The following is a 141,987-nucleotide window of genomic DNA, read 5'->3' on the forward strand; positions in this document are numbered from 1 at the left end:
AACTCTTGCAAGAAGAGTAAAAGCCCATAATAAAAAACAACAATCTAAACCATGACATTGTATGTGAGCAGGATGAAAATCCATCAGGCTATTACCAGCCTCCACATAATCCCCACACTATCACAATGTAGATGTGCTTTTAATTAAATTGAGATGGTCACATTTTGTAAGGCTGGAAATCCAGCTAATTAAGTGAATTGTTAGAAACTGTTTCAGAGCTCACTGGGAAAAAAAAATTTATAAACTACATTCACCTTCCATTTCTGGATTTCATCACTGTAACAGAGCACTGAAAAGCCCAAAATTGGGTTTTAAAACTGTACTGTTCAATTTTATCACACTCAAAATATGACCAGCTATGAGCAGCACAATTAGAGACACCCAGACAGCTCAGTACTCATCTCAGTAACTTGACACCTTCAGAGTGATCACACTTAAATGATGATTTCTGCCAGTTTCCCTTGAGGCTCTTCACTGCCCACTCCCAGCACAGGCCTGACACCAGTCACTCCCAGTTTTCACATTTGCAAAGAAAACAGAAATCGCAATGGGAAAACCCCTCTCCTGCCCTCCCCAGGCTGCTGTTCCTGTACCAGACACCTAAGCCACACTTGCCCACTCCTGAAATGCTGTGGTTTATACCCAATTTAGGAGAAGGAATTGCTGCCTGATGCTGTGCTACATCCCACCCAGCTGTCCCAAATGCACAGCTCCTGGCCGTGCCACAGCCTCCCCTAAATCCCCCAGGAGAGAGCCCTCCTGACTGTCCTGTGTACTCACACATGCCAGCAGAACAAAAGAAGCACCTAAATCCCTGCAAGATCAGGGCCTGCCATCACTCTGAATAATCCCTACTCAATTTCAAGTCAATTATTATTCCTACACCTGCATCACATGGTTTTAATTTTCTTTTTTTCCAAAAAAGTTCAGTTTTGACCAAAAAGCAACAGCTTTAGCTGGAAGCACTCACTGTAAAGGTAAATTTATCTGCTGTGACTCCAACAGGTCATCAGGTCTGGGCCACAGAGGTGGAATTTAATTTCTATTCTGGAGATCTCAAGCCTTTGGTATCAGATAGAGCTAAAGGGATCACAGGGAAGCTGGACAGAAAAGCAGCTTTCCGAGCAGCACAATAATAACCATGCTTTGAATTCCCATGAGAGTGCTGTTTCAAAGCAAGTTACAAGTTTTCTTCTTCTTTCTTGGTAGCATCCTAGCAGATGATGATTTTTTAAGAGTGGATGGTTATTTAGTAAAGCAAATGCAGAAATGACACAGAATCACCTTGTCTCCTGTAAAACACTCCCTGTGTGGTAGAACAGTGCCAGTTCAAATCCTTTTCTCCCATTCATCACTCACAGCACCTGCTTGTTATTTATGCTGTTCTACATTAATCTAGGGCAGGTTTTAAATTAATACTCTTCTTCATCAATACCTATGGAATGAAGATGTTTTCCTTTGCAAAGAAAAACCTTTGCAACACCAACACAACGCCCCTCTTCAGCACAGACCTGTTGTTCACCAGAAATGTAGCAGGATGGACAGCAAACAGAATATGAAGTGAGAGATGGGGAGAAAAAAGAAATGGAGAGTCAGACAGACCTCGGGCTCCAAGGGCTCTTCCAGCCTGAGGATCAGGTGTCCCATAGCTGGAGCAGCCTGCAAGGCTGGCTCAGCACGTTTTCCTCCTGCAGCCAGGGAAGGACATCGATTGAGCTCTGCGAGGCATCACAGGAACAGCATGTATCAGGCTGACAAACTTCTAAGGAAATGTGCAGCAAACACCCTGGTACCTGTCTGGATAAATCAAAGAGCACAGGAGCCATCCCAGCTGCTCTTGCCAGCACAGAGTAGGTTAATATGAAAGTATTTTGTCTGCAGCTACACAAGGGATGCATCTGCCTGCCTGGCGCAATGAGTGTCACACCAAGGGGAGCTTCGTGCTCTGGTCCCCAGTTTGCTTTCCCTGATGAAGGGCACTTCCCACAGGTGGCAACACCTGTGTCCCAAGGGTGGCTGGAGACTTGGAAATGTTTGCAAATCCTTGGGTCTGAGGAGACATCCTGTTCTCTGGTGCCCCAGGAGATCCAGCAATTCCCAGTGATGTCACAAACTCACCGTGCATCCCTCGGCAGGCTTCTATTTTAGCTCACACCTAAAATGAGCAAATGTTCTTCTCTTCACCCATGTATCCAATAGGTTTTAGATAGTAACAAGCCTCTCCCTAGTGAACCTACAGCTGCCCACATTGTGCCTAGACTCGGAAGGTATCTAAGGGTTTCTATCATACTGTTCGTAAGGCCTGGGGGACAGAAAGGGTTAACAACTAACTCAGATCCTCTAGGGAAAACAGAAGGCACCAGAAAAGCCAGTTCAGCTCATTTTACCCAAAGGGAAAAAAGAAGGTTTAGTAGGCCCTCTATAAAATGTCAGAGAGAAAAACTTTATTTTCCCACAGGGAAAACATACTCATTAACAAATTAGGTGAAAGCTGAGTGAGATGTAAAAGGTCTGAAACAGCTGCATTCCTCAACGCCTTTAAATGGCCTGTCTTCACACACTTCATTTATTTTGGACAGCAGCACTGCCCATGCCAATTTGGAAGCAGAGGGGACTCTGAAAATACTTGGGGATGAATGTATTTTTAATGTTAATAAGCAAATCTTAATTGATCTGAGCAACACTATTTGGGTTTTAGAGAACAACCAACTCGGGATCCTCCCAAACACATGCTCATCTGGGTTCCTCGTTTTCCTCAAAGCACTGTTGAGCAAACCTTCACAACTCTACCTGAGTGGAAACAGAGTTCAGGGGAGCTACTCTTGTATTTATGAGTTGGGTAAATGCTCACTGAAGGCAGGCCAAAGCAATCACAGCATTTAATTATTCCTGACACGTCACAGGGAAAAAAAAAAGAGAAAAAAAATAACACCTTTTTAATGAAGGGCACTATGACAAGTGAGTTTTCTCCACAGCCTGCAGATACCAAAAATATAAAAAAATATTCCCTATAGTATCTTGGATAGTATGGGGAAAATTAACTCATATTCCACTTCAGAGACTGACCATAAAAGCCAAATGCCATAACCTGTTCAAGGGAAACTGCAAAGACAGCAAGGAGGAGGGAGGAAGATCCAAATGGAGGGATGAAGCTGTAACAAAAGGGATCTCAGGCTGGGTTCCTGCTTGGCTGGGATGAGCATGGAAATGAGATGAAGTGCAGGAGCACAAGACAGCAGAGCTGGGCACAGACTCTTCCATCATAGCTAAACTAACAGTGTTCATCAGCAGACCACGGGTGAAGGGCTGGAGTGACAGAAACAGGACGGCGTTAACAGTTAATTATGTGTGGTAAAAGTACAGAACCATCAAGGCAAGGGGATTGGAGCTTCTGCTGACATCTGGCAGCGTTTTGGGGAAGTTTAGCTTCTCCTGAGGTCCTCGTTGATTCAGGAGCACTGATTTGCTGACGTAAATTGGAGGAACAGGTAATGAGAACTGACTAATCACCGAGCTGTATGCCCTGCAGTCTCATTCCAGTGTCAATCATTATATCCTGCTGATCACTCAGGCAAAACTCAGTTTTAGGGGGGATTCAGTGACTGGTCAGCACTCTTCCTTGACTCGTTGTATTTGCATTTAGTTGTACAATGAGCTGATAAAAACTGTGGTGGTGTCACAGCTCAGCTGACACAGCAGTGAAGGCATCGCAGTACATGCTCTAATTCCTGGAGAGCTTGCACTGAAGGTCTGGACGTGCTAATGTCACTGCTCGTGTCTTCAATGTGACTGTGACCCCTGCAAACTGAATTAACAGAGCTCTGCCAGCATCTGCTGCGTGCACACCTCTCCTTTTCCGTGCAAACACACAGGACTGCTATTACTATACTGTTTTTCCAGATAAGGCTTAAAGGATCAGTATTTAATTGCAGCAGTGAGTTCAAGGCATGAGACACGGTGTTTGCATTAGAGAGATTTGTCACAAAACTTGGAGGGAAACAGAAGCACTCAGATGATCCATCACACGCTCACCTCATTTAAATGCAATTCAATTTAGCCAGACCCTTTGGCACAAAAGTGGGAAAGATGACTTAACAAAAAGCACAGAAGAATACTTCTGACCCCAGGTGTCAGATGGATTTGTGTCTGACATTCACAGAGGAGCTGTCCAAGAAAGCCTGCAGCCATTCATTGCTAGGCTGCAATTAAGGTGGCAGCCAATGTTTAAAACCTTCCTCATCCCATTCCCCCCTTTTCCGGCCACATTTTAAATACAACACAGAATAAAAAGTAAAAATAGGCTGCTGTGCTCTGCCCCACGTGAGACTGGGCCAGGATGGCACAGATGGGAAAATTAAATTAACTGTACAGTTTTCAAGTCACCATTCAGCCTTTCAGTTGAGACAGATGACTTTTACTTACAGTGCTTCTTCCTCTGGCATTCAGTGGAGGATTTGGCAATCCTCTCTGGGTCTGGTTCTCAGCAATTCTCTGACATGGGGGCAGTTAGTGTCTCCATCGCACATAATAGAGCTGCAGAAGCCAGAAAAAAATAGTTCTCTTCTAACCAGTTTAGCCCCTTCCCATTTGACAGAAGTGATTTTCTTTCCTGATCCAAAAGCCAATGCACCCTGGTCTCTGCCAGCGAGCATGGCAGGCACACGTATTAGCACACAAATGCTCAGAGTCCACTAATGTTTGCAAAAAGTATCAAATTGCCCCATTACTGCCCTTTTCAGGGAATCAGAGTCCCAGTCTAACCAGGGCAAAGAGGCAGCCTTAGCACTGGCTGATTTGGGCTGCATCATCTGACATGGGGAGGGGCACACAGCACTTGGGGGTAAATGGGAAGTTACAGCCCTTCCCATCACCCAGTAAACCTGGAAATAAACTGGATTCTGGCTCAACTTCCAGTCATTGTAACCTCACTTCTGCCAGAGGGTTACTCCTGATTTACACAGGGCAAGTTAGACCCAGATATCAACTCTAATGAACCTGATTCTGTTCATGTTTATTTTACACCAGCACAACCTAATGATGATGCTAAATAATTCACAATTAAAAGTCAAATTACTCACTATTACTCGGTGAGTAGTCATAGCAACATCTTTCCTTCCCTGGCAATAAATCCAGTATCTGCTGACACTGCCAAGCATTGATCAGGTCTAGAATGGAGTATTATGGGACAGGTAAGTATGAGAGAGTGATGGTCACACTTGTCAGACCAAAGGCAGTCCAGCATCTCTCTCTCAGTTGCCTTTTGGGCTGCAGGCATTTCTCGAGAGCTTTTCCAGCTCCATGCAGACCCTTTGCTCCCACTGACCTCATGGCAGCTCACCTACTCCTCTCCCTGACCCCCCCGGGGTCCCCCTCAGCACCTCACTCTATTTACATCCCTGACATGATGGGAATCAAGGCACAGGACCAAAACAAGGCTAAACCACACAGAAGGAACAACCTCTGCAGCAAGACTTGGATTTTGCTGTTGTCAGAGGAGTGCTGGCTCCTGGAGTAATTAGAAAGTGCGGAATCTGGAGACATCTTGTGCATAATATATTGGGTTTTTTTCCTTGGAACACGGTCCAGCTCTCAGTTGCTCTTCTACGTGCTCCAAAGGCAGAGCTTTAACACTGCAGGCAGCGAGGGCATCGGGAGATGGAAGCTACACCTGAGGCAAGCTACACTCTTCTGAGACAATGACAGCTGTAAAGGTTTAGCATAAAGTTCAGGAGAGCAGAAAGGAGAACACTGTCAGTCACAAGCTTGTAATTCTGAAACTGGCTCCTAAAAAAGATAAGATAAAGCCAAACCAGATTAACCAACTTCAAAGCAAGCAGCAAGGCATTTAGGGCATGCTAGAATAGAAGGCAGCTGTGCAGAGCACTGATGAATTAAACAGGTAGAGGTTCCTTACTGACTTGCTCCTTGTCCCTTCCAGGTTTTTGGAGTCTCCTGTGATTAGTCCCATCCCCTAACTAGATTACAGCATCCAGGTAATGCAGCAGTGTCTGCTACAGAAATGTTTAAGAGGCTGATCCCGGCGTGCTAGCAGCAGCTCTGTGGAACAGTCTTCTCCAATTAGTTATCCAAGGAGAAGCGATATTGAATTACTCTTACAACGAATACACAAAGCACTTACTGTTGCGCTAATCATCAACTTTCTAAGTAAAATTAACCAATTTGCTAATTAAGACTCATGACAATTCATCATTACAGTAACTCTGCACTGCAGTGATTCATCACCCCGTCACCGGCTCCTCTCGGGGACGTGAGGAAGGGCTGCCTCCAGCGGCTCCTTCCCTGCTCCGAGCACTCCTGCCATGAGTCACTCGGGCCCGGACCTGGATGGCTGCTGCTTTCCAAAGGGAATTACAAAGGTGGGGGAAAAGAGAAGAGGAGGAAAAGAAGAGAGGGAGGAGGAAAAAGGGAGAAGAAAAAAAAAGGGGGGGTCCAGAAGAAAAGAGGGTGGCTGAAACCCCAGGCAGTTTGAGAGAGAAATAATATTTTTTAAAATTGGGATGGGAAAAATAGTTGCCTTTTCTAACATTATTTGACTTGGATGATCAGAAATTAAGCAGGTAGGTCTCATGAGTTCTAAGTGGTACATCTGTCCAACCCGTGACAGGGGTCAGGCTCCTGGTGAAGAAGGAAGGAGCAGAGGGGGAATGATGCCTCTGATGACTAAGAAGGAGAGACACAGGAGTTGGGAGACTGAAGGGAGAAGCCCAGGGATTCAGTGCCTCCTGCTCACTGGATCGCTGCTCTCTGGACCTCCCACCACCTGGGCCTTCACTCCCTGGGGCTCCCCATCACTGCACACCTCCCTCATGGAGCCTGCCCCACACTGGGCACCACAAGCAGATGCCCAGCTCAGAAGAAGAGGCTGTGAGCACAGAGCCCTCCCAAGGCACAGCCATACCTGCCCTCCCTTGGGCAGCAGCCAGAAGACCCTTCCCCTACAGCAAAGCAATCCTGAAAGCTTGAATTGCACACGCAGTGTGACTCTTGGATCCTCAGATGATCTCTCAGCTTTCTAAACATCTTCCCTTCTTCAGATGGATAAACAATCTTTCACCCATTTAGCCTGAGACACCAAACTCCACGACTGACCCAAAAAATCTCATCACTTCATGCTGCCCTTGCCATTTGTTCATATCTAAGGCAAGAAGCAATATTAAGAGATTTGTATTTTATGTTCATGTCTGATGTAGCCTCACTCACTTGAACACCGTAAGTTGACCTTCTCTATCTCAGGTTCACAAAATGCAGACAAACCAATTCCCAGGGGCTGCAGGATGAACATATCACCTTTCCAAGGGGTTCTGTAATGAAGGATTAATTAGCTGAGGAAACTCACAGCACTACAGCTGCAATGCTGCAGGCAGAGCTGCACCAGGGAAGCCCCAGGAGTACCACAGTATTCCAGCTTCCCACCTTGAACACAGCAAGAGTGTCACACACTGGGGGAGCACCAATGTCCTGACCCCCTGAAATGCCACTGCAAGGGCAAAACTCGGCACAACCCCTGTGCTCTGTTCAATGATTTCTGTGGACAGTGCAGACCCACACTGTCAGGAAGCAGCTGTGAGGGCTGGACCTGTCACTGCTGGTGGGAGCAGAGCCCCCCACCACAGACAGCCCTCAGTACCCCATCCTCTTGTGCCCACAAAAGTATCCTAGGTCACAGAGCGATCTGCAAGCACCCCAATCACCTGCCAGCCCTAAACGGGACATTTTAATTTAATCATCCCGAGCTGAGTCAAGCTAGCTGCACCAGCCTCCCTAATTCAAGGTACAACCTCTCTGGGTCCTTTCCTTGCTTTGCTGCCTGATTTGCCTCCTGGGTGCTCCAGGACAGGCCATGTGATGTAAATCAACCTGCTTGAGGCTGGATTTTTCTGGGGCTGGGAGGATTTGGCACCTATAAATTGTAAGGTGAGTCCCAGAAATACTACAAACCACCCCAGCAGGCTGGCTGAGGAGAGAAGGATGCTCATCAGCCATGTATGCTCTGTTCCCTGGATAAAGAGCACTAATCTAAGCCTTTGCACCTCTGAGGCAGTGAGAAGAGCCTGGCAGCAGCTCCCAAAGACCTGCTGCATGTCTGAGCTTTGACGTCTTCTCCCAAATGGTTTCTTCAGCTCAGCTTGCTGTTTGTAAGCAAATCTCTCAGCAAAGTCCTGTCTGGCAGAGCAACAAGTGCAGTGATCACGACAGTCAGCACTTCCACCAGCCCAGGCAGGGACAGGGATGTGTTCCCAGCTGTGTCTCCACAGAAATCCATCCATCCATCACCACACAGCAGCAGGACAGGAGAGAGGGAACAAGTCAGACAGCAACTGCTGGCGTAGACTCAAGCAGCGCCCAAGCCAAACTGCGTCGGCAGCGTGACACTCCCACAGCATCCATCAGCCAGGCACAACATGAACTCCTTCCTGGGAACGTGCTGCCTCACACCGGGACATGGGAAAAGAGAATGGCCCTAAATCATCACTTACAGAGAGCAGGAGTATGCTCCAGAGGGGGAGTCTGCACGGGGAGGACAGCGAATGTAAAGAGTAAAGGTTTTCCCCCTAAGAGTGTTTACCCAGATGAGAATAAACCATTTCATCACAATGCCTTCAGTTTGAAGTTTACACTTTTGGCTAGGGGAGGGCTCCTCTCGAAAACCCAGATGTGCCTCATTGCACTTGATGAAGCAGGTGGGAAAAATTAAGGGCACGTGACGCTTGTTAAAAAGCATAATCTGTGCAAGGTCTAAACTACAGATCCCACTCCCCATTTCTCTTCAGCCCTGCAGAGGAAAGCAGACTTATAGGACCTCGGGGACAGGTTGTGTTTCCAGGCTTCTGTAAAGCACACGAGAGCACCCCGATTTCTCTAGTCCTGCAGGACGGGGCAAACCCTCTCAGAGAGCCGTGCAGGCAGACGAGAGGCTCCAACGCTACTTGATGAGGTTAAAACTCCCAGCTGTGATGGGCTCTGCTCCCTGACAAGCCGCACGTGGCCCTGGTGCTGTGCCTGGGGATTTAAAGCGGGACCGGAGTAGGGTTGGAGGGTTTGGGTCAGTGGCTGTACTCATGGAGGGCGCATCGCCGCTGGAGCGGTACCTGGAGAGCTGCAGTGGGCAGGTAAGGAAGGAAAGAAAAAATAAAGTGAGAGAGGGAAAAAGAAAGTAAACTAGAGCAAAACGTAGCTGCGTTGGCCGGGAATCGAACCCGGGTCAACTGCTTGGAAGGCAGCTATGCTCACCACTATACCACCAACGCTGCGCTGAAAGCGCTTCCGCAGCTGCGCCTCAACTGCGTCATCACCGCATTCCTGCCGGGCTGAGCCCGAAATTCCACCGTCCCGAGGGATTCCTCCCCGCTTCAGGCAATTCCAGCGCTATCGGCAGCATAGAGGAGCTCTCCGGAGCGGGAGGTCGCTCTTACTTCCTGTGAGAGGGACGATGCGGCTGCGTTTAAACTTTTGCTGTGGGATGCTGCTTGCGAGGATCAGCCCGGGTGCTGGTGTGGGTGGGCATTGAGAGGGTAGGAGGCTCGCATCTTCTCGTTCTAGTTAGTAAATGTCTACAAAAATTCCTTATTTTGATATTTGGAATGGTTGTCTTGATCTCAGGTGGATATAGGAGCAACCGGGTGAGGGACTAGGAGAGGGCTGGAACTCCACAGCTGAGCATCATCCTTACTCAGGGGGGAAAAAAACTTCTTTACATCCTGTTGTAAACTACTTTTCGGCTCAGGAAACACCCTTAGCACAAACTGTTTAAATCTTGGGACCTTCCTGTGGCAGCGGGTAAAGCCCTCTGAATGTGCCCCCACAAAGTATATAATGTGCAAAGGTATAATAAAGCTTTTACAAACGCTAGTAAGCTTTATACACTTCAGACTTGCTAGGACACTTGATAATAACAGATGTGTGCTATCCCTGCAGGGAGGAAAACAAAAATCCAAGTCTGTTGCTCAAGGCAGCTGGGTTTGATTTGTACGTACCTGAGTTGCAGGGATTTCTGCAGTGGAAGTGAAAAAGGCTGTTTTCCCTCAAGCTGCCCCAAACTGAGGGATCTCAGATAGGATCTGTGTGTTAAATCTCCTCCCTGGAGCTCCTGGGAGATGTCCAAAGATATGCAGTTGGTGGGGCCTTTGGTGAAGTTAATTAACCCAGAGTCTATAGCAATAACCCTTGGCAGCCAGCCCAACGCAAACATGGTCTTGTGCCCCTTTCACAGCCTCTGAGCATCTGTCTGACAAGAAGGAAATATTCCCCAGCATTTAACCCTATCAGGGCTTTTCCTCAGACCTCTTAGGTGCAAACCTGATCAGGAAGGAAAATTTGCTCTCTGTTTCTACCTGCTCTATGCAATTTACTTTACTTTCTAAAAACTTGACAGCTGTGTAATACTTCCAGCCTCATGTACCACTCGTTTCTCTGTTAGCTTTTTTAAGATATGTCACAAACTGGCTTTGGCTGGTTGTTTGTGGGTTGTTTTTTTTTTTACTGTTATGTTCATTCTTTGATGCCTATTAGTATGATGTGAGTAGTCTCACAGGGGGTTTTTGTACCATTTTCTCTACATCATGGTTCATACAAAAGCTTCCTAATGAGCTCCTGTACAGCTAATCCTTAGTCCACTGGAATTCTTGCAAAGACTGTGCCTTCCTTCCCCTGCTGCTGGCTTGAAAAATACCTGTTTAAAATAGATGTATTTTTGTGATTCTGTAATATTTTATTTGTAACTGTTAATATATTTATATCTGACCTTAATTCTCAGAAAAGTGCTCTTGGATCCTAATTTCCAAAGGGTGAAGAAGTACCTAGACTTATTTAACAGCACTCTGCCCCACCTGATCTTGTATGGGGCTCTGCATTTAGAAGTCAGTTTTAGAAGCTGCTTTGAATGTGTTTGTAATGCTTTCAGAGCTAAACCTGATTGCATCTGTAGTCAGGCTAATGAGGGTTCTCTGGGAGGATTTGTCACTTTGTAGGAGTTTTCCAAGTGTCTGCAGGCAAATATACTGCAAAGCAGGAACAGAGATCTCTCCGTGTGCATGGCTGGGTTGCCAAGTGAGCTGACTAGAAGAGAGCAGTGCTAGTTCAGGACTGGGAAGCATTGATCTGGAAATCCTGCTCCTGCTGGAGGTCAGGCAGTTGCTGCCAATTTGAGGGCCACAGTCTTATGCACTGTTCCCTGCTCTGATCTGTGCTTGGACTTTTCAAGTTCTTCTGGCTCTTGAACCTAAAAATGCCTGATTAAACACAAAACCTCTTGTATGGATTCTTTAGTCCAAGCTGTCACCTGCTGTGGATGTTGGCAGAAACTACCTTCAGGAAGAGGCTTTCCACTGAGCAGATGCTTATGCACCAGTGGAGAGGGAATAAATCCTGTCCTGAAACTCTTGTCTCATCAATATATGATGGTGCTTTTTAAACAGCTTTTAATAATAAATAGTTGATAAAGAAGGACATTAGTATGAAAGCGCTTGCTTGCAGGTGTGTTGTGTGCTGGGTGCAGGGCAGGATGCTGGTACTGCTGACTCTGGTGAGGCTTTTTTTAGTGTCATTTTCTCATCTATAGCTTCAATCAGGCTGGTGGCCTCCAGGAGCTGAGGAATAAACTGCTGCTGGTTCTGTGAGCTGCTGCCCTCTGTTGCACAAAGCAATGCTGACACTGTCTCCTGCTAGCAGAGAGAGGAAATGGAATGGGAGGTAAAGGCAGTCAGAAAATGCTGTCTGTCTTCCTTGGAAAAACTCATGAGTGTGATAATGTGGTTGTGTGTGTAGCTGAGGTGTGAAAGTGGCTTTGAAGGGTGAAGTGCCAGTGTTGTTACCTGCAGCCAGGGCTGAAGGTGAATAGCATTTCTCAATTTGTGCTATCACAGGAGTTCTCCAGAGTGCCCATGGACTGTGGTGGGAAAATGCATTATACAAGCTATCTGAATTTTTATACACTCACAGAGAAGCAAAGGACACGTTTTCAATCTTAAAACTATTTTTTTGCTAAAATACATATTGGGGAAAAAATTACTGAAACATCCTCATTGAAGAGTAATCTTAATTTGCTCTCCCAGTGAAAGTAACTGTTATAATACAAGGCCCCTAATGGCACTTTTTCTTAATTCAAGGATGACTTCTCTGCTAGTCCTCATCTGTTCACTCCTATGAGCCCTTATGATGTAGAACTTCCAATTCAAACAGCTGAAGATGGGGTGTTTGGTTCCCAGTTAAGTCAGCCCAAAGAGCTTCATACAGACTTCTCCTCTGTGGATCTCAGCTTTCTTCCAGATGTTACCCAAGAAAACAAAGAACAAAATCTCTCTGAGAATGGCCATGAAACACAAAAAGAGCTTGATGGGTCACTATCAAGTAACAAGGACAGTGGTGTTTTCATGGATGAAAGCAGCTTGTCACATCCAGGTGCAGCTCAGCCATCTCCTGGAGCATCTGCCATGTGTCCTCCCCTGACTCCAATGACTCCTATGACCCCAGCTTCGGAAAGCCCTGGAATAGTTCCTCAGCTACAGTAAGTTTATGTATTATTTATGTAGTGTACACCATAGTTAAACTTTGGTTTAAACTGCAAGGTGTTGCTCTGACTTTTCACTTGTAGAATGTAGCAAGCATGGCTTGATCTTAAATAAGCCAGAACACTACAGGAGCAGTTGTTCCTCTTGAAGGGCAGAGATGGAGAAAATAAACTGACAATATTGGATAAAAATGTGGAGATGCTTGAAGAGGAGGATTTCTTCCAGGAAGGAGAATGTGAATGATAGCAGACTCCAGGGGTTTAAAGATAATCGCTCTGCTTTTTCAAAAGGAGAAACAGAACTGAGTGTGAGAAACTCTGGCCTCATTAAAAGATGCTGTTGTGTCTAGGATAGAGCAACTATGGAGTAGTTTATGCCTGTAGAAAATAACACAGCCTTACCTACCTTGGGTGCTGCAGTAACTCTAAACAGTCAGTAATGGTTCAATCGAAAGCTGAGGAAAGGCTTCAGTGATGCAGTTTTTGGAAGAAACACAAACTTATGATTCAGGGACTAATAATTTCAGAACTTGTTCTATCTCAAAGTGCAGTTTTGGGATTGAATTACTCAAGTTTTGCCAGAAGTAGCTTAATGCTAGAGTGGGAAAGAGACAGGCAGGAAATCAGTTGATGGCAATTCTTAATTAGAATGTGACTCCACATTAAGCCAGCACTGCTGGGGGGTGGCTCTGCAGTGGCTGGCTTTTGCAATGAGAAAATTCTTCTCATATTCCTCAGGAATATTGTGTCAACTGTAAACTTGGCTTGTAAACTGGATCTGAAGAACATAGCTCTGCATGCCAGAAATGCAGAGTATAACCCAAAGGTAAATCTTGGACTCAAAGCTTTACCCTAACTTCCGTTTCTCAGTGCTGATGGAGCCAAATGGTCCTGGGACTGTAGTCTTAACTCCTCTGCTCCTAGGTGGGTGGAAAATAACTTTAGGGTGGTAAAGAAACATTTAAAAAGCAAATATGTGTTGTGACAAGCTTTAAAAGTGTTAATGGTTGCAAGGCTGAACAGAAATACAGTACCAACTAAATTCCTGTCAGGGCCTCCTTTGAATTTGTAGAGGTTTGCTGCTGTGATCATGAGAATCAGGGAACCACGAACAACAGCCCTCATCTTCAGTTCAGGAAAAATGGTCTGCACAGGAGCAAAAAGGTATTTTTCTGGTTTTTCCCTTCCCTTTAAAGCTCTGGATCTTGCAGCTATGCATATATTCTGATGGAGAGTGTCTGAAAAGTCTTGTTTAAAACATGTAGCAAAGGACTAATTGCAAGAAAAAGTGAAGCACTGATATTGAAAGTCTTGCTTTCTTCATGATGGCACCTTAGCAATTTCTGAACTGTGTACTTCTGTCCCTGAATTTAGATTGAGCTGAGCAGACATCAGCAGAAAAGCTGCTAAAATTCCCAGGAATTGTTAAGGGATTATTTGCATTTCTCACTGACTTTTAAAGTGTTTAGGACATAACTTGTGTCTGTCAAGTTTCTCTTCAGTGTCTGTGTTCACCAGCCAACACATCTGCCTCTAGAGAAAATGGGAGTTGGGGAAAAGCAAAGTTTACTTCTGTACTCTGAAGCTTTCTTCCTGAAATCCAGCAGATTGCCTTGATTTTTATGTCCCAAAAGTGTCAATTAGAACTAGTAAACTCATGCTTAAGAGACCTCTTCTCCAGGCCTTACCACCACCCCAGGCAGGTGATTATACTCATGCCTGCAGTCTAACTCTTGGATCAGCACTGAGAACCTGTTTTGAGGAACTGAGAAACCTCTCAAAAGGGGAACCTCTGGGTGATGCAACATCTCCAGTGGGTTCAACCAGACCTCAGGAAGGTGAATGACCTAGTGCCTTACTCATTTTAGCTCCCTGCAGCAGTTCTGGGGATAGAGCCTTGCTATTCTGAGCAGCAGGCACTCTTTTTTTTGGAGTACAGGTTAGCACAGTGGTGGCTATAAACTGAATTCCACCTCAAGAGCAGAGCAAAGCACCAATCAAAGTTGATTTTTCCCCTCTGCTCTTCCTTCAGTGAAAAGCCCCATCCCTGGAAGTGTTGAAGGCCAGGTTGGACAGGGCTTGGAGCAACCTGAGATAGTGGAAGGTGTCCCTGCCCACGGCAGGAGGGTGGAATGAGATGATCTTTAAGGTCCCTTCCAACCCCAACCATCCTGTGACTCTGTGATTTGAGGGCTGTTTGGAGGTGACAACAAAGGTTTCTTCCTTCAGCGAAGAGCAGTCACGGCTGGCAGCCAGGAAATACGCGCGCGTGGTGCAGAAGCTCGGCTTCCCTGCCAAGTTCTTGGACTTCAAGATCCAGAATATGGTGGGGAGCTGTGATGTGAGGTTCCCCATCCGGCTGGAAGGCTTGGTTCTCACCCACCAGCAGTTCAGCAGGTATGAGGCAATCAGGTATAACCCTGTGCACCTTGGAGCAGGGTGTGCAGCTACTCGAGCCTGCTCCATGTCCTTGCTCCACTGTGGACTTTTAATACCAAGGTGGCCTCTTCACTGCCAGCAAAGCAGATGCCTGTCTGCAGGAATAAGGTTTCCAACCTTCAGGCATGAAGCCAAACTGCATTTGCATAATGCAGCTATATTGTGTTTTTCTGGGATGTTGTTTCAGTTCTGTTTGGATGTTCTTTAGCCAAGAATGGAAAGTAAAGCTGTAGCTGAGTGATGGGCATGCTCAGCCTGTGAGATCAGCTTGTTCAGAACTAGATATTGCCATCAGGAAAGGATGATTTCAGCACTGACAAAACCAAAATTCAGTTGTCTTTTATTAGTGCTGCATCTAATAACCTGCATTTCATTTAGGAACTGAATATGTAGTAAATATTTGTGCCTGGCTATTATCTTGTTTTAGTTGCACAAGATGTTTCCTGATAAGGAACTTTGCAGACTAGGAAGGATTTACTTTGAGGGTGGGAGGCCCTGGCACAGGGTGCCCAGAGAAGCTGTGGCTGCCCCTGGATCCCTGGAAGCATCCAAAGCCAGGTTGGATGGGACTTGGAGCAGCCTGGGATAGTGGAAGGTGTCCCTACCCATGGCAGGGGGTGGCACTGGATGGGCTTTAAGGTCCCTTCCAACCCAAGCCATTCCATGATTTGAGGACTGTTTGAAGATTACAATAAAGGTTCCAGTGCCACGGAAAATCAGAAGTGACTCACAAGTCTTTGAAAGTCAGCATGAAAATCTCCCATCAGCTCCAGATGGGTTTAACAGGTTTCCCTTCAAGATGTCTAAAACCTGACCTGCATTTCTCAGGGCAGCTAGCTAAAATCTGTGTGGTTAATTACCCTATTGTTAGTGTAATTAAAGAACATTTCATTCATACAACACTGAAACAGCATTTGCATTTTACTAATCTTACCTGCTTGCTTTGAACAGCTATGAACCTGAACTATTCCCTGGCCTGATTTATAGGATGGTCAAACCAAGGATAGTGCTGCTTATCTTTGTGTCTGGAAAAGTTGTACTGACTGGTAAGTGGTGCCTCTCTATATCTGTAGCCCAGTGCTACCTCACTTTCTGAGAGAGCATTTAAATTAAACATTAACTAAAAATTAGTATCTTGCCACAGTAAAGCCACTCAGGGATCTTTTTAATGGTTGCTGCAGCTTATCTGTGCTTTCTGCAGATAACATCAGTATTGTTGCACTAGAATCTTGTCTTGCTTCATATATAGAGTCTCAGATTTCCATGTTAAGTACTTTTTTTATTCAAAGCCTGATGCCACATGCCAATGTAGAGGAGGCTAACAGGATGCTGACATGCCAGTAACTACTCAGGCACTTAAATAGGAACCTCACAATAAGCAATTTAAAATTGCTTGGACAGGAAACAAACTTCTTAAAACACTTCACTGACAACATTTAGTAGGGATTATCAGAGGAAAGGGTGGAGATCTAAGAGCTTGTTCCAGGCTGATTGGCAAAACACTCATGAGGCAAAAGTCTTGCTGAGTCAGTGTGCTCAGCAGATACCTGTACCTCAGATCCCAGCTCAAAAAAGGTGAATTCCTGAGCTCCTGGCACATCCTTTTTGTAAAGCTCATGAACATGCTTCTACTCAGATGTACTGAAAGGTAAACGGTACTTGTTCCCAGAAGCTCTGAATGCTGTATTTATCTTCACAACACAGCTTTGAGACAGATGGAAAACAAGAGAAGTGCTGCCTTAGCCAGAGATTCTCACAATCATAAATCAGGAATGAGCTCAGCTAACTGAAGAATGGGGTACTTGGGACAAAGCTTAAATGCTTCCCCCTCCAATGTCCACCAGCTTCTTAGGTCCAGTAAAATCACACTGGTCAGTTCCATTCCACTGAAGCTTGCGTTTTTTGGGGTACACTAATTGTAACAGCCTTGCTTCTGGGCCTGCAGCACACTCCCTTAGTCATTTGCTGTGAATACTGGGCCCAGCTGTAATGACAAGACTGAATTTGCTGAGCTGTGAAGGTTTGAGGTTTTTTTTCCCCTATTCAAGACAGTAACTTTACTTTTGAAAATAAAAGTTGTGGTAAGGCAGATGAATTATTCATGTCCAAGTGAGGACATGAGAAAAGGTTTACACATTCAACCTGAGCAGGGCTTAATTCAACTTTTAGTTCATTTAAATGCAGTTTTCTTGTAGCTGATGTTTGTTGGACCAGCATGAGAAGTGTCGCTGGCAAGGAATGTTCCTGCCTGCTGCAATGCAGTTCATGTGCAAGACTTGCTATTAAAGATTTGATTGCAGTACCATGGAAAGGGATTTGAAATCAAAGGTGTCCTAACACACATCTTAAAATTAAAATTGCTTCTCAGGGCTGGAGAAGGAGAGTTCTCAAACTGTGGAACAACTTCCAGTACAAAATAAAGGCCTTTCAGTTCTTGTTTCTACCTTTCCACTCACCTTATCAACAAGCAGAGCTGTTATTCTTAAGCAGTTAACACCATAGTAGTGCTCAGTTGCTTTTTTCCTTCTTCAAAGCCAATATTTTGCACCTGTCAAGAGCAGAAAATTGCTGTTTTGGTTCCACAGATTAAACAAAACTAGTCTTAAAGCTAAGCAAGCTAGAAATTGTTCTTTAAGGCAGCAGATAGAAATTCTGCTCTTAATAGTAAGGTGCTTTCAATCTCCTGGGTTTCCTCATGGTTTGTAATCTTACAAGGTTTAAATTGCACTCAGTTAATCTCAGCACTCTGTTAATTCATGGGGTTTTTTTTCTTAAATGTCCATTTAGGAGCAAAAGACCGTTCTGAAATCTATGAGGCATTTGAGAACATCTACCCCATTTTAAGAGGTTTCAAGAAGCCATCGTGACATGGCTCACAAAGCAATCCAGAACAACACCTGGGTTGGTGTTGCTGTGTGTGGAACAGAAGCCAAGGGGATTGCTGGCCCCAGCTGTGGAGTTGTGGGTTATTAAGCAAATGATTCATTTCTGAATGCTATATATGCTGATGCCTTTCTGTAGTTTGTGAAATGTTCTTTTCTTTCAGATTATGTGTCTGTAATCTCCTGAGTTCTGACAACTTCTGTCAAGCTAAAACACTTGATAAATGAATGCACTTTTAATAGAATGTATATTAAGGTGGCACTAAAAATATTTTGTAATAGAAGCTATGTGTCTCTTCCCCTGTGGAACAGGAGAATCCACACACTGCACTTCAAACTGGCTTAATCAAAATCCTCAGCTCTAAGTGTCCTGAATTGCTCCTGCAATGTTGTATTTTCATGTTTAAGCTCAAAATAGATTATTGTCTATAATATGGCTTACAAAATCCAGCATGAGTTGATTTCAGTGTTTAGAAGACCTGTATTGAATCACACTGATCCCAATGGCTGGGTAAACTCTTGTGTGTGATGGTGCAGGATTTTCTTTTACAGAGAAGAAGTTCCAAGTCCTGACTGTTGGGATATACCTAGAAAATCTGTGGGTGGAGGGGTAACTAATTAAATTACCTAATTTCACATGGGGTAAGTTAGATTTTAACTAAATGGTACCCATTTGTATTACCGAAGTGCCCTCAGATAATGGGAGTTTGGTGCAGATGAAAACATGTCGGTTTGGAACTTCGTTAAAAATGGATTTGAGGAAAATACAAAAAGATGCTGATGACTTAATTATCTGTATTATTGAACCAGAGTTCAGCCAATGGCACTACATCTGGTAATTTTGGAGCAAAACCAATGGGGTTTCCTGTACGTGGTTTGAACTCAAGCCTTTCTTTTCAGAAGGTGTCCTGCTCAGAGTGGTCCTGTGAGCAGGAACAGTGCAAAGCCTATCCCATGGCTGCTCTGGAAACTCCCTGGAAGCAAGCCAGCACAGCTTGTGCTGTGTCCTCCCGTCCTGAAGGTGTGTCACCTGTCTGGAAACACCACTAGAGGTTGCTCTTAGATGACTTAAGTGTAACCCAGGCCAAAATCTTCCTCTGTCCTTGCTGGAAATACACGGGCTGGGCTATGGCTCAGCTCTGAACAGGGTCTTGCTGGGCTTAGCTTTGCTGCCACAAGTTTGTTTCTGATTTGGTGAGGGTGTGACTTCATCTTCTGTGTCTGTTATGTGTCTCTCACAAGTGGTTTTATATCTATCTCTCTGCTTCTCTGGAAAAGAGTTTGAAAAACTTTGTGTGCTTCCTCATGATAAACTGGTCTTAGCTGTTATCAGTTTCTCTGTCAAACTGGATTTCCACACTCAAATCTATTTTAAACACAGGCTTACTTTTCTGTTTGCTTTCTAACACTGGAGACTTTCCACAGCCATGGGCTGGACTTTTATTTGCACTGTAGCTGTAGTGGCAGCTGATGAGCTTCAGTTACAATAATATTTTCTAAGTGAAAACACCCTGCTTTTATTGAGGTTTTGGGGGGGGAAAAAAGAGTTTATCTAAGATGAGCCTTTTTCAAGAAATCACATTTTGCTTAAGAGCTTGCCCACATGATTTCAGTGGTAAAATTAGTGCTCTTTAGAAGTATGGATAAAGCCTTAGCGATAAGAATTGGGCTCTGTGCCTTTTCACTAAGCTCTACTGATTAACTTAATGTTTGCTATGGTAACTCTTGTCTTAAAAACAACAATCTTGGTTCTACCTCCGTGGTGCTGTTCCTGCTAGTGTTTGATAATGGTAGGAAGGGGGAATAATGTAGGCTGGGAATTGCTCTTAAAAAAAAAAAAAAAAAAGTACAGCAATGTTTTGTTGTTGTAGTTGTGTTTCTTTCTTTTGGGAAGGGGAATATTGCTTTAAGTTATTCTGGCTTCTGTGGACTCAATCTCCTCTAATTGCCTGGTATTTCCCCCTCCAGACAGAAAGAGGGAATGGCTTCAAATCGAGAGTAGGTTAATTAGGCAATATTAGTTATCAGGAAAAAATTCCTTACTCAGAAAAGGGGTGGGGAGCCCCTGGCACAGGGTGCCCAGAGAAGCTGTGGCTGCCCCTGGATTCCTGAAGTGTCCAAGGCCAGGCTGGACGGGGCTTGGAGCAACCTGGGATAGCGGGAGGTGTCCCTTTTCAGGCCAGGAGGTTGGAGCTGGATGATCTTTTAAGGTCCTTTCTCTTTAACTCTCCTTCATCCTATTATTTAACGCCTCACCGTGGCTCCACCACGGAGGCTGGGTTGACGGAACCTACCCCCACGTATAAGAAGGATGTGCATCGGTATTTGCTACTTGGGCAAAGCGATTTGGATGTTGTTGTAAATACAGGGCCGTGCTTTGACCGGTAGCCGTAGTCCCCACAGCAGTGTTACTGACGGATCGTCGCAGCATGGCAACCTCGGAAGGCCCAGGAGCCGGAATGCAAGACCCACGTTGCTCTGGGAGCAGGGCAGGAGTGTAATCCCCGTCCTTCTACAGAAGGAAAAGGACGCGGTTTATATTAAAATAAGGATTTTCGCGGCGGAGCGCGGCCCGTCCCGCACCCTCCCCCGCTCCCGCCCGCCGCCTCAGCGCCCCTTCCCACAATGCCCTGCCCGCCAACAGCGTTCCACGTGACCGCGGCGCCCAACATGGCGGCTCCCAGCGGCCGCCGGCCGCAGCCCGTGGGGCCGGGCGGGGGCAGTGGGGCCGCGGCCGGGCCCGGGGCTCTGCGGGGCGCCGAGGAGGACGCCGAGGGTCTCTACGTGGCGGTGGAGCGGTGTCCGCTCTGCAACACCACGCGCCGCCGCCTCACCTGCGCCAAGTGCGTCCAGAGCGGCGACTTCGTCTTCTTCGATGGGCGCGACTCCGAGAGGTACCGGCGGCGCTGAGGGGAACGGGACGGCCTCTCTCTGCTCTGCCGCGGGTCGCCTCGCCTCGGGGGCCTTAGGGTTGTGCCTCAGGGCAGGGGCACGGGGGTTGTGCCCCTTCCCCGCTGTCCCGGGGGTCGGGGGAGGTGAACGGGGCTCGGCGGGCTCAGGGTTTGGGCGGGGGAACGCTCCGGGGGCTGCCGGGCCCACCCTGGGGCTGGGGGCGGACACAGCAGGATGAGGTACGAGCCTTGAAATAGTAATAGTTTTAATAATAATTAAGAAATCACCCTGACTTTCACTCAGTCAGGTACAGCTCTCAGCAGATGTGTCCGTGTCGATGCGGCCACAGAAGCTCCAGACAGTTCAGGGCACAAAGAGAGACCCGTGCAGTGAGTTATTTCAAGTGGGTTACCTATTTTCGGCAACGCGCCTTGGAAGAGTAGTTTTCTAAATCCTTAAGCAAAATTAGGAGGCTGTGTAAGAAAGAAATGAAACATTTTGTTGTGTGTACACCTCTTCCTTTAGGATTATGAAAAATACTCCACTTGAGTTAATCGTGTGCTGTCCCCTGCTCCTGGCTCTCCATGAGGGAGGCTGCATGAGTGCTATGCCCATAAACAAATTTTCTCATGATATGACTCAGATGGCTCCTCCATCGCTGTCGTTCACAGCATGTCCATCCCAGATTCTTAAAAAGTCTTCCAGTGCCATGTCTGGAATAGCTCTGATTCTTGGCTGGCACCGTGTTCTTGGTCCCGTTAGCAGCTGTTGGGACTGATTCCTGGAGCTATTTTGGTAAGGTGGCAAGCAGCGTGCGGGGGGGTGGTGTCCTCACTCCAAAGACTCCTTTTGTCCCCAGGAACAAGGGGACAGTGGTGCCTTTCACCCATCAACATCCACGGGAGTGGGGAAAGGCTGTCAGCCAGTGTGAGTCAGCTTGCAGAACTGAGACCTTAGTCTGCCACTGGATGGGATTTCTCTTTTTTTTTTTTTTTAATACAAAACTGTGTTGTAGAACCACAAATTAAATGTAGTCTTTCTAAAATAGGTGGAAAACGTGTAGTTGTGTGAGACTGCTTGGGGTTTTCTGCAGATTCTGTGAAAAGATTGAATATGGAGCTCGGAACATAAACCAAGTTTGGTGTTTTTCTTGTCTTTTGTAGCCTAAGTTTTTGGCTAAATGTCAGGCTTAATTCTAGAAATTAAATTGTAGCCTTTGTTAGAGTTGTTCTGTATTAACCAACACTTAAGAAGTCTCTGCCCATCAGAAAAATGAAGTCATAAAGAAGCAGCTTTAGCCAAAGTACCAGAAGCACCAGTGTAAGAGAAAACCCTCTTTATCTTCTCACATGAGACAGGATCAGCTTTTCTGTCTGACAGTTATCACTGCATCCTCCTGAGATGCTTTCAGTGCCCCATTTGTCTGTGGCTGGAAAAGCTCCTGTATATTTACACTGTATTTTTTAACTGCAAGATTTAAATCTCTTTCTAATTTTTTTTTCTTTTTTCCCCCCTCTGCCTGGACATCACGGTTCCATCTGTGGGGATCACTGCTGTTTTATCAACCTGAAGCCTCCCTACACACACCATTTCCCCAGGCTTTGTTTCTCCTGCTGCGCAGAACTTTCCCATGAATGAATTGCAGTAGTGCAATTCATTAAAAGTGGCAAATTTGTTTTAGTGAATCAAAGGAACAGCTCACCTATATGAATAACACAATATGAACAACCTGAATATCCTTGATGGCAGCAGGAGCACTCTGTGTAGGGACAAAAAGCTTGGGTTTTGAGGTTAATGGGATTATTTTTAAGCTGTTCCTGAAACATTTTCTTTGTGTTTTCTAATTAATACTTGGAATGACTAAAGTAAGACTGGGGAAGAGGTCTGTTTTCTTTTTTGCTCTTTGTGGGTGTCTCTGAATTTCTTGTGATGTGATCCCTGGGAGAGGGGGAGATGTTTTAAATGGTGACCAGGCACCACTGAATCCAAAGCCATGCAGGGGCAGGTGCAGTTCACTGGCTGCATTTCAGCTGGTGTTTACAACCATCGTTATTTATCTGTTGATTTTATGCCTTCTAGTAGTACCTGGGTTAATTTTAGGTCAGCCAGTGCTGGAGGAGTGTCATGACAAGGGCTTTGCTGGGTGGCTTGGCATGAGAAATTCAGAATGTGGAAGTGTTTGGGGGCACTTGAGCCTCCCATTTGTCTTTTTGAAGTGTTACAGAGGGGGGGGAAAAGGATCATTATCTTCCTAGTTAAATGTAAAGAAACCAAGCATTACACCTTGTATCCAACAGTGGCTCATTTTTAGAATTTTCTTGTGAATTTTCCTTATATGAAGACAAACAATTTCACGTTCTAATTATTCCAGATTTCTTGGGACTATTTTGTGTGCTAAGTTTTGGAAGAGCTACAGTAAAATTGGAGGTTTTTCATCTGTCTGGCAAAAATCACCCCCCATATCTGTGAGGGGGAGAGACTGAGGAGCTGTTAAGATTAATTACTGAAGGAGAGCTACAATTAAGCATGAGTAGTCCAGAGGTCCTCCAGTAAAACAGTCACTGACATTCTTCTTTCCATGAGTAATGTGTTCTATATTCAAAAGCCAAGCTGGCATCTTGATGTTGGTCTCAGCTCAGAGGTTCTTCTTCCTCCTGGGAGTGTCCTTCAGCCTGTCATGTGCATAAATTCTCAGAGTGTGTTTCCCAGACTACTGAATTGCTTTGCTTTGTGTGTCTGCAGATGGCAAAAGCCAAAGACAATATAATTGTGATGTCTGAGCCTGTCTGATTTCTCCAGGCTGTGGGTTATGATTAGTAGCAGTGACTTTTTGCAGCAAGGGAGTTATAGTGAGTGTAGTGCCCTCAACTCCTTCAGTATTAATCAACTCCTGTAGATTAGGAAGCCCCTCTCTCTGGTTGCTTCTCTCTAATCATGAACATGTGGAAATCAGCCAGGTAAGCACAGAAAATCTCACCTTAATGTGATAAGACTTGAGGAGAGAGAAACATTTCATGGGTAATTCGAGATGTTCTCTCAGTTTACATTTTATGGGAGTTCCTATAATAATTCATCCCAAGTTTTGTTTCTTTGCCAAATTGAAAGGCTAAAGATATATAAGGAAAAATGAGTTGCAGGATGCAATGCAATTGAAATCAGAGCTATATAAAGAAATGGAAATGTTTGCTTAGGAGAAACCTGCTGGAGAAGTTGGTAGGAGCTGTTTGACATCGCTGCTGAAGCGCGTGGTGAGCTGTAATTTCTACAGGCTTTCACAAATATTTCTGTCTTCCCTCCACAGCCAGGACTTAATTTATTCCTATATTCTTTGACAAATCATTCAACTTTTTGCTGATGCGATGGATGGGAATTGAGTGATTCTGTGCAGTCAGAGCCTGTGCCCATTAATCCAGCTCTGAAACCAAGAATTGCCAAATTACCCCAGCGCTCTCACTGTGTGACTGCTGAGCTCTATGTTTCTGGGCCGAGGGATTTTTGGTGGCAGCCAAAGGTCGGGGTGCAGTAGGTGTGCACTGCTCTGTGGTAAACAGGAGGCTCATGCAGTGCCTTTGTCATTTCCATGATGACTCCTGGGGTGAGGACACACAGGAAGAGGGGACGACGCGCTGGGCTGAGCAGCTGGGCTCCAGTTGCACCACATTCCTCCAGTTCACGTGTGGCCTCTGGCTTTTATGCCAAGCAACTGCATTTGGTTTTGGTTTGCTTTGGAAGGAAAACAGATATTTCTGCTTGACTACAGAAGCAGCAGCCAGTGGTTTTGTTGTTCTAATGCTAATGTCATCAGGAAGGGTGGTTACACACTCTCTGAATCCAGAGGTAGTCACCAAGCTTTCAGATTTCAGCACTCAAAGGAAAAAAGTGAAGCATTTTGAAGTTTTACCTGAAATCAAATCTGCAGAGTAACAGAGGGAAGTGCAAGATGTCGTCCTGTCAAGGCTCAGTGTACTATTTTTTCTAAGTAAAGCTTAGATGTCCCTGAAATAAAGGTAAAATCATAAAATCACATGGTTTGGGTTGGAAGGGACCTTAAGGGCCATCTAGTTCCAACCACCTGCCATGGGCAGGGACACCTTCGTGCCCCATTCTGCCTGGCCTTGAACACTTCCAGGGATGGGGCATCTGCAAATACCACAGCTCTGTTAGGATGAAATTGTCAATTCTACATGTTGCAGAGGAAAAGAGAATAAATTGTGTAACAGTAAGGGGGGCAGAATGGGGCTTCTGCATACTCAAAGGGTGAAAACACAGGATGATGAATCCTAAAAAAATTCCTTTGTGGTCAGTTCTCTGCAGTTCCCATACCCCAGAATCCAGTGAAGCAGAGCTGAAGCAAGACTTTTGGGTCATGGACTATGTAAGATAGTACTATTAATTTCTCCAGTGACTGAAGGTTTTTAAAGTACTCTATGTTTTTTGTAAGACACAAAATACTGCTCTTGCTAAGCTATAAATCTAGAAGTAGCAATAATTTGCTTACAAGTTTGATAATTCAACACTCTGATGTTTCTCCAGCTTAGAGGTTCTGTTGCAATTCCAGTGAGACACATGCTCTAGAATTCTGCAAGAGTTTTACACATTTAGCTATTACTTCCCAAGATGAAGACAGATAGCTGAGGTTTGGAGAGTCCCCAAGCTTCAATTTTATTATCTTTTTCAGACAACTTACAGTGCTGTAATTGTGTAAAATATCAATAAAAGAATTTAATCTCTTTCAGGTTTTCAGACAAGAAAGAAAGGCTGATGCATCTTAAAACCAAACAGAGAGAATTCCAAAAACAGTAAGTTGTATTTATTAAATTGATATAAAAGCCAAGAGATCTCATAAAAGGAAACAGTCTCTTTAACACACTGTTGCTGGAGACAGAGTCCAGATAGTCATAAAACTTTCAATCATGTTTTTTCCTCTAGTGTTTTGAAGGCCATGGAAGGGAAAGAAATAACTGATCAGCTGGTGAGTTGCTCCAAGTGTCCCATGGTTTTTAAACTCTCTTAAATTCCTAGATCGCATAGTGTAAAGTTACAGTTTACCTTGAGGGCATTGTGTTGCTTTCCCAAAGAGCCTGTTGTAAGCAAAACTGAAATGGGCTCTGCAAGCAGAGTGTTCCAAGCTGGCTGAATTTTTCATTTCTCACTAGATATTTGTTCAATAACTTATTTTACCGATTGACTTTATACTAAGCACTCGTTTTGTTTGTGGCATTCTTCTGTGCACAAAACGCTGTATGAAATATTTAGTTGCTTGATCCATTTAAGAGCATCCTGCTACTTTTGCACTAAAGCTGCTGGCTTTGTTGTTAGTCATTAGTTCAGCGTGTTTGAAGTCATTTGTGCCCTAGAGTTGCTGAATGTTCTTTTTCAGAGGTGGAAAATAATGTCTTGCAAGATGAGGATTGAGCAGCTGAAACAGACCATTTGCAAAGAAAATGATGAAATGACAAGACGTGAGTAATGCCTCTGCTTTTGTGATGTGGAAAAACGCCCTGTGCCTTAGAGTGAAAAATCAATTGAGGTGAATTTGAGCATTAGTTTTTTAAAAAATGGTGAATTTCCAAACCGTCGCTTCCTAAATCAAGTTGAAGGCAAATCGGTGAGTGGATTTTGGCCTTTTTATGCTTGGGTTTTAATTAGCAAACAGCAGACATTACTCAGCTGGATGGAGATGGTTTTGCAACAGCTTTAAGAGCAAATGCTTAGCAGCCTGTGACTCTGGCTGTGTCCCTAGAGATTGCTTTATTCAGTGTAGTGTTTCTGATAACTTCCTCTTTATCAAGAGGAGCAAACAGCTCTGCAGCTGTCACAGATTTCATGAAACTGCTGAATTTTAACCCACACCTGTCTGAAAGCCCTAAAATCCTGCTTGAGCAAGAGTCACTGAAATATGGTGTAGGCTGGAGAGTTGCTCCATTCAGAAACCTCAGCTTTTGAAACTCATTAGATTGTTTTACACTAAATGTGCCAGGTCATTTTTCAGAAGAGAATGTGCAGCTGTGCTTACAACCTACATGCAAAGGAAGTAGAGGAAGCATATTCAGAAGCATATTGATTGAATCTGGGATATTTTTATGGCTTGAAATTCAAGAGGAGTCATACAGAGAGTAGAAGCAGAGGCATAATCTGAGAATAGTCATAAAGGATTAGCACGGGCTTGGGGTGAAAAATCAAAAAAAGGCTGAGATGCAAAATGATTTTCAATTAAGAAGGAGGATGGATAGTAACAATAGGAAATGTATGATAAAGAAAAGGTGAAGGAGTAGACAAGTGTGTTAGTTAACAGGAAAGAGAGCAAATAACAGTGCAGAGAAGTCTGAAGCATTCAGTGCTGCCTTTGCTTCATCTTCCTGCAAAGAAAATGTGATCAGCTGCTTAGCCTGGTTAAATTTTCCATCATGAGAGGACTGCAGGCTAAGGAAAGGAAACAAACAGCTGCATATTACTTTGCTTTGTGGAACCCAAGGAACAAGCTGAAGTAGTCTGTGGAGCACTCAGGAACACATGAGGGACTGAGGATGTCTGAGGAAGCTGAAAGCAATACCTGCTTTCAAAGGGTGCAGGAAGGAAGAACCTCACACTGATGACACAGGCATCCTGTTACAGACATGGGGCAACTTTGCTGGTAACTGGAAGATAAGGTGGTTAAATATAGGCATCACTTGGTTGTAATACTCATGTCAAATTCATGTTTTGTTATTTATGTCATGGTTATGATATTCATGTCAAATCAACCCCATGCCTGGGGAACAAGTGGTGCAGTGGAGGATGAAGCAGAAGCTGCGCATAAGTTGGATTTGGGCACTGCCTGAAACTGTCTTGTGAGCAAACCAAGACATTTGTTCTGGGTGTAACCCCTGCAAGGTCATCACAAAAGGTTAGGAAAGCTGCGTTCAAAGAGCAGTGACACTGGTCCAGCTGAGGAGGTGAGACAGGTGGAGCTCAGCAGGAGCCAGTTCCTGGCCCAGTTCTCTTCAGTATTTCCCATAATAGCTCAGTAGAATAGAGGGTGGAATGAAGAAAGCCAGGCTGGATGATGAAATGCCTTCTGTGGAGACCAGGACCAAATTCAAAATCATGCAGATAAATAGACAACATCATCTGAAAAGGACGAAGTCAAGGCACACGCTGTTGTAAAGAGAAACAAACCCAGAATGGGGGATGGTGGTGAGATTTGGCAGGAAAGGATCTGGGGAATTGCAAATTAAATAAAAGTTATCAATCTCGTGGTGCTCCAGAAAGGCTCAGGCCTCTTTCTGGGTTAACTAAAGTAAGTGCTGTATTTAAGATGGAAGCAGTTATCCTGCTGTGCCAGGTATTGCTATTGCTTCAGTGGAAGTCTGGTGTCCAATTTAAACAATTTAAGAAAGGTACAAATGACATGAAGAAAGTCTGAGTATTGGGAATGAAACAGAAAGAATGGCTAAGAAAATTCATGTTTGGTTTAGAGAAGAGGAAGTTGAAGAAAAACAAGCTTTTCAGTAGATAGAAGATTATTATTATGGAGAGTATGACTTTTTGTCTTTAGCCTGTGAAGAAAGGAGAAGAGGAAATCAGTGTGATTTTGAGGAATTAGTCACCTTTTCTCAAAGTGCTCTGAAGGTGGCAGAGTGTTAGGACCAACCAGGGAGTGAAGTTCTCCATTTCCCTATTCTTCTGTGGAATTTATTGTCTGCAACTTTTGCAACTTCTCTTGATTCACAGTGAATTTGGTTAGATGTGACTTAAAAACTGAGCTAACTATTGCCCAACTGACCTATTGTTAGCTCAGTTGCTTTTGGAGAGAGACCAGAAATGAATTTTAGCTGTGAGTAGCCAAATGGATCAGGAAACCAACTTGGTCACTCTTGGGCCACATAAAAAGTGTGAAAAAGTTGTTTATCTTCTCTTGGATGTGGCACAGTTTAATTTTCTGAAATAAGAACGATTTCTAGAACACTGGGTTCCTGCTTTTGGAGCTGACTCTCCTGGAGACCTCAATAATTGGTGCTTAAAATAATGTTTTAAAATCTGTGTGTTTGCCTTCTTTCTGTGCAGAACAGTTCAAGGAGACAGGCTTGCAAATATCTGGCAGAGCTCTCTGGGCAGAGATCAGTGTGCCTGGGCTTGCATTTGTCAGGCAGTGCAGGTGGGACACAGTGGTGTCCTGAAATACCCCTGGGAACAGATTTTTAATCACCTCATAAACTGGGTCATAAAGCAGAGGTGCTGTGCAGAGAGCAGGACAGCTGTTTGTGCACTGGGACTGCTGAAGAGGAAACGTGAGTTCAATGTCTCCCCTGCTCCCAAATAATTGCTGTTGGACCTGCAGGGAAGGGAGTTCACTCTGAAAAAGTAGCCTTTCAAGTCGAACATGAATGTGAAAATTGAACAGATGGACATTTTCCTCCTCCTTTGTCTCTTGTTCTTTATGCAAAGGGAGAGTTTGGGAATATGAATGCAAGTGTTAATTGATTTTGTGTTGATGTTACAGGACTGCTTAAAGGAAAAGGGATTTGCAGCTGACACATAGGGATTCTTGGTATTGCTCAGAGAGAAGTGGATTTTTCTACTGCTCCTCTACCAAGGGTTATTTATTTAAATTATAACAGGGGCCACTTATTTATATTACATAAACCTGAGGATTATTAGTTCTTACCTGCATGGAGGAGCTCTTCTCACCTCCTTTAATTTGGGACTTTGCATCTCCCACATACCAGATCTCCCTTCCTACCAGACACACCATGGATTGCAGCAGATCAGATGACTGGAATGGTTCCTGATGTTCAGAGAGAGCAGCGTCTGTGTCTGCAGGGGCAGGCACGCTTCAAATAGGGCACATGGAGAGTTTTAAACATGTATTTGGGAAGAGCACAAGAAATCTTTCCCTGAGCTTTTAAAAGAGTGGTGGCTGACTCTCTCTAGCACCATGTTTGTGGAGCATTACCACAGCCAGGTATTTTATAGCAGAATCAGCAGACCCATAGGATCATCGAGGTTGCAAAAGACCTTAAGATCATCAGGCCCAACCTTGGATGCTTCAAGATGCTCTTGCAGGGTGTTTTTCCAAGCCTCAGCGTGCCTGACACGTGGAGTGAATCCAGGCAGTTCAGCACTTCAGCAATGAGCACATTTCCCATTTTGTGAGTGGAAAGGGAGATAGCCAGTGTTCCCTGTGGAAACAAGGAGCCTGCACTGCTGGGATCCAAGTGCTGTAAGAGCACATCCATGAGTGAAGCCCAAATAACAGCACTAACAGCAGCAGAGGTGCCAGAAATGGTGACTGAAGATGCTATCTGCACTTGATTTTGGCTGCAAGCAGGGCAGGGCTTTTTTGGCCAGCACGATGCAAACATGTACAGTCAGGCTATTTCTGTCAGGATGATTACCTCAGGAGTTTAATTAAAGTGGGAAATCTTGGCTTTTGTGCTCCAAATCCAAAAATAGCCGAGTAAAAGATAGGGAAAGAATAATCCCAATTGCAGTCTCTTTGAAGATCTTCACAGGAGATTAAAAAGTTGTACCACTGAGCAGCTGGAAGATGTTAATAGTTTAGCAGGGTTTTCTGTTTTAAGCTGCCATAGATCTAGTTTTCTATAAATATTAATAAAGCTTTTCTCAAGCTTTTCTTTCAAGCACCTCCCAGCTCCTTTTGCAAGGGATAACATCTGCTGCCGTTCTCACAGACACGGAGGGGCTGCTGAGGATTAAAGAGGAGAACCAGAAGCATTATCGCAGGGCTCAGAGGCATCAGGAGAAGAAGGAGAAGATCCAGAGGCACAACAGGAAGCTGGGAGACCTGGTGGAGAAAAAAACCTACGACCTGAAATCCCAGTACGAGCACTTGGCAAACCTCCGTCGGTCGCACATCCTGGAGCTGACCTCGGTCATCTTCCCCATTGAAGAGGTGAAGACAAGCATGAGGTATGGCAGGCTTGTCCTTTTGGGATCATTTTGCTTGGGTTTAGACACGCAGAAGAGAGTTTTGTCAATCTAAGGTATGTGCTCTGGCTCCCTTAGGATCTGTGGGGAGGAGGAGGGGGAGCTGTGTTCTCACCCAAAGACAAAGGTCCAGGATAGAAGAATCTGAACCTGGAGGTGCTTGCATCTCCCCACTGAGACATCTGAGCTGTGTGTCCAGTGTTAAACTTCCTTAAAATATGGATGCCCCATCCCTGGAAGTGTTCAAGGCCAGGCTGGATGGGGCTTGGAGCAGCCTGGGATAGTGGAAGGTGTCCCTGCCCATGGCAGGAAAGTTGGAATGAGATGGTCTTTAGGGTCCCTTCCAAACCAAACCATTCGAGGATTTTACCATAATAGGTAATTAAAAATGCCAGAGAAAATGAAAGTAGTTTTGAGACTGAGGATTTTGCAGGAGCAATCCAACAACCATTTTGCCCTGAGTGAAATCTGGCTCAGTGCCTGCCAGGTGCGTCTTCGATTCTATTTTTAACCACTTCTTTTCAAACCCTTCTGGGGTCCTGCAGGGACCCTGCAGATGTGTCCTCAGAGAGTGACAATGCCATGACCTCCAGCACTGTGAGCAAGCTGGCAGAGGCACGGAGAACCACGTACCTGTCGGGGAGGTGGGTGTGTGACGACCACAACGGGGACACCAGCATCAGCATCACGGGGCCCTGGATCATCCTCCCCAACAACGGGGACTACTCAGCTTACTACAACTGGGTGGAGGAGAAGAAGACTACACAGGGACCTGGTAAGGGGCAAAGGCCTGATCTTAGGCAGCTGGGACACTCCAGAAGCTTTGGGTGCCACTGAGGAGCAGGAGACTGGTCCATTTGTTCTCACCCTGAGCCAGAAATAAATGCCAGTATAGGGATTATAGGAGAAGATTCCCTGCCCAGTTGGAACTAAGTGGTCTTTAGGGTCCCTTCCAACCCAAACCAGTCTGTGATTTTATGATGAGTCTGCTGAAATCTTATTTTGCATTAAATGCTCTCTGGGATGCACAGCACAATGAAATAGAGAAAGTTAATTATTCACAGTTTTGACACAGTTCACATGTCATCATCTTAACAGGAATTCCAAGAATTACTATTTTCTTCCAACTTCTGACAGATTTCACTGGAAATGATTGCTAGGCTGTGCTCCATAGTTAGAAATGACATATTCCAGAGCAGACTCCAGGAACATATTAACACACTCACCGAGGTTTCATTTAAAACAAGGATTTCATGTTGTTTTTATTTCTTTCAGATATGGAACATAATAACCCTGCTCACACCATCAGTGCTGCATTGTGCTATGCAACTCAGCTCGTTAACACTTTGTCTCTCATACTTGATGTAAATCTTCCCAAGAAGCTCTGCAACAGGCAAGTAAAAACACAGCAGGAGAATCAGTGACCTTAAATCAGCTTCGTTTGGGGAACAAAGTCATGAATTGCAACAGCTTTTTTGGTAACATGGGTGGCTCGTGGATTTTTGTGCTGTTTGAGGGGAGGGCTGGCAGGATTTTAGACCACAGTTAACAGTCCCTCCCTTCTTTTTTGCTTCCTGAGAGGAAGCCCAACCATCACAGTTGAAAACAACACTTTTCTAGTTGATATATTCAGCGTCCTCAAAAGAGAACTTAAATATGGCAGTGTATGAATGGCACTTTCGGTTTTATTCAACCCCAATTTTGTGCTTCACAAAATCCCAGCCCAATCCAGCAGCTCTAGAGCAGCTCTGCTGCCTCCTGTGCTGTAGGACAAGGTCCTATAATATGGCATGGCAGCAGTGTAATTCCCAATGGGATAAAACCCCCATGGGAACACACCTAGGAGTGCATTGCATGAACCCCCTTTTGGATGAAAGGTGCTGTTAGAATTTTGGTGTCTGTGTGGAGCAGCTGGGATCTGTACAGAAGGAGCTGCAGGCCTGGTCAGACTCCCAGGGGTCTCAAATGTGCTGCTGAGATTCTTTTAGGTGTTTTAAAATAGTGGCTGTCAAGGTGAGGGCACAAAACTTGGGTAGGCTTTCAGCTTTTTTCCCACTTCATGGCTGTGGGCTTGGAGCCAGAGGATCTTGAAGGTCCCTTCCAACCCAAACCATTCTGTGATTCTCTGATTTTATTTGGGTGTTCGGGGCTCAGAGAAGGAAAAGGTTGGGAACAGGAAATTATGCAGGATTTTAAAAGAGATCTGAAGCAGTTTGGCACTGGTGGATCTCTTGAGTTCCCTACAGTTCACACCACCTGTCCTGTGGAAACTGGGGAGGCCAGGGCAAGGAGAGCCCAAAAAAGGCTCACAGTCCTGCTAGGTGAAAAATTAGTCTCCTGAGCACTCTAAAACTGGCTGTGGACTTCAACCAAGTGCTCACTGCGAGGATTTTTATTCCAGGATGTTTTAGGAAGCCAGGGTACGGAATGCTGATGCCTCCAGTAAGTGGATTTTCACAGCATTTTGCTTCCTGTGTATTTGTGTGTGTGGTGTTTTAACAGTGAATTCTGTGGAGAGAATCTCAGCAGACACAGGTTCACACGGGCAGTGAAGAAGCTGAATGCTAATATCCTTCACCTCTGCTTCTCTCAGGTAGGGGGGTGCATATTTGATATCTTTAAATAGCTTTTAAAATATCAGCTGTGCCTGCTGGTTTCTTTCAGGACCTGATGATGGTTTTTTTTTTCCTTTCCACATGTCAGCATGTAAATTTAGATCTGTTGCACCCCCTGCATACCCTCAGGAACCTCATGTACCTGGTCAGCCCAGACACCGAGAACTTGGGCAGGTAAGAAAAGCAAAATATGAACTCTCCTGTGGCTGAATTCCTTTTGAATTTATGCCTTTGCCTGGTTACTTATGAGGGAAATTCTCTTCTGCTGTGCCTATAGATCAGTCCTCAGCACAGAAATCGGGGTAGTTCCAGGAGGAGGCAAAACAGGACAGAAGAAGGGGGCTTCTGAGTAGGAAATCAAATTTCACAGACGTGTGTTTGCTGTGCTTCTGCCTATGGCAGGCTCAGCTGGAGGCTTTGCAGCTGATGATGGACTTATTTCCCCTATACCCAGGAGCAGGAACTCCTTCCCTCCAAGGAACAGCAGCACAAATGCCAGGTAGCCTTGCCATGCTCCAAGTGTGACCCTGCCCACGCCTTGCCAGCATGCAGATACCCGAGAGCATCCAGTAATACAAACCCTGAGAAGAATCCCAGGCAAACCTTTCTCAAAATACTTCCAGTCACTGAACTGCCTAGACCAAAGTTGACCCTTCAAATAATTTTCATTTATATGTAAATTAAGATTAAAGACAACTCTTCTCTTAGCTTAGAACACGATGAAAAGAACGTCAGCTCTGGCCTGCACACACCAGGTTTAATAATTTGTTTCTTTTTTCACAAGTTAAATATAAGAAAGCAAACAATACTGATTTCCCCATTGGGATAATCCAGACACAAGTCACTTGTGCCCAAACTGTCTGCAAGCATTTGTTTGATGTGCCTGGTGCTTTATTCGCCCCTTAAGCACAGCAATGTTCCGAAATCTACTCTTCTGCTTTGTTCTCGTGTACGGATCTGGTTTCATTCAAAAACCTGCAGTGCCACTCAGAGGAACTGTCTGTTCCCACTCACCTTGTGTTCTCTGGATATATCCCTACTCTGATTCAGCCCAGAGACATGGGGAACCACATCTTTGGAAAGGATTTTGGACAAAAATCTGTGCTTGCTGCTGCTTGCTTAAAAACAAGGACAGTGCTGGAAATACCCAGAGGATGAAGAGCTGTGTCCTCAAAGGAAAGCAGCTGCTCTAAAAGGTCCAGGGGTCACAGTGGGCACCTGTGCAGGTGTCACAGAGCTCCAGATCCATCAGCTGGGTCCAGATGGTAAAAGAAAGGGTTACAGGAGAGTTGGATAAAATACCCACAGACTGCTGGAATGGCTTTACAGACACCACTGGGAGCAGAGTCTGAGCTGCTTGAAATGAGGCACATGCACTTTACAGAGACATTAATTACCCACAGGAATGAAGGTGGGGATTCTGTTTCCTTCTGTCATCCTCTCAGGGCTGGATGAGTTTCTGGAATGGATGCTGTCATCAGGCAGGAGTTGCTGGGCTCAGGACAGGGAGAATGGGTGGGACGCAGTGGCCTTTGTTAGAGAGGAGGTCACTTGGGATGATCTCATGGTCCCTTCTGGCCTCAGCCCTGATGACTCCCTTCTTGTGTTGCCTTGTTAAGCAAAAGGCTTTGCCAGGAGGCAGCGCTCCCATTCTTTTCCAGATTATGAAAGAGGAGTGTTTGCCTTTAATTTCTCAGCTGGCTGCAAAGTTTGCAGCAACCAGCTCTCTTTATTTTCCTTTAGATACCTAAGCTTGTAGTTGCCTGACAATCTCCTTTATATGCTGCTGTTTTCATATGCTTATAATTTTACCAAACTTTAATTATCTGCATTAATATTTTCCATTATAAATCACTGCTTTAGGCTCCTTCTCCCACTAAGGCTGGAGAAACTCTTGCTTGTGCTAAATGGTTACTGTGGTTAGTGGTTGGACACGGTGATCTTGGGTGTCTTTTCTAACCCAAATGATCCCATGATTCCATTAAATTCTTGCTCACGTTCACTGGGCAGTTCTGTGGCTTGGAGTGAACTCAGTCAGGGATGCTGCTTGCTGTGGGGAATCTGCCTTTTTCCATGGAATACAGGCCGCCCAGAGCAGTGGGATGGGCAGGATGCAATCGCTTCTCCCACCAGGCAGTGGCAGCAGGGAACTCGGAGTCACAGCCCAGGTGGGTTTGGGCAGATGCAGCCCACGGCCCTGCTCAGAGCAGAGCCAGTGCTCAGGACTGGAGCATCTCCCTGCCCAGGAAAGGCTGAGGGAGCAGGGGCTGTCCAGCTGAGAGGGGCCCTCAGCCCTGTCTTTCAGTGTCTGCAGGGAAGGCTCAGAGATGGACCAGGCTCTGCTCCGTGAGGCCCAGCAATGGCACCAGAGGAACGAGCAGGAACTGATGCCCACGAGTCCCACCTGAACGTGAGGAAGAACTTCCCTGTGCAGTGACTGAGCACTGGAACAGATTGAGCAGACAGGGATGTGGAGTCTCAACCACTGGGGATATTCCAGAGCTGACTGGACACAATCCTGTGCCATGTGCTCTGTGATGACCCTGCTGGAGCAGGGAAGTGGGACCAGATGAGCCACTGTGGTGACTTCCAACGTGACCCATTCTGTGATTCTGTGTGGTGGGGTTTGCATTGTCTCCAGGGGAGACCACACAGCCTCTCAGCCTGTTCCAGTGTCTGGCCAACCTCAGAGTGAGAAAGAGGTTGAGGTGTTGCTCAGGGCAGAGTGGGAAGTCTCCACTGGTGAGCTGTGCCAGACCTGTGAATCGTAGCTACACCCCAACAGAGCTGAGCCGTCTCAGCCTGGCCAGGGCTGGTGTTGGAAATTAAAGCTGTTCCACATCAAGCCGAGATTCCCACCACTGGAGCCCTGAGTTACCACCAGTAGCTCTCTCTGTTGTGTGTGTGTTTCCCTACCCCTGCCAGAGCAGAACTGCTCTCCCACCGTTCCTGCTCCGTGGGCTGGAACCCTGTCCCTCCCTTGGCCAAGTGTTTGTGTTATGACCGTGGTGACACAAAGTCCCCTCTGCAGTTTCTCTGCCCAGCTGATAGAGACAGGGGCATTTGATCTCTGCTGTGCCCATGGCAGATGCCCCACAGGGTGCTGTGGGGCACCCAGGGCTCACCCCAGCAGAGAGGACAGAGGGACTGATGGGTCAGCGTTGTGTCCTCACCCCCAGGTCCGGCCCCTTCGAAATCAGCGCTGACCTGGAAGACTCCATGGAATTTGTGGACCCCAGCGCGGCGGGCGAGACGGACGAGAGCGGCGACGAGCACGTGAGCGACGAGGAGACGGACCTGGGCACGGACTGGGAGAACCTGCCCAGCCCCAGGTTCTGTGACATCCCCTCGCAGCAGGTGGAGATGCTGCAGAGCCAGAGCACCCAGGTGTCCCAGCCCATCGCCAGCAGCAGCGCGGGCGGGATGATCTCGTCCGCCGCCGCCTCGGTCACCTCGTGGCTCAAGGCCTACACCGGGCACCGCTAGCGGGCACACAGGAGCTGTGCCAGGGACCTCTCCCCGACTGTGCTGTAGTCAACCTTTACCTATTCAGTTAAGTAGTGCCTGGAACAAAGGAAAGGTCAGACTTTCGTTTTGTAAACCGGAGAAAACCTTTTTATTTACCCAAGATGACTGTGACGGCCCCGTTTTGTAAATTAGCTCCGTGCTCCCGACGGATTCTGTGAGGGCACTTTGTGTCTTGGTTCTGTCTGCATCGAGAATTGTAAATGGACCCAGCAACCTCCAGCTCTACTTTCTGAAGAAGAAACAGATTTTGGAGTGTTTGGATCGGGATGTGAGCGCAGGGAAGGCTGCTCAGGGCGCGGTCTGGACAGTGGTGCAAATGCAGTTCCCAATTTCTTAACTCCTTACAGGGTTTTCCTTTGTGGTGTGTGTGTGCGTTTTAAATCTGTCTTGCATAATGCAAAAATGCGTATTTCTAAATTTTTTTCATTCAGGACATGAAAATTATGCATTTTTAACATGTTTTCTAATCTCTGTTGCCATATTTTTAATACAAACAATTAGCATGGACAGGGAATTCACAAAGCAAATTGCTGTTGTTTTAGATTTGGTTGTGGATCTTTACCCAGTTTTGCCATAGAAAACTGGCTTGTTTCATGCTGTGTCCACTGGTAGGTGTAGAAGTTTTGTGTTGTGCTGTCTGAGGCACACAGGCTCTGTACTCTTACTACCATACACCAAAGAAACACTGGACGTTCTCTTGCTAGACCCACATTCGATGCTGATACAGAATTGCACTGTTGCAATAATGCCCATCAGTTACCACACCACGTTGCCACTTTTTAGCATTAGAAACACCTCATTTCAAGCCAGTTTGGTGAAGTCACATGCTCTCCACACTACATGTGTTTTTAACCTTATTTTATTTTATGTTCATGGTGGGGTTTGTTGTTTACTCACTGCCAAGAAATTGGTTTGGTTCCCCTGGTGCAACTGGCTCAGGTTCCTCCTGGAACCCCAGGAGGGTGGGTGCTGACAGGTGACTTGGTGAGCAAGGGCTCCTCCTCTCCCTCTGCCTTGCAGGACAGGGCCCTCCCGGGTGGTTTGCTCAGCAGAGCTTCCAACGTTTACATTTAGAGCTGGGACAGTTCCCCCACAGGGTCAGCCCACGTCAGAGCCTCCTGCCCTCCTCCTCGAGGGAGAATTTTTGCCACTGCCCCGCAGCTTGTGGGGACACAGCAAGGCTGTGGGGAGTGACACAGAGGCCACATCCCTGCCTGATCCCAGCTCCAGGGCTGGCTTTCCCAGCCCCCTCACGGGGTGTTTTGTGGTTAGCTCTGTTCCTCTCCAGCCCAGCCAGTGCTGCCTCTGTCCCCACCCAGGAGGGATGGGAAGCCAGGTGTGGCAGTGCCACCCCTGTGCCCCATGCCAGGGGCTCTGCTGAGTGTTGTGTCACCCACCCCTCCATGGCAGCTGCTTCTCTTCAGCCCTGAGCTTGGGCATCTGTTGTCAGTAGTTTCTTTTAATTTTTCTTTTTATCTTTTTTTTTTTTAAACCAAAGACCCTTAACTCCGCGGAGTCAGACACCACCACCCTCACTGCTGCCGCTCCTCTGCTCTAAGAGTTGGGTTTGTTTTAGGAGAGCAGCCCAAGCCCCTGGACTGCTGCAGCCTGATGGGGGCCAGTGCCCCCAGCCCCGCTGCCAGGCCGAGCCCAAGGGTTTGGGCTCTGTTGGCTCACGGCACTTTATCACTCACAGCTCTGAGCAACCAGCACACGCCAGTATTGGAAACTGGGCTCACAGCCCAGCCCCTTCTGCTTCCCCATGTATTTTGCACTGGACCCCGCCATCTAAATACCTTTTTGTTGTTGTTTTTTAATAGGCATTTCAGTCCCTTTTTCATTGCTGCCTTTGTGCTTTGAGCCCCAGAAGGTCAGGCCATGACTCAGCTTCATGCACTGTCACTGAACTTAGGGAAAGAAAACCCAACACAATAACTTTTCTAGAAGCCATATACTTCCTATCCATGTTTTCCACAATAATTTATTTGCAACCCTGTCATACTCTGAGAGTGCACAAGGGCACCGTGAGGGTGTTCAGATGCATCAGGGTGGGGCTTTTCATGGAACGGTTTTTTTTTGTAACAGAACACAAGGTTGTGGTGGCTTTTTAAAAAGTGTTTTGCACATGTGTAGCTGAGGAAGAATTGTGTGTGTCCAAACCTTGAGTGCAATCACCAGGATTCGTTTTCCAGGTTGTTTGGGGGGGGGGGGGGGGCGGGAGGGCAGGAATATATGTAATTATAGATATTTGAAGGCAGCCAGCTGAGAGTTTACAAAACATTTTGCGTAGCATGAACACGGGAATTTCAGTTCAGGCCGGGACTTCTGGTCATGACCAGTGACCTGGGGTGGCCAATTTGGGCTGCCAAGGAAGAGCCTGATTTTGGGGGCCAGCCCTGTGCCGAAAATCAGGTGCCTGTGCAGGGTCTCGGGTGGGACACCCAGGGGTGGCTTTGTCACCTGCGGAAACTCGCGGTCCCTCTCTCGCAACTTCCGGACTTAAGATGTAACTAAACACGAATGGTTTGGTTTGGTTTTTTGGTTTTTTTTTTTTTTTTCTTCTAAATTTTATTGTATTATTGCAATAAACCTTTAACAGTAATTTTTTTAAAGTTGTATATTTATGACTGTTACTTCTGTGTGGTTTGTTTTTCACCGTGCTGGGCAAAATACACGAGAATTTCCAGCCTTCAAAGCATCACAGGGACCAGACCTGTTACAGTGCAATCAGTTGTACAGCGGTGGAATAAGCAATACCCATTCTAAAAAAATACTCTTACATAAAATAACTGCATCTCCATGGGAGCAGGGGGTGGAGTCCTGCACAACACACACACACACACACACCCCTCTATGTACATGTAAACGGATAAACCTCTCAGGTGAGCCTGGCTGCTCCTGTGCTGGGTGATGTTTCTGCAGGTGGTGGATTCCTTCTGCATGCAAAGGGCTCCTCGTTACAAGGTCATTTCAGGATGCAAGAAGGTATCTCTTGAAGTTTGGAGTTATTAAAGTGAAACAATGTCAGAGCAACGGGGATGGGAAAGGGCCCAGCAGGCTCTGCCCACGGGCCCTGGTGGCCTGGCAGCCCACGGTTCACAGGCTGCTGGATGATTGAGGAGAAACAACCCCCCCCCACTCCATTTTTGGTGGCATATCTGATGAGGAGGGCTGATGGCCCTGTGATTCCTGGCTGCTGGACACTCAGGAGTGGGAGCAGCAGCCACCTGGGGCTCCTGCACACAGAGCTGGGGCAGTTCGTGGCCTCAGTCACAGCACAGTCAGGTCATGGCCACGGGCAAAGCAAAGTCTGGGGCCGAGCTCAGCTCGTGCAGACAGAATGCTCACACCACTTCTGCTTAAGCAGGGCCAGCAGCAGGAGCTTTTGCCCTCTGCCCACTCTGGTTTGTGGCAGGAGAGCAGCCTGGTAATGCCCCGAGTCCTGTCCCTGCACCAGGACTGCCTGGACCAGCCAAAGGCAGGAGGGAAGGAGAAACAGCCCCGAGTGAGGCTTCAGCACCATTTCCACTGTGCAAGAAGTGGGAGTCGAGACACAGGTTGGATCTGTCAGTGCAGTTTTGTGCAGGTGTGAAATCCCAGAATGATTTGGGTTGGAAGGGACCCTAAAGATCACCTTGTTCCACCCCTGCCATGGGCAGGGACACCTTCCACTATCCCAGGCTGCTCCAAGCCCTGTCCAACCTGGCCTTGGACACTTCCAGAGATGAGGCAGCCACAGCTTCTCTGGGCAACCTGTGCCAGGGCCTCCCCACCCTCATTATGAAGAATTCCTTCCCAATACCCCATCTATCCCTGCCCTCTGGCAGTGGGAAGCCATTCCTCCTTGTCCTGTCCCTCCATGCCTTGTCCCCAGTCCCTCTCCAGCTCTCCTGGAGCCCCTTTAGGCCCTGCAAGGGGCTCTGAGCTCTCCCTGGAGCCTTCTCTTCTCCAGGTGAGCACCCCCAGCTCTCCCAGCCTGGCTCCAGAGCAGAGGGGCTCCAGCCCTTGGAGCAGCTCTGTGGCCTTAACCGAGAGTTCCAGGGGCTGGCAGGGGGCAGATGCTGCAGGAGGGGACTGGGTCCAACACAAGGAACTGAGCTCTGCTGCAGCATCCCAGGATTTTTCCACAGGGAACAGGGCTCAGCAAAGGGAAAAGCTGCTGCAGAAACAGCCAGGATGGAGCAAGAGCCCAACCGCAAGCCTCAGCCACAGGCAGCTTTCTCAGTGCTGTCCATGCCAGGAGAGCCCCAGAGCTTGATGAAAACTGGAAGCTTATGGACAATGGAAATGTTATTACAACTTCTTTGCAGGCCTATCTGGAAATTCAGTCCAGACACTCCAAATGCTCCCAGGCAGGGAAGCCAAGCACATGGTGCAGTCCTTCGTTCTCAGTTCTAAACACTGAACTTTGTAAATCCAACACTGGATTTTTTTTTTTTTAATTGCTTCTTAGGAAAAAAAAACCAACATTCATCAGACCTTGGCTTCTCCCTGAACCATCCCTTAAGGAAACAGAAATCTGCATTTTACAACATTACAGGAAAAAAAAAGCCTGCAGGCAGCTCAGCATAGCAACACTCGGAACCAACCCACTTCTGGACTCAAAAGCTTGCTCTGTGAAACAATTTTTAACAGCAGTGCTGTGCAGGAGGGACAGTTCCAGCAGACAACGTAATAAATGATGTATAAACCAGCCCACGCTCCCCAGCCAGCCTGGGGGGAGGGCATGGATGGGGTAGGGTAGATAGCAAGTTGTCCTCTGGATTTCCCTGCTCCAAGAACAAAATAGCCTCATGATATTATTTTATCCTCGTTTCCCCCCTTGTTCAACAAAGGTGACCAAAATCTCACACCCTGTTCCAAACAGAATGACCTCACTGGCCCCTTATCTAATTACAAAATATTTTCCTCTGCTGCTCCACTCCAGCCTCGCAGGGACTTTCCTTGCTGCTGTCAGCCTCAAGTTTTCCAGAGTCTTGGGTGGGGGGGGCAGGAAAGCAGCTTCTTTCCCCTTGCCCCTAACCAAAATGAAGCTGAAGGCCTTTGATGCCAAAGGCTTTGGCAAAACAACAGCCTGGAAGTTGTTTTGCTGCTGGTCCGGGTGCAGCCGAGGGAGCAGATGGAAGTTTGGGTGAAGCTTGTGCCCCGTGAGAGGATGAAGTCGGGGATTAAGGAGAGATCCTGATTTCCCTCTCCCTCTTCCCAGCCGATTACAAGGCGGCCACACCCTTCTTTTAGATTCCTAATTTCATTCCTCCTGGTTGTCATCATGTCTGCAGTGCAGGGAGGCTGAGCAGCTCCGGGAGGGGTTGCTGACACCCGGGGGGTGGCAGGAGCAGGTGAAGGCAAAAAGTAAAACCAGCACATCCTTTAAACCTCCCTGCAAAGCCTGAGCTCACCAAGCCCACATTTCAGGCTGCCAGGGCTCGATTTTCCGTCTCTCACTGTTAAAGGAAAGAACAAAAGCATCCGCCTTCAAACCCTCTTTTGTCCTCCTCAGGCTCCGACACCAGGCGAGCCACTCCCTGTGATCCCAGGGCAGGTGGAGGTGGGCGGCTCAGCCTGGCCCCCACAGCCAGCAGTTTTCCACACCTTTCTGCTCCAGCACCAAAGGATAGAGAACAGGATGAGCCAGGTGCAGGGCCACCCCATCCCTGCCCTTTCCAGCTGCTCCCTGGGGTTGGCAGGGAAGAGGAAGGCCCAAGGTGAGCCCTATGGGAAGGTGGCACCAGCTCTTCTTGCACCAGGTCAGAGATTTTGGCTGCTCCAGCCTGAATGGTGAGAGCCAGGAGTCCATCCGTGCCCTGAGAAGGGGCAGAGAAACAGCAACAGCACCAAGTGGGGGGAGAGAAGGGACACGGCCAGGGCAAAGGCACGGCTGCCACGCTCCCTTTGGCTCCCTGGAACACGGCTGCTGCTCCCCTGACTGAGCTGGACGTGGCTGCTGGACTGGCCAGGGTCCATTCCCAGACTTCCAAACCATCCAGCCTCAGAGGGGTGTAACGGGAGGCTGAGGTCTGGCTCACAGCACGGCAGGACAGGAATGGATCCAGGGAAATTCTCCACGCTCCGCTCCCATTCCGAGTGTGAGGAATCGCCGTTCATCCGACACAAACTCCGCAGTGCCCCTGGGAGGCAGCGACTCACAGCACTGGGACGAGAGGCCAGGGGCTGCAGCAGAGCAGGGCAAAGCACTGCAAGGATTCTTCTTGCAAGGGAAAAATTCCATACAGAGCAGATAGGAAAGCTTCCAGCACATCACAGAGCCAAGGCACCTCCACGCTCGTCCTGCTGGACCCACACTCCGTCCTCGAGCATCCAGGGAACAGGTCAGGTGCCCACACAAGAGCCAAGAAGCAGGATGACCAGAAAGTGCCTGTTTTTGCAAGCTTTACACACCTAGCACCAGAATTCCTGATGAAAGGAGCCTCTGCTGCATGCAGGGCTGGCAGGAAGGAAAGGAAAAGCTGGAATCTGTGACAGTTACAGCAGAGACTTCTCCAAGTACTAGAGATTTGGGGGTTTTTTGTTTCCTTGTTAGTAGGTAGTAGGAGGACAGGTTTGCTAGAGAAAGCACACTGCACGTCTGAACTACAGCACAGCACCAAGTTTCTGCATTTTTATTTTGGGGCAAAAGTCTTACAAGAGAAAGTCTGGTAAGGCAGATCTAGAATGCACATTTTATTTATGTAAAAAAAGAACCCCAACCAGACAACATGGGTAAGGTAGACAAGAACTTTTTTTTATATTCTGACTATACAATAATATTCCTCTCTTTTTTTTTTTTTTTTAATCCACTGCCACACTACTATAATGGATCTGCTCTATAGTCTAAGTTTCAGGTTGTCCAGTTAAGTTGTCTGCAGCTTCTTTAAACACGTTGACCTTTACCTATTTAGAGTTTCTTCTCAGAAACATTCATATATTATACAGGATATACAGATTTTGAAACAAGACACTTAAAAACACACACACCTATAGCCGCAACACTGGGATAGCTGCATTGTAGGGTTACCTTGTTCAGCCAGCTGTAGACTCTGTATGTACATAATTAGTTTTTATAGTGTTATTTACAGAGATGGACTAAAAGCTCTCTTTTAATCTAAAAGGTAAAGGCTCTTGTGTTTGAGTATGTGCAGTTTCATAGCCCTGTGAGAAAAAAAAAAATCATCACGACAACTATATACACTGTAAACAGCACAAGGCATGAGAATCTTCTCCTCCTCCTCCTCCTCCCCCAGACAATCTCACAGGAAAGTGTGCACTAATATTCCTCTTCCACCTCTGCTCCCGCTCCTCGGGTTTTCTTATGGATGGCGCGGTTAAAGCTGTGGCAGGCAGGGACCCAGTGATTGTCGTGGAGACCCAACTTGCAGCCCGGGATGCCCTTCTGGGAGCGGTGGCAGCACATCCAGTAGCCAGGCCCATAGGGCAGAGCCTGGCAGTAGGGCTTGGGATGCCACCGGCACAGGGACACGTCCCCCTTCACATATTTCTTCTTGCACTGCTTGCAAGGGTCTTCCCGATAGCGGGGGTCGCGGACCCAGCGCGAGTCCGCCGGCCTGATGTTGTAGTACTCGATGATGAATTTGAAGTAGTAGCAAGTGCATTTTAGGGCAACCAGGCTCCTGGTGGGAAGCAATCCAAAGATTTTCACGATGATGTGGTGAGGCAAGAAGGCCATGTACTGCTGAGGCTCCAAAAGCTGCTGGATTTTAAACCTGGTCTCCAGAAAGTCATGCGAAACCTGCCGCTTTAGGCAGGAAGCATCAAGTACTTGCAAAGCCCCTTCTGTGGGAGGGACAGAAGGGGCCAATGGCTCTGTAGGGACACTGCTTCTGACACATGATCTACCAGATGCCAGAGCATCCTCATCCTCATTTTGGGCTACTTTCCCTGGCTTCTCCTGGGTATTCTCCTGCTGTGGCTGTTGCTCGTGAGCAGCAGGCTGCTCACCCTGGAGGAAAAACAGCCTCCCTGGGAGTGAATCCTCACCAGAACTGGAGCTGGAGTGCTTCTCCTTCCTGCACCCTTTCTCTGTCTTGGTGACTGATATACTGATGCATAAGGGCTCCTTCCTAGCAGGATGCTTTGGGAAAATTACAGACTCTTTCGACGTACAATCAACAGTCGCGTTCTTGCTCTGCAAGGGATCCGGTGGCAGCCTGGCAGCAGCTGGACATGGGGACAGCAGAGCCCTGGGAGGCTCAATCTGTGCTTCAGTGTCATTCCTGCCAGCTGTCATTGCCAACACCGCCTGGGCAAGTCCCGAATTCACATTCCCCACCCGGGTATCCAGCCCCGAAGGAAACGGCTGCTGGGCAGAGGCAGCGCCATCCCACAGCTCGGTGTCACCCAGAGGGCCACAGCGGCCTCCATATCCAGCCTCTGCCACCCCTGCCTCCCCCAGCCCGTCCCCCTGAGCCGGGACCCCCTTCTCCACCTCTCCCTCGGGCTGGGTGCCACTGGCCAGGAGCACCCTGCCGACGTTCCTGCGGAAGCTGTTGTTCCGGGAGAGGCTCCCGGCCTCCCGCTCGCTCTGCCGCCTCAGGCACTCGGACTCCAGCTTGGCCACCATGTCCAGCACGCGCACGGGCTCGCCCTGGGGCTCGCCAGGGCCCCGCTCCGTGTGCGCCTCGCACGCTGCGGCCAAGGAGAAGGGGTCTGAGCCGGGCAGGGCGGCCTTGGGCTGGGCGCTGAGCCTGGTGGCAGAGGCGGCCGTGCAGGTCTTGGCACAGTCCACGAGCAGGGCGCTCGCCCGCTGCTCCAGGAACGCCACCATCTCGATGACCGACAGCGAGCGGCCCGGGAAGGCGCCCTCCGCGCTGTCACTGCCGAAGTGCACCGAGCAGTGCTCGATGCCGCAGGCGAAAGGCTCCGGCTGGGAGCACCTGGCGTTTGCCTCCCTCATTCTTTCCAGTTGAATTTTGGCTTTTTTAAGATCCACCGATTTTTTCCTGCGTTTGGCCGTTCTCCCGTCGATGTCCCACGTGCTCTTGATTTTCATGGAGCCCGTGCGGGCGTTGCTGCTGCACTGCTGGGCTGCGAAGAAGGCGATTTTCTCCTTGGTGTTGCCAGGTTTTACCACAGCCCAGACATCCAGCGGCCCTTCCCCTTCTTCTCCCTGGTGGATTGTCGCAGACAGGGCGTTCTTCTTCTCCCTGGCACTTGGACCATCCGCTGGGCCTTTCCCGTTCATATTGCACATAGTATTTGGATAAATAATCCCCAGAAGCTTTTGAGATGGAGTCACGAGGGAGGGTTTTGGGAAAACGCTCAGTTTGGTGCAGTTGGTGTATTTTTCTCCTTGTGCTGGTCCCTGGTGGCCTCGCAGGGAATCCTGGCTTATTTCTGGGGATCGCTCTTTCTTCTGTAACTTGAGATATGGCTTTAAGTGCATACCAGAAACCCTGGAAAAACAGAGAGGGAAGAAGTTATAGTTGCAAAATATGCCTGTGTGGAATCAGAGAAGGTGGCCCAGAGCAGGCACCAGCCCACACCTCGAGAGGAACCACATGAGAAAGGAAAAGAGCCACCAAGGTTGCAAAATCCACCCTTGGAGAACTTCCTGCAGTAGGAGAGAACTTCCCATTAGAGAAATCTGTTTCCAGGCAGTTGCAAGGAGAAATTCTAAAGTTTAAGTTGTATCAGTTGTGAAAACATAGCTAGTGGTTCATTCTTGAGCTAGAGCCATCCTTCTGCCTGCTCCTCCCTCAATCCAGTTGCAAGGCACACATAGGTCACAGGGTTTATCTGGACATCAGCTACCACATACACTCCTTTCAGCAGATAAAGCAAGGTTAAAGCTCAAAAGGGAAATAAGCAAGAGTAATTCTAATAATCAGAGATCCCAGGGGATATCTAATCTCCTAGCATCACCCGAAATCACAGAGTGGTTTGGGCTGGAAGGGACCTTAAAGCTCATTTTGTTCCACTTCCTTCCACAGGCAGGGACACCTTCCACTACCCCAGGTTGCTCCAAGTCCCATCCTTGGACACTTCCAGAGATGGAGCAGCCACAGCTTCTCTGGGCAATGAAACCTTTCCTTTAGTATATTGATAATGGCAAGTTTGGTGACTTTCCCATAAGGATCCTTATGTTATACATCAGATATGCCCCCAAAAGTGACAGCAGCATAGCATGCAGCTGAGGACACCCACTCTCAAGGATGGGATTTTACAGTCAAGAATTCCAGAGCTGAGAAGGACCCCTTGGATGCTGCTGACACTGCAGCAGCAGCCCTCCTGCAGCAGCCCCAGACTCCTCTGTCCTGTCACACCTCCACAGCCATCTCCTATTCAAAGCTCGGGAACGCTGGAGCCCAGGGCACTGCCACACAGGATGCAACCACCAGGAGACTCCAGGCTCTTCTCCCAAGAGTATCGCATAAGCACATTACAGAACTAACTATAGATTACGTTTCCATGGTAATCTTTGAGTTGTTGCACTCAAAGGCCTCCTCTTTGGGGATGATCTGTGCTTGAGAGTGAAGAGCAGCAGGTTCAATGCCACGTTCATTATGAGCTGACACAGGCACACTCAGGCACTGAACACGCTTCCCTTGAGAGCCAACACCAAGAGAGTTGCTTAAGTATGGCAACTTTGTACATTTCTAGCCTAAAACCAGCTTTTAACTAAAAACCTCAATTTGTTGGTCTATAAAGTCCAACAAATTTATCAGTGATGCTGCCCAAGCAGAGGAAGCCTCCAGGACTCGGAGCAGCCATGCTGCTTAACCACTGCTTTCCCTGGAGATTTGGTCCCTCCTTCTGGCCCTAATGTCAAGAAGGGAGGGCAAGCACAGAGATTTTGGGGAGGTGCAGCCAGAGGAAGGGCTTAGTTCACCTTTCTACACTCCTCTGGTCCAAGCAGTGCTTTGAAGACCAGGAAGCAGCCGCTGGAAAGGCAGATGTTACATTCCTTCCCTCTGGATTTTTAAGGGAGACCATCACCTGGCTCTTGCAACCAGACAGTGCCAAAACCACCTGCATCTCACCTAGAGACTGTGAGGGTAAGAGATGCCAGTGTTGCAGACACACCTACCCAGTCCCTGGGTTAATTCTCTCCCCCTGCCAATTCCAGCTCGTTGGAATTGGGTCACCTCCCAATTTAGTCTCCTCTGCAAAACGCAACTGAGCTACTTGTTTGCCTCCTCAGTTGGATGCTAAAAACTAAAATAATCTCATAAAAATAGAACTTTGGGGCGGTGAAATGGATGCATGAAGAGAAAAATGGGAAATCAGGACTGCTGGAGTTTGCTTTGGCCTCATTTTTCACAGGATCTGCCGCATTGTGGTTGTACTTCACAGCAAAGCAGGGTCAGGCCACTGATGTGCCCTGGCCAAAGCCCAGCCCAGAAGAGCAGCAGGTGAAGCACTGCAGCAAACTGCTGCAGAGAACAGTGCCTGCAGCCTTCCCTTCCAGAAGGACATTTCCCAGACTAGAGAGAAAAGCTCCAGTGGCTGCTCGCCACCGTACCCTGGGGAGAAGAGGTGAATGCAATTAAAAACACGACTTTGCATGCTGAAATCTCCTGAGCCAGGAGCAGAAGATCAAATTTCATTCATGAGTTCTCATGCCAAGGTGTTTGAAAGATGAGCTGAGCTTGTTTTTAGAAGGCTTTCGTCAAGCAGTTTTCAGGAATCCAGCAGGACAATCAGCTCGACACCCTTCATTAAGAGAAGCTGCAAATGAAGGTGAGACCAGGTATTGTATGAATAAAAACAGAACCAAACTGGTTACCCCAACAGGCTCAGGGGACATGTTCAGCCAGCAGAGTTGGTTCAGCTGCCCCCAGCTATTTCTGCTCTATGGAGAAAGACAAAGGGTAAAGTTCTGCCTTACCTATTACAGATTTCTTGTTTAAGGTTATATTTCCTCCTGTGTTTCAGTTAGTACCTGGCTCAGCCAACAATACCATTTCAGGTTGAAAAGTTATAATTTACATAACAAAATTATGCCTTAGTCAGAAGTTTTACTGCCAGAATAATTGCCTCATTTGAATTCAGCATTCAGTTCATTGCACATGTTTTAATGGATCCGGATTTAAAGAAAACCTTCATCTAATAACTTCAGACAGCTGTAAAGAGCACTGCAAACTCCACGAGACCAGCTGCCACCTGCCTCAGAGTTTTCCAGCAGCAGGGAAGAGAACTTTCATTTTAAAAGTCATCTTAGCAGTGGGCCTTACCTGAAAGTGTCACTTGAAAAAAACGAGCCCCCACCTCACACACCCTTTGCTGTGGACATTGAGAATGAACTTTTAGGCAATCACAGCTTCTTCCCTGCACGTCAGCAGCACATTTCATCTCTAGCTCCTAGAATTAGAACAAGGCTTCCCAGCAGAAATTGCTTTGAAGATGAACCAGAGCCCAGTCCCCACCCACAGACTCCCCTGTTTCTCAGTGCTGGCAAGCAGAGAGCTGTGGCAGCTGCAGGTAAGCTTTTAAATATTTAAAGCCACCAAAAATAGTTGTTAAAAGGTGAAGTCACATATTCCCTATGAAACTTCATTCCAGAATAATTCTGTTTGCTTTCCTCCACCCTTTAAGTTATCAAGCTCTCTAATTTTATCTTTAGAGACAACGACTCTTCAGAAGTCCACGGGAGCAAACATAAAAGGTTTTCAATCCCAAATGTGCGGTTTTAAATTGCTGATAGGAGAAAATTCTGCCAGGAATGATCAGCACTGAAACAACGAGCAGTGCTGCCTTTATACTGTTATTCCATCCTTAAGCTGATGAAATAAAGGGGCCAGTTTTTCTATTTCTAATCAGCCGTGTCTGAAAAACAGGATACTTGCACTGCTGGAATGACACTGCTGTTTTCACAAGTCGTAACTACAGCTTGTTTCCACTGTAGTTTTATCAAGTTGGTTACTACACATTGTTGATACAGAAATATATTCCTTTATATGAGCTCAGACACTCACACCCCCCTCCTCTCCCCACCCAAGGGAAGACCCATAACCCACTGGTGGACTCCCCATCCCTGAAAGTGTCCAAAACCAGGCTGGATGGGGCTTGGAAGAACCTGGTCTAGTGGGAGGTGTCCCTGCCCATGGCAATGGGTTGGAATGAGATGGGGTCTGAAGTCTTTTCCAACCCAAATCATTCCATGTTTTGGAATGGTGCTGGAAGATTCTGGCCAGCTTGGCCTTTTGTATCTTCCAGCATCCTTTTGTATCTATGCATGTTCTAAATCACAGCAGCCTTAAACAAGAATATATTTGCTTTAGTGGAAACTCCAAAGTTGGAGGAAAAACTGTTAGAAAAGACTCAATTTTCACAATTCCTTTGTAAGGTCCACAGAGAGCCTTAATTCCCCTTGCAGCTCCCAGGTCAGGGACTCTGCTGATGCCCTGTGCAGCCAAAAGACTTCATCTGGCCAGCAAGAACAACAACAACAAAAAAGCATAATCTTCACAAGCAGCATATTCACACTGCAAGTTTTCTGGGCAAAGCACCGGAAGGTTTTATTAGGGTGAAAATTTCCATCAAAACCCCCAAGTTTCCTATGGATTTCTCCTTGTAAACACCAACTCCAGTTGACAAAAGCTCTTCGCGTTGCTGACTGCACACCCAGTGCCAACTACAGCTCTGAAAAACCCCTCAGGACATTCTAACACAAGGCAGGGGCCAAAAAAAAAAAAAAAGGGAAAAAAGAAAATAACAACAATAAAACCCCCACACCTCTGGCAAAGCATTTCTCCTCCCTGGCATCCCAGTTCTCCGTCCACAGAGCTTTCCTCCACCATAAAAGCCACTCACAATTAGCAAGGACTGAGCACTGAGTGGGAGTGAACCACGGTCAACCACTTGTTATTTCTGGAAGGGCTTGGTGGGTCCTCTGGGCTCGATCTCCAGTACCATTTCCATCCCCTTTGCACTGCCAGGGCAAGGCAAAGCAGACAGAGAGCTGCTTCAAAGGCATTCCACGGATTCTGCCGGGGCGGGAAAGTCCCGGGATGGAAGGCGCTCTGCTACTCATGGAGTTTGTTCTGGAGCATGGCAAGGATCCAAGCTCGGAGAAAGGAGGGCTGGGAAGCACCATGCTCCAGAGCAGGGGTGGGTTTGACTCTGGCAGCCGTGGAAGCATCTGATTTCCTGAAAACCCACTCCCCTTGGAGCGGCAATTACTCCTGACCCACCTCCCAACATCTCCAAAATGCCTCTTGCAGAAAAGGGAGAGCCAGCAAGGATTAGAGTGGGATTTGAAGGCAAACAGAAGGCATGTGGCTGCTGAAGGAGAGCTCTCTGCTCCAGTGGCCAGCCTGGGGGAAGTGGAAGAATGCCAAAAACGTGGGGCAGAGCTGGCCCAGAAGAGCAGAGGAGCTAAATGCAACATAAGAACCAAACTCCCAACTCTGGATCCCTCCCCAGCTTGTTTGCCTGTGTCAGGTGCTCAGATAACCTGACTCTGGGGGAGACAACACCCAAATACAGCTGCACACAGCACAGCCAGGAAAGCCACCCCACAAAGGCCATCACCTCCAGCACACAGAGGTTTCGGGTGACAGAATGCACCCCCAAGCCCAACACAGACCACTCCACTTTGAGGCTCCCACCCATTAATGTTTTGAACACATTTTACACTAAACACACACACCCCCTTCAGTAAAGCACAGTTGCCTTGGCTACTTTCTAAATTTTGTACAGGAAGAAGTGCCACTGCTTTGCAGGCTTTTGTACAGAAGCACTTACCATGAAGGGAGTGATGCAGCAGTAATTCTTCACTGAGCCTCAGGAAGCTCAAAGCCCTGCTTCCCAGCCATGCCAGACATGACAGAGAGATGACAAAGAAGAAGGGAACAAAATAAACTGAAAGATTTGGAATTCAAGGTTATCAGCTGCTCCAGAAACGTGTACCTCAGACATGACGGGATGGCACACGTGGCTGTCATGGGACAGGATGAGAGGAAATCACAGCAGAACAGCAAGATGAAAACTGGTGGTTTTACAGGGCTTCTGCTGAAAGCTGCCCAGAGCAGCCCAGGTAACTGACACATGTCCTTCTGGAAATGTTTTACCTTTATTAATTTGTTTTCTGATTTATGAAGTGCAAGAGGAGCGAGACCTCTCGCCATATCACAGCACAACAAATTTCTTCTGTTAATGAACCAACAGAGAGTGATGCTATTTATAGCCTTCATTTTTGTGCATATGTAATGAGAACACATGAAAGGTTGCAGAAATTAACCTTGGACCACACGATCAGTAACAGACTCAGCATTCAAAAGAAAAAATAAGCAAAAGTAGAGCTGAAGGCAAGTTATCAGGCTGCTCTTTTGAAACTCAAGACTGAAAGAAACTGGTTCATGAAGTCAGCTGGCGTGTGGAGGACTTCACTGCACACAGCATTCTCCAGGAGTCAAAAGGTGTTTTCATTATTAAGAACACATCCCAAACAAGATCCAAAGAAACTCCAACTGGATGTGATCCTTCTTCGTGAAGGATACCAGAAGCAGACACAAGTTTTGGGTCACATCACTTGGAAACTTCTTTCTTAGAGATCAAAAAGTCTAGGAATAAACATGAGAACTGGTGCAGCATTAAGTCACTGCAGAGATATTTAACAACAAAGGAAAAGTGAAAGGTTTTTTTTAGTTTGTGAGAAAAAAGAGAAACAGGGCTGCAAGCAAGGGCAGGGCAGAGATCAAGAGTACAACACAAAATACCAAATTTGACTTTGCACCATTTTTAAAGAGGGGAGGTAAGGGTGATGATGAGGGCAAAAGCCCAGGCGTTAATCTGAACAAGAGCATTGGCAGGGGGAGGATTAGAGAGCTTCATAAAAACTGTGAGGATTGGCTCATCCCAGTTTTAGAATCCAAACCAGATAGGCTCATGCACTGCAGGCCAAGAAACAGGATTTATAAACCTCTTGAAAGGCAACAATAGGAGGTAATAAACATGTGGCACATTGGAGGGGGCACTGCAGGGGAGAAAGAGAAGGAGAATGATTGCAGCCTCTCCAGTGCTCGTATTCTGACTCCAGTATAAAGGTGCTTTGCAAGCAAAGAGGATTAATGTGACACAGAGAAAAAGGGGGAAGAGGGAATAGTTCAATATGCCAGACTAACCTCAAGGTTCTCAAAACAACCCATCTTTTTAAACCAATCTACTATATCTTACTCACATGGACTTCAGAGAGCACAAAGAGATTTACTGGTTAAGACAGATTGGCACAGAAATGGGAAAACAGACAAAGGAGCTGTCTTAGCAGCAGACAGCCCCAGGTGATGCTGAATAAGAAAATACCAGCCTGGAAACCAAAGACATGCCTCAAGAATCAGCCCTGGGAACATCTGATTTTGTTAGGAATGACCTCAGCACTAATTCTGCACCCACAGAAATAGAGGCAGTTCCAAAACAGCAGAGGGACAAAGCTCCAAGTAAAAGAAACCGAGGAGGGTTTTGAAATGCAGTGATGCACCAGCAAAAGGAACATCTATAAATTTTGGAAGTAACTGAGGTGAACTGGCCACCATAGAGACATCCATGAAACAGGAACGTGGAGGTGATGCTGTGACAGCAGCGACAAGCCCTCCAGCCAGACCAGCTCCAGAGCACAGCACACACTTTTAGCCAGGACTGAGAATATTCTGTGAGGGGCATCACCCTGAGAACAACAGCAATTGCTTCTCAAGAAGCTACTGGAGAACACTTGGGTCACTTAGCACACCAAAACCACCAGTGAGGGTTACAACCCCATTTTACAGAATGCAGAAGAAGAGGTAAACCACTGAAAATAAGCAGCTGTCCTTAGGCAAAAGGAAAATAAAAGGAACAGAAACTTAAATGAGTCTATAAACTGTCATGAATGTTCAGCCTGGGAATTAAAAGAAGGTTCCTAACTGCACAGCAAGATCTGTCATCTTCAGTAATGGCTTAATCTACAGGAGGAGAGAAGAAAAGATGCAAGAAAAGATGTAAATGTTTTTAGGCTGGACCAAGTTCACAAAAGGGATTATGAGATCCTGCTTGAGAAAGCAAGGAGCTGGGTGACCCAGGAAGTCTTTTCCAGCACTAAATTACCATGAGACTAACATAGCAAGTATATGCTGTCTACTCAACCACAAAGAACAAAGGTTAAAAGTTTGCTTTAAACCCACACAGCCTTTGGAAACCAAAAAGCTGGCGCTCTTCCTCCAGACTGAGGAAGTTTAAGAGCCTTGGTTTCAGAAAAAGAATTAAAAAAAAAAAAAAATGCACATATATTTTGAAGTAGCTTGAACTCAAACAAACTGGCATGTCCTTGCATTTGCATGAGGACAAGTTGTTCTGCACGGTGTTCCTATAAGGAGACACAGTGAGAGGCGTTCACTTAATTGTCACATAAGCACAAGTGTTTGAAATCAGTCGTGCATTTCTCCTTAATAAGAGACACAGGAGAGTGAGCAATGCAAAATCTGAGCTTAAACTAATCTAATTACTTAGTCCACAGTAAGACAAACCGCAACAATGACTGCCAGCATTTCCACTTGCTTTAAGCTGCCTGCATGTTTTAATGCCTACTCTGACGAGCCTTTCGCCAATTAAGTTTTACTTCAAAGTCATGTTTCCCAAACTAATTTACAGCTGTTGCTAGAAAACCCAAGGATTTCTCCAAGCACACTACCAGCTGTAGTGAATCTGCAGTTGTCATTATCAAATAAAAACGTCAGAGAACATTTCTGCCCTTAAGCCATTACAACGCTTCCCTTGAACACTACCCAAAAGTCAGAATTTAGAGCAAACATTTGAGCGACAGCACAAGACAATAGGAGAGGACAAGGAGAAGGCTAAAAGCGGTGCTGGACACCCAGCTGCAGGCAGAGCAGCCAGTCTGTTCATACCGTTTGACTTGATGGAAGGTGGAGGATGTGGAGTTCAGCGGTTCCCTGTGGAGGCCAGCTCTGCAGGAACTCTTCATGGTAACGACCTCTCCAGCTAAGGCACCTCGTCACAGCCAGTCCATCCTGGGCTACACCCCAGGCTCCCCCATCAGCTCTGCCTGCCCCACACGCAGCTTCACCGTGTCTCTGCCACCTAAAAACTGAACAACAGAGAGCTACGTGAGAAGACCACAGGCACAGATGATCAGGACACGGACTTTCCCATGAGAGAGAATAGATATATATAAAAATACAAATATATACAAACACAAACATGCTACGCATGCATAGATACAAAAGATATGTATTCAGATATAAAAGAACATCATCATGCCAGTATTGCAGCTGGAGTTCCTGAACACCACTAAACACAAATTAACACGCCCCACCACAGCCGGTCTGCACACACAGAGTTTTTTCACCTTATATCCGACTGCAGCACTACCTTGGCACCTCCCACGGAACACGCTGTCTTCCCAGCTCCATGTAAACAGGACGCACAAGATCTCTCTGCTTGTTAGCACCACATCAGGCTTTGGAGGGAAGTAGCTGCTAGCAGTGAGATTTGAGGCTGCCAGGAGTTACGTTAGCGCTCTAATCAAAATAACGTGGTGGATTTCATAAAAGGACAGAAAACATGTCACCACGCAGCCTCCAAGTCTTGTGAAAACTGCCCTGTCTTTGCATCACATGCAGATAAGACAGATTACACCAAAACAAAGCTGTTCTGCAGGATCTCTTTTTCTCCCTGGGTTGCTGACTTCTACACCTTGTCCTTGGAGCAGACACTCTTACCGGCACTCTAACACACTTTGATGGAGAAAGAACAACAACCTTCGAGCTGGAACATTAAAGGGAAGAGTGACACAGCAAAAGAGCCCTGGAAAACCTCAAATACTCCAGCCTGAGCTGCCAGCAGATTGTTTTAGAGACTGTTTGCTTCCTCTCTAGAGGACCATGCACAATGATGCCGTAATAAAGGAATGCCATTTGAGGATGCTAACTATGGAGCTGTGTCGCCAGGGGAGCTGTGATTTAGTGCAGCAGGTTGTTCTCTCCTTTTCAGCAGCTTTGCCCGGTGTTCCTACTGCTGCCTACCCCTGCTTTTGCAGAGATGGAGCCTCTCACATCACCCCCTTCCTAACACCTCCCACACAGAAGAGCCCCCACTATACCCAGCTCAGCACAGCACTGCTTGACCGGTGTGGATCACAATCAATGCTCCCAACTAAACACTCCTGGCCTGGAAAACCTGCTCTTGGTAGCCACACTTGCCAGGAAAATGATGAAGGATGAACCTTCCAGGCAGGAAAAACAGAAGCTGGTTTAGATGCACCTGACTTGATGTCTGCTACAGCAATTTCATGGTTCGTCTAATGGTGGTGAATAAGAGGTTAAGCGTTTGCCTACACTTGAGTAGCAGGAGCCTAAAATAATATATAAAGTATTATATAAACACATTCCAGTCTTCATGAAGAAATCTCTGCTGAGCTCTACACAAGGCTAAGAAACGTGTGGGGTGGAGGAGACACAGGCATGGCAGAGGCAGAGCAGGAGGAGGAGAGCACATCCCCTGCTCCAGGGATCCAGGAAGACCAGGAGTTAGGCTGCTGTGATCAGCAACAGCAGAAATCGAAGCTTTGTAGTTAAACACCATTTTCATCAGACTACCCAGAGTCTGTAACAAGGACCTACCTCTACAAGTGAAACCTAGGCACAAAAACCAGCTGTTTCTGATGTCCTGATGCTGTAAAGATATATATATTCACAAACAGTAATTCACAGAGAAGAAAAAACATATGCCCAGTGCTTTAGGAAAATCAAAGTCAAACACAAAACCGTTACTTTCCCATGAACCATCAGTAAGAGGCACTGAAATTCTGACTTTTCTCCAAGCTTTTGTCTGGCTCTCCTTCTGGCTTTACTGACACTAGCATTTCAAACTCAGCAGGAACTGTATCACAGAACCATGATTATATCCACACCCAAATAAACGCAACCACACCATTTCAAGAATGCCACTCACTTTTCCAATAGCTTAAACCCTCTCCATGGATCCCTGGTTAGGAATACCACGTTTTGTCCTAGTCCCACTCCTCTGGAGATCAATTGAGAAGTAAAAGATAAAAAGCCAGACAAAGAATTGAAACCCAAAGATATCTTGTTTGCAGTAAAGAGCTCGAGAAGCAAAACCATCAAGAGAAGTGGTTCAGGGCAGGAGCAGCCACAACCCTGATCCAAGCATAGGCATTGTATGGTGGGATTTCGTGAGTTTAGGAAGGGACCAGCAACTACTAGAGGGAAGCAAAAGCTGACAAAATAAACACAGCCAAGTTCAGATGGGCACTGCAGCACAGACCCAACCACAGCTCCATACAAAGCATGCTTTTTCCCCCCCTCTGTAGCTGCTGGGCTATAGAAAAGAGCTGAAATAGACTATTAATGCCAGCAAGCTCCTGACAAATTCCTACTGTGTGAGGAGTAAAAAGCTGTGCTTGTGAATTAAAAAAAAAAAAAGGAAAAGAGAAAAAAAAAACCCCAGCATTTAAGCTAGCAGATATACTTACTGCCTTTTAACTACCACTGTTTCTGTACCAAGGCTGATCCTTAGCAGAAGGAGCTGCAGCCGATTTGTTAAGTTTTGCACAGAGTCGGGTACAGCCCGAAAAACTGAAATACAGATGCACAGAGAAACAAAACAGAAGAGGAAGTTAAAACCCTAATCGTGTTCTTCTCCCTCTCTGAAACCACCCCCAAACATATGCCCTTCTGCAGAAGATGTGGGAAGGACTTGGGTTTTGGCAGCAGAAAGCATCACATCCTCTCAGCCGCGGACGGCAGCTCAGGGAACGGTCCCACAAAATTCCCCGTCTTATCACCAGGTTTGAACACTGCTGCAGCTTAGGAAAACAAATGTATCAACTCAACCAGACCGCAGTCAAGGTCTCCTCATCCGTGTAGCAATTCACTACAGCTTTTGATATTTTGATAAGTGCAAGGGCAAGTGTGTTTTAGCTGTAGCAACAGTAACTGATCAACAAACCCGTTCAAAGGGTGGGCACATCCTCTCAGAAAATTTACTTTCTTGAAAGGAGGCCACGGCCTCGGGTCTGGATCTCAGCAACAATCACCCTGTTGGTAAAAACATGTGTCAAAACACATTTGACCACCCCACCTCCATGCAGGGCAAGCTTTGGGATGCTCCACAGGGGTGTCACACTGGATTAGCTGGGCAAAGAGCATCAGCACACTCAGGATGCAGAAGGAAGCAGCAGCAAGTGTTTCAGGGCAGAGCTCAGAGGAGCTAATACCAAAAACAGTCATTAGTGGAAAAAGTCAGTGCTGAGGCTTTATAATAAGATAAGGGTATTTGTTTTCTTGCAAGAACCAGGTTCCATGTCCATTCCCCCACCAGTGAGCTCAAGCTTAGGTTGTTCCATGATCCTTGTCTCCAAAAGAATAATGCACCCGATATGAAATTCTGCCATTCCCCAGCCTAGTCATCCCGCCCTCCCTCCCCATAACCCCCCCAGGACACCTATAACAGCACCAGATTCTCCTAAGCAAGAGGCTTTGGCAAAGTTTCCCTCATCTCAACATTCCCACTGGGAACAATCCACAGCAGCTCCCAGCCCATGTCTGACGGTGAGATGACACACCAGGTCCTCAGCCTCTTAGACACCTATAGGAACACAACCATTTCTTTTTAACCATTCTTCAGGTAATCTCTACATATTTAAAACACCTTAAAGAACTACTTTTTAACCCTGGAGGAGCCACCACAGGCACCGTTTGCCTTGTGAAACCTTGTGTGCTCAGCTTCCCCTCTGTTTGATGGTCAATCAGATCTGGTATTATCTGATCTAAAGGCAATGAAACTGCCACAGGGGCTCCATCTGGAATTAATGTGGGGGAGCTTCCTTTGTCTACTCCCACACCAAAACCAGCTGATGGCACTTCTGTTAGGCACCAGGAACCAGAGTAGGCAAAGCAGCAGGACCTGGTTACCACTGCCCTTTGCTCACTTCCCCACCAAATTCACTCCAGACCTTCCTTCTCAAAGCTCCTCCAAGCTCCCATCCTTGGATCACACCAGACAGAACAGCAACTTAAATGAAAATTGAAGATTCCCATGTAATCAGAGGCCACAAAGATGATGAGGGGTCTGGAGCATCTCTCTTATGAGGAAAGACTCCAGGACCTGGGCCTGTTTAGTCTTTCACACCTTCCCCTTTATCAGCACTGCCTCCCTGCCTGATTTCTCACCTGAAGCCTCTCAAGGAGCTGCACTAGGTCAGAAATAACCCAAAAGTAGTCAGCTCCCTGAACCTACTTACCCCTGACCTGGCAGGAACTCACAAAGCCCAGCAGGACAAGGTTCTCAGAAACTCAGATTGGACTCAGCCATCTCCAATCCACACCTGGAATCATGCTGGAAAATGCAGCTGCTACAAAGTGGGTTTTAGCTTCTTTCAAGTCAGTGGAAAGGAACACTTCTGAATGCACAGTGGGGAAAAGCCAGAGTGTGTCAGCAGGGAAATGAGCATGTAGGGCTCCAAGGCAACATTTGACTCCTCACTGCTGTCAAACAGCACTCCTTGCTGTACTGATAAGCATGTGAAATGCTCATTCCAATGAAGCACTACAGGGAGAACCTGTTTTCCTTCCAAGATCATGTCAATAAAGAATGAAAGGCTCCACATTCATGGCTCACATGCTTTCTTAGAGTGGGGTAAGTGTTGGAAGGACTAAGTTGTCTGCTCAAAAGGAAAATCTCAGAAGGGAAAAAGAAAATAAAGGAAAGACAAGCTCTACTGCACCCTCTTAGCCCTGCGTGAGTATTGGGAAAATATAATATTACAAATGTTTCCCTTGTTCAGCTATTCCTGAAAGGCTTCAGCTGCCTTGCACAATTTGGGTAAGGACATCACTCGCTGCTCAGCTGGGAAGAAGTTAAGAACTGGCTCATTAGATTTGTTCTGCTCGATCCAAGAGGAAAACAAAACCAGTAAATCCCTCACTGGGCAGTGCTGCTGCAGCTCTGGTGACAAACACACAGGCCTCACACATCACTCTGCTTTCTAGAAAGCTGCCTTGGCACCCCTTGTCACTGTCGCGTGCCCTGAATGACAAACTGGGGGTAGCAAAGGCCCCCCAAGTGGGGCTGTGGCTGCTGCACCCTCAGCTCACGGGGCACGGGCAAAAATCCTCCCTGAACACACCACACTCGAGGCTGCATGATCCACGAGCCATGTCTGAATTATTTAGCTGATAAAACTACACTTGTTTTGCCATGCAGATTGTGAATTAATGAAAGCTCAGCTGAAAGGCTACTTTCTTGGGGCGAGAGGAAGGAGAAAGCTTCCAGAAGCCTTCCTATTATAGAAGCAATAGAGCTGGTTCCAAATATAGTAGAGCAGCACTCCCAGAGCTCTGGAGACATCATGCCCTGGTTTTGTGAGGCTGAGGTCTCGCTGGATTGCTCCTGCACATGCAAAGATGGGTAGAAAGGACTGCAAGATGCAGAACTGACATGAAAAGGGAGTTTCAGGACAAACAGCAGAGGCAGAAACCCAGACTGCCTCTATGGAAGAGATCAGCCTGAACACCAGGAGAGAGCCAACCCACCCCACTTTAGAGAAAGCCAGTCAAAACCAGCACGAAGAATCACGCCTTTCTCAAGAACACAACATTAGCTTGCTAAAAAACATCCTGATTATTATTATTGTTATTATTGTTATTATTATTATTATAACCCCAGTGTGACAGATTAGGATTGCCAACAATCATTTCATCACCCTGATGGCAGGGATCCTGGCTGGAGAGGTGCACTTGACTCACTTTGGCATGCAGAGGGTGGATTTGTTTTTGCTGTGACAGCTCATAAAGTGACCATCACGTGCCCTGCCTCACAGAAATTCCTCACCAGTTCACCAGGAATAGTTTGTTAGTGATCCAGTAGCATGGCATAACGATGCACTCTAATTCTGAAAGTTTCCTTCTCCTGTTTCCGGGCAGCTCTTGGAACACAACAGAAATAAACTCAATTGCAAAACTGTGATTACAAGTGTATCTTTGTGTATCTCTGCATCTGTGTACTCCAGCATAGGACTGGCCTTTTGATTGGTAAATAGCAACAAAGTAAAATGTCACCAGGAAACCAAAAATCTCACACATCACACTACAGAGGGAAGAAGACCCCCTGCCCCACAGCACAAAATGCACAGCGATAATTGTTCCTGCACATCTCTCCATGGGGTATGAAATGGCTTCTTAAAATAGTGGAACAAACCTACAGCTGACTTCTAAATATCCAGCAAATAAATAAATACAGCACCTTCTTTAGAACTCTGGAACAAGGAAAACCCCACAGCAGGTGACTCAATGTTAAGCGCTAAATTCATCATCTTTAAAACTCAATTCACTGAGCTAAATATGCCTTTAACAGGTTTCTATGGCTCTAATTGGTTTGGACCAGCCCTTGGGTGGCCAATTCTCCTTTCTGAGACCACCCCACATTCCTTGATCGCAGGTCCAGACCTACACAGTTTAGCAGAATGAGGGGTAATTCTATTCTATTTACTTCAGTGGAATCTTACCCTTTAGCCAAAAGGCTATTTTGTGCATTTCTCTGTCCTGTACCACTGTGGATACCTTCTCAGCAGACAGAGGCACAAAAGAACCCCGAAAAACACTCCCCAAGAAACCACAAGCAAACCAAACCCACACAGACGCACGAAAGACTCAAAGCAGAATGACACAGTTTCGTCCACATGGATTCATTCTGCCAATCCCCTGCAGGGCTGAGAGGTTACAATATCCATTAGGCATCTCTAAAGTATCCACATTTTTCCTAAGGGTCTCCAAATCCAAATTCAACGAACCTTACTCAGCAGTACAAACACTAGATTAAATATAACAGTACCAAAAAAGAGCTTTAGAAGTAACTGTGCCATTACTTGCAAATATTTGGATAGGCTGGATAAGGCCTTAAGCAACGTGGTCTAGTGGGAGAAGTCCCTGCACACGGCAGGAGGTTGGGATGAGATGATCTTTAAGGTCCCTTCCAACCCCTTAACATGCTATGAGTCCATGATTTCTGTCATTCAAAATGCCCAGGTCTTTTCTATCATATTCCTGAATCCACTCTATTCTCACGTAAGAGCATTTTCTGCTACTTTTAGCATAAACGCCTCATGAATTGTCACAAAATCTTATATCCTTTCAAACTTTTGTTTAAAGTAGGCCACTGCTGGTGCCCCAATGTCACACTTCCACAGAGAACTACCTTTCATCTTGCAAGGACAACGTAAAAATGCTGAACTCAGAAATCCCAAATTTATAGGCCAGCAGTTTACAAAAAAGTCTGCTCTGCACTTAGGGAAAGAGCTATCCAAGTATACCCAACTTCAGGACAGATTTCACGCAGAAAGAAGCTCAAACTATTTTTCACAGCATATTTTGGAACAAAGCGCCTCATTACATCTGCAAACTTCCACCAGAACAGATTCCTTAGGAGCATCTAAAAACAACCTACCCACCCATCAACAAACAAGACACTACCCACACCCTCTGCACAAGCTTTGGATTCACTGGACTTTCCAGATGTATCTTACAAAACAAAGCAAAAAGCTCCTAAGGAGCAGGTTACAGTCTAAGAACAAAGATAAGAAAATCACTAATTAGTGTCAGGTTCTAACAGAGCTTCTACTGGAGGAGGTCAGGGCTGCCCCAGGTCCTTTCCAGCCAGCTCCACATGTCCCATCACAGGATGTGGCTGAGCCCATCACTGAACCAACCGGTACTGTCACAGAATCAATCATATTTAAGAAAGGGTAAAAAACACAACAGTAATCAGTAATCTCATGAACTTTATCTTGACCTTTAAGCTCTCTTGGCAGTCTTTCCATGACATCTCCGATTCCAGTCCCTGGCAGGCAACAAACTCCTCGGGACAACCCGTCAGGGGGGCAGATGGATGTGTCTGTCCCCTGCAGCAGGGAGTCACTCACTGCAATCACTCACCGCTTATTATTAATGTCAAGTCTTCAGGAGGGACAGGAATATTCCTCCTTGTATAGACAGTGACCACTTTCCAGTCTCCCTCTTTTATTCACTTCTGACTTCTTGTGAGATGTGGTACAGAGCCCACTGGGATCCCTGATGTAGAGCAGGGAATTCAGATTTCTGGGTCGCTAAGCTCTCTGAAAACATCCTATTGCATTGAATCCCAGAATGGTTTGGGTTGGAAGGGACCTCAAAGTCCATCCAGTTTCAACCCCCTGCCATGGGCAGGGACACCTTCCACTGTCGCAGGTTGCTCCAAGCCCTGTCCAACCTGGCCTGGAACACTTCCAGGAATGGGGCAGCCACAGCTTCTCTGGGCAACCTGTGGGAGGAGAATGACATCCCTTGACCTGCTGCTCATTCCTGTTTTGAAGCTGCCCAGGACACAGTTATCCTCTCTGGGCTGCGAGCACACATTGCCAGCTCACATCCCTCTTCTTATCCACCAGAACTCCCAAGTCCTTCTCTGCAGGGCTGTCCTCAATGACTTCTTCTCCCAGTCTGTACTCATACCTGGGACTGCCCTGACCCAGAAGCAGCACCTTGCACCCAGACTTGTTGAACTTGATGAGGTTTCTCATTCCCACGAATGCCACACAAACTTCTTACATCCTTGTGCAACTCCTGGACCTGGTGACACAGCTCCTCCATGAGGACACACCATGTGGAGAGATGATCCTCAGCCCCAGCTTCCTGGACAGGGAGCAGCCACCTTTACACCCAGAGGCCTCCAGAGCTCTATTACCACCAGGTCTCTTTGAGAGGGACTCTCTGACACCATTGGGGCAGCAGCTCCAGCAGCTGCCAGGAATGAGAATCTCTCCAACAGCTCCAGGCCTGCAGTGTGAAGTCACACAAGCAGAGGCAAAGAAACAGGACACCAGGGTGTCACAGCCAGCAACATAAAGCTGGAACCCTAACCAGTGACAGCAGGAACAGGACAGCAAGGCAGACAAGACTCACAACAGCACGTGGCACACCACCACAATCCAAGCAGACCCCTCGTTATCCCTCAGCCAGAACCAGGCACCTGCAGAGCTCATCCAAGCACAGACAGAGCAGCAGGAGCAGAACAGGGAGGGAACAGAGCGCTGGTGAGCAGAGCTGGGGTCACACAAACGCAGGTGAGCAATCCCAAAGCAGCATCAGGGTATTTCCCACCCTAAACTGCTTTGCAGCTTGTAAAACAGCACAGAACCCGTTTAAAGGGACCAGAAAGGACTTTGAACACCCAAAGCACAGACATGTGACACATCATGGCCAAAGTGCTCAAGACGAAGACACAAGGCAGCCAAGAGGACACACTGCAAATCCTTCCCAGACAAAGTATCACCTGGGTTATAGAAATTCTCAAGAGAACTTTATACACAAAACATCTGCTGAACTAACTCAGTTTCAGATGAGCTCAGGGGTTTTGACTGGTAAACTGCAGTAGAGACCAAGATTAAATACAGTATCTTATTGCAGGATTGTTTCCAAAAGACTGCTTAAAATCTAAACTAATCTGGAAAGCTACCAATTCCATGGATCTTTAATCTTTTTTTAGCTCTATTTTAAAAGATTTTTTTTTCCATTAATAACCCAAGAATTATTGAAGTAAAAAATAGTTTGATATTTTCAGAGCTTTGTAGTCAATACACCTAGCAACTGACACAATTAAAATTTCAGAAATCCTAAGCATAGCACAAATTCCACTGTAATTCATTCTTATAGAAAAAAGAAAGGCCCCAAAATAGCACTGAAATTTCAGTAAAGGACAACTTCTGCATGCCCAAGTGCTTTATGAACTGTGACAACTTCTGCTCCAGGTCTTTCCTTTTCACATTTCCTCTTCAAAATTTAGTGGTACAAACCTACAAGAGGACACCAGAAATAATTCTGGTGCAATACTTTCCATGTTAATAACCATTCTGGAGGTATGAACTATAGAAAAGTCCACCAAAAACCATCAGATTCAGGTTTGTTTTACAAGACTTGAAACTTTTTTAATGAAAAAACACAGAAAACATAAAATCCTAGAATGGTTTGGGATGGAAGGGACCTTAAAGATCACCTCGTTCTAATACCCTGCCATGGGCAGAGACACCTTCCACTATCCCAGATTGCTCCAAGCCCTGTCCAACCTGGCCTTGGACATTTCCAGGGATCCAAGGGCAGCCACAGCTTCTCTGGGCACCCTGTGCCAGGGCCTCACCACCCTCACAGGTAAGAGCTTCTTCCCAATATCTAATCTAATTCTCTCCTCTTTTATTTTAAAGCTGTTCCCCTTTGTCCCATCCCTATCTGTCCATGTAAAAAGTCACATCCCCTCTTTTTTCTAAGTCCCCTTTAGGCCCTGGAAGGGGCTCTGAGGTCTCCCCAGAGCCTTCTCTTCTCGATGCTGAACACTCCCAGCCCTCCCAGCCTGGCTCCAGAGCAGAAGTGCTCTCTGCATCTCAAAGCATCTTTGTGGTCTCCTCTAGACCCATTCTAACAGGTCCAAAAAATAGTTTTATAATCAAGACTGAAAATGAAAAAATACCTGCATCGCTCTCTAACCCATTATTCCCACTGCTCCCTTCAGCACAAACAATATTTTCTTCTCAGAGTTTCCCCCTCTTGGACAAAATGGAGAATATATTAATGAACCCCACCAAATCACTAAGATGTGAAGTAGAAAATAAGGAGCCCAGAACTGTGGTTATAAGGGGTGGTTTAAGTGAGCCAGCTTTGGAGCTGGGGATTGTGACCCTGCTGTGGAAACCCTCTGCACCTTACAAACCAAATGTGCCACTCCAGAGCTCCCACTCGCCCCCCTGGCTTTCAACAACCAATTCTCTCCCAAAAGCCAGCTGCAGCTTGCCAGCCCAAACACTGAATTACCAAAGCAGCCACCAAACTTGAGCCCTCACCATTTGATATCTCTCACCAATTCTCCATGAGCTTGCAGGAAACAATTTCAAACAGCTCCCTCATGAAAATAAGTTTCAAGCCTTAGTTTTTTCCATCCTGAGCCATCCCTGCACTATTTCATAGCTCTGATAATTGTACCACTGACTAACCTCCAACTGGGAATAGCTGTTTTTATCATCACTATTAAAAACAGTCCCTCACACTGTTAGGAATCTGGAAATTCACTGGAGCTGCATCCCACCCTTCGGCCTCTCAAAACACTACAGAGCAATGAAACTATGTGCTGAAACCAGAGGATCCCTGTGCTGAACAACTCCTGTAATTTCTGGGTAACTGGAACTGCTTCCTAAGTGAACCATGGAGGTTTGGTTATTGATTTTAGAGGAGCAAGTGGCACAAGAGCTCTGAAAGTCAAAGTTTTCCATACTGGACTGGGAAAGTTTAGTTACTTTTGGAAATGCAGCAGTAATGTGCATGTTAAAAAGCCTCTCACATTCACCTAGTTTTGTAGTTTTTACGCTTTTTTAAAAAAATTAAAGTAAAAAGATCATCTGCAGTTTTTCTTTCCTAAAAGCACGTTATCTTGGTTTTTACACCTTGGCCAGAAGAGTGACTAACAGCTCTCAGAGAAGTAGCAAGATGCAGAAAAATAAGAGTTGAAAGAAAAGTGGATTTAAAAAACAGCTTTTAATTATCTGAAGGCACAGCTGCCAAGTAGACAGCAAAGAGGCTGTGCATCACTTACAGATGGGAAAACTCCCCCAGGTTGATTTCACAGCCCATTACAGTGGATTAACCTATTAGGAAGAACAAAATATATATATATATTTTTTTTTTTTTTAATGGATGCAAGTTTCAACAGCTTGAAAAATCATTGCCACTGGTACTTTGATACACAGGATCAGCAATCTGTTTTATCACACTTCCAGTCATCACAATCCATAAACACACCCTAGGAAAAAACCTCACCCTCTTTCTTAATGCATCTTCTGTCATTATTTCATTCTCAGGGATCAGCATCTCTCTTGGCTCCCCACTTTGAAAATCATTTCATAAATCTTCTTTTATTGTTGTTAAAGAGAAGCATCAAACACCTTCAAACTCTTTCACACATACCTTTGCACACACACACATTATTACATCTGCCAGATGCCACTGTATAAGGTATTTGTCAAACAGAAAAGCACCAAAGCACTGATTTTCGGCTTTCCAGGATCCCTGTGCTAAATCCTGGGTGTGCCTACTTTTGTTTGGTATCAAGTTCCTCCTGCTGGCTCCACTGCAAGAGCAAACTACAGGGATAGTTAAGTTTTTCCCCACCACCAAAAACATCTGTTCCTTTTCTGAGTTCTCCAGACTTCCTTCCCCTTGACCGTATCACAAAGCCTCTCTTTTCAGCAAGGCTGCCTTCTTGATAGTCCATCACCATTATCTTCTTGTTCTCTGCAGAGCAGCTTGAATCACTGGGTCTTGCAGAGCTTCCAGTCCTTTCAGCTCAAGGCCAGGATCTGAATTCAAGCATCAAGATTTACAGAGAGGGTTGTTAAAACTCCTTCCCTGACTCTTTTTTAACACTCTGCAGCTTCCTGTCCTGGGAGGCAACCAAACTGCTACAAGAAATGCCAGTTTCTGTTAAATATCCTCAGTTCCTGTGACACTGAGCATTTAAAACAATTACAGTACTTCCAAATCTTGCACTGTAACAGCTTTTATCCCTCAAAGTGCAGAGATGAGCAAAAATTACTTTAGCACCAAGGAGTGTGAGTTGGTTATTTGCTGCATCCCACAGCACTTCTAGTTAACATTCAGGCTTGGCATGACTCGAGCACACAGCACAATGTCACTCCTCAAAACCCCACTGTTCAACCTAAAGGCACTTTTTTTTTTTTTTTTTTTAATTTTAAGGGTGCATCAGCTGCTAACTGAAAGTGGGAATGCTTCATTTAGCACACACACACACACACTTGTTAAACTGCTCACAGCATGCAAATAAAACACCGCATTGTGCAAAAGTCATTCAGTCTCCCCATCCGTAGATATGAGCAATGGAACTGCGGCCAGGAAAGAGAAACTTGGAACAACACGCAAATATTTCAGTCCCTTATTCCCAATATTCACATCCCAGGCTAAAGCCCACAGCCCTGACATGCTGAGGGGTGACCACGTTGAGAATCTGCCCTGTGCAACGGGTGGGAAAACGACCATTATCTGTTTTGCCCCTGGACTGCACCCTTTTATTTGTAGTTATTACTGCAAACTGCCTTTTTTTCCAGACAATGGTTGTGTTATTATAGGTACCTTCATGCCGTGCCAAAGCACATACACACAGCAATTCAGAACAATCAGCCTTGTTTTCATGGGAGCAAAGGTTGCAGCCAAATGAAATGGGTGGAGATCACATTAAACAATCTTGGAATCTGCTAATAGGATATAGGAAAATGTGACCATAATGCAGATGCGGAGTTCCCCTTTCACCTTCCAATGTTATGGATAAAGTAAAAGCTTTGGAAAACCAATTAAACTGTTTGAACAACATTAAGCAAGTCAAAGTGTTCTCAGGGTGCTTACAAGACCACTGAGACGTTCTTTAAAATTAAAACAAAGCAGGGCCCTTTTAGAGCTGAAACCAGAGAGCATTTCCCCACCCCAGAAACAATGATCTCTTCCACCACCTGTTTTAAAGATACAGGAGAAGTCACCTGCTTCTCCATGGTGAAGAGAAGCTCATCAAGACAATTGTTCCTGTCTTAGAGACAGGATCAGCCCCTCCTCTAAGCAGGGAATTTTCACACTGAGGCACCTTGGCTGGTCAGCTGTAACCTGCATTCCCCTTGTTTGCTTTTGAGATGTGCATTAGTCAGCTTTCTCCTCCACAAATCTGATTGTGCCTCTGCATGATCGTGCACTGAAGTCATGTCCTTGAGCGTGTGACATCAGTCTGTTGCCATGGCAATGTACAGGGCAGTCCAAAATTCAGTATTATGGCATCACTGCGGGATCAGACAGCGGAACAAGCCAACGCCTGAGAGCTGGTTAATGCAGCACGAACAGCCAAGACATTTCAATCTAAATGTTAAAGTGTAACTGCACTTCATCACAATATTCTTCATAAATATGCCTAGAAGCCCCAAGAAAGACAATCCAGAAGGTCACTGAATTGAAGAAACAGGCGAGCCATCACGCATCACTAAAAAAGAAGGGCAATACGTTTCCAAGGATGGCCACCAAGTATGGAGAAGCTTAGTTCAGCTCTCTGAACAGAAACCACCATCTGTTCCTAAGGCAACACCTGAGCTGCCTAAAGACATCATCCACAAAGAAACAGGGATGGCCCCTCAGCACCCCAAACCAAGTGCTGGGTCGCACCCAGTTTTTCTGGAAATCAGAGACTGGAGGATCAGGATCACAGCACTGTCAGCCCTTTCAAAGGGACTGCATTACATAAGACACAGTTCTTCAATTTCAAGCTCTGAAGCAAAGATCAGTGCACCATTAACCTAACCTGTAACAAAGCCACATAGTTAAAAAAGGGTGGTACCTTCCAAGAGTTGTTATTCCAGGTAGGCTTAGACATTACACTTCTGTAGGTTCCTTGCACACTCACGAGAACGGCATTTCTGAAGAGCAAAAGGGAAGGAAAAAGGAAATTAGTGACACAATAACGGCGTTAACAACTACTATCCAGCTCCTAAAACCCGAAAGATCCGGTTTGCCCAGAGCAAAGGGTACATGGGAACAACAATCCATGCATTGCTGACGTGGAGAACCACCAATTCACAGTCCTCAGTGCTGACTGAACAAGTACACCCCAAAAACAGCCCAGCAAAACTACAGGTGGCTGGGCAGAAGCCAGTTTGGCACTGTGGGAGCCCAGGGTGCAGAGATAGCAAAGAGGAGGGACCGCAAGGCCTCCAGAAGCCACAGTGGACCCCTTTCTTTACCTGTCCCTCTGTTCCCATCAAGCACACACGTTTTGGGGTCCGGCTGTGGATTCCCAGTGGCTGCTCTGACACCCAGATTCCTCAAGCCCCTGGAGTGCCACTGCTGTTGTGCGTCAGCTTCCGTGCAGCCCAGCCCCTCCCCGTACGCTTGACTGGTTTCATTTTGCCTCCTTCCGCTTTCCCTTATTAATCCACGCGTCTCCAATAACTCAGTCAACACTTCCTTCTGCAGAGCTGACCTCCAGCCTTCCCACAACCCCAGACGCACCCACAGTTTCTTAACGCTGCCATTAATGAGGCACATTTCACGTTCTCTACACGGATGTAGCCCTCACCCACTTCTAACCCCTCCACCCATGTCCCTGGCTGTAATTACCCCATCCCTCGTTATCTAATACCCAACACAAGCCTTGGGGCTGGGAACCACTGTTTGTTTGGCTCTGCAGTGTCACACACCCCAGTGGTGTTGTATAAATAAATTCCACAACCTGTTTGAGCCTGAGCTTGATTGAGGCCTGAATTATCCCAGTTTCCAAGTGACTGCTGCAAATACCTTCGCTCGCTCCCTGCTCGCTTACGCAATCGGCCACCAAGGCAGCTCCAGGGCCAAACATCACGACAGCCAACTGCTCCCATGGATCACAACTGCTCAGAAAACAACTTAAATCCCTCTACTTTTAAATACAAACTGCAGATTATAAAGGGATGAGACAGGCACAAGCACACAGCTCTCAGAAATGTGCCTCTGCCTGTCACCTGAAGGACAAGTTCCACGTGCCAACGTCAGCTCTCAGCCACCAAAGCACCCAGGCTTTGCCACAACCCTTAACTCTCAGCAGGTTACCCACTCACAAGTCTGAAGGACCAGGGAGGATGAGATTCTGGAAGCAACTTTGAGCCAAATGGATTTCAGAGCAAAATAAAACCAGCAGGCTTCATCTCCATGGAGCTCCTGCAACACAACATAGGCTGAGCAAGTCACTCAGGGCAGAGGTCTTTCTTATTAACTACCTAGTAAATTCAGATTAAAGTCAGACAGCTTTTCCCCCTCCCTCATACAAAAATCAGATGCTATCCAGCCTTGAGGAATTAGTCCAGCTTCTGCAATAAATAAAACCTGCTCACAGCTACATGACACCACACACAATCTGTAGGATTGTGGCCCTTCAGGTACTCATTAAAACCTTTTTCCCTAGAAAAGTCTCCAGTAACAATTTGCCTTCAATTCATTTTCTGCAGTGAAGATGGATGGTAACTCAGTACTGGATATGGAAGCACGTGAGAAGTGCCAGTGCAGCCATCCCAGGTCATGAACACACCGAAGAAAACCCATGGACATTCACCAAGTACCCTCCCGCTCCCATGTGCTGATTCTAACATCAGAGGGGCCATCAAACCCCCAAGCCAAACACCAGAAGGACAGGAAGGAAGCACCAAGGCATACTAGAACCATTAAAAGGCAAACAGAAGCCGGGGAAGAGCCAAGGCTGGGTGTGTGTGATGGTGTTTACAGGTGGAGGACCTTTGCCCACTCGTAGGAAGGAGCTGTGCTTTGCTGATGCTTCCTGACTACCTGGCTGAATCTCCTGTCCATAGTTGAGTCCTTTTTCACCTGGATTACCCTTGGAGCAGCTTGGCCAGCATGAAAGCTATCATAACCCATTTTTTAGCTTCTTTTCCCCCCACAAAGTCGAGCCACCCAACCTCTCAAAAAGGCAGTGTGGCACTGCCTTGTGCTCCTACACAAGACTCACCTCCTAAAACCTTCTCCCAAAGAAACCATGGCAAAGAGCACTGTGGATCAACATCCCCAGCAGGTGGGGGTCAGGCAGCCCTGCCAGGTAACACTCCAGGCTTGAACCTCATTTTTACTCAGGCAATACCCAATCCAACCTGCCAGCCTCCTGTCCCTGCAACATCAGTGGCTAGAAAGGGATGCAGGAGTCTGATCAGCTACAGACTGTCAAGAAAAATGTGGTTTTCCCCAATATGAATAAATAAATACCTCTTTTAAAAAAGAAGGTGATGCAGTTCATCTCATTAAATAAGTCACACGGTTCTTATGCAAGCATGGATCCACTACAGTACACAATGCACAAGTTGGTTTGTAAAGCATGTTTGGGCCTTTCCCTCTGAAAGCCACCCTAAAAATGTAAGACTCAATTACAGGGGCCTTGTACTCTTTGTTCCTTTGAAATTCACCACCAGTTCACCTTATTTATTCCCAGAGCTTAATGCTGCAGTTGGATCTACACAATCAACCCTACCAGCCAAGCTACAACCGACACAACCAAGCCTGAATTTACAAAACTATTAACTTTTACAAAGTATGTTACATTTTCTTTCCCAAAACGTTTAACCTGCTAACAAATACCTGCCTTAGTGCATTATCATCCTCCCGTTGTCCTGGAGTGAGTTAGCAGGCTTGCAGCAAAACACAGGGAGAGCCAAGCACACTCTGCCTCCTGGCCAAGCAGAGCCTGCAAGAACAGACCCCCTTTGGGGCAGCGACAGTTGAGGTCAATTTAATGGGAAAACAAACTACTTTTCCATTCAAGTCCAAAGCAGAGACAAAGAATTTTATGTGGCTCAGATTGCACAGTCAGCTGTCTTTTTAGGAACGGATCAGATTTAATGGTTCTGTGGCAGTTCAGAAAAAATGAGCCTGAAGAGAGTTTAAGGTTTGGCCAGTACTGCACTGTGCAAAGTCCAGGCACTTGCCTGGGGTGCTCCCACGGCCTTAAGCCGGTACCTCAAAGTCATCATCATCAACAGCAGCTCCAGTTATTTTATGAGGCCCTGGCACAGGGTGCCCAGAGAAGCTGTGGCTGCCCCATTCCTGGAAATGTCCAAGGCCATGTTAGATGGGGCTTGGAACAACCTGGGATAGTGGAAGGTGCCTCTGCCCATGGCAGGGGGTTGGAAAAAGATGGGTTTGAAGGTCCCTCCCAACCTAAACCATTCTAGGATTTTATGATTTCCCAGGGTTCAGCCCGGAGTACAAATTCATTTTTACCCCATTTCAAAGAAAGGCAAAATCTCTCCAAAGTTCTGCCTGATAATTCTCTTTTGCATCACATCGGTTGCATTTAAACCATTTCTACACCGGAGAACCGAAATGAGGCAATGCTTCAATGTGGCCACTCTCACCACAGGGACTCATATTCTGAAGCAGCAGAGATGTGCTCAGGCTCTTTCACTTGACTATTTCAGGGCCTAATGCAGACAGAGAAGCTAATTAACATGTATTGCTATGGAAAGGAATATAATCCAAACCTTCACTGGTTTATATCTAAACCCTCTGAGACATCTAACGTCAAAGCTAAACAGATCTTCACCTGGCAAACACTTGGAGAGCCTTCAACTGAAGCTTCCAGGTAAGGGAATGCAGTATTTTAGGATATTTTTGCTACATACACTGGGGACATACCTCTAACACAAAGCCCAGAGAATCATCACGACAGCTGCAAAAACAACTTTGTCCTGGCTAACATTCACATAACGAAATTACAGTTTCACTCCAGGGAAAAAGGAAAAAGCACTTAAGTTTTGTTTAGATTGAAGTGCTTCGAGCCACGCCACTTATCTGCTATCAGAGCAGATTGCAGGGCTGCTCCAATGATTATTTGGTAATGAAGTAACTGGAATTGGAAGGTATGCAATTAGTCCTATCTCCTCCTCCTCCGCCACCCCCTATCAAGAAGAAAACCAGCACAGACTTTATCACCTCTCCCTCGAGCTCTGCTACCCTCATCACTTAAAATACCCCCAAAGCAAAGTAGGGCTGTCACTTACAAGCTGCTTACAAGCCTGGCTTGGCCCTGACTGGCAGCAAAGGTGATATTCTCAGCATCTCCCCAGGAGAAAGTTACAGGGTTACCTAATGGGATGCTTTCTCAGGTACCCCCACACACACATATATATTAAGCTTACCATGTCCGCATTTAGCTATTTTAGTAAAAGCAAACCACTTTTGAGAGGGGTAAAAAAAAAACCTCAGCTGTTCCTAGTAGCTTTAAGTTAAAGCATCTCTCACTAATCCTCCTGGGACGACCACTGGGAAGTGAATATATTAAACTCAGGACACAGGTATCACTTGCTGGCACTCTGGGTAGTTTTACTGACTCCAGCCCAGCTCATTTTACCTGGGTCATTTACCCTTCCTTCCCCTAAAGAGCTGTGCTGTATGTCTGTAAAGTGGTATGTGCAGCTTTCCCACAACTGCAGCTAAGAGATGGAAGATGCAAAAAGGCCCCAGACAGCCCACAGCCAAATGGAAACTCAGTGAATCCCTGATTCCAAACTGCAATTCTGATAAAATACAATCTGACATTCATTCAGACTCAAAAGCTCACTCATCTCCTCCCCTCCATCCCAGCGATACTCATTGGTCTAATTAAAGACAAGGCTTCCCTCAGCATCCTCTGCCTTACACCTATCCCAGTAAAGGCTCTATCTGTGACCCAAGGAACACAAGGAGAGCTAGGGGATAGGGGGCATTCTCCAAATCCTTAAAATAAAACAAAAATATAAATATTAAATTTCAAAAACCTTACAACAACTATTAAAGCAACATCAACAAACTTGCTCTGTATAGATCCACTACAGATGCAACAATCCTCACTCAGTGAATTCACCCAAGTGAGTGAATTTCACTCAATTTTTATTTGTTCCTTGACATTTTTCTAGTTCTTCCCAATTTCTTAAAAACATTTTCCCAAAGACAATGGGCCATCCCCTCAGGATGCACTGGTGCCTTCACTTCCTTGGATTCAGTCAGGTCAGGGACGAAGCCCTGTTAACCTCACAAAATCCATATGCAACACTTTCCTTGCTCCATAGATCTACCGACTCAAAAGAGGAAAAAGGGCTAAAGAAAACTCCTAAGGCAAGAAGAGTGTGCAGAATGCTGCAGAGACATTTGCTACAAAGGTATGTAAACTACTACTCTTTATCCTACACTTTACCCCATGGCCTCCAGCTGACACATCAGCTGACACCATCTTAACAACCCCATAAGTAGCTAAAGCTGAACAAAGCAATCATTAGGAAAACTGGTTTAGTCCACTGCTGGTGGCATCCCATGTCCTATCCATGGAGGAAGCATGACTCAGACTGCTCTGGGCTCCCATCCACAGCACAGGCTGCAAAGCTGCGTTAAAAAGAGAATTCCCAGTAACTTGTACCAAAGTCACGTCTCCAACTCCTTCTGCTGCGAGACCAACTCGAAACGAGTTGGTTTATATTTTAATATGACTACATCTGCAGTCCTACTGCATCTAAAAAAAATCCATAAGCACTTTAAGAGAAACACAGAGACTTTTTTTCTTCCCCCTTAACACCATGGAAGATTCATTGCCATCAGTAATCCTCCCACAGCCCCAGTTTCAGAAGCGGCAGCAGATTCACAGAGATTTCAGCTGCAAAAACAAGCACTCTTTGCATCACTTCATTCATCTGTTTATTAAGATAAAGTTACCTCATTAAAAAAAAAAAAACAGTGGTAGAGTGTCATCCCTCTTTAGAGAGGAAATTAAGTGAAAAAATACAAGGAACTAACAGTCTGTCCCACACCTGCTGGCAAGCTCTGGTGCCTTGATGGTTAAATGGAAGTGTATAAACCCATTTTCAGGCAATTTCAAGATTTCCTTAAGGGCGGTGGGGTTTTTTTAGAATTCCCTTACCAAGTGCCTGACACTTGTCTCAAGGTACCATGCCTTGCATGCCCTCACTGTTGAGCTGTGGATCCTCCTCTCCCCAGCACCGGGACATCTGCAGGAGGTCAGGAAGGGAAAAGAATGAGAAAAATCACAGCAGACATGATGGCAAAGCAAGAGCAGCTTTCAGCAGAAGCAAAAGGGGCGGTTTTGCATGTATGTTTACAGGGAGCTTGTCTCAACCTCAGGAGTCACGGTGGGAGGAAGCAGAGAAGCTCCAAAGACATAAAAACATTAAGAGGCCAAACACAAGAGCAAAGGCTTCTTGATGGAGAGGATTTTTAGACTTTGCAATAAAGGTGAAGCTCAGAACAAAGACCTCAATGAAGAGCTTTATAAATGAAAAGACAACTTTGAAGCACGTGAACCATAGAACATAATCCACAGTCCAACACTAGCCACTATCACTGAGGCACAAGTCCTGCTTGAATCCAGGGTCCAAACTCTTCTTTTAAAATATAGCCTCCAGTATGACACATCTCGGAAAGCCAGACCACAGGCACAAGCCATGAGCTTGTCTTTGAAGTTCAGATACACCAGAAAATTACTTCACCTCCCTAGATGCAGAGGGATAGTGCTGCCTTTGATGCTACTAGAAATTTTGGTCTTAAACTGCCCAAGGACTTCAAATTGCTCTCTGGGCTGCAGCGTGGCAACACCCAAGCCTACACATACACAGGAACATAATTATGCCTGGTCTAGACTTGGGTGGAGGGAGAAAAAAAAAAAAAAAAAGTATTTTCAGTGATGTTAGCACACAAAGAAAATAATAGCATATACAAAGAAACCTCTAGGGTGACTTATGAAGAAGATTTTATGCTTGGCTTTCTGCCAATTAGAGAGGAATTAAAGAGTCTGGCAATATAACCCTGTTCATCCCGAGGAAGAAACTGCATTTTTAAGTGGTCAACGGAGCAAGAGGGATGAGAAAAGAGGGACCAAGACTCAGGAGAGCAACTGCACAGAGCAACACAGGAAGTTGCTGATGGTATTGAGACAGAAACTGGGCACGAATAGTTCAAATTTTAAAATTAATCCAGTCTATTGCCTCCAAAAGAAAATCAGCATGTAACAGCTGACTCCAAATGACAGCTTTCCAATAAAGCAGACATTATTTTTTGCTATAAAATTCCAACTGCTTCAATATTTTACAGATGATACGCCTCCACTGACTGCCAACCAGCAAAATCAGTGAAAGGTGGAGGTCACAAAAACAAAAGCAAACCAAGTGGAAAAGGCATGGCTAGACACCTTGGGAAGCTGAAAATTTGTCAAAATACAGCCTTTGAGTAAGAAAGAACATTTAGTAGCTATCTGCAAGGATGAATTTACATCCAAACTCTTTGGAGCTTAAAAATTCACATCATAAGACTAGCTTTTACCAGAATTAGGACCAGACTTGACATGCCCCAGTTTCCCCAAGGTTACTTTTGGAAACGCATCTACTCTTGAAATATTTCAAGTGCTCTTCTCACACTGCAGAAGAGCAACCAAAAGCTACCTTCTAATTTTACTTTTTCAGAATTTTTTTTTTTTTACAAGAACTTAACTTCAACACTTTTTTTATCTGAATGACAGAAGGAATTCTGTGTCACATTGCAGGTTGAAAGCTACTGGAAATGGCAGTTGCTTATATAAAGTCATTGCAAGGAGAAGGAAAAAGAAGTTACTGAAGCTTTCAAAATCAACCCCCCTAAAACACCAAAACCACAAAATTAACCAGAAGTAGCCTAGGAGTTGCTAGGGATGTTTAAAGTTAATAAAAATTCTAAATTAAATGGCTGCCGCTTAGGTTTGCCAAAAAATTATGCAAATTTCCAATGTTCATACATAGTAATTAGCACAGCAAAGAGCAGGTCCCAAATAAGTGATGAAGTTAGCCTCACTCTTATTTCTCCAGCAGATGGAATTAGCCATGTGTGAAGCTGGTTTTTTTGCAACTGAAGATTAAACATATTATCCTGAATATCAATTCTGCAAGTACAACACACTGGATACATGCATTCATGGCAGCAGGAATATGCAAAAGCCAGCCTGAATCCTTCTTTTCCATCATTCTGAACAGGACACTGAAGAGTCTGGGGGAGGGCTTACATATTTAAGACTTCATTTTTCAAACTGATTGCTGACAACTTGGTTGAGACAAGTTATCTCAAAGTACATTTAGAGTTAATAGTCCAAACAGGTTTTTCCAAAGAAAAATGTCTGCCTTGACTAAAAATACATCCTCTTGATGTGTTAATTGACAGATCACAAAAAGTCACCCAAACTGCAAGTCGAAACAACATGTGTAAACAAAGGCTCCTGGCTTTGCCCATTACTTCTCCAAATCCTGGCTCACGGGCTGTATCATATACTGATACAAATTCACCTTTTCCCTTACTAGTATGGATCTGCCCCTTACCCCACACTTTAAAAGACACAACCTTCCCCTCAGCCCTGCAGCTCTCCAGCGAGGGCTGAACCTTTGTGTGTGCCCTTGACCAAAATACTCCACCTGTGTTCTATATTCTCAATTTAGTTTCTCTCAAATTCTCAAGCCCAGAGCTGCCCCACCACAGCGAGTTCCTCTCAAAGACACTGAAAGACCCAGCAATTTTTGTCTGTTGTCAGAGTGCCTTTTATCTTTCTTAGACCAGCACGAGCCATGCTCATATCAACACATCCATCCAGTTTAGGGGACACCACCCAGAAGCATCTCCCACTGCAGCAGCAGTAGGAGAATCTTGAGAAGGTTCAGGGAAGGCAACCAGAACTGCAGCTACCACACTGATCACAAAGAGAGTGGATAAGCTTCTTCCTAAACACCAGCTCCCAAGCAGAAAACTGGTGAAAGAAGTGAAAACTAACTACAAGTTCTCTTCCTACTTGAATATTACTTTCAGGCAGCTCAGAAAAGATAGCTAGAATCTGTGTGTGTGTTACAAAAAGAACCCAAAGCTTACATAATTAAAGGAACACAGGGAGGGGAAGGTAAAGTTTAATGCTAATTCAAAAGTCAAGTAAGTGACACCCTGGATGGAATACTATTAACCAAAATTGTGCAGGATGTACAATGTACAAAGCAGCAGAAACCCTGCCCGCAACAAAATGAGAATTCTCTTACAAAAATACTTCTGTGGCCAAATGAAACACTGAGTTTAAGTAAGAAAGCAAGCACTTACACCTATCGTGCTCTCCCCCTCTTCCTTCTCATCTAGGGAGTCTCATTTATCCCAAAGTAATCAAAAGAAAACATTTTGATTTTCAAAGACGGAAAAGCTGAAGAAATTACAGCCCCGTCTGGCATGAACAAATAATATTTCTGAAATCAAAAGAAGATTCTCCAAGTTAGGGGAAGGGCAAAAACAGTCCTGAATAACTTACTTTGCATAGCCCAATTCCTGCCAAAACAGTTCTGTAAATCCCATGGTAGTTCAGATAATTTCCATTCTTAGAGCAAAAAAAAAGCAGCTAGATTGAACATTAGCAACATTAATTGTGTGATATGACCTGAATGATGCAAGAACAAGTAGTTAAGTGAACCACAGCATCTGCTGAATTTTTAATCACTAGTTGTTTTGCTGCAAGGCAGAAGAACACTGTATATCAGCTTCCAAGCACTGCATGGAATGGCACATTAGGACAGCAAGATTTTAACTGGCAGGAATTCTGCCTCCCTGCTACCCAAATGCCATCATTTCACTGTGAACTGCAGACAGAGCAGCTTCTGAAGCAGGATTATTTTTTAATCGCACAGAAACAAAAACCAGCACTATTTTCTGCACGCCAAGATACCAGTCAACCATTTCTAAATATTTTTTTAAAAGCTGACACTTTATTAACAGCCATTTCTGCATCACTCTGTAGTGTATTTCTACTCTCCAAACAGCTTTAAGCAGTCATGTGGCTGCCCAGCAGCGACTTGCTACCAAAGAGGTGAACCTGGGATGTGTAGGAAGGTGATCTATGTAAACATTCCTATTAGCCCTGTACTGCAACAGGAGGAGCAGCTGCAACATGTTGGGACACACCTGAGCTATATTTAATCCATCTCTCTCTGACAACCATTGCAATGACGCTGCAGACACCCAAATTTGGGCAGCCAGGTCACAGTACTACTGATGCTCATCCTGTACCTACAGCAGCCAGTCCTGCTGCGATTTCTCTGTGTTTGATACCCAAAATAGTTAAATAAACCAACCACCATGTCTACAGTGATAAATACAGCTCCAGTTGTGCTCTAGGCATAAAACTGCAACAGCAGGATTAGCAAGTGATACAGCAGATATTCCGCTTCCACAACAAAGACAAAAAAAAATGAAAAGTTATTTGGGGAATAAACACTAATTCCACAACTACAATGTGAATTCTAAATACAAACCCCACAATTACAGGCAGAATCTGAACTATGGATAATTATTCTGTTTCATATTTCAGGGGTGAAAAAAGGACATTGAAAAAAAAAGGACAATATTCATACATTAAAGAAAGACTGTCACACTGACTAATAGATTCTAGGTTTAATAAGTTAATAGAATCAAAATAGCTTAGAAAACAAAGCCAGTAAAATATGGTACAAATAAAAACAGAGCAGCCACACATACCAAAGCAGCATTCCTGTGCCCTCCTTCCTGCAGAGCTTACAGAGCTGGGAAGAGGATCTCTAACCCACAACTTTCACTAAACCAGTATTTCCTTCAAAAGCTCAAAACTATGGATAGGAACATCCAGTGATAAATCCAATGACCAAATAATCCACAAGGGACAGAAAATCCCAGCAGATGAGGGCAAGAGAGATGCTTCCCAGGCTATATTAGCTTTCAATAGGTTTAGGATCAGTCCTGTGTTTTCCTTACAGGCTCAACCCTCAGGTCCAAGAAAAGCCGCTCTCTCCTCTGAAACCCGGTATCAAACCTGCAACAGGAATATTGAAATATGCCCTATCTGCTGGGAATACAACAACCTCTGTGTGAGGATTATACCAAAATGCTGGTTTGGTTATGCTACAGGGCACCGAGAAGTGAAAATAACACATTGTGATGAAGGTGTTGACATCTGGAACCTCAGGGAGCGTTATTACCTAGGCAGTGTCCTGCATCCACTACACAGCACTCAACTTCACACCACCCAAACCTAACTTGGCACCTCCATACCCCAAAACCACAGTCCTTCCTGACATGGGAACTACCGACCAGTCTCTGAACACCGTGATAAACACCCACAGCACAAGCTTCAAGACGAGCTTCCAAATTTAAGAGACACAGAAAGATGTTTTATAACCCATAAGTCACTCAGCTGCAGCTTAGCACTTAACAAGCCACTCACAATTCTTCACAATCCTTATCCAAAAGGAGAAAAGATTTTAAAGAGTCATTTAGTGCAAGTGAAACATCCCCAGCTTTCTCCTTAGCCCCTGCTCACTCTCCAATTAAATATGAAAGCGACAACTTAGTCATACTGAGCGTGCAGGATGATTTCAAGACAGTGGTATTAAATCAAATCCCACAACTTTTCACACCTATTAAATTATTACTTTGTCATTAGGAGGAGAGATTTTGATAAGTACGATGTAATTAACAGACAGTGCCTTTGTTAGCAGGCCGCTCGTGATGAAGCCCAGGCTCCTTGACATTCCATTTCTTCCCCTCAAAGGCTCTGTGCTACAGAAAATTTATGGGTTTCAGCAAGTAAGAGGAGAATTGGGCAGGTTACCTTCAAATTCAGTCAATAAGGCCCTTTCACGCAGGCTGGGGAAAGGCGGATAGCTGCTGGAAAGCAGCACAAGGCGCTCCCTTCCCCCTCCCCTCAGGACCCAAAAATGCTGCGTTCAAAACACTCCCATCCCCTGCAGCAAGGGATTAGCCATTTATTAAAAAGGAATCAAAACACTGTAAAAGGCTTCCAGTTAAGATTTCAAGGGGGGAAAAAAAAAAAAAACAAAAAAACCCACCAACATTAACACCAGTAGAACCAGAGTCACATTAGGAATTCGTCTGGGCACCAAAGAACAAGCAGCTCAAATGCAAGCAGGATGTCGTTTGTCCCAATGATGCTGATCAAATGGCTCGAAAGGAGGACAGAATTAGATTAATCTTTTTTTTTTTTTTAGTCAGTCATTTTGCTGCCTCCACACTGAGCAGTAACAGCATTCACAACCTACAGGCATTTAGACTTTGGACTTTTAAGACAACTACCTATCTCCACGCTTGTTTTTTAGGGGTTTTTTTTGGCTCTTCTCTAGGGGTGACAGACAATTATAATGGCCAATTATGTAAAACCTTTCATCCGAGAAAACACGAAGCACTACGCAAACACTCATTAAGACTCTCGGCTGGAGCCTGCGCCGCACGTTCGCCTGTTCCCCTGGATATCTCCAGCCACCAAAACTGGATGCCGAGTGCTGTGGCACGGCCAGGACAGCGCCCAGCAGGGCAGGGCCAGCCCCTGGAGTACTTACACAGCCTCGCAGGCGGGTTTTACAGCCCGCAACACGCTCCGGGCTGCTGGGGCTGAGCTTTACAGCCCCATCCAAGCCGGTTATTTAAAAACAGAGCAGAGACACACGCGGCTGCTGGGCGTTGCACGAAGCACCTCGCAGGACGAGCCTCAGATCCACTTCTCTGGCTGATCCAAGCAGATTTTTCCAACTGGGAGCCGCACGGCACAAGTCAATAACCTCGGTTTACTGAAGAAATTAAAAGCTATGCTTATTGTTTCGAGTAAGGCCTTGGAGGAAGTAATTCCGAGAAGAAATCACTTCCACTGTAATTGTACTTTTAACCTTTCCTTAGGTTCTTACGCCATCCCCACGTGAAGGCGTTATTCAAGAATTATCGCCATATATAATAACGATTAAAGCCATTTTCGGATCACTGTTTATGTTCAGCGAGTTCACAACCCCTCCCTTCTGAAGGGCTGATCGATGGATAAACCACGGGGGAAGCCGTGCAGAAAACCACGACCAGGAAGTGACCGCAACTCAGGAGACCAAAATTTGGGGGGAAAATACGCGGTTTGGGAGGAGGGTCGCTTTTAAAAGAAGGTCCGCGAAAAGACTGACCCGCAGAAAGCAGGGGGGCTCGGTCCCCCCGGCCACGCGTGGGACGGGCGCGTTACGCAACCGCGGGGGAGCGGGGATGCTCCGCGCCCCGCACGGCGACCGGGCGGTGCGGGGGACACGGCACCGCTCCTGGGCTCCCGCTGCCCGACCCGCCGGGCCGGGAGAGAGCCGCGGGAGCGCTGCCAGCAGCGCCGGGGAGGGAGCACCACAAAACCCCCGGAGAGGCCGGGAGCGGGGCGCGGGCGCTGGGGGAGCAGCGGAGACAGAATAAAGCAAGAGGATAAAATAAAGCCGAGCGGAGCGGGGGCAGAACGCGGTGCCCTCGGCGCGGCCCCGTCCTGCGGGCGGGCAGCGGCCCCTCGGCGGCCCCGCAGCCGCCATGGCCGGCGGAGCGCGGGCGCTGCGGGAGGGCCCCGCTCGCCGCCCACCTGCCCGCACCGCGCCGAACCCAGCGCCCACCCACCCCTGCCGTGCCCGCGGGAGCTTACCGGGAGCGGGGCCGGAGAACGGGCCGTGGCGGAGCCGCCAGGCTCAGCTCGGCTCGTCTCGGCTCGGCCGGATCCCCCCTGCGCCCGGCGGCGGCGGGAGGAGCCGGGCGGCCGCGCCAATCCGGGGCGGAGCGGGGCGGGACGCGGAGCCGCCGGGGAGGGACGCGGAGCCGCCCCCGCGCCGCGCCAGGCACCGGCCGCCCCGCCGCGCCAGGCACCGGAGGCTCGGCTCGGGGCGCTTCCCGGGCTCCTCGCTCCTAGCAGCTCCCTGGAGATCCAGCGAGTTCCAAGGCAGCCCCCGGCGCTGGGGACCTCGTGGTCCCCCGTTCGCCCCGGTGTGCCGGGCTTGCAGCTCACCGACGAGGTTTAGCGACCAACGTGGCACTGGAAGCCACGGGGGTGCCAGTTCCCAGCCCGCTGCGTGGCACCGGCAGCTTATCGGTGGATTTAGTCTGGTGATAACAGGGTAAAAATCTATAAGGTCCTCTGCAGAAGGCCAAAAAGTCGTTCGATAAACCTCCTGGCTTTGAAACCTGCTGAACTCCCGACTGCACGGCCAGAAGAATCACAGAATCAATTAGGTTGGAAACGACCTCTGAGATCATCGAGTCCAACCCATGACCGAACGCCACCCTGTCAACCAGATCATGGCACTGAGTGCCACGTCTAGTTTTTCCTTGAACACCTCCAGGGATGGTGACTCCACCACCTCCCTGGGCAGTCCATCCCAAAAGAGCTGCAGGGAGGTCACTGGGAGTGTCCCTCCATACTGGAACCCCACCAGCGTGGTGCCAGCCTTGCCAGCTTGTTTTGCTAACGCTGCCTCCCTGGCACAACCACTAAATACCCTTTTGCTGTCGTCTGTCCTTGGCAGAGGAAAACATGAGCTGCTGTTCCTGGTGTAGATGTACCCACAGCAGTGGTTTGTCATGCAAGTGTCACCCCAGCCATCTTCTCTGTGCAGTCTTCAAGAAGTCTCAGCCTACAGGGAGAAAGAGAAGGGCACTGCAGAAATCCTCTGAAACCAAATGGTATCAGGAACAAGAGAGAAACACAAAGGGAAGGCACTGGGAAAAGGGGAATTGTGGTGGCATCAGGTGGTAGTCTGAACCTAAAAGGGTTTCTACAGGAAGGAGCTTCCCCTCTCCTTAAAATATTTTTGCAAATCGTTTCCACTTAGATGGAAGCAGGTAGGAAACTGAAAAGGCCTGGTTTCTTTCCACCCGAGGGAACAGCAGGAAGCAGCATCAGAAGACCTTTAGGATATCAGGAAAAGGTTCTTCCCCCCGAGGGTGCTGGGGCACTGAACAGGCTCCCCAGGGAATGGGCATGGTCCCGAGGCTGCCAGAGCTGCAGGAGCGTTTGGGCAGCGCTCTCAGGCACAGGATGGGATTGTTGGGATGTCTGCAGGGCCAGGGGTTGGACTGGATGAACCTTGTGGGTCCTTTTCCACTCAGGATATTCTACAACTATGATTCCCTGACCTGCTGGAGGGCGGCACTACTTACTCTGTGTATACACTACTCAGAGGAGATCCTGGAGATTGTTCTGAAGCTAAAAAGCAGCGTGTCAGCACAGCACTGTGCCATGACAGTCCTGGTGAGAGGCAGAGCTGATCAGCCAAGGCCCAAGATCACATTAACATGGTGTCTCAGATAGCTGAGATGAACCTCCCAAAGTCTCTGGAGCCCCTGTTGACTACGGCCATTATATACAAATAGAGGGTGGGAGGGAAGATAGAGGTAAGATGAAGGTCAAATATTAGATCAGGACAGGACAGAAAACAGACCCTACTGTTCTCAGCCCTCCAGTACTTTCTCCACTGGACTGTAACAAACCACAGAACAACAACGGGATTTAGCTGTTGCTGACACAGTAGTTTCCTGTATTCCAGGGAAAAAGTCTGTATTTTGGTATAGGACCAAATGCAAAGGGAAAAAAAGCCTGTTTACTAGCATGGCCCCACAGTTTGGTGACACGCAGTGAGATGCAAGATATCCCCAGATGACTTAAAGGGGAATGAAATATGTGCCCTGTCTTATTAGAGAAAAACCCCACAAAGATATGGCCCCAATCTTTTGTTGTAAATTGATGAAGACAGTGAACTGCCATTTGCTGCTAAGTGACTTCTAACGATTAAACAACCTTTCTCCTCCCACCCCCTCGGGGCATTTAGTGATAATATAAGAAAGATTTTGCACATTGTTTAGCTCAAAGGGCCATCTGGCCCTTCTGCATTTCAGTAGCCTTGAACATTAAAAAAACAATAGATAAAGAAAACCAGTCCTATCTTATCAGAGACCTGGAGAAGTTTTACTCCGTCAGAGCAAAGAGGATTAATCAAGTCCTTACAACTCTTTTATTGTTTCCACCTTGATTAGCAGTCATATTCCTCACAGCTTTGTGTTGTACTCCCTAAACCAAGATGTTCCTTACTGGCTGTATTAGCTTTAACCATGAAACACAACTCCAGCAGTTCCATCCAGCTTCCACAGATGTTCCACTCCTGGGCAATGGAGACACAACAGAGGCACATGCCAAAAAAGATACAGGTTTTCAGCCAAAATTAAAAAAATAATAATACTGGAATTATTGTGCAAGTAGGGAAAAGGATGGTCTTTTCAGAGGAAAATGCAATGGTCTTGGCCTAATTCAGAAACATACTTCCTGCTGCTGAAACGTCATCTAATCGCACCCCACTAAGTGGTTTCTTCATCTGCTTTTGCTCAAGGGGATAAAAACACAATTCCCCCAAAGCAACCCACTCCAAAGTCCCTGGAAACAACAAAAACTTTGGTCTCAACTCAGCTTATGGTTGGCTTATGACTGAATCCAGCATTTCTTCTGGGGTTAATTCCCACTCCCCTCTTTGCCATGGAAGAAAACTCAAGATGGGTTGAATCTGGAAAGAAGTGTGAAATCCTTAAGAATGTGGCTTTGGGCCGTGGGGGAAGAAGCCAGCTGAGGATGCTTTCACCTGCAGTGCTGGAGCAGGTTTGTGAGTGGAATCTGCAGCAGCAGGGAACATTCGGTGTAAACACCCCACAAGTAACAGAGGATGTACAGATATGCTGAGATAAAACCACTCAGGCTGTGTTCCCAACTGCACTTTGCCTCCTGACATTGCTAGTTGGCATTTTTGTGAAAGCTGGGAGCTTATAAATGTGCTGCAACATCCAGCTTTTGGGTATCAGCTGCCAGAGTGCAACAGAATATCCAGAGTCAGGTACCTCGTCCTGCTATTTATAGTCTAGAGAGAGACACTTCCCAAGGGCAAGTGGAAACTCCCACCTGCCGAGCAGAAACCAGGGAGAAGGAAACATCAAACATCAAACGAGCAGTGTATTGGAGTCACTTTGCATAGGCACTCTAGGTGTTGCCATCAGCTCAGGGTCCCAGGCCCACACATTGGGGTTTAGGAGCCTGTCAGTGCTCTTTGAAGGATCGGAGCAATAACAATTTCTGTTTAACACTGTGGGTGTCAGGGTTGCATTTGATGTTAGTTGTTGTATGTGCTGGTCTGGGTGGTAGAAATACCCAGGAAAGGAAAGATGCTCTCCAGGCTCATCCAGGTGAGAGTCCAAACATCTCTCTCTACCTGCCTGGAGCATGCCCTCCTCCCAGGTGACAGGCTGAGGCACTGTGGGGTGGCTTCCTCCCATTCCTGGTAAAAATGGGCTGCAGAGCAAAATAAACCTCACAGAACACAGCAAGAGGCTTAACTGTGCTCCACAGTTGCTCAAAGACAGGAATTTCACTTCTACTTTCTGCTCCTATAATTTGTTCTGGTTTTTAAACTAGCAACCACTTCAGATGAAAAGCTTGAGCAGAAGTAGGAACAGCAGCCAATGCATCAAAATGAGTTTGCTGTTCAATACATGACTGAGAGGTTATCAATTAAATTTGGCAAGAGGGCTACCCTGTGCCCTCTGCAGCATCATGTTTTGCCTATAGAGGATTTTCTTTGACTCCATGCAAGTGGCTGTGGGGTACAGCTTTATAGCTCCATTTGCCTGTACTTCCACCAAAAATATGATCAGGAAGTGTAATTATTTCAGGGCTAAATTTGGGGATAGATTTCCCTACACACTCCATATTGCTCCTCCTTTGTGCAAGGGTGGGGAGAATCACCTTCACAAAGAACAATATTTTGTGTGAAGGAATGAAGAGCAGAAAGAGCAAGTTAGCAGATTGCCACATAATGATCTCCTCAGTTACAAAATGTGTTGGATAATGACAGTTTTATTGCCAAGAAATAAAGAAATTCAAATTGGTTCTCAAAGCTCAATGGCTAAAATGGGATATTATCATAAAATCATCAGGTCTGTGTGAGAACAAGGAGTTTTACCTTTCAGGCATGGCTAATATCTGCACAGGATAATGAGTTTAGAAATTCATATCCCTTGTTTATCTCTATTAAATGGTAATATGTTTATTCCTCTTACCACAATATTTCTCTTAGCACAATAAAATCAGTAGCAATCAGGAATTTGGTTGGAAAACACCTGATTAGCGTGTTTTATCTCAAGTGACATTGCAACACTTTAAAACCTTGGCATTATTCAAGCACACCGAGACCCTTGTGGTGACCTAAATATTGTCAGTGGAAGGTGTGTCTGCAGCACGTTAAGGAAACCCATTCTTGCTGTAACATACCTGGCTCAGGTAACACCTGCAGAGGTGCACAGCAAACCCAGGGCAGGTACTCGGGTTCCCCAAAGGGCCCACGGCTGTATTATCATTCGTGTTGTTATTTGAGCTCCTGAGATTAAGCCCAGGCTGTAGCAAAGCTTCCTAAATTCAGTATTGACGTCCACGCGAGTGGAAATGAGCAAATGTGTCAGTCCAGATGCTCCAAGGAGCAAACAAGTATTGTTTCAGCATATTCAGGTATGCAGTAAAAGAAGAACTGATTTTTGGTTGAAAGGATGACACTCCTAGACTCGCTTTCCCCCTAGAACTTGTGTTTCAGCATGGCTCACATAGTTTAACTATATCCTGATGTAAGGTAGAATTGCTGAATGTCCTCAAATTCCACTGCCACAGGAGGAAAAGTGGAGTAAGAAGAATCAGGAAACACCGAGGACTGCATTGGATTGGACTCTGTACAGTCTACAGACCTGAGCTCCTGTGTTTCTGTTGTTTAATTGGATCTTTTTCAAACCATCCGTTTGGCAGCACTCAATAACCTCCATGCTGATCTTTTATTATCTCTAGCAAATAAATGATTGTAGGATTAGGCTGGATGGTCAATATTTGTGACCTTTGCCGTAACCTTTGTCAGTGTGTGCAGAAACAGGGGGTGACTCTTCCCCGACTGCTCCCATCTGGGATGCCCAGAGCCACTCACTCTGCAGTGATCCAAGACTGATCGTTGCCGTGGCGAACAGCTCTGCGCTGTTACTGTGGTCTTTAATCCAGTTATTGCTGTCTAAAAATCGCGTTTATATACACAATTACTGATATATTTCTGTAACGCCAGAGGGGATCCCGCATTTTCAGGCAGCTGGAAGGGCATGGCTGTCCTCCGCCGCTGACCACCGCTCCTGCGGCTCACCAGTTTCCCGTTTCCCAATACTTTTATTTATTTTTTTTTTTTCCCTCCAAACGCCGTCCCCATTTTTGCAGTGCCACCAAGCGGATGGTTCCTCCGTTAGCATTTGAATTTCCCAGGTTAACACTCACAAACCAACACAGAACTATCCAGTAGCTGAGAACGCTGTTAAACGCAACCCACCCCAGCAACCCGCGGGATTGGTGCGATGCGTGTATGGGAGCAAATAAAGGGTCTTTAATAAAAACACTTTAATAATGTGTTTGTGGCCCTTTCAGAGCTGTGGAGACCCGGCTTCGGCTCCTCAGGAGGTGGCACAATGCGGTCACTGAGGTGTGGACACAGACCTTGTGGGCTTCTCGGTTCAGGAGAGACATGGAGCTCCTGGAGTGGGTGCAGGTGCGGGAATTGAGCATCTCCCTGCCCAGGAAAGGCTGAACGAGCAGGGGCTGTCCAGCTTCGAGAGGGGACCTCATCCCTGTCTGTGTCTACAGGGAGGTCTCAGGCATGGACCAGGCTCTGCTTCGCGAGGCCCAGCAATGGCACAAGAGGAGCGAGCAAGAACTGATGCCCACAAGTTCCACCTGAACGTGAGGAAGAACTTCCCTGTGCAGTGACCGAGCACTGGAACAGATTGAGCAGAGAGGCTGTGGACTCTGCCTCATTTGGGATATTCCAGAGCCGTGTGGACACAATCCTGTGCCATGTGCTTTGAGACAGAGATTAGACCAGATGAGCCACTGGGGTCCCTTCCAGCCTTGTCCGTTCTGGGATTCTGTGGGTGGTGGGAGGGCTCATTACTCTCCGATCCTCGGTAGGAGTGAGGGCTCTGCAAGCCCAGACCGCTGGCAGGTGGCCGCCAGGTCCGGCTGAGCCCGGAGCCAGGTGACCCTCATGTACAGGTGACTCCAGGTACAGGCAACCCCCACACACGCGACCCCCGCCGCCATCTTAGCGCCCCCCCCGCGCCGCGCGGGACGACAAGGACAGGCCACGCCCCCGCACGCTCAGCACCTTCACCTTCCTCACTCCGCCAGCCAATGAGCGGCAAGCGAGGGCGGGGAAATGCTCCGAGCAGCCAATGGACATTAAGCGTGGCAACTGGGCGACCAATAGGCAGCTCGCCGTGGGGGTTCGGCGCTGCCCATCACTGGCCGCGCGTGAGGCCAATGGGAGCCGGCGGGCCGGCGCTGGCCAATGAGCGTTGGCGGCTGAGATTTGAAAGCGAGGCGGGGCGGCGCGCGGCGGGGCTGAGAGCTGCGGGGCTGGGGGCTGCGGGCGGCCAGGACAGGTAATGGCGGGCCCGGCGGGGATTTTGGGGGTGCGGACGGGCTTTCAGGGGTCGGAAGGACCTTGACGCCTCGGCAGTGGGCTCCGTAAGGGGACCCGGCGTGGGGGTCTCTCCTGGCGGTGGGCTGGCAGCATGCTTCTTTGGGTTGGGGCGCCTCAACCCTGAGGCGCTGTCGGGGAAGGGAAGAAGGGACTGTCGTGGGGGGAGCCCGCTCGGCGGGGTCTGGGGTGTGCCCCACAGTCTGTTCCGACCCCCGGGGCCCGTCTGGAAACCGTTGAGTTCAGGTTTTACTCAGTCTCTAAACGTAACGGGTTCCCGCTGTAAACGTAACGATGTTTGCTTCCCCTGCTCTGTTTGCTCACTATTCAGGCTAAAAGAGCACCTAAATGTTTTCATGCTCCTATTGCCCCTTGGTTCTTAGAGTGTTGCTGGTCAAAAGTGTCTCTTTTCCTTCGCTGTTATTTATCAAAATACATCTTCAGCTTTAATTTTTGGTACTCTACCTTAGCCAGTCACAAATCTTTTGTATAAACCCTTTGTCCCTTTCTTTAGTTGAGTTTATGCCAATTTAAATGCCAATTAATCTTCTAGGCTCCTGTTCGGGCAAGATACTCCACGGGAGCAGTAACCTGGGAAGAAGAGGAGACAGGTATTTTTTGTCCTAAACACATCTTTAGGATACTGAGCATGCCATCCATTTTTAATGAGACCACAGAGATCACTGGGAACCTCCTGAATTGGGAATACGTTTCTGGGAAGCTCTGTCTGTTTCTCTGCTTTTATTACATTTACTATCTTCATCTGTAAGATTAATTCTGCAGGGTTTCTTACTGAAATATAGATTACTTCTTCATGGGACTTTTTAATGGGAGAAGTCCTAAGTGGACTTGTACTTCAGTAAATACCTAGGAAAATATTGAAAGTAGGAGGTAGAACAGTGTTAAATGTTTATCAGTGTTTAAGGCAAGTGCAGCTGTCTGAGAGCTTGCCTGATAGATAACAATGTATATTCTGGGAATATAGGTTGTGTTACCATCAAGGTTAAAAACTGTGCATGCACTTTGAAAGGATTGCTGTACTTAAAGAACATGTTTAGGGGTAAATTTAGGAACTTTGTCCTGAAAAAGGATGAGTGTAAAGACTAAACTGCTGCTTTGAGGAATGTTTTTCATCCACTGGCCTCAAAAGCCAGGTGCTTCTAGGACATCGATAGTAGAGATGTATTCCCACTGTTTTCTTTATGGCTTTCTGTAATGTCATGTAATTACTAACAAGATCTGTAATTACTAACAAATCTGTAATGAGTAATTCTGTAATTACTAGCAGGATCAGTTCAAATATAATTATTGGAGATGCTCATGAATTAATCTCCCTTAATCACTTAAATGTAAAGCAGGGCAAATATGACCCATGAACCGCAGTGGAGGTTTTTACAGTCATCATTAACTGGCATTTTGAATCAATTTCTGAAAGCTGGAATGCAAGATGCAGGGTGAAGCCCAAGATATTCACAAATTGGGTGGTGCTGGCATGGACCAGCTCTTCCAGGATTGCGTGGAAGAGATCCAATCCCTGATTTGTGTTTTGATTTTTATTCCCCTCTGCTTTCTAACTTCCATTGACCACTTTGCTCTTCTGCAGCGCTGAACATATCAGAAAAAAAGGAGCAAAATGCACCCATTTAGGTTTCTGTCCAGTATCTGTTCTAAGCAGTTCCAGGAGGTTGTGCAGGTGCTGTTGGTGCTGTGCGAGTTCCCCACTATGTGAGCACTTCCATGCAGGGGGGAACAGGGAGTGACCACTGCCAGCACTGATGGCATCTGAACAGGCTTGCTCTGTGTTCCTTCTTCCAACAGGTCAGGATCTCTCCTTGACTGCTTTTCCCATAAGCATATGCAGTTTATTTCTGTGTTATTTCTATTTTGCTGCTGTTTTCCTTCTAACATTTGGGTTTTCCAGTTAGGCTCCTGGTTGAGTTTTTGGCTTTTGGTAGAACATAGATGGGAAGGGGATGGGCTTTAAGAAATCCTGCACACCCATTGTCAAGTCTTTCCAGTCTAGTTCACTGATGGTTCCTTTAGTTTGATCAGAGCTTGCTGTCCTGAAATGAAGAACCTCAGTAAATGACTAAATTACCAATTAATTAATAACTGTTGGGTGCTTAGTTTAGCTCTGTCACCCTGCTTGCTGTAAAGCTGTTTTCTGTAAGTGGTGGAAGATGCGGTATCTGAAAGATCCTGTCTGAGGTGGAAGACCCTTGGCAAGACAGGTTTCAGTGGGGATGCAGGGGATAATAGAATCCCAGAATGGTTTGGATTGGAAGGGACCTTAAAGCCCATCTTGTTCCCATTGCCTGCCATGGACAGGGACACCTTCCACTAGCCCAGGTTGCTCCAAGCCCTGTCCAGCCTGGTCTTGGACACTTGCAGGGATGAGGCAGCCACAGCTTCTCTGGGCACCCTGTGCCAGGGCATCACCACCCTCAGGGAAGAATTCCTTCCCAATATCCTATCCAGCCCTGCCCTCTTGTCCATCCCAGCCATTCCCCCTTGTCCTGTCACTCCATCCCTTGTTCAAAGTCCCTCTCCACCTCTCTTGTAGCCCCTTTAGGAGCTGTTAGCACAGCAAGTGCAAACCAACTGACAATTGGCTTAAGGCTTCCTCAGGTTAAAAAAGATGGGAGGAATGCTGCTTGAAATAACCAGTATTTTATTGCAGTTGCATCCTGGAAACATCCTGGTTCTGAGTACTCTTAGCCATGACAAAATTCCTTGCTATCAGATAGGTCTAATCTAAATGGAATGTTGCTTCCAAGTATTGTCCTACAGCCTTGTCATTTACTTGCTCACCTCCTTAATGTGGAAAACAGCTGTGGAGAAAGCAGCCCAGCCAATCCCAGACATGAGTGCAGTGTCCTCTCCTAATTAAGTGTCAGACTTGTTGACCACTCAACAACCAAACTGGTCCCTGGAATGAATAAAAATAATGAGAAATTGGTGAAAGAGTCATTACTAAAATTATCATTGGAGTTTTCTCTGGTCACATACAGAAACAAAGAATTCAGGGCTTTGCTCACATGCAGACTTTTACAAAAATGGAAAACAAACCATGGCAGTTTTTTCCTAATCACTATGGTTGTTGTCTAAGGTCATCAGGATGGCTGCTACCTCCCAGTTTGCCAGTCGATACAAAAAGGATTTGAGTACAGAAGCCCTCAGAACCAAGGTTGCCCGCAGGAAATCCATCCTTCAGAAAGAGAACAGGCACAAACTCTTTGAAAAGGGCCGGCAGTTTGGCCTGGCAGATGTCAATGTTCAGCTCTCCAAGGAGAGGGGAATTTCTGAGCTCAAGGAGACCAGAGAATTGTGCTCTCAAGAGAACAGCAGTGTGAAACAGAGTAAGTACATACTTGCTACAGACCTTTTTTTTTTTTAAAGTTAAAAATTTTAAGTATGTTTAGTAGCATTATCACAGAAACCTTATAGCAGTCAACATTTTGATGTGACAAAAAAGTTTAAGATTTAAAACCCTATCAGCCTTTCCAAGTGTTAAAATCAAGGAAATAAAATCTTAATACAGCTGTGCCCTCCTCACTGCTCTGGTGGTGTGAATAAGGCTTTGCTCTGATTTGGCTGCAGCAGCTAATGGAAGAATGCATTTTGTTATTAATGGAAGAATGCATTTTGTTATTAATATTCTATAGGAAGTGCCTTTATGATGGCTTTGTCCTTTCAGGTGTGAAAAACGCCAATCAAAAATACCATCTAACATATAACTGATGCCTGTCATGTGCTTAAGTTGTACTTAGCAATGGGCAATTTTGTATTATATATAAAATTATTAATGGATAAATGCATAGCTTGATTTTATTTTGAAAATGGCTAGTTTTTGATAACTTATTTTTCCTCTCAGAAAACAGGGCCTGCATATATGCTGAATTTTGCTTCCTGGCTCTCCTGGATGCTTGTGGTCTTAGAAATTAAGTTAATATTTAAAAATGTTAACAGGTGTTTTTAGAAATATTTTCACCTTTAATATTTTGATAGCAGAAGATTATTGGAGTGCAGTCTGTATGTAATCATATAAAATAAGAAATGTAATAAGTGTGTCTTGATTATATTTAATAAATTTCAACTTTAAGTGGATATTAATTTTTAAAGTAGACATAATTCAAGTTTGCAATCTCTTAAGGTTTTATTCTTTCGTAAAACTTCTGCCTCATTTATCCTCAGACTGAGGCAGACTTTGGTATCTAAAGCCGACCTAAAGCTCAGCTTTCAATGACATTGCAAGTGTTTGAATAGAGAAACTGGTACAAATATATAAATAAGTAACTGAAGTGTTAATTTTCATACTAGCAGCCTTACAAGAAATGGTATTTACAATTCCCTGTAAAATGGGAATGAATTTACAGTAATCCTCAGGTGGATATTTGGGGAAGTCTATTTGTAAGTTGAAATTTTCCATTGAATTCTCTTTTAGTGGGAAGGACTAAAACAATTTTAAAGATTCCAGGCAGTTCTTCTGCTCTTTGACTTACATTCCTCTTCTAGCTTGGAAAAGTTTATTGAAAGTTTCTGACTTCTTGTCGGCTCAAAAATATCTTCATGATTTTATAACACATCTGTCTTCCATGTCTGCTTCAGAGCAAGCCACAAATGCAGCCACCAAGAGGATGAACGAGCGCAGGGAGATGCTCCAGCGCTACAAAGAGGAAAAGGAGCTTCGCAAACTGCGGGAGCAGAGGGAGAAAGCCAAGAAAGGGGTGTTCAAGGTTGGGCTGTACAGACCAGCTGCACCTGGATTTCTTACACTTGCCCCTGAGGAAGCAGTGGTAGCAAAGCCAAGAGAGATGGTAACAAGGGTAATATTTAATATCTAAATTAATTATATCTGTGTACTTCATTTAAATTGCTATTTGTATACAAGATGTGTATGTTATTCCAAATCAGCTGTTTATTTTGCAAACGTTTTATTAATGTTTGTTATGATAAGGAGCAGTAAGGGAGTCATTTGGCTCATTCTCTTTTTAAACAAAGCTGGAGATACTGCTAGTGATATGTGGATTTTTGTACTTATGACTATGCTCAGTTCAAAAACTGGAATGATTCATCCACAAATGAAAGAGCTGCGTTATTTTAGAACTAGTAACTTGTTCATATTTAGTCAGCTCGGTTTTGAAAGCTTTCCAGTTTACACACTTGACCCATTTTGCACAGACATACTGTTTTTCACATTTATGCTTGTTGTTCAGTCTCTCAGTGACGAGGGGGAAGAGGAGTATGTTAACTCTTGTTTCCTTGGGGATGTTTCCAGGAAGCTCCTGCTTTCTCTGGAAGGGTTACTCGATCAAAAGCCAAGATCCAAGAAGGAAAAACTCTGATACCAACTCTGATTCCAACTGCATCTCAGTCCTCTACGGTTTGTTTTTTATATATATATAACTTCAGTGAATAAATTTAGAGAAAGGGATGCAATTTCAGACTCAGGGTAGTATCTTTACAAGTTTGATTAAATCAGTACAAACAGAAAAGAGCACAGGTTTTCTGGATCTGTTTTTTAATCAAGTTTCTCAAGATACTTAAACTGGTGCTTAAATATTTTTCTTCATTCTTTTTCTGACAATTTCTAGTTTGATAATGCATTTTAACATATCCCTAAACCAATCTATTTTAGTTATCCTTAATGTGTCTCTACTTTTTAAAGCCCACTGTGACAAATTATTTGATTTTTTTCCCTTACTGTAATCTAGGATAGATGAGGAAAGAAATTGGGCTGCTGAATTTCTGGAAATCTGTTACTTCACAAAAAACCTGCTTTTTTTCTTGCAGGTCAGTGCCCGTGGGCAGAGCATGCGCCCTACACAGGCAGGACGTAAACAGATGAGTACAGTCAAAGTGGCTGAAAAAGAGAAAGGTATGGAAGTACATCTGAACCTGAAAGTTGGGGGTTTTTGGGGAAAGATCCACAGTATGTTTCTGGGTGTAGGAAGCATGGAGGAGATTTTAGGATGGCCATTCCTACCAAGGGCAGCAGCTGGCAGATTATGAAGCGTGTGGCTCCAGGGATTACGTGAACTTGTTGCCTCCATAGGCTGGGGGAAATGGAATGCAGGATCCTGACAGTCCTGGTTACTGATTATTCTCCCTGGAAGAGGGAAAAGAAACAGGTCAGTAGGCAAGCTGCACAGCTGCCAGCTGCCTCAGCTCCTGGAGCTGTGCAGAGGTTTCTGTTTGCCTCAAGGAGAATATCACAGGTAGTGACTGCTGCTGTTACAGAAGAGCAAGTGCCTTGTGTCTGTCGCTTTCTGTGCCACAATTACAGATATTTCTTAAGAAAACAGCAGTTAAAAAACCAAAACAACCTGCACCACCTTTAGGGGGCTAGGATACCTTGGATCAGAAACTTTTCCTCATAGTCCAGTGGTATCCTTAAGTAGATACAGCCAAGTTACGTGGAATATTGATGTTAATGCAGGATATTCAGTAATTCAGAGTGAAATGACTTTCATGTCATTAATCTAAATCAGCAAGCAGCAGACCCTTATTTAAATAAATTTCAGCAGTGCCTTTGGTGAATACTGAAAAGATGTATTATTAGTGTTTGATATAACAAATATTTAATTTTTGAAAAATGGTCATCCACTAGACTGGATTATTTGTTTTGTACTGAACCAAGGATATGCATTATATGTTCTTAAGCTTCCCTGCCCATGGCAGGGAGGTTGGGAGGAGGTGATCCTTCAGGTGCCTTCCAACCCAAACCATTTTAGGATTCTATGAAACACCAATATAAAAATATTTGGGAAGTGAATGTTTGATAAATCCAATGTTGTAGTTATTTATCCAGTAATTTTTTCCCAACTTTTCATTCTAGCCTCTACAGAATTGCAGTTTGACATTAAAGACAGGAATAGCATTAACAATAACCAAGTGGGGATTTCAGACAGGCAGAGTATGGAATAAAGAGCTCCTGTGAAATTTGTCTGTGCAGGAAAACGTTGTCATTTTAAAAGCCTATTAGAAACAGTGCTAAATTACAAAGATGAAAATGATTAAGATGGGTAATATGGTGCATGAACTTGTCATGTTTTATGAAATATTTCAGAGGTAATTAGTCTTAAGAGTACTTTGTTAGATTGCATTAAATTCTGACCTTGGAAATCTTTCATATAATGGCCAGGGCATCACTTTGTTACACGAATGGTTTGCTTAAGCTTCCAGCTGTGCAAATAACCATGGCAAAGTTATTACTCTAGAAAACTTCATCTGTAAAGCAGGAATAGTGTTGACTCTGATTGCAGGGAACAGTGGGAAGCATTCCTTAAGCTTTTTGCATGGCATCAAGCACACTGGTGCCTTGATGGACCTGTAGAGTAAAACCACCTTCAGTCAGGATCCCTCAGTGCATTGCCTGGATGCCAAGGCCAAGCTGTGCTGATTGCCCTGAACTGACCAAAATCACCCAACTCTGTTCATTCTGGCAAGCCCCTGATAACTGCTGGTGCATTTTTCTGATTTCTACAAAATGTAAACTTTCAGTTATTACCTGAGTGCAGCTCCTTATTAAACTTGGAATCTCTGGGATTAATTTCTCCTGCAGTGTTGCAGACTGCACCCCAACCAGCCCTAAATGTGAGAGTCACCAGAGCAGCTGCCTCTGCAGCCAGGCAGGTCCTGAAACCAACAGCTGCTACTGCTGGTAAGTAAGGCAGAGTTGTGTAGCTCAGCTGTACCTTAGACTGCATTTAAGTCATGCCAAATTATCATATAAGGAAAAAGGGCTAAATGCTGGATCACCCGGACTCTTGTCTGGAACTGCATTGCAATATCTGTATCGAGATGTTCAAACTAACACTGGACAGTTTCCCACAAAACCCATCAGTGTGGAGCATCAATGTCCACATGGTAATTACAATCTCAAAGAACAAAGCCAGAACTGGAAAAGATTTGCCTCATTGGTGTATGACTTTTTGGCCATATGATTATTAAATGAGTGAGCAGGAACAGGAAGGTCTCTGGAAGAGATGAGAGCCTTTGTTCTTCAGGTTAGGAATTTCTCTTTGTCCATGTTTGCTTCTTTACTAGAATTCAGTATATCAACAGAATTCCTATGCCATATAGAAATTAAAAATCTAAACTCAAATTGGCTTGACGCTCTCTCTTCAAACTTTAAGGAAATAAGGTGACTGTTATTTTTACTATATGACAGTGTCTTAAGATTAATGACTTAATGAATCTGTTTTCTTGGTGATACATCTGTTACTAGGCTGTTAAATCCTAGGCCAGGTTTTCTTTTGAATGAGCTTTTGCAATGCTATTTCTTCCCTCTAGCCACCTCCCACTCAAGAAATAAAACAGTCTCTCTCATCTTTAGCAACTGGATTTTTATGGCAGTGTTTTGGTGAAAGATTACATTATTCAGATGCTTTTTTGACCTCTGGGAGTGTCTCTTTTTGTAGGTAACCAGTCACAGAGAATGACAGCAAGTGTAGGAAAGCAGAAGAAAGCTGTCAAACCTGATACCACAAAGGTAGGTCATGTAGTAGTTGAAATGGAAAAGCAGTAAAACTGATTTAAGAGCCAGTAACTGTGTCATTGTAGCTGAAATGTTCAAGCAAAGAAGTAATAATTTCACTAATAACCTAGAACTTGGGAAGGAGGTCCAAGTATTTATACTGATCTATTTTTAAAATTAAGATCAAATTTAGTGCCTGTATAGAGCCAGAAAATATTGTGAGTTGGAAGAGACCCACGAGGATCATCCAAGTCCAACTCCTGGCCCTTCACAGGGCAACCCCAAGAATCCCACCATGGATATGGATGTGACTGGTGGATGATTTGATTACTAATCAAGATCTGGACAATGATTTAAAATAGACAAGAAGTTCTTACATGACATATATCTGATGTTTTAACTAGCCCAAAGGAAAAAAAAAAAAAAAGACTGCTTTGCTGGCTTTATCAAGCAGCTGTAAATTCTTTGCAGTTCATTCCTTTTTGAAGTGCATTCTGAATGGATCCTTTTCCTGCTCAGGTAATGATTTGGGACTCCAGAAGCTAAGAAATAAACACAATTTTAGGTTTTGAACCACCAAAAAATAAAGCTGGAAATGCTATTCTCTGCATGATTTACAACTGAAGGCAGTCATTGTGGTTCTTGCTGCCATCACTTCCAGGATTTTTTATTGCATTCATGTGCAGACAGTTCTGTGCAAGAGCTGTCCATGATTTCTTCCTTCTTTACGCTCCACCCTTCCCTCTCACACCTCCCATCTCCACCTTGTTCCTGTAACTGCAGCTGTGCTCTAGTGTGTTTGAGATTGTGCAATCACACCCAAACAGGAGGTAAGAGCACTTGTGTCTTCCTTGGACAAGCACCTCTTCACCGGATGGAGTCCCTGCCAGTTGGTAAACTCTTACTGTAACCACAGGCAACCTGTTTGAAAAGGTTGGTTAAAAGCAAAGTTCAAGGTTTACATTCCTAGCAGGGGTGACTAAAGTATAACAAGACTTCCAGTGCATTGAGGATGCATATTTTCTTGAAAAACACCCAAAGTTTTAGCTGGCTTGAGCTAGCAATCTCGATTAGGTATCTCAGAAATGTGTTCTGTGTGACCATCTGGTCACTCATCTCATAAGAATGTGAATTACTGTTTAGTTTTTTCTCTTTTAGTGACATTCTGTGGTGCTAACTGCACTTGGGTTACATTCCTCAGCTGTCAGCCTATTCCAGCTTGTTTCTCAGTGATAGGATTGCAGTATGTGTATAAACTGTGATTATTCAACAGGCCTAGTTGGATTTGTAGCCAGTAATTCTGCTCTTGAGGATTTTATCACCTTAAAGCTTTTTTTTAGCAGTGGGAGCAAGCATTTGCCAATTTTAATTATTGTTTTGGTGGGTGAGTTGTTCTGCTTTAGCCCCTGGAGTGGATTGTTGCATTCTTTGTAGTGAAGTGTTACCTGTGTCTCTAGAATGATTTGCAGGTGTCAAAAATGGTTGGACTTGTTGGTAACTCATCACTCTTGTACAGGTGTGCTGTTGTAGGAGCTGACTTACCTTAAGCTGTTCCCTTCCTGATGGCTTTCAGACACTCATGTTATAATTCAGCCCATGCTTATTGCAAGCACATGATTGATTGGATGATTTGATTTGTCTGTCTATGCTGTTACAGGTAATTCCTTCTAAACATAAAGTGGAGACAAATGCTGGAGTGGATCCCGGGGTGAAAAGTTCTGCAGCTGATTCCAAGCATTCAATACCAGTAGAACTTCAGCAAGAACAAACCTCAGTGGAAAACAGCAATTCTTCTCCAAGGAGACACAGAGCACGCTCCTTTGCACCTCAAAACTTTGTGTTTCAGCCTCTGAGTGGATTAGCAACCTACAGTGTGACACCCATGTCTCCTTCAAGGGCAAATGCTTTTTTGACACCCAGTGCTGTCTGGAATTTTTCAGAATCTTCAGTGTAAGATTCTTCCTTCTAATGGGGCCTAAAACGCAAGTGAGCCTCTCTGTGGGGATGCAAAAAACATTTGTCTATAGAGAGATTCACTTTGTAACAAAGTGTTGTGTTGTAGCACCTGATCCTCGTGGCTTCTATCACTGCTTAAATGTGGACTTAATACACAGCAGATATGGATATAATCCATAATTCTGTCATTCCTCTAGGAGCAGCTGTCAGGGACTTTGCCCTATATCTATCTGCACAGATTTATTAATTTATTATTTGAGTTCTCTAGTGTTGTGTGGAAGCTTGCCTTCTAAGCTGTGCATTTCTGTGTATTTGGCCATATTTGATGTCACTTTCTCAATGTGTCGTAACTAAATGTACTTTTCTTTGTTTCCAGCAAAATATTTGAAAAATCCAGTGAAACAAAAGCTCAAAAGACTACTTTAAAAAGTCAAACTTCACCTGCTGTTAAAGGCATTCAAGAAATACAAATGACCACAAGTTTGAAAGGAGAAGGTATGAAGTTAACATTTATTTTATTCTAATGCTTTTAATTATCACCAGATTCTGAACAAATGCCTTTCATGTTTTTCAGCAGGCGAATCAGATGAGAGAACTTCCACTCAGAAATCAAACAAAACAACTCCCCTCTCAACAGCACTTGCAGTGAAGTCAGATGATACAAGAGAGCAAGAGCATGATGTGCCCTATTTCAGGTTTGGGTTCATTTGTTTCACTTCCCTGATGTCCATTTGAAGGTTCCTAATATGAATAACGAGACATCTTCTAAAGACCAGCTTAATTTAATGGTGATTGGTGCCTGCCAGCTGTGACCTGAGCAGGCAACACATTCCTGTCTTCCTTTTTGTACCTTTAGTGCAAGGAATGAATATAAAATTCTGGAGACTGACACCTTGTCCTAAGGATCATGAGCTTGAAACCAGTAGAAATTGCACCTCAGCCAGTCAGCAAAGTGAAACAGTCTAATGGCTTCTGCTCAAAGACTGTGGCTTCTCTGAAAGCAAAAGGATAGTAACCATTGACAGCCACAAGTCTGGAAATTCTCCAAATCCTTATTTTTCCTCTATCCCTGTATTTTCAGAACCACTCTTCGGGCTGAGACGGAGCGGCTGCTGTCTCAGTGCCTCCAGTGGGAAGGAAACCTTGAGCTGGACATTCCAGAGGATGGTAAGAGTGAGCTGCAGTAGGCACTAGAAGGAGGGTTACAGGAACTGAATGGGACAGAGGGAAGGACATGTATCTGCTCTTTGCAAATTAGCAAAAAAAATTTGCAAAGCTGTGCTAGAGAAAGTTTAGAGTTGCATCTGCCCTAAGGCAAAAAGTCTCCTATTACAAAAATTTGTGTAGCACTTGATGTGATGGTGATTGATAAAGTGAACAAAGTGCACATCAAAATACTTGTTCTGTTGCCAGTCTGAAGTGTATTTAAATGTGTGAACTTTAACCAAGCTAATTTTTAAAAATAAGATTAGTTTTTAATGTGGAATAAGTACCCTTATCTGGGAAAACAAAGATGACTCCAGCAATGCGTATCGTTAAGACTTGAGAGAGTAATTTTTTTTGAAAGAAGCAAGTTTAGAACAGGTCAGTGGACAGGGAAGCTCCATCAGAATTGAATTGCAGGTTTGCAATAGATGGGACAACAAACTCCAGACTCCTCAAACGCTTATTTATCCAAGATGTCCTGTATTATTTTTTTTCTTGTTGCTACCAGCTAAAGACCTGATTCGCACCACAGTTGGTCAGACAAGGCTGCTCATGGAAGAAAGGTTCAAACAGTTTGAAGGACTGGTTGATAATTGTGAATTTAAACGAGGTGAAAAAGAAACAACATGTACAGACCTGGATGGATTTTGGGATATGATTAATTTTCAGGTATGTACTTGCATGTTAACGTAACAGCGTAAAACTGATGTCGTTCTTTACAAACCCTGGATTGAAACTAACTGGGTTTTTTTTATATTCAGATTGGTTTTTATTTTGAATTTTAAAAATGCAAGTCCTTGTTTTAACACTTTGTGGCAGTGAATAGTTGCAGTTGGTATACTATGACTTATAATTCATGGACCAGTTCTTCTGTTGTATCTTCTTGTGGCCTGTGTATCTTGTCTGTCTCTGGAATGACTATGTTTGGCCAAATATTAGTCTGTTTTGGAGTGAGGATACAGTCACAATGTCTACCTCCCAGTTTTTGGAAAATTCCTGAAGCTCACCTGGAAAGTAGGGGTTCCATGCTTCAGTATGAAAATAATGCAGAAACTACATATATAAATAACACTATTTAGAGGTGAGCCTAGGTGGTAGAAAACCTTCATCTCTTTTCCTCTGTTGATGCTTTCTTTGGGTTCAGAATGAAATATAATATTCTGAATTATCCAAAGGTTGTAAATCAGCATTCAACAAAGGAATTTGTAAGTAGTTAAATGCAGAGATGGATTTATGGTCCTAGGCATAGGTTTTGAATTCTCTGCAAAATACATGAGGGTTTGATCTGCTTCTTCAGAGGTATTTCAGAGATTGTATCCTGCAGGATGGAAGACTGTGCTTGTTTGGATAAAGGTTATTTTGCAATGTATTCTTTTGCTTTCCTTATACATGACCAACAGATTGAGGATGTGAATAAAAAATTTGATAATCTGAAGAAGCTTCAAGACAATGAGTGGCAGCCACTTGATGTCCCAAGCAAAGCAGTTGTCAAGGTATGAGTAGCCCCTAAAGCACATCTTGTATGGCTTCTTTAGATATATTAAATACTAAGTGAAATTCCTCTCAGGGTGCACCCTTCTCCCTCGCCTCTCCCACATGCACTTGTATTATTTGGTGAGTTTAGTCCTAGTTGCCTCTTTTGGCTGGTAAGATTAGAGCTAAGAATGAACAATGACTTTTTTGGAGTCTTTGGATTCTATGCTAGTAAGACAAATCTATTAAATTTAGGATATAAACTTACCGTGCAGATGTAAAACAGTTTATCTGGGCCACTGGCATTGACACTGAAACTGAAAAAGAAACCATGCAGGAATTTGGCAGTGACTGCCAGTTTTGAGCAGGGAGTGCTCAATTATAATGGTGTCCCATTAAGCCAACACCATGGGTGGCTTTAAACTGCTGCTTCTCTAAGCACAAATGGATCTGACACTCTCCAAAATAAGGTAGTGCTTATTGCAAAATAAGCTGTAATATGAGTTGTTTTATCTGCTCTTTGGATTGAAATATATAAATTGCTTCTGACTAGGTGTCAAGGTGTATTTGCATTGCCTAAACTCTGTGCAGTTCCTTGAGACTGCTTAACTAATCATAAAGTTGATATGAAGGTGGATAAGAAACTTCAGGCATGGGAAAACAGAGGGAATGTGGCCTGTAGGAGCTGCCCACAAGTGCCAGAACCCTACAGGTGGTACAAAACAAAACTTCCCTTGGAAAACTGAATGCCAAGAGAGACTTCATTGATTGCCTGGAGTCTGTCCTGTGGTTACACACTGTCCCTGCCACTAGGAGTCCCTGCCATCCCAGTGCTTCCAAAATCTTACTGAATTTATTAGGAAAAAAGATTGTATTCTGCATTTCTGAATTGCAGACTCAGTTTGAAAAAAAATCTTAATGTTGTCACCACAGACTCATTTTAACAGCTGGATGGCAGCCCAAGAGATGCTGGGGATGAGCAGAAGCCTTGATGCATAAAATTGTAGCATTGTTGAGGTTGGAAAAGTCATCAAGTCCAACCATTTCCCCAGCACTGCCAAGGCCACCACTGCCCCATGTCCCCATGTGCCAAACCCACATGGCTTTTAAATCCCTCCAGGGATGGGGACTCCACCACTGCCCTGGGCAGGCTGGACAAACCTTTCAGCGAAGATGTTTTTCCTAATATCCAATCTGAACCTTCTCTGGTGCAAATTAGATCCAGTTCCTCTTGTCCTATTTCTTGTTCCCTGGGAGCAAAGCCTGAATCCCACCTGGCTGCACCCTCCTGTCAGGGAGTTGTGGAGAGGCAGAAGGTCCCTCCTGAGCCTCCTTTTGCTCCTTGCTGTGTCTGTGGCACCAGCACCTGTGTAGAGGTTCATGTGTGATTACTCCTATCCATAGAGTTTCCAGGTGTGACCCAGCTTTTTTACCATTCCAGAAAAAGGCTGTTCCAAGTAGAGTGCCCAAAGCCGAGCTGGAAGCAGCTGCCAGAACTGCTGCCCGGAACCGCCTGGCTTCTGTGAAAGCAGCCATGAGGGATAAAATGAAGCAGGAGGGAGCTGCTGAGGGTGCACATCAGGAGAGGCTGCCAGAGGCAGAAAAAGTGGTTTTTGAAGCAGGGTTTTTCAGGATTGAAAGTCCTGTGAAAAACTTCTCAGGTAGGTGAAGCTTAATCATGATTTCTGTGACCTGGAACTACTGTAGAGAGTTTAATCTGTTTCACTGGGGAGAGGAATTGTGCTGTTTATACTGGCTACAACTCCAGTACTGGACATGCTATTTCAACCAGTGACTAATTACATCAGGGCTCCAAAGTAAACTGGTGTACGTGAATGTGCTGATTTGAGTGGTTATGGCAGCATGAAATCCCTGCTTGGACAGAGGTGAAATAGCTGGTTCATGTTTGTCCAGCATAAATTTAATAATGAAATTCTAATCTGAGCGTTCCCAGATTCAGCTGACGAGCCTCTTCATCAAAGTCAATGCCAGCTCACATCCTCTAATTGTAGGACAGGAATTGGGATCTGTTTTTTTCAACTAAACCTCTTGCAGTGCTGTCTTCAAAGCTGCAGATAAAGTCTACCCATAATCTGTGTTCATGGTTAACAAGATTGTAACATAATCCAGTTTCCTATAAAAGCTGTTAAATAGTTTGAGGTTTTTAACAGGTGCTCAAAATATAACTTCATTTTCAGCATCTTATCTTATTGACATCTGTGAGCAGCCAGTATTTCCAGTAATTCTGCTTCTCTCCCATTTCTAGTTCATAATTTGATTTTAAATTCTGGGGTTTTTTGGTGCAGATCTCTCTTCTCATCACAAAACTAACAATTTTTTCACATGCCTCTTGTTAGTAGGGGAGATCTCCTGAAAAGCTTTGGGCAACACTGGGTTTAAGCCAACTCCAGCAGAGAATCTGTTATAAGCATCAGTTCTGAATGTGTTTTAAACTCTATTAAATTTGAAAGATGAAAGTTAATAATTTCAATTTCTCCTTGCAAGTGTATATAAGATTTCCATATAATATTTGTATGAGATAATTTAGCAAGCAGAAGGCAATTGTGGCCCTGGTTAGAATCATAATGATCAGTTCATTTCAGTTTCTGGAAACTGCTGTAGGAATGAAACATGAAACACATTTTCCAGGTTTGCTTCCAAGGACCCCTGGAAAACTGGCAACTCCAAGACCATCCATTAGAGCTTTGCACCTGAACGTTCCTTCTCCTCTCCGTGACCCCGAGGATGCAACTGCAAAACAAACCCCATCAGGCCTCAAAGGCTTCCACCCAGCACAAAGTTTGAAAATGGACCAACTTCCCACTGAAAAAACTCCCCCACTGGATAAACTCCCTGATGGTCCTGAACAGAGGTAGGCATGTTTAAAGCACCTTTTAATTAACTTTGTACAAATAATGTTAGAGTTGGAACTTAAAGACACGATGTTACCTTTCAATTTGGCAGTGATAAAGTTTGCAAAGTACTTGTGACTTTTCCTTCCCTTAAGCAAATATTAAGAGCTTTGCCCAAATGTAATTTTGCTGCTGGGTGTAGAAGTTTATTGTATGCCCAGGAAGTTTGATGTAGCTCACAAGTGCCAACCAAGCTAGCAAAATTGCAGAACAAATTGTAAGATTAGTTGGACAAGTCAGAAGATGATTCAAGGTGGTTGATGAAGATGATTGAGAAGAATGAAAATGTTTTGGTTTTTCTTCCAGCATTTCTGTGGTTGCAGAAGAAATTTGTCTGGTTGCTGGAACAGCAGAGGGAAATAAGGTAAGTCATGCATTGTTCATGGATGTGCTTTAAATACTCTGTTATTACTAGCAAAGGAAAAATTCTCTTGATTACCCCAGACACTTGGATTTCTGATCAAATCCTCACTCTAGAAATTTTGTGTATTCCTCAGGGCAGTGCTTTTTCCCTCTGAGGATGGACAGAGGTGGGGACTGCTGCAGTTTGGGGACCTCATCTTGCTCTTTAGAGCTGTATTTTGGAGGTCCTGGCTGCTCCATGAGGACACTTGTCACTTGGACAAGCATTGTTCCTAGAAGTCCACCACCTCCTCTTTTCTGGTGTGGATTTTTTAAATGCTTGTGCATTTATGGACCGTGACTAAAAGCAACAGCACTCAGTCCTCATGCTGCCACAGCAGAGCATTGGGCTCTTAATCTCCTTAAAGGTATAGCAAGAACTAATCCTAGTGCCAGAAATCCATGACCTGAAATGTCTGAAGACTTGGTGACATTGCCTGTGTTTGAGTAGCCTTTAAAAAACAGGAATGTGGCCTCTTAATTTAGATGATACTGTGCTACTCAGTGAGAGCCAGTGCTGTGGACTTAATCATCATTTAGTGCCTTTCATTGAAAGTGGAGTATCTTCATTTTGTTACTGCTTAGATCTGTGCATGACAGCAGCAGTCATTTCCCCTCCCATCCCCCTACATATAATACATATTTGAAACATCCCGGTTACTAATTTTTTCTTATGCCTTTTACTTCCTTCTTTATCAAAATGAGAAATTGCTTGTTGGTGATTTCACTCTCTGGGGAAACTTTTCAGTATTGCTAAAAGGTTTTTCTGGAGGAAAAGTCACCAGGTAACACTTGAAGTTCAAAAGCTTCTTTCCTGTGGAAGAACTGTCAAAGGGATTTTCAGGCTCTAAAGGGTGTTTGGGGTATGGGTCACAGCCTTAAACCCTGAGCCTTGGTCTGCCTGTGCCTCATGCAGTGCCTGGAGTTAAAACTCCATCTCTCCTGAATTGTCCATAAAAACTGTAGGTTAGATGTGTGGACTTGGTCTGACATAACAAAGACATGGCTGGAAGCAGAGAAAATCCCTATTTTTCAGGTGCTGGGAAATTCTAGCAGTGAATCAAAGGCAGTGGATGGCATGGAAGAGATGGAACTGTCTGCTGCAGAACAAGGACAAGACATAGTCATGTGCAGCCCAGAGAAGGATCCCAGCACAGACACAAACCTTGCTCAGTCTGGAGAGCCACAAATACATCAAACAGGTGATTATCCTAGAGCTGCATGGTGTAGTTTGGGTGGCATTGCTGGGACCTTCTGGTTTTTCTAACCATTTATGATAATCTGAATATTACTCTTTGAAATGGGTGTCAGCTTGATTTGTGTGTGCTGTTAGCAAAGCCTCCCTTAGCTGGTGGGACAAACACACACTGCACATGAGCAAACAATGCCCCAGCAGTTCTCTGTATAGTTTCTGTGTGGTTATGTGAAGCAGAAAGCTGATAAAAAGAAATAAGTACAGTTTAGAGTTTGGATTTCTTCTTTTAATAAATACAGAAAACAATACTGATTTTTCAGCTTTGAAAACTTTTTCAGAGTAACTTTTTAAAAAAAATTTATATACTTTTCAGATGTTTCATGCAGTGGTTTGACACCCATTGACAGAAATTCTCTTGATGTGGTAAGTTGACCTTCAAGTTTATTTGACTAAGACAGGCTGCGTGTTGCAGGACTGTTAACCTTTGCTGCAGTCTCAGTTACTGCACAAAGAAAATTAAACTCTTACATGAATTGGCTCGATAACATCTTTAAATACAAACCACATTCCAGCTGTCTCCCTGCTTGGGCTCACTCTGGATTCCTTATTGCTCATGATGAGTGTAGGATGAATCAAGACATTTGTAACAGGACCATGTCGGATTCTTGTCAGATTGAGCCTTTAAATTATGTTTCTTACAAATTTCCTTGTAGATGTTCACTAAAATAGCCTTTTTTTTCTTCCTGGAATTTTTTAAGCCTACCCCAATGTTTTTTTAATCACTTCAGCATTTGGGGCTGGAAGTAACATTCAGCAGGGAAAAGCAGGTGTGCAAAAGCTTTCACACTTAATAGAATTCATAGAATTTGGGTGTAGGATTTCTTGTGAAAAATCCTCTTTAGGATATGGATTATTGACTTGAGTAAGGAATGTCTGTCTTCAACATGGACCACGTGTAATCACTTTTTATTTTATGCTTGCAAAATTACTCTTGGGGAAATCAGAGTCCTTCCAGTGCTCCATGGTTTAAGTGTTCCTCAAACACTGACTCCACACTCTGGCTCCTCCCACAGCCAATGCAGGATGCTGAGCTTCCCTTCACTCCAGTCAAGACCAGAGCCCAGAAGTTTGCAGCAGCTGAAGTATTCAGTGACCTCATCGTGTTTTCTCCTGTTGGTCCCTCTGGGGATCAATGAAAAGTGACTTAAAATGCAAAATATGTAAATACTGTGACCAAGAAGCCCACAGAGGGTACCTGGAACACAGTCTGCTACACTGGAACTGTGTTGAGAGAGGAAGAGTACCTGTGGTAATGGATCTGATAATGGGTTTTGTATCATTTTACAGTGTGGTTGTGATGCACCAAGCACTGCTGTACAGCAGTAGTGGGCTGTGTTCTGGTGATCCCTGCTGTATCCTCTGGCTGGAAATTCTGACTGCAACCTGAAGCATTTTTATGTTTGTATCATTTCATGTATTTCCTGTCTCCTTCAGGTTGTAAAACTTTAAACTTTCTGCCCTGACCTGACTGACCTCATGACTTATTGTTATTCCAAGGTGCCTCCCCCACCAGCTGTGCCTGTGCCCCTTTTCTGCTGGGAGGGCACCTCCTGGGGTGAGACCCAGCCTGTTCCCTCCTGGAATACTTTGTCACTGCTCTGGGGGTACCTCTGCACCCTCAGGCTCCAGTGTCTGGTGTGTTAACACCTGCCTCAGCACCAGCTATGGCAGTGTTGGATGCATGCAATTCTTTCCTGGGGTTAACAACCACTGGGTTTGTAATATTAGAAACTAACTCAGAACAAGGATTTCTAAGTCAGATAATGTCAGATAAGTCCGATTTCTAAGTTTTCTTGGCAATGTATTAAAATAGGCATTGATATTATTTCCTTTAAGGATGCAGTTTTCTATTGAGTATCTTAAGGACCTTTCTCCTTGTTTTAGACATCTTTAGGCTCAGTCTCTTCTCTCATCTTGTTCCTTGTGCATTCCCCATCCAGACTGTAACATATTTGTGCATAAGGAACATGCCAGTTCTTTAGACTCTGGATTTGAGGAGTAGTACAGTACCTGCAGTTGTTGTATTTTTAACAAATACTCCACTGGGCTTCTTCTTGTACTGGTGACCTTAGTGTAACACACACATCCTTCCACCAGCCTCGATCCTAAACCAAGCAGAGAATTCAGTCCCTCAGCAGAAAGTGTCGCTGCCACTGCCAGGAGGGCTCGTCTGGCAGGTTTTAACCTTGGGAGCTGTGTACTGATTACACTGAATAAAGAGAGGAAGCTGATGTGTGCTGGAATCCACTTTCTTCAATCCAGTGTCCTGTTCATTACTAAACTCCAGTTCTAGGGATACTTCTGGGTACCTTTTAATGACTTTCCTGCTGAGGAATGATTTGGGTTGGGAGGGAACTCAAAGCCCATCCAGTTCCACCCAAGGACACCCTCCACAGACCAGGTTGCTCCAAGCCCTGTCCAACCTGGCCTGGAACACTTCCAGGGATGGGGCAGCCACAGCTTCTCTGGGCTGCTGGTAGCAGTGTGCTGCTCTAGAGTGCTGCATCTGCTGGAAATTTTAAGGACTCTGTTTGTAACTTGGCACTCCCAAGTATAAAAGGAATCACTGTTATAAAACAGCATGAGACACGTCAGAGAAATCTTTGGAAACTTCAGTGGTGGCTGTTGCACTGTTCTTGTTTTCCAGACAAGACTGCAGTGACTCACAGCAAAGGGAACATACTTCTGTTTTCTTTTTTTACCAGCCTGACTCATGAGGTGAATTTGCCAATAAACTTCCCCACCCTTGAAACTGGTCTTGACTCACACAGGGGTGATGAGTGGGGAGCAGCACAAGGCTCGTGACCCGTTCCGTGGAGTACGTAACACTCGTCAGGGGGGGATTTCCCTGGGCAGGGAAATGTACTTGGGACACGCTGGTTTGGGCCCCCAGCTGGGCTGAAATGAAGGACAGGAATGGCTTCTCCAGCCCCAGGCTTGCAGAAAGATTTTTATTCCTCCAGCTTTGAACCCTCTCCTGAAATACTTCAGGCTCAGAGGCTGTCAGGTTTTCCCTGTGTTTCCTAGAGGATTGCTGCCCTTGGTGACAGGACCAGGGACAGAATGCCACAGGCTCCATTCCCAAGTACTCCTCTCCACAGAAATCAAACTCCTTGTTTCTGTCTCTACAGCAAGAATTCAGTTCCTGCCACATCAGAATTCAGCTGGCCCAGAGGGTGTCGTGTCTTCTGAGATATTATAAAAAAACAAATTTTTCAGGTAAAATGTTTTATTACCCCACAATGGTCTTGTGAGAAGGCACTTTTGTTAGACCACAGAAGGAGCATGGTTTGCCCAGAGTTCCCCCCCAGTTATATCATGGTGGGCACGACGCTGGTGAGGGCGATGTCCCCCCCGATGCAGAGCTTGGTGACCTCGTTCAGCCTCTTCTCACGGAAGTTGTACTGCAGCAAGTGAGCATCGTTCACGGCCACCTTGAAGTGATCCGTCTCACAAAGGATCTGGAGCTGAAAACAAAACCCCAAATCAGCCCCAAAACACATTGGATTTGTTCTAGAAGAAGTTTAAAGCCACAGACTGGAGCAGGCTGGCACTGGCTGGAGGCTGCTGCCAGCTGAGTCCAGCCCTGGGGCATGTGGAGGAGCTGGAGCTGCAACATCAGTGAACTTTGCCTTCCCAAAACTCCCCTGTGCTCTCCCTGCTCCATGTTTTAGCCCAGTTTCTGCCTCCTCATCCCTATGCCAATCACTCAAAGCAGAATTGCACAGTGTGAACCTCCTTTATAGGAAAAAAACCTCGTGAAGAGCTGCCAGCAGGGAAAACACGCTACAGAAACCTGTCCAACCACTGCTGCAGAACAACAGTGTAAATAAGGAGGGTTTCATAATCCATGGGGATAGCAGAAGGGGGGAGAAGTTATGCCCTGGGCAGCTGGAGCTGCAGGAGGGGGTCAGAAGAGCTGGGGAGGTGCTGTGGGGACAGCCAGGGAAGCACATGGGGTGGCTGCCCCAGAAGCACCCCTGGGAGCTGATTCCCATGCTAAAGCATCAATGTCCTTACACAGGTCTTGTTGCCCAAACCCTCTCAGTGCTTTTGGTGCACTGAGACTGAGCTGGAATGGGTTTTTCTGGTACCTTGAAGGGTTTTCCAGCTTCAAATGGAAACCTGGGAGCTGTCCTCTCCTCCTTCCCCCAGTTATTCTGGAACTTGGAATTGCAGACGATGACTTTCTTGTGGTCTTCGTTGAAGCGGGGGTTGAAGTGGAAGGCAACGTCATCCCCTCTCTTGAAATCCAGTGAAAACCTGCAAAGACAATAATGGAATTGCTGCTTTTGCCACAAAAGCCCTGGACTCTGTTACAGGGCTTCCCAAAAACAGCAGGAAGAAAACCCCACAGACCCCGCTGGGCAACAACAGTGCATTTACACATTTATTTAGGGTAATATTTGATGGTACACCAGGCAGGTGTTATGCAGGAATGGAAAGCAAATTCCAGCCCTCCCTGCTCCACCCCCAGTGCCCCATGGAAACCCCCCACCCTTGGAGCTGGACACCCCAGTACCTGTTTGGGTTGGGGTTCACGGTCCCAGTGATGGTGATGAGCAGCCGAGGGACGAGTCCTGCCTGCAGGGGCAGCTCAAAGGGGACTTTCTGGGAGACAACAGGGATTTGGTGTCAGCAAAAAATCATGTCAGAAGCCAAATGCCACCCTGGGGATAACCAGCCCCAGGTCCCTCCTGTGGCCAAGCAAAACCAGCTACTGAAGACACAGAAACCCTCAAAATGATGGAGCCATTACCATTGGAGGAGTCAGTCCTCCCTGAGGAGGAGTTGACCCTCCCTGAGGAGCAGAAGGCCCCAATCCAGAGCCACTGGATGGTTGTCCTGGGGTGGGAAACGGCCCTGTTGCTGCTGGCGCTCCAGGGAATGCTCCAGGTGCTCCTGGATATGCTCCCGGTCCTGTTGGTCCTCCAGGATAAGCTCCAGGTGCTCCTGGATATGCTCCCGGTCCTGTTGGTCCTCCAAGATAAGCTCCAGGTGCTCCCGGGTATCCTCCTGGTCCTGTTGGTCCTCCAGGATAAGCTCCAGGTGCTCCTGGGTACGCTCCTGGTGCTCCAGGACAGGCCCCTGGTGCTCCAGGATAGGCTCCTGGTGCTCCAGGATACCCTGGGAATGTCCCAGGAGCTGCTGGTTGGTTCCCCCAGGAGGGCCAGCCCTGGGCAGGGGGGGCACAGGGGGCTGGGTTGTTGCTGTTGGCCAAGGCATCGGATAACTGGGGACAGAGGAGACAAGGGTCAGGAGGGGGAGATTCCTCCTGGGATCACGTTGAGTTCTCCAACATCCATCTTTGGTAGCCTGAAGCATGTGCTGAGGGCAAGAGTTCAACTCTCAGCTGCCCCCCAGTTTTTTCCAGAAAACGAGTAAGTGCTGACGCAGCTGGAGAGGATTTGGGGATTTACACAGGTTAGCAAGGACACATTCCCTCCCATCCCAGCCAAAGGTCTCTGCTTCAAGGCCACAGCCCCCATGGTTTTTGAAAGAAATCCATACTTACGGAGAAACCGTCTGACATTTTTCCTGAAACAAAAAGACAAAGGAAGCTTCAGACATTTTTAACCTGCACCCTCCAAAAACCAGAGATTTTTGAGGGGAGTTACAGTTTACAGTGGCAATTGATGGCAATTGCTGAGTTCTCATCACATACCTGCCCAGCAGAGCCGACAGCTCCGGTGCCACAGAACAAATCCTGGTCCAACACCTGTGGGATAAACGGGAGTCACTGCCATGAGCAGCCCAAACGCCCCGGGGTGAGCCCAGCCCAGACACCCTCCGGATGAAATCCACCGCTGAGCTTACAACACTCTCAGTGTTATTCATTTCCCCAGCCCTGAGGCACCATCCGGGAAAGGATTTCCATTAAAAAACCCAAACAGAATTCCCGGGGGATGCAGGAGGCACAGCATCAACCAGGAGCTGCGTGCGGGCTACAGATCCAGCACAGCGCATCGGGGACGCGCAGCCACCCCGTGACTGGGCTGGAATGGGGAGAGGAGGGCGGCAGCCATGGATACAGGTCCCCTTCCCCCTCCCAGGTATCCACAGTTGTCCCATTCCGGCCGGAGGGCACCGTGGGAGGGACACGGCGGCTCCGGGCCAGCGGATAAAAGCTGCATTGCAAGTTTTGTGAGTCCACGACGCGGCCCGGCCGAACACACACCTGCCTGCGCACAGGAATAGCCCGAGCTGGGTTCCTCCCATCAAAGGGAGCATTCATAAGAGAAGGAAAAAGGGACAGCCAGAAACAGGGAGAGAAAAGGAAAATTCCAAATTTAAAGCAGAGAAGGCAAATTCTCTTTGAAAGGAACATTCGGGTGCACAAAGCTCGCAGGCGGCGCGGCTGCCCTGCCGCAGGAGCAACAAACCCCCGAGTTTCACACCCAGCAAATAACTCCTCTCCCTGTAAAACATTCTCCTGAGCCCACGGGGTTTTTAAGGCAGCATCCAGCAGCCCAGACTGTTTGAACAGCCCATATTTTCCAAAGTTTTATTTGCCTTCTGGGTTCTTTTTAAAGCCCTTGGGTTTGCCATCAGTTTGGCCGGTGAAGCCAGGGGTGCACACACAGCTCCTGCTGACTCCCCTGGCCTGGATCCAGCCAGGTCAGGTTTGCTCCATGGTTGCCAGTGGCTTGTGCTGCTCCAGTGGGAGGTCCTGCACGATCCCCCCGTTCCCCTGGAATACCTCAGGGAGCAGCAGTTTTGCTCCCCTTGGCCCTGGTGGGACAGGGTGGCCGGAGTCTCGTGTCTCCCAGCTGGGTCTGGAGACAGGTCTGGACAGCTTGCTGTTTGTAACCAAAATCTCCAAAAACCACTAATCCTCTGCCACCAAAGGGTGCAGTCGGGCTTGGAGCTCGGTGTCACCTTTCCTGTCACTGCAGTGTTGGAGCTCTTGGAGCTCTCTGGAAATGCCCCTCTGGGTTATTTGCCTGCTGCTGTAGGAAGGGGTTTTCTCCCACCTTCTTCAGCAGTGCCCCAATGATGGATTGCAGAGAATCACAGTATCACTGGGGCTGGAAAAGCCCTTTAAGACCATTGAGTCCAACCATTCCTCCAGCACTATGTCCCCAAGTGCCACATCCACACAGCTTTTAAATCCCTCCAGAGATGGGGACTACAACATAGCCCTGAGCTGCTGTTCCAGGGCTGGACAACCTTTTCCACGAAGAAATTTTACCTAATATCCAATTAAACCTCCTCTAGTGCAATATGAGGCCATTTCCTCTCATCCTGTCCCTTGTTCCCGGGGAGCAGAGCCTGAATCCCTCCCAAATCCATCCTCCTGTCAGGGACTTGTGCAGAGCCACAAGGTCCCCCCTGAGCCTCCTTTGCTCCAGGCTGAGCCCCTTTCCCAGCTCCCTCAGCTGCTCCTCATCGAGTACTTGGGCTCTGATTTCCAACAGCATTTGGGCAGCTGAGCTCAAACTCACTTGAGTGAGAGGCAATTGAAGCAGCACTCCCTAATTAACTGTATTTTTTATGTACTAATACGATGATCTGCCGGGGCAGAGGATCAGCTGCAGGGAACATCCCAGAGCTGACGTTCGTGAAGCACCCCAAACATTCCCTATATTCACAGCAAGTGGAAAAAAAACTTCTGTTTGGGAAAGAAACACCAGTGCTCTCCCCTTCGGTGCTATTCCTGCAGCTGCTCTCCCGGGTGTCCCCCTGGGTGTCCCAGCCTCCCACCCCCCACCCCGCAAGGATTTTGGGGCACGGGCAGGGCTGCCCAGCACCTCGCGAGTTGCGAACACCCTTCGAGCTCCTCCACAGTCACCATCCCACCATTATCCCTAAATCCAGCGAGGGCTTTCTGTGCGCCCCGAACCGCAGAGCCCGTAGGAGTTCACGCGTGTCCCACCTCGCACTCCGAGGGGACGAGAGCACTCCTAACCCTTCCTTTCCAAGGATACCTCTGCCTAACCCCCCTGTTCTCCCCCGGGGTCCCCGCGGGAGCCGCATCCCCTCACCTGCGTGCGGCGGCTCCGCGGCGGCTCTGGGCTCCCGCACCGGGACTCGGCGGGACCCGCCCGGGGGCGGGGACGGGGCGGTGCCGGGAGGGTCCCCACGCCGGGGGCACCCGTGACAGCCCAGAACAGCGAGTTATTTCCCCTTATCAGTGGTGACATCACCAACGGGGGATGTTAACAGAGAGTAATTTGGTTTTCTCGTGGTTTGTGGTTTGCTCCGCGCGGGTCCGTTCCACGCACGGTTCCCGTTTCCCTGCCCTGCCCACCTGGAGCCGCTGCCAGATGTTTTCCTGGCCAGCGATTTGCCCGTGTCTCCATTGCCCTTGCCATCTCCTGTTTGCCCCATCCCCCCAGCTTTAGTGAAGCTCAGTAAAACACAAATTGGCTTTTAAGCTCTGAACATTTTCTCTTTCCCCCCGAAAAAATGAAAGCCAAAATAAATCTTTGCTTCCCCCCGACGCAGCGAGACCGGCAGAGGACGGGCTCTGGGAAGCTGTTAGAGGCAGCTGGAATTTCAACAAACCCGATTTTATTTGAGGTTGAGGGTGAATCATCTCTGGTTTGCTCAATGGGCTCCACGGCTTGAAGCAATGGAAAAGAACGAGGTGGTTTTGTGCTGAAATCCTGATCTGCTGCACTGCGCTGCTGGGAGAAGGGAAAGGGAAGGAAAAGAAAGGAAGGGAAGGAATTAGAATGGAATGGAATAGACTGGACTAGATTAGAATCAAACAGAACAGAGGATTTCAGTTGGAAGACAACACACAATGACCATTTAATCCACCTCCCTGACCAATTCAGGGCTGACCAAAGCTTACCAAGGGATGAACCCTATAATTGGTGTCATCACAGATGTAGAAACTGCTTCTTTAGCTCAGCTAAAGGGCTCAGCTGATACTGCAGCTGATATCCAAAAAAAGGGCAAAAATCTGTTGACTTTGGCTTTGATTAATTTTAATATAAGTTCCTCTGGGTCAGCTCTGATTCTCTAAAAGATTTGACTTGAAAGAGGGCAGCCTCCTCTCCACTGGGGCTCCAGCCTGGATTTTAACATCCTTCAGCTTCATGTAATACTTGTCACAGAGATTCAGACCAAACTCGAATGTGTAAAAATGCTAGGAATACCCGCGGGAGTGGCTGAAAACTAAGTATTTCAGGGAAATATATGTATTTATTATACTTAACATAAATATTAAGTAATATATATTAAGTATATCAGTACATAAGAAATACACTTAATTAGGGAGTGTTGCTTCACTTGCCTCTCACAGCACCCACCCCACTGTAAACAAACACTGCAATATCTTTGGAGGTGTTTTAGGGCAAAGGGACCTGGAGAGGGTTCAAGCCAGTAATGCTGAAGGATCCTTGATCCATGGCATGAGGAGCTGGAGCTTCCCGAGTCTGTAACACAGACAAGGCTACATGAAATCCTTAATGCACAGGTTTTTCCCTTCCTCCCTAAGAGTCTCTCGAGATGTATTTGGGAAGAGAGATTTTCATGGAAAACCCGTATTGCTATTTTCAGGATTTCACTCCAAGGCTTCAAACATTAACCAAAAAGGTTTGCCTGTTGGTTTTTTTTTTTTTCCTGTTCCAATACCATAAGGTTTGTGCTTCCAGTTATGCAACAGACACATGATGTTAAAGAAAAATATCTGACCAAAAGTCAGTGAATACAGAAATCAAAACCAGAGCTGATTAATTCCTCCTTTTAAATAAACCAAGCTGCAGCGAGGATGATGAGTGAGGTTGGACTGGGCTTGAAGCAATCTGGTTTGGTGGAAGGCATCCCTGCCCATGGCAGAAGTGGAATGAAATGGTCTTTAAGATCCCTTCCAACCCAAACCGTTCCATGATTCCATGATTCAGCATCCACGGGGTGGGTGCTGGAGCCCTTTGCACACAGAGCCAGCGATGCTCCTTATCTGAGTCATCCCATGATGAGTCACAGGACACCGAGGTGTGGCCACTGAGCTTCACAGTTTTGTCTCCTGGGATCCAGGCAAGTGAAAGGTTGGTTTATTGCCATGAGTGAGCAGGGCAGGGCTGGAACACCCCAGCTTTGAGGGAGATGTAAGACAAAGATCTCCTCACGGGCAGCATTGTGATGCCCATGCAACCCTGCCTCTTCCAAAGTGGGTAAAGAATTAGTCGTGTCTCAAAAATCGATATATTCTGTGGGTTTGAATGTTTTTAAGCACTCCTAAGTGCCCTGCTTGGTTTAGAGAACCTTCAATATAAAACAAAACCCTCCTTGGTACCATGGATGATTTAAAACCCCAAATTGCAAACCTGAGGGGTGGGAGATGGAGGACCCAGGGAGGTGGATCAGCCATGAGACCACCCCATTTCTCAGGGATGTGCTCTCAACTTGCCCTTCACTGCAGCCAAACACTCTAAGCACGATTTGCTTCCCCCATTTTAGAATTCCCAGCATTTCTCCAACAGCAAGAGCCAGGTGATAGTGGCTGGGTTTGGCTGGGGGAAGTTGATGTTCCTCACTGCAGCTGATAAAGGGCTGTGGAAAAAGACCTCACTGCAATAGATAATGGATCTCTAAAAGTTAAATAACTTTAAAGCAGTAATTTCAAACTGCTGACTGGAAGTCAATAATCAGAAAGCTGCTCCTCTCTTCTTGATGGTAAATTAACATGGAGGAAACCAATGCAGAGGGCGAGAAGCTCCATGGCAGGAGAGATCGGCTTCCCTTCACAGAGCAGAACAAACCCACATCCACATGTTTCCCTGCCTTGTGATTTCTGTGGCCTGACTTGTGCGTGGGACTGGCAGCACCCACAGTGTGCAATGTTTGGGCTGCAGATCTGCCACGGAGGCCGTGCTTGGCACGATCCCAAAGTGCTAAATTCAGCCACCATCTCTGCCTCCTCCCTGTGCAACCTCCCAGGCTGGGGAGCTGGAACAACATCACCTCCTTTCTCAGAGCTGGGGATGAGGCTGCGAGGTGCAGCCCCTCACTGCACTTGCCCGAGGTGTCACTGCAGTTTCAGCCCCGCATTCCAGTGGCCGAGTCACCTCCGACTCTCCTCGGCGGTAAGAAAGGGCAAAATCAGACAACGGGAATCTCCTCTGTGACCTGCCAGGCTTGTGCAATATCCTCCCAGGACTTCTGAGAGCAGGGATTGAAGATTCCTCCTCCTCGTGCAGCCCTTTTGGGGAGGTGGCTCATTCCAGAGCTTCCTTGGCTGCATCACCATCTCCTCCTCCTCCTCCCCAAACTTCACATTGCCCCAGCACTGGGGAAATACTCCACGAGAGGAAGGTTGAGAACTTCACCGACTCAGGTGGTAAAGAAAGGAAAATCAGTGGATAAGGAGCACCACCCCTGCTGCTCACATGAACCCTCATGTGTACCAGCGAGTCTGGACTCGCTCTCTTTATCCTCCTCTTATTCTCTTTATAAAGCACCAACGCAAAACTCCTGCCTTTGGAGCTTCCTCCTCCTCCTGGAAAACACAAAACTGCAGCTCCCCCAGCCCCCTTCTGCTCTGGCAGCACCAGGAGAGCTGCAAGTCCACCCCAAAAAGCTTCACCCAGCTTCTCCTGCTGATGCTGTAGATGAGCAAAACCCTGCTAAGGTTTGAAGCTTTTATATTATTGAAGAAGAGGAAATGAGAAGAACTTTGAGCCTGACATTCAGATCTGAGCATAAGCTGCTTTCCAAGCGTTAAATGAGTCTCGGAGCAATTTGTGTCAACAGAGATTTACAAAAGTCCTCAAACTCCCCCTGGCTTTGAACTTCATAGAAATCCCATCCTCCTCTGCAGCCTGATGCCCAGGGGCCCTTATGGAGAGTCCTTTATGCAAATACTATTAAATAACTGGAGGAGAAATGCCTACAGTGACCCCAAATGCCAGTGCAGATGGGGCCAAAGACCCCCATGGCTCATTGCCATCAAAATCCAAGACCTTGGTCCTTTTCTTTCCCACCCTCTGAGCCTGCCCAGCCAACACATCCAATCTTACAGAAATTACTCCAGCCTAAAAAGTTAAGAGGAACAATGCTGTGCTGAAGGAAGGGATTTAATCCGTTCATGGCAACCCTCACTGAGGGCAGGGAGAACCCCCCTTGTCTCTGGGAGAGATGCTCCACAAGGAGAGTAAAATCCCTGTGTGACACCACACTGAGCACATGGGGTTGGAGAGAAAACATGAAGGGCAAAGAAAGCCAGGACAGCTCAGCCTGATCCAGCAGAAGGCTGCAGTACCAACCACTCCAAAGAGTTTTAATAATACAGAGTTAAAGCAGCAGTACCAATCACTCTGAAGAGTTTAAAATAGCTTTATTACACAGCAATCACAAAATCTTCAAAGTTGGGAAACACCTTTAGGATCACCAAATCCAACCCCCATGGGTGGTTTTTGCCGTATCTCAGGAAACCAGAGGAGAAGGAAAGGGAAGAGATTTGGAGGAGTCCCTTTCCTTCTTTCCTGCACTAGATTTTTGCAGAGCACAGAAATTCATTCTGCTACAAAGCCTTACACTAAACAGGGCTCAGACTGAATCCTCATGTGTTCTTCCTGCAGCAGCCAGAGCTCAGGGAGTGCAATGTCTGTGCAAAGGTGCAGGTTATAACAACCTCTCCCAGCAGCACCATAAGCCACTAAAATGTTGTTTTCCTCATTTTTTTTATCAAGTTCAGTGTTAAAAATAATCAATACCAGACACAGTCGCCTCTCCCAGAGGCTTTGCAGGGCAAGTGAAGCAGCAGCAGAGCCCTCTGGTGATGAGGAGGATGGTGGAGGGGCAGGCACCAGCTGAGAGCAAAATCCAGAGGGACCTCATCGTGCTTGGCTGTTACACAACACTCACAAGCTCATTTTTCCAACATCTTAATTTCTTTTTTGACCCACTCAGAGCAGTTTTTGCTTGGTGTCACTCCACGCCCACTCTCCTTCTAGCAGCTCCTTACTCTGACAGGCAGGACAGAGCCCCAGGAGAGGAGTATCAAGACAAGGATGGTGACAGTGGCAGCACAGACCCCTGAACGTGATCACCCCAGTATTCCAGGTTATGTGGTGTTGCTTTCTGAGGGGTTGAACAGGACAGAACCCAGGCAGAAATGCAAAAACAAAAGCCTGTGTGGAAGCTGCTGAGACTTTGAAGTGCCTCAATTAAAAAACTTTCAAGATAAACAGCTCTGTCTCCTTGAGGAGCATCGGCAAACCCCGGCTTTACAGAACCTGGCACGCAGAGAGAGCAGCACCAGGGTATTAAAGCAGCAATTTCCCCCAATTTAAGTGAGTTTAAACTGTGATATTCTGTCACCTTCTCTTTGCTGGAGGGTGTTGCCTGTAACTGAAAGGAATACAGGCAAATTGGAAACAACTCCTCTGAACCATTTCTGTCACACAAAGCACTGTAATGTAAAGCTTCTCACATCGTGCAAATTAAGCCCATTCTTGTGAAAAGGCACCACAGCACAGGGCTACTTACCATTATCCTTTAACAGCTCAGGAAAGTGAAGTATCCTGACAAAACCCCCTTGTCAGCACACACTTCTGGGGTTCTCACCACGGATCTACCCCAGGACAACACTGCACGCATGAGCCAGAGGTGTCAAGAGTATCCTGAGCTGGAAGGGACCCACAAGGATCAGAGTCCAGCTCCTGGCCCTGCACAGACACCCCAACAATCCCACCCTGGGCATCCCTGGCAGCGCTGTCCAAGCACTCCGGGAGCTCTGGCGGCCTCGGGGCTGTGCCCATTCCCTGGGGAGCCTGGGCAGTGCCCAGCACCCTCTGGGGGAAGAGCCTTATCCTGATATCCAACCTAAACCCACTCTGGCACAACTTCATGCCCTTCCCCATTCATGCCAAGCCCAGGAATTCACAAATGAAATCCAGTGTCATTTGTCATCTTCCAAATTTATTTCAATGGATAAATTCCACGTTTGCTTTTAACCAGGCATGAAACAGTACTACTTTCTTAAGAGTTTTGGTGGGAAGGAATACTGGGAGGTTCCTAGTTCCCACTTGGAATGAAACTCTGTGAGTTTAGGGGTTAATTGCTACAGGAATTCCCTCCCTTGATCACAAGAACATGAATGTGCAAGAGCAGGTAAGTTGTTGTGCAGACAGCAGGAGGACCTGAAATGAAACCCAAGGTGTGCCAAGGGCTGCTCAACACAGCCCTTCCCTGTCTTGTCATGAGAAAGTTGAGAAGAGGACAGGCACACAGGCACAGCGATTTTATCTCCCCATCTCTCATTTAACAGGGAGGGTTCACTTTGGAAAGTGATAACAGGGAGCAGAACTGTTCCTGCTGCTGCTCTGACTACCCCTCATCACTTATCTGGGTGTAACTTGTAACTTCATCTGAGCTCACAATCTGCTGCACAGGGGATACAAAGTCCCATTGTCATCAAATAAGACAACCTGACCAACCAGTGCACCTCTGAAACAAAAGCATCACAGAATCCCAGAATGGTTTGGGTTGGAAGAGACCTTAAAGATGATCCAATTCCACCCCCTGGCATGAGCAGACACCTGCCACTAGACCAGGTTGCTCCAAGTCCTGTCCAACCTGGCCTTGGACAATCCCAGAGATGGGGCAGCCACAGCTTCCCTGGGCAACCTGCTTCCAACACACCTGAGAGATTCTGCAGGCAAGAGTGACCAAAAAAAAGTTCTCTCACTGTTATCAGTTGGCACATTTTTAGTTAACTCATTCCACTGACCTGTGAGAGCCGAGGAAAATTTACAAGTAGCTCATCCCACTACCTCAGCCTTGGAAGTGGGAGAACTGGGCCAACATAAGTGAAATAGGGAAGTATTCCATGTGTGGAGACACCATCCCTCTCCAGACCACGGCCCTGGGTCCCACGGGCTCTGGCCAGCAGCAGCACAGGCGCCCAGGGATGGGTGGCTGCGGGTGGAGCCCGGGCAGTGAGCGCAGAGCACTCGCCCTGCACGGCACAAACACCTCCAACATCCACCCACGGGGCACGTCTGGGTCCAAGCCCACTCGGGATCCTCCTGCAGCTGTCTCTGGGATAAGCACACCCCAGTCTGTGACACTGTGACACTGTGACAGCTATTCCTGCTGCGTGGATGCACTGTTTGGAAGCTTCGTGTGAAAGCTGAAACTTGTATTTTTCATTTGCCAGATGACGCTGGCATACTGGTGCCTGGTGAATAATGGCTGTTTGGTGTGCATGGAATTGCCCTCTAACAACTGGAATTCTGTGCTTAACTTCAGAAATAGGGCAGCCACTATTAATAAAATTATGCGTGGAATGTGTCATCCTTCCACAGATGCCGAAGAGCTCTCACTGCACTGAGGCTCAGGACACCCTTCCTATGAGGGTGGAAGGTGTCCCTGCCCACGGCAGGGGTTGGAATGAGATGGTTTATAAGGTCCCTTCCAACCCAAACCACTCTGTGATCACCATCTCTCTCTTGGGACAGTCTGGACTGGCTGGGCAGTGAATCCATCGATGCCTGGGCACAGCAATGGATCTGGACTTGCCCACAAGGAGTTTGGGCACCCGCCCTCACAAGAGTGGAGCAGAACTGACACATCCCAGCGTGGATCTAACCATGCACTGACCACTCTGCAAGACCCCTGGAACAGTTTTTACTCCTAAGAATTATAAGGATAAATACCACTTAGAACCACTGAATCTTTCAGGTTGGAGAAGACCTCTAAGATGGAGTCCAACCATTCCCCCAGCACTGCCAAGGCCACCACTGACCCCTGACCCCAAGTGCCACATCCTCACGGCTTTTAAATCCCTCCAGGGATGGGGACTCCACCACTGCCCTGGGCAGCCTGTGCTAGGGCTGGACCACTCTTTCCGTGAGGAAATTGTCTTTAATATCCAATCTAAACCTCCCCTGGTGCAGTTTAAAGTAATTCCCTCTCACCCTGTCCCTGTTCCCTGGGAGCAGAGCCCGATCCCCCCTGGCTGCTGCCTCCTGCCAGAAGGTCCCACCTGAGCCTCCTTTTCTCCAGGCTGAGCCCCCCCCAAGTCCCTCAGCTGAGCTGTTTCTTGCAGGACTTGACCCCCAAAAATATTAATCTGAAATTTTCTGTGTCTGCAGGGCAGCAATTAACATAATTTGATCTGCATGGCCGTGTCTTTACTGATGCACAGGAGTTGCAGACACAACTCATTTGAGAAATCCAGAGGAAGGGACAATCCCACAGCCGAACAGTCAGGACAAAGCACTGCCCACATATTGTACTGTTCTATTAACAGATGAAAGGATTATTTTTGGACCATTGTCTAAAAAGAGCTTTTCCCAAGCCTTAAAGTGGATATTTTTGTTTCTAATCTTTCCTGCTCACTGCTGCCATTTTTACCTTCCTGAAGGGTGAAGGTGTGAACCAAGGCAGCAGCAGTGGCTAGCTCAGTGTGAACTGTTCTGCAAGCCAATATATGGAAATGTAGCCACAAGTGATGCCCAAATTTAGTAGTTCACACTGATGCCAAGCCCTGAGGTTTCTGTTATTCACTTTGTCCCATCAAATTCCCAGTAAGTGTATAAAAACAGTGGTTTGGGGGTCACTTACCACATCCACATGTGTCAATCTAGCACACGAAATTGTTCAGAGGCAGAGAAAACACACACACAACTCTTCACGGGTGAAAAATAGTCCCATTCCTCCTCTGGAACAAACAAGACCAGATCTTTTCTCTCCTAATTACCAGGGAATTTGTGAACAGGCAGTACCTGGGGCTGACATGCTACACCAGAGCCATGGTTGCATCCACATTTAATATCCCTTATGTACAGGCTGCAAATATCACAAAAGGAAGAGGAAAAACACTCACAGAAGTCAAGTAATTCTGATTTTATATTCAGGCTTTGCAAATCAAGGATGTCCTATTTTACTATTCATTCAAGGCAAAAGTCTACACAGGCATGTCAAAAGCAGGAATTGAAAAACAGTGAACACAACAGTCTTGAAAATACGTTTAATGTCTAATCTTATACAAAAGTGACAGCATTTTCAAAAAAATATCAAATCCTGTATTTATAGCTTCTCACTATCATACAGCAATATTTGTTTCATCTAAAGAAAATACAGCAGCAGGTGATAATCTATACTTTAAAGATGTGATTGCTTATATTTCGTATTGTAAACAAATGCAGTATGTCAACCTCAAAGCACAAGTCAAAACGAACTCCTCAGCAATTGAACTCAAAATGATGCATAGAAATGTACAAATTCCATTGCAAAAGCTTCAGGCCAGAAGTTGCTCACACTTGACATAACATGTGATAAAGTTACTACACGGTATATAGTGACACCTTGAGTTTTTACACAATAGATTAACAGGAATACCCTTTTCACTGCTATGCAAAGAACTCTGCTCACAAAAACAAAGGGGTTATGAAACAGTTTTCATGACCTCAAGAAATACGAATATACATTGAAAAACATCCCATATATATTGAATTTTAGCCTAAATGTTCCAGTAATAAATCCTGCCTATTTCAGGAAGAACCTAGAAGTCTAGTTACTTTTACAAAACCCCCTTCCAAAAATCATTACTTGCTACTTCTGCTTTATCCTTTCCTACCTCTTCCCATTCCCTGCAGAGACATATGGCCAGTGCAATTCCAACTGGAGTGCTGCTACTGCATGATCCATTCATTTGGAATAAATGTTTTTTCATTACAATGATTTACAGTCTAAGGCTGCAGGTATCAAAAAAGCACTTGAGCAAATGCAGTCAATGTTGCTTGTATTAATTTTTAATTAGTCTTGCCAAGTCTGCTTGGGGGGCAACTGGGTTTTTTTTAACGTTAGTGAAGCACTTTTGGTTCTTATTCCAAGGGTTAAGTTGCTGGGGTTTAAGTTGAAATGTTAAAAGTATTTTTGTTCAGCTCCAGTACTGTCTTCCTAAAACAAAAAGTAGACATTCCTTTGCTATCAGCTTTCATGGCGTTGGATTAAAGCAGCCACAGCTCAGCTGGCTGCTTTCTCCTGCAAAAATACCGTAGGACTTTGCCATAAAGGCTATGACTACCAAGGAGCATCACCACCAGGTCACCCCATGTGCTTTTAGTGTCCATCACATGCATGCAGGAAGCCATGAAGGTACTGGAAGAGAATGAACTCGTGTTCACAGTTCCATGATTACAAAGACTCCCTAATGAGCTACCATGTGAAGCAAAATCTGTTCCTAATTCTACCCACAGAGGCTAAGTTAGGAGATCCCCAGCTGTGGAGGAAACAAACTGTCCGTGGTCCAAGCGTAGGCCGTGAAGTACCACCAAGAGACGTGGCTGTGTCTCGGCAAATCCCTCGGATGTGCTTGGCACAGATATGGCAAGAACATGAAAACTCAGGGCAGTGCCCCTTGGGAGAGGCAGCTGCACAGCAGTGCACAGGCTTCCTGACATTCAATTTCTCCCAAATTCCACCTACTCTGTGAGGTATGCAGACACCCAGCTGGGAACAGGGGGCTGCTCCCAGGGACAGCGAACGAGACCCCCTCGCGCCCAACCGCGGCAACAAGGATCTCGTGACACAACTGTGCCAAGAACTGCTGGGAAGGGAATGCTCAGGTTGGGCTTTAAGCTCAAGTTCAGTTTCCAGGGACTCTGAAAAAGTCTGCCAGGTTTACACAACCCAGCAGCCAAGTCAAATTTGAAATGACTAGAACCCAGGTCAGAAATAGGGAAGTACCTATGCGGGGATCAGTTTCTCTTTACACAGACCAAGCCAAACTTCCAACCACCACAGAATGAGAACTGGCAACAGGATGTCCTCATTTGCATGCATAAAACTCACATTTTGCTGATTCAAAGTTAACTGCACATCCAGGTTATTTCACTTGCACAGGAATGCCTGTTTGTGAACACCAACAGTGTGCTGACAAGCCACAGCAAGGCTTCCAAACGTGGCTCTTCTCCTCCGTAGTCCCAGACCGAGCAACTGGTTTGAGTATGTACAAAATGCTGAGAAAACCTTCGAGTTCACATGCTCTGTCTTGTTAGTTTGAATTACTGTAGCACGTTCAAATATTAGGTTTCTTGACTAAAATGTTGAAACACTTTCCCTATTGACTTTTTAGAATAACCTGAAAATAGACAAAATATGACTATCCATCCATCCGTTCAATGACCAGCACGAGTCTGGCAACAAGACTTAAAGCATTCATGGAAATTTAAGAATTAACTTTTTTTAATTCCGTGGGCCTGATTCTTTATAATCCTTACATGGCAACTCCTGTTTTTCCAAGGAATACTTGCCAACATAAGAACCACAGGTGTGTTAGTTGATTTCTTCTCTTTGTATTTCACTTGATTAAACCAAATAATTATGCCAGCATATGAGCAGGGTAAATTGATGTAAACTGCTCCTTCATACCTCAAATGCACATATAAGAGGCAATATTCTTCACAGCCCCATACATTACTGAAACAAAAACTGTAAAAATCTCTGTAAGTAGTGGATGAAGGTGGAAAACTACAGTATTCTGTTGCCCAGAACGTATTCAGCGGTAAGGCTGCAAGAGACAATAAGTCATGGTCAATACAGGCTTTTCACACAGCAGTTCATTCACAGTTACAAATATTCTTAATGAATCACAAATTCATCCTTATTACTTATTATTCCCTCCCTATTGCCTTAGCAGCAATCTCTTCAGATTAAACAGATTATTTTCTCTTTCAGAATTATTACAAGGCTTTCCCCCCTTTTTTTGGTTTTTGGAGTCTTTCCAAGCAGTGGAAGACCACTATAATATGAGACATACTCCAATTTAACATAATTTCACCATCCTAGTATATTTAGTATTTAACAAGTTGCTCCTATCCCACTGACTTGAGGAATAAAACAGGTGTGCTGAAAGTCCTTACCTGCACTAGCAGGTCTTATGCTATTCAATTTTCCCACTTAAATGTGAAATACTTTAGAGTAATTTGAGACCAAAATTAAATACTCACATGGGGACCACCAGGCATTGATGGAGCACCAGCAGGACCAGATGGCACTTGAAAAGGATTAGGGGGCGTAGGATATAGTCCTGGAGCTGGATATGATCCTGTGGGTGGAGGGAATGGCCCGGGCGGTGAAGGTCCCCACGTTCCAGGCGGGACCGTACCCCATGGTACTGTCGGCGCAGCCCCAGGAGTCTGGGTAGGAGCGGAATATGGCCCTGGGGGTGGATATGGCATGCTGGGAGCAGGATACTGCCCTCCCATTGTTGGTCCCCATGCTCCAGAGGGCATGGATCCCCATGGCCCAACAGGAGCAGGAGGTGCAGCTGGCTCTGTTGGACCTCCGTAAGGTCGTGGAAGCTCTGGAAAGGGCATATTTGGTGGAGGATACTGCCCTGGCGGGACAGGACCTGGCACAGTTGGGGGTGGATATGGACCACCAGGAGGAGGGCAGGAGGGTCCAGTAGGAGGAGGAGGAAATGGAGCAGGCGGTCCCGGGGGCATTGAAGGATACATTCCCGTTGGAGGAGGTCCGAAGGGCACGCTGGAAGCCGATGTGTTTGGTGGCAGTCCGGTTGGAGTCATAGGGGGGGCACTGGGGTTATTCCAAGGGTTGGAAGCCGGCCAGCCCTGCGGAGGCTGCCCGGGCTGCTGGCCAGGCTTGGTGCTGCTCACTTTGGAGGTTTTAGCAGGCGACTGGTCTGGTAAAGCATCTGCCAACTGAAAGACAAAGCGCCGGTGAGAACGGAACGTGCCCGCCGGAGTTCCCAGCTGCAGACATCCCCCCACCACGTGGCTACATCCCAGCTGCCGGAGCGGCAGGAGAAGAGCTCTTGGTGGCTGCACAGAGATGATTACATTCATTTTTGTGCAGCTCCTATCACTAAGGCAGCAGAGACATTCTGACAGGCCGCAGTTAAAAACCCAGAGATAAAAGGTGACCTACCACACGGAACAACAGGCAACTGCAGCACAAACCTGAAAACATTTTCCTAGATTTCCATTACAACTATCCTGATGCCATTAAAGCACAGCTCCTTTGTTAATATCACAGGAGAGAACCCAGGAGGCATCCAGTAGCTTCCGAAGTTTAGTCCAGGGATTGCTACATCTACCCAAAAGGAAAACACCACGACTGTGATACAGAGGAAATCTCTCAGCTGTCAGCTCTCCTTTTCCTTCAAAAAACTGTGTCAGCTTTTGGAATAATCAACACAACTGGCTGATCTTCAGGAAAGAAAAACTGTTACTTACCGAAAAATCATCAGTTCCAGACATTGTGCTGAAAAGTAAGGTGAGATAAAGTGAAATTTGTTGAAAATAATAAAGGTATTTTTAAGCAAGACTTCATGAGACATCTACATTTGTCTCATTCAGAGCACAGCAAGTGCTGAACTGGCAGCAACTCTTGGTGCCTTGGTTTCAGTGCCTCTGGCCCACACCAGGTCCTGGACCACGGATCAGGGTGATCAGTGCATGTGTCTGCTGGGACACCTGTGCCCAGGTGTTGCTTTGGGGATCCCCGGTTAGTGAGGTAATGGGAATAAACTTACTCTTTGTGTTTTAGCCCTGCGTTTGTGGCTGTCCCAGCTGCCTCCCTGTGCTCACAGAGCAACCCAAACACCTTTCTCTGGATTAAGTTCCCATGAAAAGGAAAGTCCTGAGCCTCCACCTGCCTCAGCTCAGCCAGGTGCAACACAGGATAGAAATAGGTCACATTGCAATAGGAAAAAATATTTTAAGCATTCATATGGAATATATGGAGCCTGCCCAGACAGGGAGGCCTGGGAAAGATTCCAGGTGTTCTCTAAACTGGGATTTGGAAAAGGTATAGCAGGATTCTTGTGGGGGAAGTCAATGCATCTAAACCAAAACATGATTGTCGCTATTGGGGCGGCCACGACACGCAGGGACAGTGCCTCTTTCAAGGGCCAAAAAGCCATTTATTAAACAAAGCAGCCTCTTTTATACACCTTTTTATGTTATCATCCGTGTTACATATTCACTGGCTGCTAAACTACTACAATAGGCTCATTGGCTATTACTAACTACAACATACTACCATTGGCTACCTACAGCATAAGCATTCAAGCATTCAAAAAAATAACAGGTTTGGATATGTTGCTGTTTTCTCCTTCTACTGTTTAACTTTCTTGCTTCTGTTGATACTACATTCTCATGGGTAAAAACTAATTGTTTTTCTTCTCACTGACTTTTCTCACAGTCCTTCTCTAGCCAAAGTAACAGGCCTGAGCTGTAATTTTACAAAGGCAACAAGGCCTTCATTTTATAAGGTTTTACTTAAATACCACACATGATTAAATCAGAGAATCACGGAAGGGACCTTACGGACCACGTAGTTCCAACCTCCTGACATGGGCAGGGACACCTTCCAACCCCATCCAACCTGGCCTTGAACACTTCCAGGGATGGGCCAGCCACAGCTTCTCTGGGAAACCTGTGCCAGGGCCTCACCACCCTCAAAATTCTTCCCAATATCCCATCCAGCCCTGCCCTCTGGCACTGGGAAGCCATTCCCCCTTGTCCTGTCACTCCAGGCCTTGTCCCCAGTCCCTCTCCAGCTCTCATGGAGCCCCTTTAGGCCCTGCAAGGGGCTCTGAGCTCTCCTTGGAACCTTCTTGTCTCCAGGTGAACACCCCCAGCTCTTCCAGCCTGGCTTCAGAGCAGAAGGGCTCCAGCCCTTGGAGCATCTTCATGGCCTCCTCTGGACTTGCCCCAATAGGTCCATGTCCTTCAGATGCTGGGGACCTCAGAGCTGGAATCCCCACACAGATCTTATGGCCAGAAATAAAAGAACTATAGTTTGCTAATGGTTTATCCTCCAATTATTTCAGAACACACCAAGGGCAGGGGATGCTCTTATTTACGTTCACCAATTCCAGTAACTGACTATAGAGGTGTCACTAATACGTATCCAACTTCCAACGTCTCCACACTTCCAAGGAGCACTAAAAATAGGGATCAATGAGCCATATTAACAAATAACCAGAGGTGTGGAACTGTTAAAAAGATGACCAAGACCAGCCAGAAAGTCTTAGGGGAGAGTGTAGGAGCCAGAAAGGAATGTAAGAGGAGGAAAAATGCAAAAGAGACATCAAGAGTACAAATACTACTGCAAGGTTAATTCCCACAAAACACAGTCTTTGTATTCCCCTTGCTCATGGCAAAGAACTGACTTCTAAGACAGAGAATGGTCTCAGGGATGGAGGTGTGTACAGAAAGCCTGGATCAAATAGGTTCATAAGCTCCCTTAGATTAATATGTATTCACATTATTTACATTATATTATTTATACATTCATCTCTGAAACTGTACTGTAAATTTATTATTATCTACACAATTTCCTAATGTTAGGACAGTTCTGGATCAGAACAAGGGGCCATTTAGCTCAGCATCCCATTTTATCTTAACAATGACCAGTAGAGAAGAACAAGAACAGCAATGACACTCACCCCCCAACACTTCAATGATTCCAAGCTTAGACACTTCCTAAGCTGTACACAATTTCTATGGAGTAATAACCCTCAAATAATTCCTTTTTTACTAACACATCCAGTTTCCTCACTTAGATGAGGAGATGTCTCATTTGCCCACTTCAGTGCTGTTCCTACAACACCCACTGGCAAGGAACTCCATGGGCTGCTATTTGTTGCACAAAAGCCACCTCCTTTTTTTGTTCCAAACCTGGATTTTACTAGTTTCACTTGTTGGTCCTCCATTCTTGCAGCTGAGGAAATCAGCAAGTCTATTCTTATCCACCCTGCCCATGCTGATCATTATCCTACAGATTGTTACCATTTTCTTTCAGCTGTCCCTTCTCCAGGCTGAGCTCCAGCTCATTCCCCTGACCCTTGTCCAGCAGCTATTCCATACCTTTCATTATTCTCCCTGCCTCAATTTGAGGCTTTTCCAAGTCTTTTGTATCTTTTGGGATGAATGACAAGAAAGAAACACAGAGAATTGAAGATGTGGGATAATAATTGATTTATACAGTATCATAATTATGCTCTGGTTTGTCTTCTATTTCCTTCCTGATACTTCTTAATTTTTCAGCTGCTTTTTGATCCCCATGGAACTGACACTTCTGTGGCAATATTTCACTCCTCAGTGTCAAGGGTCAGCCCAGCATTTTATATGTGAAATTATATGCACCGCTCTACATTTATCTACTCTGAATCACAGCAGATTTATTGCCATTGAATTATTTCTGCTGATTTATTACCCAATCCTTACTTTCCTGAATGGCTTTGTATCAACAAGACACTGTTCATCTCATTTCCCAAGTTATTTATGACCACACGGAACAACCCAGACCTCTGTGGAAACACAGTGAACTTTTCAAGGTACACCTAATAATTTAAAAAACTCTTTTAAGAAATACCTAGTAATTTAAATAAACCTTTTAAGAAGCACCTAATAATTTAAATAAGCCTTTTAAGAAATAAGTATCTACAAAGTTGATGGAATTCAGTGCCTAACTGCATGAATAAAAAGGTTTGTTAAAACTCCAGTATCAATTTGTAACAGCAGTAGTTCTTTCAAGTAAGGAGTCTTTGTCTCAGATGAGGGACATGTTCAGATCAAGAACTCTTTGTTTAAAATTGAGAAACCAACCGAACTACATCAGGGAAGTGGTTTCTGCTCCTGTTATTAACAGCTCAGCTGTCTGAGACATATCTACCAGAAACTCAATTTCTCTTCAAGAAATATCTCTTCTGCTAAGAATTCATTAATATTTGCAATTAACCACACTCAATAAATTGGCAGGTGCGTTTTGGTGGAAGCTTTTTCATATAACCCCAAAAATAAAGGAAATCAATCATTAATATAGAGACAGTTACAAAAAAAATTTTACATACGTGAACAGGTAATAATAATAATCATCATAATCAGGTTATCAAAAAACACCACCAAAACAGGTCAAGAGAATCCTCATTTCTTTAGGCAGATGGAGAGATGGGATAAGACCAACTGAAAAACAGATCTATAACAGATTGAAAAAAGTCCACAGAAGAGGCTGAACATTTGCTGCGAGGGAGAGAAGGAAGAGAAGAAATGAAACTAAAGGAGAACTCAGAAGAAAATCCTGGGATCTGTCACAAAAGTGTCAGGGAGAAGTAAATTCAAGTCAAGCAGTGGGTGAACACGGTTGAAACAGGCCTGCTTCCCAAATATCAACTAATATCCCCAATATCTGTTAGCAGATCATTCCCAAATATTTCTGTGCCATGAAAACGAAGGGAACAATTCTACTGCATGATTTATGGGGGGGGGGGGGGGGGGGGGAGTAGTTAAGCACAGCTTATAATGAGATTTAGTGGCTTTTTTACTTTGGCAAGCAGACAAGAGCAACATTTGTTGGCAACATTTGGGATAACTGAGCCCATGCCAAGCATGTCAAGGATCCTCTTGCAGACAGGATGGCCTATTTCAGGGATGTTTTTTAAACAGACATTTAATCTGGGCACTGCCACCTTCATTTCATAAAAAAGAAACTGAAATTACCCTTAACATTCAGACAACATATGAACTCATCTGTACTTAGATCTGGAATCTATATTCCATTCAGGTTGTTCACCACTAGTTAAAGAATTTCAGTCAAAACCTTACAGGAATACCAATTATATTAATACAATTATTGCCCAAGGCATTCACATGCTCACAGATCAGACTCAGAGACAGTGTCAGACAGAAGACCTCCAAGTAACTAAATTTTAAAGTCCCCCCATGTCACACTTTGGCTCAAGATTTTAGAAAAAACCCCACACAGAATGGGGGCTTGATGAGATTTTGAGAGTCATCAGGATTAACAAATGGACTCCTGAATTAACCAATTATTTCTTGAAGCCTTCCTAGTGCACAAGCATTGATATGAGCAGAGAAAAACTCATCAATGGAACAGACATTTATTCTGCCACATTTAAACTCTACTCCAAATTACCTTTCCTGGAGTTGGGATGAAGAAAGAGAAAAGGAGGATGGTTCAGGAGTTAAAGTCATTTGGCAGGGAGCAGAAAGACAACAGAGCTGGCAGCATTCAGTGAAGTCCTGTTTGCATCCACTATGCTGTAGGATAAGATTTCCTTTGTTTTCCGAAGGCCAACGCCCCTGGAAACATCTCCAGCTTTCCAGAAGCCCAGAGCCTGCCAGCTCCAGCTCTGCTGGTCAGGGCATCACCTCTCAGCCACCTCTGAGCACATAAACGGCCAGAAGCACAAAACTGAAATGAGGGATGGTGAGAGATGACCAATGCCTGCAAAAAAAGGCTGCCAGGAGCTGAATCCCTCTCACCCTTTATCCTGAAGAGCCATGAGAGGCAGGAAGGACTTCACTGCACCTGCCCAGAAATGATACCCTGCAAAACCTTCAGGCCACAGGCCAAGGCCTCCTGGACATCCATGAGCTGCTCCCAAAAGTTACCAGCAGGTAGGTGAGACGAGCGAGGCTGCCGGGCTCATGCTGCGCTGGGAAGAGAGAAAGGCTGGGAAGCACAACTCCAACACGGCTCTGGCAGGAGAGCTCCTCCAACAGCGCTCACAACCAACTGGTGGCTTTCAGAGAGGTCTGTGAAACGCCTGTTCCTGGAAGCGTGGTGCTACGTGTGCCGTGCTAAATCCGTCCTACTAAACAGCTTCCACAACAAACCAGCTCCACGGTGGTTTTTTGAGCTCTAAACCCTCTTGGATTGCATCCATCTCACTGCAACTATGGGTGTAGTAGCAATTTTCCCATGCTTTTGCCTTTCCTGGCTTTTATCCACCATCAGTCCTTACCGACCCTCGTTAGGAAGAGCTGTCCAAAGCACTTCTTCTTCCTTACCCAAAACTCAGCATCCACTGCTTTCCTATTTTTTTTGAGTTGTTTGACATTTTTCCAACACTTGACGTGCCAGATTTAGTTCCTGTCTCCAAGATCATCTTTCAAACACAGAAAAAGGTTTTCTGGATGCAACAGGCTGTGCTGCATTTCCACTGGGTGGCACGGCTGCCTCGGCAGAGAGGTTCCTTTGTCACTCTAACATGACTAATTCCTACCAGCATAACCTCATCTACAACAGGATTTCTGCCCACATAAGTGTAACTACCCAACATAGCACACGGAGAAAATGGAAGAGACACCAAATCTTTGACAGCTTCTAAATGTTTTCTAAAATATGCAAATTTCTGCAGCTTCAGGCATTAAATATCAACACTTCAGAGCTGGCCTTTATAGAATCCCAGAATGGTTTGGGTTGGAAGGGACCTTAAAGATCATCTCATTCCACTCCCTGCTATGGGCAGGGACACCCTCCTCCACTAGGCCAGGCTGCTCAAAGCCCCATCCACTTCCAGGGATGGGGCAGCCACAGCTTCTCTGGGAAACCTATGTCAGGGCTCACCACCCTCACAGCCAAGAATTTCTTCCTAATATCCCATCCAACCCTGCTCTCTGTCAGTGGGGAAGCCATTCCCCCTTGTCCTGTCACTCCATGCTCTTTAAAACAGTCCCTCTCCATCTTTCTTGCAGACTCTCTTCAGGTACTGGAAAGCCACAATTAGATCACCCCAAAGCCATTTCTTCTCCAAGTTGAACCACCCCAACACTCTCAGCCTTTCCTCATAGGAGAGCTGCTCCAGCCCTCTGATCATCTTGGTGGCCTCCTCTGGCCCTTTCCCCATCTTTAATGCCTCCCCAGTGCTCAGATACCATAAAATAATTTGGTGTGCCCTGGGTCTTTATCCATTGGGAGAACAAAGTTAATTGACAAACTAAACCAACAGCTACATCATCAGTGGCTATGAGAGATTTGGGGATATTTCTGCCCCTTTCCCTGTCTGTTATGACCGAAAAAATGACGAAGATCAGTATTCAGATCTTCAGGACAAATTTCATTAAGACCGACAACCAAATTGTGGCATTTGCTATAAATTACCGACTACCAAAAAGAAAATAATTCTTCAAAACAGAGATCCTGGCAGTTTCCAAGACCTGTAAAATACAAAGCCACAAGGATCTACGATCTGTGCCAGCTCTTCACCCTTGTCAGGCCATTCAGTTTCACAGCTGCCTCCCCACCAAGGCCAGACCTGATCCCTTCATCTCGTCCCCAAACTCAGCCAGATGGCCCCACACCCGGCAGACACAGATCACAAGGAGGTGCCTTGTTCATGTGCCAGCTGTGACACAAAGTCAGGGCAGAACAGAGAGCCTCCCCTGCCAAAGATTCCTCCTGTCCACACCACGCAGGCCTGGGAATCCTGAAAAAGATGTATTAGTCCAGCAGCTTGGAATGATTAAAACTGATCTTTCAGAGTTGCCTCTAAATTATCTTGAGAGCTACAGAGCCTCACATCACAGAATCCTAGAATGGTTTGGGTTGGAAGGGACCTTAAAGCTCATCCCTTTCCACCTCCTGCCACGGGCAGGGACACCTTCCACTATCCCAGGTTGCTCCAAGCCCCATCCAACATGGCCTGGAACTCCTCCAGGGATGGGGCAGCCACAGCTTTCCTGGGCAGTCCCTGTTCTCCTCTCAAGCATCATCAGCTTAATTACTGTAATTGTTTTAAGTGAAATAAACACACTCACTCTGAGGAGTGGCTATCAAACAGCTTCACTGCAGGGTTTTGGTGTGTCACCCCCGAACAAAACACCAAACCCATGTGTCACATTCCAGCTGTAACCTCACTGCTGACACACAAACCCACACACCTTTCTGCTCCTTAGCAGAGGCTCTTTCACAGGAAAACCACTTCTCAAGATTCACACCTGGCGCCTTTCACATCTTCATCTGGCACTGTTAAAACGGACTTGAATGAACTCAAGCTTCAAGAATACCCAAACTGCTTTCCAGGACTGGCCTGATATTCACCACATATTTCCTTCAGCTACACCGATCTCCACAGGTCCTGGGAAGGGCAGTTTCAGGGTGTGTCATTTTGGTTTCAAAAAGACAAAGCACTTACTTCTGCTCATACACACCACTGGCAGTAAGGCTGAATACCATCAGATCAGCACAGTTTTCCACGGAATTGACCTGGAAACAAGTTTTCCATCAGAAATAAAACCTGTCAGGCAGGCAGCGCTCGGGGGGCACAGATACCACGCAGTGCTGGCCCTCCCCCGTAAGTCAGCTGCCTTAAATACGTTAAAATTTGATAAACCAACTTCTCATCAACTCTGAAAAACTGGATTTCCTGAGCCCTTCTTTAGAGAAGAAGCTTTAAGTTAAAGTCACTTATATGTAATCCACGCTCATTGATGTGCTCATTAATAGACTACGACCACACAATACAAAAAAAAAAGCCGAACAAATATGTAACCCAGGCAAGACAGCGCCACCAGCGCTACAGAGCCACCAGGCCCCGCCACAAGCGACCCCCGGTGCTCTGCAGGGACCAGCACCGCCCGCCCCCCGCAGGCGGGGCGGCACCTCCGGGATGTCTGAGGCGCGGCGCGGCGGCTCCCCGGCCGCAGCCCCCCCGCCCTCCCGCGCTCCCCGCGGCGGCGCAGGGCCCGTGCTGGCGGCGGGGCCGGGTCGCGGTACCTGTGCGGGGGGAGCCGGCGCAGGCCCGGAGCGACGCGGCGGCCGCAGCTCCACCGCCACCGCGACGGGCACCGGAACCGGAACTGCGTCACGGCGGCCACGCCCACACCGACACACCGGAGGGGCGCGCTTGGCCACGCCCCTCTATGGCCGCTGCGTCACAGGCACCGCCCACCCCGGCGTGGACACGCCCCCCACCGTCTGCAGCGCGCGTCACAGACCACACCCACCCGCGCGGCCACGCCCACGCGTGTCCCCGCCCACACGCGCCGAGCCATTGGCCACGCCCCTCCGCCGTTAGGCCACGCCCCCGCCTGCCCATCACAGCAGCGCTGTCTGGGTGGGGTCACGTGACAGCGAGCGCGGCCCCGCCCCTTCGCGGCGCGCGGCAGGCCCCCCCCCCCCCCCCCCCTCACGCGGTCACGTGATGCCCTCCCTGAGGGCCGGGCGCGGCCCGTGGGGGGACTCGGCTCGGGGTCCCTCCGGAAATGTCCCTCGGGCCCCGAGAGCTGCTGTTAAAAAGCGTTTCACCACCATTTTCACCGCTGCCGTTAAAAAATAAAAAAAAAAGTAGTAGCTTGATTTGTCGCCCCCCTCGTCCGTCAGTCAAAACCTGCGCTGTGCAGTTCAAGACGAGCAGCAGAAACCCACAAAGCAAAGCGCTTGCGTTTCTGTCCCTTTAACAGAAAAACAAGTCAAAATATTCTCCGTGTTAAAAAGAGGTATCAATTTAACCACTAAGAAATTAAAATATTATTCCTATGTACAAGCTAAATTGCCATGAACGGTTCCAGTAAAAGCTCCAAGAACATTGGTTTGTTCAGACCTACAGCCAACAGCTGCCAGCACAAATGCTGCAGCAGAAGCTGCACAACTCCTGTCATGTTTAACACTGTAATTAATAATCATATAAACAGCTAATTCTCATGGATCTATATGACTGCTGAAAATCTAATTCTGATTTTCTTCTCACCCAGTAGGAACAAATGAAGGCAATCCTGACAGCTCCAACAATTCCACCACGTTCCCGAGAGCTTTGTCCAAACTCTCCTTGACCTCTGTCAGCCTTGGGGCCATGACCACTGGCCTGGATTTCCCCTCAGCTTGCACAAAATCCCACCAAATTTTCATTTTAAGTTATCCCAAAGCATCCAGTTTTCATGTTTCAAACCTAAAGCTGCACCTGAAATCTGGATTTTCCCTTTGCCCTCTCCCTGTGTCCCCAGCCCCCGTGGCAGGGCCCAAACACGCAGTGTGATTCCCTGCCCTGCCCTTCCCAGCTATGGCACTAATCCTGAGCCTTTCCATGCCCGGATAATTCCGTTAAACTCAGCAGAAACGTGGGCACAGGCGATGCCCAGCACATGCCGACCCGGCCGCTGGCGCCCTTCCCTTGGGAGTGAGCATCTATTTGTGCTTTTCAAGGTCATTGTTTGGCCGCTTCTGAAGTAACAGGGAAAATGCAGCAGCAGGAGCAGGAGCTGGGCGCTGGCAGCCCAGAAACTGCCGGTGTCCTGGGCTGCATTCCCAGGAGCGTGAGCAGCAGTGAGAGGGGGGAAATCTGCCCCTCTGCTCCACTTCCCTGAGACCCTGCTGGAGTGTTGTGTCCAGCTCTGCGGACCCGAAAATCAGAAGGAGGTGGAGCTACTGGAGCAAGTCCAGAGGAAATCATGGAGATGCTCCAAGGGCTGGAGCCAGGCTGGGAGAGCTGGGGGTGTTCACCTGGAGAAGAGAAGGCTCCAGGGAGAGCTCAGAGCCCCTTGCAGGGCCTAAAGGGGCTCCAGGAGAGCTGGAGAGGGACTGGGGACAGGGGCCTGGAGTGACAGGACAAGGGGGAATGGCTTCCCAGTGCCAGAGGGCAGGGTTAGATGGGATATTGGGAAGAATTTTGAGGGTGGTGATGCCCTAGCACAGGTTTCCCAGAGAAGTGTCTGGGAAGTGTCGAAGGCCAGGTTGGATGGGGCTTGGAGCAACCTGGGCTAGGGGCAGGTGTCCCTGCCCATGGCAGAGGTTTGGAACTGGGTGGTCTTTAAGGTCCCTTCCAACCCAAACCATTCTGGAATTCTATGGTAGCTGTAACAGGCATGAAACTGCAATATTTGTACTGACTGATTTTCATAAATAATTATTACCAAAACTAAATGGACGTTTGCTATAGACCCCACCCTATAAGGACATGACAACCTGCCCTCTGAATTTAAATAAAAGCCATGGAAAATTTAGGCTGACTTCACAGCTCTTTCACAATTGCCTTTCTGAGTCCAGCAATCACTGGGAGTTCCTGTAGGAACAGCCCTTTTGGCGTGCCTCATTGGGAGAAATGAGCAAATAAGAATGAAATCAATTCTCCTCCCAGCTGTGTTCAGGGCACCTTTGCTTTTCCACGCTTGAAAGGGCAGTGCTGTGAGCGGCTGCTGCTGTGTCCTGGGCTGCCAGTGGTGACAGCAGGAGTCCCCAGAGCTTGATGTTTCTTCCTGAACAATCTGGTAGTTAGAAACCTTAATTAATGAGCAAAACATGCAGCCGACAGCAGTGGTGATGTCTCACTCTAAATATCAGACTGGGACTGCAATAGCACCTTTTAATCAATAATCTCACCAGCCAACCTCACCAGGCTTAACGTTAGGATCACGCAGTATGTAGAAGCAGAAAAGGAAGATGAATTTTTTATCTTTTTCCCCTCCTTTGGGCAAATGCAGCTCTTCAGCTGTGTATGTGTATATGCTGAAGGCTGCAAAACGAATCTCAGAATGGTTTGGATTGGAAGGGACCTTAAAGACCATCTTGTTCCAACCCCATGCCATGGGCAGGGACACCTTCCACTAGATGAGGTTGTTCCAAGCCACATCCAACCTGGCCTGGAACACTTCCAGGAATGAGGCAGCCACAGCTACTTTGGGCACCCTGTGCCATCACGGAATTTACATTCAATTGATTCATCTTAGTGCCAGAAATAGGTCTTGGGAGGGGCTACCACCAAGCCCTGGCCCCATCCTATTGGAAGATGTTACTTTGCACACTAAATTATGTAATGAAAGAAACATTGGGATGAAATTGTGAATTTAAATTATTCAGAAGGGCTGTTTGGTGTAATAATGTGAGGGCAGTTCTTTATTGCAGGCCTGCATTGCAGAGCCTGTGCTGCTGCCTGTGTGCTACAAGTATTGGCCACTCTGTTTTTAGCTCAGCTTCATGTAAATATTTGGATTGGAAGGAAGCTCTGGTCTAACTTCTGTCTCAAAACAGGGATAGCTGTGAACCTTGTCTGCATGAGTTCTGAGTGTCTCCAAAGTCGGAGATTGCTCAACCTCTCTGGATGTTCCATCCCTAAATACAGCCCCTGTGAGTGCTGCCATTATTCCCTGCACCCTGTCAGACTTTCCCTTGCTGTACTTGTGGCTTGTCCTCCTGCCACGTACCTCTGCCCACTCAGTACCACCCGCCTGGATGGCTGGAGGCTACTCTGAGGTCCTTCCTACCCTCTCTCCCAGCTCAAAAATACAATTTCCACAGCCTTTCTTCATGCTCTGGCCCCCAACTGTGCCAGTGGCCCCTGCTGAACTCCCTCCGGTTTCAGCATCTCTCATGTCTTTCAGTGACAAAATTGGGCATAATTGCCTGCCTCAGCCTTTGTTTTGGGGTAAAAGACCAACAGACAATACTTAAATTGTCCAGTTCAGTACTTTTCAGGGACAATAACACAGATCTCGAGTTGTGACAGGCATCAGAGGCAGGGAACTTTATCGCACCCGCAGGGCTGTTCATGCTGTGAACAGTAAATTCAAAGGAACAATAACAATATCTTTGTTGTACCTCCCTTTTACATCAGCCAGTCAGGAGGAACAACACACAGTGGAGGCATCACTTTGCTATCCAACCCGAAAATAAAAGGTTTTTTTTAACAAGTTTAAAATTCTGGACTGTAACGTCAGCTTTCATTAAGGAAATGCCACTCTCTTGCTGATGGGCTGGAACAGTGAGATATAAGATATTAATCTTCAGTTCCAGTGCTGATTCTTACAGGGCGATGTCACTCGCTTTTCTATTCATGCCTCAGTGTGCTCTGTGAACATCAAGTGCTCTGAAGAATTAGCTGAGCCACCCTGAAGCTAGATTTTAAAGGATACCAGATGGTATGTTCAGTGCATGTGGTAAGCTTTTATATGCTTTTCCCCTATGGCCAATCACTGACTGATCATTTATTTCAAAACTCTCATAAAATAAATCACTTTGAAAATGACGCTGTCTCTAGTTAATAAGTGCTCTTCCTCAAAGCAGAGGATTGTTGCCATGAAGATAAAATCATAAAACTGGTTCAAAGTGCATAGGGATGGCAAATTCACCCTATTGAGGAAAGGAGATATAAACTGGATTAAACTGGAAAGGAAGCATAGCTGTCTGTTTGTTGTGAAATTATGAGCAGGTGAACTGTCACTAAAGACACTTCGACAGTCACTTTGGTACTAACACATGAGCTTTCTGTGACAAGGAGTGAATTTTTTGGGTACATTTTCTTCCCACAGTGGTGGATATGTAAAGCCTTGATCATGTGTCAAGTTACTGTGTGAGTTTGTTTTCAGGTTTTGGAGTTAGTGATTATGTCTGGCAGCAGAAAACAGAGCTCTCTTCACTTTTTTTTTCTTCTTTTGTGAATAAGAAGTAGGAAATTCCTCTGTGGGTGACAGCAATGGAATCCACTTCATCATCTGTCCTCTCAGAGAGGTGCTCACCTTCTCCTCACCCCCAAATTGAGAATCACAGTTTCCTGGAGCCATCCAAACCTTTGTCACTACTCTCTGTCATGGAATCACAAAATCATTTAAGTTGGAAAAGACCTCAAAGATCATTGAATCCAACCTGTGACTGTCACCACCTTGTCAACCAGACCAGAGCACTAAGTGCCACATCCAGTCATTCTCTGAACATGTCGAGGGGCGATGACTCCACCACTTCCCTGGACAGCCCTTTCCAGTGTTTAACCACCCTTTCTATGAAGAAATTCCTTCTGATATCCAAAGTTCCTTCTTATTCCTCCTTCTGATCCCCTCCTGCCCCTCCCCTTTGCTCCACATGCCCAATCCCAGAGCGTGGCTCCCAGCGTGGTGTTGCAATCCTCAGAGCCTCTCAATGAGTTG

The 141,987-nt window shown here is 46.2% G+C and overlaps 6 protein-coding genes across 13 annotated transcripts; 3 read left to right on the forward strand and 3 right to left on the reverse strand.

Moving 5' to 3' along the window:
- Positions 1 to 9,080: 9,080 nt before the first annotated feature.
- Positions 9,081 to 17,832, forward strand: TBPL2 (TATA-box binding protein like 2; the record flags this gene model as incomplete). Its single annotated transcript, XM_082283254.1, has 7 exons — positions 9,081 to 9,131; positions 12,120 to 12,523; positions 13,265 to 13,352; positions 13,599 to 13,690; positions 14,756 to 14,923; positions 15,917 to 16,011; positions 17,753 to 17,832. 7 exons carry the CDS (start codon positions 9,081 to 9,083, stop codon positions 17,830 to 17,832), a joined length of 978 nt encoding a protein of 325 aa, XP_082139380.1.
- Positions 17,833 to 20,511: 2,679 nt separating this feature from the next.
- ATG14 (autophagy related 14) lies at positions 20,512 to 38,997 on the forward strand. Of its 2 annotated transcripts, none has more exons than XM_082283166.1 (10): positions 20,512 to 20,741; positions 25,476 to 25,538; positions 25,669 to 25,711; positions 26,120 to 26,201; positions 30,414 to 30,651; positions 31,215 to 31,444; positions 31,945 to 32,062; positions 33,172 to 33,262; positions 33,373 to 33,458; positions 36,464 to 38,997. In XM_082283166.1, exons 1-10 carry the CDS (start codon positions 20,518 to 20,520, stop codon positions 36,768 to 36,770), a joined length of 1,482 nt encoding a protein of 493 aa, XP_082139292.1. In that variant the 5' UTR covers positions 20,512 to 20,517; the 3' UTR covers positions 36,771 to 38,997. The 2 variants fall into 2 exon arrangements, with proteins under 2 accessions (XP_082139292.1, XP_082139293.1); XM_082283167.1 differs by lacking the exon at positions 36,464 to 38,997 and adding an exon at positions 35,590 to 36,438.
- A 4,483-nt stretch (positions 38,998 to 43,480) lies between these two features.
- FBXO34 (F-box protein 34) lies at positions 43,481 to 82,942 on the reverse strand. Of its 6 annotated transcripts, none has more exons than XM_082283414.1 (5): positions 82,836 to 82,942; positions 69,186 to 69,264; positions 57,256 to 57,358; positions 54,650 to 54,849; positions 43,481 to 46,222 (listed from the first exon to the last, which is right to left on the reverse strand). In XM_082283414.1, the coding sequence occupies exons 4-5, from the start codon at positions 54,724 to 54,726 to the stop codon at positions 44,077 to 44,079; spliced, it is 2,223 nt and encodes a 740-aa protein (XP_082139540.1). In that variant the 5' UTR covers positions 54,727 to 54,849; positions 57,256 to 57,358; positions 69,186 to 69,264; positions 82,836 to 82,942; the 3' UTR covers positions 43,481 to 44,076. The 6 variants fall into 6 exon arrangements, with proteins under 6 accessions (XP_082139540.1, XP_082139544.1, XP_082139541.1 ...); XM_082283418.1 differs by having other exon boundaries at positions 54,650 to 54,864; XM_082283415.1 differs by lacking the exon at positions 82,836 to 82,942 and adding an exon at positions 70,441 to 70,542.
- Positions 82,943 to 92,836: 9,894 nt separating this feature from the next.
- On the forward strand, positions 92,837 to 108,537 carry DLGAP5 (DLG associated protein 5; the record flags this gene model as incomplete). Its single annotated transcript, XM_082284264.1, has 18 exons — positions 92,837 to 93,077; positions 94,327 to 94,544; positions 94,997 to 95,101; positions 95,512 to 95,596; positions 97,283 to 97,381; positions 98,142 to 98,212; positions 99,855 to 100,147; positions 100,530 to 100,648; positions 100,728 to 100,848; positions 101,235 to 101,320; positions 101,868 to 102,028; positions 102,760 to 102,852; positions 104,274 to 104,493; positions 105,482 to 105,704; positions 106,051 to 106,108; positions 107,183 to 107,348; positions 107,715 to 107,764; positions 108,415 to 108,537. 18 exons carry the CDS (start codon positions 92,837 to 92,839, stop codon positions 108,535 to 108,537), a joined length of 2,532 nt encoding a protein of 843 aa, XP_082140390.1.
- Positions 108,538 to 110,712: 2,175 nt separating this feature from the next.
- LGALS3 (galectin 3) lies at positions 110,713 to 115,412 on the reverse strand (the record flags this gene model as incomplete). The annotated part of the gene is made up of 7 exons (XM_082283190.1): positions 115,387 to 115,412; positions 113,067 to 113,120; positions 112,917 to 112,939; positions 112,161 to 112,634; positions 111,924 to 112,012; positions 111,496 to 111,664; positions 110,713 to 110,868 (listed from the first exon to the last, which is right to left on the reverse strand). The coding sequence occupies exons 3-7, from the start codon at positions 112,932 to 112,934 to the stop codon at positions 110,713 to 110,715; spliced, it is 906 nt and encodes a 301-aa protein (XP_082139316.1). The 5' UTR covers positions 112,935 to 112,939; positions 113,067 to 113,120; positions 115,387 to 115,412.
- An 8,901-nt stretch (positions 115,413 to 124,313) lies between these two features.
- Positions 124,314 to 136,919, reverse strand: MAPK1IP1L (mitogen-activated protein kinase 1 interacting protein 1 like). Of its 2 annotated transcripts, XM_082283622.1 has the most exons (5): positions 136,853 to 136,919; positions 136,272 to 136,342; positions 128,560 to 128,587; positions 127,312 to 128,025; positions 124,314 to 126,872 (listed from the first exon to the last, which is right to left on the reverse strand). In XM_082283622.1, exons 2-5 carry the CDS (start codon positions 136,310 to 136,312, stop codon positions 126,861 to 126,863), a joined length of 795 nt encoding a protein of 264 aa, XP_082139748.1. In that variant the 5' UTR covers positions 136,313 to 136,342; positions 136,853 to 136,919; the 3' UTR covers positions 124,314 to 126,860. The 2 variants fall into 2 exon arrangements, with proteins under 2 accessions (XP_082139748.1, XP_082139749.1); XM_082283623.1 differs by lacking the exon at positions 136,272 to 136,342.
- Between the last annotated feature and the right edge of the window lie 5,068 nt (positions 136,920 to 141,987).

Source organism: Coloeus monedula, assembly GCF_965178545.1.
Source record: "Coloeus monedula genome assembly, chromosome: 6".
In the NCBI taxonomy this organism is placed as follows: domain Eukaryota; kingdom Metazoa; phylum Chordata; class Aves; order Passeriformes; family Corvidae; genus Coloeus; species Coloeus monedula.

Coding starts and splice junctions, on each gene's coding strand:
- ATG14 (XM_082283166.1), top strand. CDS start 20,518: ATGGCGGCTCCCAGCGGCCGCCGGCCGCAGCCCGTGGGGCCGGGCGGG. Junction 30,652..31,214: donor GAGGTGAAGACAAGCATGAG/GTATGGCAGGCT, acceptor GGGGTCCTGCAG/GGACCCTGCAGATGTGTCCT. Junction 33,459..36,463: donor GACACCGAGAACTTGGGCAG/GTAAGAAAAGCA, acceptor CCTCACCCCCAG/GTCCGGCCCCTTCGAAATCA.
- FBXO34 (XM_082283417.1), bottom strand. CDS start 54,726: ATGAAGAGTTCCTGCAGAGCTGGCCTCCACAGGGAACCGCTGAACTCC. Junction 46,223..54,649: donor ACCTTCCATCAAGTCAAACG/GTATGAACAGAC, acceptor CTGTTTTTCCAG/GGTTTCTGGTATGCACTTAA.
- MAPK1IP1L (XM_082283622.1), bottom strand. CDS start 136,312: ATGGTATTCAGCCTTACTGCCAGTGGTGTGTATGAGCAGAA. Junction 128,588..136,271: donor AGTGGTGTGTATGAGCAGAA/GTAAGTGCTTTG, acceptor CTTACTTTTCAG/CACAATGTCTGGAACTGATG. Junction 128,026..128,559: donor CTGGAACTGATGATTTTTCG/GTAAGTAACAGT, acceptor TTTGTCTTTCAG/TTGGCAGATGCTTTACCAGA.